General features: G+C 34.9%; 2 protein-coding genes across 2 annotated transcripts; one reads left to right on the plus strand and one right to left on the minus strand.

Moving 5' to 3' along the window:
* Nucleotides 1-19599: 19599 nt before the first annotated feature.
* LOC150101573 (BET1-like protein) lies at nucleotides 19600-20877 on the plus strand. The gene has a single exon (XM_090400694.1). The coding sequence runs from the start codon at nucleotides 19600-19602 to the stop codon at nucleotides 19927-19929; it is 330 nt and encodes a 109-aa protein (XP_090256820.1). The 3' UTR covers nucleotides 19930-20877.
* A 35214-nt stretch (nucleotides 20878-56091) lies between these two features.
* Nucleotides 56092-95367, minus strand: LOC150101574 (molecular chaperone MKKS-like). Its single transcript, XM_090400696.1, has 4 exons — nucleotides 93833-95367; nucleotides 90071-90252; nucleotides 79672-79782; nucleotides 56092-56608 (listed from the first exon to the last, which is right to left on the minus strand). Exons 1-4 carry the CDS (start codon nucleotides 94863-94865, stop codon nucleotides 56168-56170), a joined length of 1767 nt encoding a protein of 588 aa, XP_090256822.1. The 5' UTR covers nucleotides 94866-95367; the 3' UTR covers nucleotides 56092-56167.
* Between the last annotated feature and the right edge of the window lie 20822 nt (nucleotides 95368-116189).

Genomic DNA, 116189 nt, shown 5'->3' on the forward strand with positions numbered 1-116189 from the left:
ATGAGATGCTTAGGGTTAATTATTGTCCAGGTGTTTTATTTATTTCATTTTATAATCAAAAATTTTTATTGTACGTACATACATACATACTATTTATAATACATACTTGTGCACATATGTGTGTATACAAGTACATACATGAGCATAGACAGTGCCGCGCCTTGGGTAAGGGGCGGCCTTGTGCAAAACTTTTTTTCAGCGCTCCCATAAAATAGTTTCCATGAAAAATTTTTGCGAAAAATTTTACTAACATAGAAAGATATTAAAAGACACTGAAATAAACATTGAGACACTCTAAAGCTATACAATTGTAAAGTTATGATATTCGACTGTAAATTACAGTTATTATGAACTTGAGCTATAGTCCGTTCCGTGTATAGTCCAAGTACGATATATCTTGCCATATATCAGCACACTATCCAAAAAACTGAGTAGAATCTTAAAGAAATTCGACAGACAAACGTGCTTCTCGACTCTTCCAAAAATAAGATCAAGTTTCAACAACTATAAACAATCTCGCAACCTTCTGCAATTTCCAGGTGTATACAAAGCCACATGTGAGTGCAGAAAACCTTACTATGGCCAAACAGAGAAATCTATCCTCCTACGTTTCGAAGAACACCAGAGAGACATTGCTTACAAGAGAACCAGAGTTACTGCCCTATCAGGCCATGTCTTGTTTTCAATAAACACGAACAACGAAAGCCGCCAACATGAAGTAAATTGGACAACAACTTCAAACCTACACATTTGCCATGATGAAGTAGAACTCCGCATTGTAGAGTTAAAAGAAATCACCTTGGACCCTCTTCATATGAACAATAATCTCAGCTATAATTTGCCTGACTCTTTCAGCTCTACTATCAGATACAGGAGATCGCGTGGTTCCACACACGCACAAGTGTACAACAATAGAACTTTAACACGGACTATAGCACAAGCTCATAATAACTGTAATTTACAGTCGAATATCTTTATAATTGTATACTTTAGAGTGTCTCAATGTTTAATTCAGTGTCTTTTAATATCTTTCTATGTTCTTAACGCCTGATGAAGTCAATCTCGACGAAACATGTTGCGTTTTCAAATAAATCTCAATTTGTTAGTCAGTTTTATATATATATATATATATATATATATATAAACAAAAATTACTTTTATTTTAATATAAGAAATATTGCATTACAAAGATAATTTGGAGATATGCTTTTAATATGTAACCATTAGGATAAATGTAGATTTATTTTACATATTTATCCGCCTTGCTTTAGCCGCCACAAAATTTTTAATAATATCTTTAATGTCTAATGAATCCATATTATTATTTTCAATTGATATAATTGTTAAATCCGTTAGACGCTCTCCAGACATTATTGACCGCAAATAATTTTTTAACTAATTTCAGTTTTGAAAAACTTCTTTCCCCTGATGCTACGGATATTGGTAATGTTAAATAAATACGCATCACAATCACAGTATTCGGAAACGTGTCGGTTAATTTATTTTCGTATATATAATTTAAAACATCCTGAGGAGCCGATTCTTTTGTAATAAAACATTGCAAAGTTTTTAATTCCTCAAATAAAGTCATACCATCAATATCGCAATTGTCGGAATCTTGATTGTCGCTCAGTTTTAAGTGCAAATCTTTACAATGTTTCATTAAACCTTCATCGCTCCAATCTTTTAATTTGCTAATATCTCTTATAACTTTAAAGTCCTCGCTCTGTTGTTTTAAGAGTATGAATCTTTCCGTGACTGAAGTTATTGTCGTGTCTAAAATCGCGAAGAAAAAATTTATATTTTAGGATCGTGCATTGTCTCATGTGATGTTTCGTAACCAAACATTTTTGTTTTTGTTCTTTTGCAAATGTCTGGAAAAACAGGATATATTAAGGTCGTTTGCTACTTCTTTTGCAGTTCTAATAATATTTTCAAAATATTGGTCTGTTCGGCGAGTATTTAATTCTTGTATAACATAATCAAGATTTTCTGTAATTTTTCCTATATCAAATATCGGATTCTGCATTATTTTGCTTTCAACATTTACGAAACTTAAGATTTCGTACCAAACATGAACAGAGCAAATAAATTTAAACGAATAAATCTTTGAAATTAAGTTGTCTGCCTGAACTCTAGAATCGATATCTTTAGTTTCATCTTCCGTAATATCAAAAAGATCCTGGTAAATTTCCTTGATATTATTTTTAAGTGTCTTTATTGCTTCTACTCTACTTTCCCACCTAGTGGCAGAAAGTGGTTTCAAATTTAAAACACGAATATGTTTTTAGCCCAACGCTTCAGAGATATTGAAAAATAATTATATAATTCCTGTATTATCTCCCAAAAAATTTACAGTTTCACAGGATATCTTAGCTACACCATTAACTACCAAATTTAATGAATGAGCAGCATACGGAATAAAAAAAAGCCCTTGAATTTATTTCAAGGATTTGTTTCTGCAGTCCATCATGTTTACCTCGCATATTTGAACAATTAACATAAGCTTGGCCACGTAAATCAGAAATGTTAATATTCAATAATTTTAAATAATTTTTTATAAATTGAAATAGTCCTTGCCCAGTGGTATCTTCTACAGATTGAAAACCAAAAAAGTTCATCAATTTCTGCTATATTTGTATCTTTATTTTGATTAACAAATCTAATAACAATAGATAATTGTTCTGTGTGGCTTATATCCGGAGCAGTGTTCGGATATAAGTCCGGAGGAGAATTAATGAATAATATTTCGTCTCTTTAGCCATTTCTAAACTTTTTTGTTTTATAGCTTCAGAAATTATACGGATGATTTCATTTTGTATTTTGTAGATAATGAACAATGTTCCTTTTTTTGTGATGTTTGAATGCGATACAAGTGTTCTGCCATTATCGAATCAAATTTAGCGACAGTTTCTACTAACTTTAAAAAATTGCCGTTATCATTTTCAAAAAGTTTTTGTGAAGAATCTCTAAAAGCTATACACTGTCTTAATAATTATTGTATTATGTAGATTAACCGGTCTATAACAGATTGCCAATATTTTTTCTCAGTTTCTTATAATCTTTGTTGTGTGCAATCAATAATGCATTTCTTAATCAACGACATTTTAAGTTCGCTATATTTTGAACAGTTTTTAATGAGTGCGGAACTTGTCTCGTGTATTTTTACTATATGAATTCAAATGTTGCCAATCGTTACAACCCTATTCGTTAGTAAGTTGGGAATTTTGACTACCAAATATTTTGCAATAATAACAGAAAACCGAATTTCGCGATTCTGAATAAACTTAATAACTTCGTAAAAGTTTTTCTCCATTTGCTAAAGTTCGATAATAGTACGAATCGGAAAACTTGCGGCCAGATTCATCTTTGGGAAATTCTTTATTAACTACTTGACGCGGGCAATGCTCAACTAAACAATCTCTAACTTTGGTAGTTATATGATTCGGTCAAGTACCTGGATCATTAACATGAAAATTTAAAGTAAAATTTGAAGTTTCGTGCTTCGCTGAATCGAAATCCAATATTTCTTCTGCTGCAACTTCTGTAGACAGTCCAGTTTCATTTTCGCATGTAACATTTGTTTCTTCATAGTTATTTTGTGTCCTCTCTTTTTCTGTAGTAGAGCTACACGGAGTACTTGCTTCGTCAGAACTTTCTGTTCTTCGTTTTTTTATGTGGTCCTGAAGTTAAAAATTTATGCAACGATCCAGCCAATTTATCCAGTTGTACTCGTTGCAATTGTCTTTTCCTGTTTTTTGCACCAGATAACTTCTTTGGCTTTTTTTCCCGACATCTGGGGGTTAACACATTTGGTTAGAGTTTAAAATAAAAAGAGCGTTAAAAGTTGTCCACCAAAATAAATAATAATTGCTGAAATTTTCCCTTAAACTTATTTTTCAACCCTTATTATTCTTAAGGTGAGTGGCCTAAAACTGACTATTTTTTTTTTACTACAGAATTTGATTTTTCAGATGTTTAGAATAATAAATATGCTTACATTTTAGGTATTTTTTTTTTTAAATTAACATGCAGAGATACTAGACACTGATTGATTTCTCAGTGATATTTATTTAATATTTTTTACATCTGGTAACTGTTTAATAATTCAAAAATTTCTAGAATATTAAAATTATTTATTAAAGAAATTAGTAAAAGGACCCCAACTCCAATGTCGTCCAACATTATAAATAAATCTGTTATTGAAAATTATTTATTTTCTAGACGTCACCCAACATAAGATAAAAATATTTTGTTTTCAAAATAAGATAATTAACTAAAATGAAACAATGAAACTGATTTTCAAACTTAGCAAAAATATAATAGATGTACTTACTTTACGTGAATAATAATCCAAATTCACAAAGACAAGTTAAAAATTGTCCAAAGTCACTTAAACACAGAATACACAATACACTCAATATGTTTCACATTCAAAATTGAAATAACACTGAAAAAAATGTAAGAGGTGCATATTTGGATAGACGTTATTTCGTCTATCCAAATTCGAAGTTGAATTTAAGAAAACGAACATCGTACTACACACCTATGTTTCATACTAAATATTTGGATAGATCAGTGTTTCTGAAACTTCAGATATCTGTGTATCCCCTTCTTTAATTTTCATTATTACCAAGTACCTTTTCAAAATACCCTTATCAAAATAATAATAATAATAATAAATAAATAATATATTTCATTGTAAATGCCTGTTTTATCCCCTTCTTTAATTTTCATTATTACCAAGTACCTTTTCAAAATACCCTTATCAAAATAATAATAATAATAATAAATAAATAATATATTTCATTGTAAATGCCTGTTTTATTTGAATTTAGATGTACATTTAAACAAAAAAAAGATTTATTTTTAATAGAACAAAATTTATAAAGATAGTATACATTTTTACTTAATATAAATAATTTATCTTCAATGAGACAAGTGAAATTGCTTATTTCTATATCTGCTATATTGCTCTCTTTTGCGCGTTTTATAAATCCAGTCTTTAATTAATGATCCATACTTAAGAATTTGAAAGCTAAAAAAATTACCGTATTTACTCGACTATAACTCGCACTTTTTCCCAAAATTAAAGCTAAAAAATCGTGGTACGAGATATATACGGGGATTTTCGGAAACTAAAGTTTTCAGGAAAAAACTGAAAATGGGTATGACTTACCAAGAAGCTTCTATTCTCCATCACTTCTTCTGTCCTCGAAAGCGGTTTCCTTGTGTGCAATCAAAATTATCTACCCAAATAGAGTCATTTTCTTTCCCATTATATCAAGCAATTACCAGTAATTTAAGACTTGAGATACCTAATGAACAATCCTTGACAAATTACTAATGAGAACTGAAAGATGTGCGCGATTGTAGGCCAGCAGAGTAAAAGCAACTATTAAAAAGTGCATATGATTGGTGCGATATTAACAAAAGATCGCGCGACCCAAACAAAACAAGCTGACAATTGAATTGAAATGCTAATTCTCTTAAACCGATTTCCATAATATCCGAAATGCATTCGCTATATATTTCTTAGTTTTAACACGTTCATGACGGGGTTAGTGTCAAGCAAAACCATATGTTGCACATGCAACATGTGGTTTGCTCCAGTCTATACAGCAGTTTCTGTTAGAGTAGAGATGTGATTATTAGTTAGTGTTTATATATTCCCAGTTGTCTCTAATTGCACTATTTGTTGAGAAATATATTACACAGTCTGCAAATGTCTGTGAACCTTATTCATTGACATGATAAAACTAATTGCTTTTCGTGTTTTTGCAGTGTAGTTGCTGCTGTTGTGGAGGGGAGTATTGGTTTACTGCAGGGAGTAAACAATACTTCTACTGCAGGGAGTAAAATGTGAAAGTCGGAGGCGATAGTGATTCGCAATTTGAGTAGGAGAATTCATGCATAATATAATTTATATATATATATATATATATATATATATATATAGACTATAAAAGTTTATGAAATTCACATCGTGTGATAGTTTATGGGTTGTTTCCTTAAGTATCTAATAAATGGGTTCTAAAATGTTTAGTTTTAGTATGTATGACTGTAATTTTTTATTAATAAAATATAATAAGCACATATTTAACTGTCAATGGGAACTGGCGCCTTTATTTGCTAAAATAAAGGCGCCAGTTCCCATTGACAGTTAAATGAGTTTTTATTTGCTAAACTAAACGCTGATTTTTGTAAAATATCATGTTGCCGTAATACGGCTGAACGAGCGCCTTTATTAAGCAGCGCAGTTAGGCAGCCTGCCTCCATGCTACACCCTGTCGACGGTATGAATTCACGGTCTGTCTTAAACTAACAATTTCCACTAAAAATATAATAACCAATCGAGAATATTTATACAATTTTCGCTGAGTCGATGCTTACTCTGTGAAATAAAATTGTGGTAATATTGATAACGTTTCACTTCAAACAAATTATAAAAAAAATGGTGATGTCTAAAAGTGTTGTTAGATTATTTAGAATTCATAATAATTTGACTGATTTAAAATTTCATTTTTATTGCATTAACTATAATTTCTAATTGTGATATTTATATAGTACGATATAATTCAAGAATAAGAAAATTTATATATATATATATATATATATATATTTTTTTTTTTGTATTTTTTTCCTGTCGTGAAATGGCGCCCCTATCTTCAAGCGCCCTTGTGCGCTTGAAGATAGGGGCGCCATTATGCAATTTAAATAATGCATAATACTACATACAATATATATGATTTTTTTTCCCGGTTAACGTGTACAGGCGAGTACACGTGCCCACGGACTACCACTGCATAAGCACTGTTTAACCTTTTTAAAGGGGGGGGGGAGGGGTATTGGTAATAAAAATAATAACATTATTATTATTATTATTATTATTATTATTATTATTATTGTTATTATTATTATTATACGAGCATCTCCATGAAGTCACAAGATTCACCGTGGAGATCCATTATTCACATAAACTTTTCATACTTCTCTTAAATTACCCATTGACAAAGTCCGAGTTATAATTAGCCTGAGAATCGATCAGGCTAATTCTCTCATTGATATTCGCATAACCTCTCTGGTCAAATTTTGGAAACTTTTTAACTTCTACATTTATTTGGCTTGGAAATAAGTTTGGATCTTTAATATCCCCTACTTCTATTTGTTACATAACAAATTAAACCTTCCCTCCTGAATTAACAACTTTCACAAAATCCTAATAAAGTGACTTTAATATCTTGGTACTAAAATATAAAATTATTATTATTATTTTACAAACTGATCCACAAGAAACAACATCAGAAAGACCAGAAGCCTAAAAAAAGATAGTAATAAAATAAGATAAAATAAAGAGTCAACGAGGATCTGAACGTGTGCCAGGCAGATCAGTTTAGCCGAGAATACGGCAGTTGTCATATTCTAGATTCGATGGCTGTATGAAAGGAAGAGATTGACTCAGTCTAGCTAGTATTTTGAACATTTCTGTCAGAACCATTTAGAATACTACCTGACTCTACAGGTATACAGAAAGATACATGGCATCAAGGAATTATCTACAACAAACAAGAAAGAGGTTTGGTGTTATAACGAAGAAATCAAGACTGTGAGGCGAGTGAATCATGTCTGAATCGTTTCCTGTTTTCTCCTGCTCGTTTGTCTATTTAGCGGGATGAAAACTCATGTCACACCTGGATGAGACCTTCTCAATCACCTTCTATTGAAAAACTCCCTTTACTGCTTATTCTAACGAAATGAAAATAGATTTGGCTAAACTGCCAAACGTTTAGCAACATAAACATTGTCGACAAACAAAATGAGACAGCAAAATAATAATATTGCTGAAGAAGAAAAAAAAAAGAAAGAAACTATTAATTAGAACAGTAATTCTTAACTGGTGAGCCGCGACCCCTTAGGGGACCGCAGAAAATTTATAGAACGTTTCTAGTTTTTGAAATTTTGAAATCTCTTAAAATAATTATTTCTTGCTCTTTATTTTACCTTGTTTCAAACTTGTATCGTTTTGTATTAGTAATCTAAATTATGCAGTTTGATGCAGATGTTTCTTTTGTGGTGGCGCCACAAGTAAACTTTTAGCTGCTGACAACACTGCCAGTCGCGACATCTGCCTACTGGACGTGTGAAAGGAATAATTCTCTGAAATTTTAAACAATACTATTGCATAGAACTTAAAGCTGTTAAGTGCTACCTTAGTGCAATTACTTTTCGAAACTTTCAGTGCTGTAATTTCTTAAAATTTCCCCGTTATAAAATATGCAAAAACAAAGACCATTATTTGTTTTCCTAAATATAAATACAGTGGAGTTACAGTAATAATTAAGTAAAGTTGATTTCTGTTTTCTGATTTTTTTTTTTTTGTCATCATAATCAGTAAGTAAAACCACTATTTTTGTTTAAGAAGTTTAATTATTATTGTGATGCTACCAACTAGGGGACCACGAAAATATTTTAGAATACTTAGGGATTGCGACTACTAAAAGGTTAAGACCTACTGAATTAGAACATGCAGGAAAAAAATCTGTAGTAATAAACAATACCAAATAAGAAAAATAATTTAAGCATCTTAAAATTTCTCGACGAATTAAACTGCTATCTTTCCTCCTCGAGTCATGCTCGGCAAAATACTTGATAATAACAAATAAAAACATATCTTATGAATACGAATAACAATAACATAGCGTAGTTTTTAAAACCGCTGTTAACTTACAATATTAGATTATCTACGTGACTATCACGTATATAGTTATATACTAGGGAAGACGTGGGTCAAAAATCAATCACTGGTATTGCTCTCATAAACTAATAAGCACCACCAAATAGCTACACTGCAGTTGACATATCATGCAAACTTTCATGATTTCATCGTGCTATATCTGTCAATTAAAATAGAATTCTTAGAACTCATTCCAGTCTTTAAGAGATAGGAATGCATTAGGCACATAAAGCACCGCTTGAATTCAAAAGACACGGCGATCGTGCTAGCCCAAATCTCTCAAAAAGCAAACGATTTTAAAAAGCTCATTGTGAACTCCATCCGAAAAGTGAAAGAAACATTTCTCTCCCCATACAGAGTATGTCTCTGCCTGTCCACTACGACAGCGAGCAGTCCAGATCATGTGGTTCCCTCCTATAAAAATATACAGTTGGAATGCCTCTTTGCATTAGCCCGAGTAAAGGTGCGAGTATTGAAGAATGTGACTCGAAGATATTAAAATACACTAAATCAGCATAGATTCGATTATTCTAAAGCTTTTAAAGAAAAGTTTCGAAACAGGTCATAATATCTCATACCCTGATGACCTCATCAAAGATATTCATAAATTTAGTAGTCGCGATCCCATAAGTATCCTAAAATATTTTCGCGGTTCCCTAGTTGGTAGTATCATAATAATAATAATTAAACTTCTTAAAAAAATAGTGGTTTTACTTACTGATTATAATAACAAAATATATCAACTTTACTTAAATATTACTGTAAAAACTCCACTGTATTTATATTTAGGAAAACAAATACTGTTCTTTGTTTGCTCATTTTAGAACCGGTCGGGGAAAATTTAAGAAATAGCAAATCAGTATTACAGCTCTGAAAGTTTCGAAAAGTAATTGCGCTCAGGCAGCACTTAACAGCTTTATGTTTTATGCAATCGTACTAGTATTGTTTAAAACTTCAGAAAATCACTTCTATCACACGTTTACACGTCCAGTACGCAAATCTCGCCACTGGTAGCGTTGCTAGCAGCGAAAAGTCGACTTTTGGCGCCATTACAAAAGAAACTACTGTATTAAACTGCATAATTTAGAATACTAATACAAAACGATACAAGTTTGAAAGAAGGTAAAATAAAGAGCAAGAAATGATTATTTTAAGAGATTTCAAAATTTCAAAAACTAGAAAAGTTCTATAAATTTTCCGCTGCTCTTTAGGGAGCCGCAACCCACCGGTTAAGAATCACTGGCTTAATGGAAAAGTGGAGTTCTTCCAAAGCGATAGGCCTGAGTTCATTTCCACTTGCCGACTAGAGGAACATTATCTAAGCCTTCCTTCGGCCAGTTCTCAAGTTATTTTAACTCTGGTATGGACAACCGGATGTTTTCTCCAGGAAATTTCTGTTTTTCTTACCTAATACTCAAGAAAATTTCATGTAGAACGCACACTATTTCAGATAATAACATGGTGCAAGGGCTATGGGCCAGAATCGATGGTGGCACTTCTCTACCAACTGTTCACTGGATGTGGCATAATATTAGGTTTGTCTTGTGCCAGCTATCTCTAATAGGCTACGAGTGGATGTTGAACTGCCCGCTTGTTCTATACGGCTAAAATGGCCTCGCCTACTTTCTGTAAGGAAAGAAAAGAGCGGATTTTTTTAAAAAAATTAATAATAATAATAATAATAATGAAGATTTAAAAAAAATCCGTTGATGCCTTTTCTTCCCATCCTCTGCGCTAGGCCGGACAACAAGATAGACTTTCAAGTTCGAGTCTAGTCGCCGACTGGAGGAACTATTTCTAAGCCTCTCTTCGACCCGTTTCAAAGTTAGTGGATCTCTCACACGGGCAAGCGGGTTTTTCTCCCGGAAACGGGGTTTTCGTCCGTAAAACTCAAGAAAATCGACCGTAGAACTCCCATTATTTCATACAGTAACATATCCTGTTAGGGTTAGGTACCAAGAGATGGCAGCACTTTTTTGCCCTTCTCTTCATCCGTAGTAATAGATATAAACATGGGACAGCTATCTCTGAATGGCTACGGTGGAGATTGAACTGCCAGCTCAGTCTCCAAAAGCTAGATAGGGCTTAAAGGCCTCGCCTACTCAGCATTAACTAATTTAATATATTTCTTTTATTTTCATAACACAACGCTAATTCTTGCAGAAAGTGGAGTGTATATATAGCATTTCAGGTGCTGAGCATTGTAAAAGGAATTTTACTTGAGAAATAACTTTACTAGAAAAATTTGGATTTACCTTCTACAGTTATGGCCTGAAAAAAGCCCCATTTACACTAATTTTTAAAAATAAATATTTATTTTTTAATGTTTCAGGTCATGTCTTGGATACACGCGAAACAATGCCAAATGGCACATCAAAGCCAAATTAGAAAATGGACGATCATGTTATCGTGGCAAAAATTACTTCTACTATGGCTCGTTCAACATTTAAATGACTATTTTGTGCAGAGTGCACAAACTAATAAAGTGCCATCTAAAGGTCTCATATACAGTTGGTTGAAAAAACTGGGGAAATATGGGAAACTCTTAAATCATAGTTCAAAATATGATTGTTTGAGCCACACGGAAGGAGTTAGAAAGCGAAATGAAGCAGTGGTCAAAACGATATGGGAAAACTCTGGAATATAGCCTAAAAGGCTGGTTAGAAAAATAACTCCATCACTTGAAATCGCTAGAGAAACGATGAAGAGGGTGCTTACTGATAATCATAGGAAATGCCATAACATATACAGACCAAGCAGATCTGTATGATGATAAACTGAACGGAAAGGCAATGGTTTCCTCAAACTGCTATCTCAGATTGAGGAAAGACCAAATAATCTTTGTATTTATGTGGCTGTCAGAAACGATTCACTTCGATCTGAAAGGAAAAGTAATTTTTTGAAATAACATGTTTTGGCTGGCGGTTACAACCTTCAAGAAATTTCAAAAAGACATTTACATGCAAGAAAATGCACTCTTTGAGTGCCAATTTCCTCAAGAAATATAATTGACTCCAATTTCTTCGATGAATAAATGCGAAGAATGTCAACATCACCTCAAGCACATCAACATAGCGTGGATGTGCTTGAGGTGTTTTGAAAAGAACTGGCATCAGCTCATCCCTCACCTTTGGATACATTATAGTTCACTCAGATGGAGCTCCACCTTAAATATCAGATATGGATTGAGAAAGGTTGGCAAAACACTTCAAGAATAAGTAATCAGTCTCAAATCTGAATTCGAATGGTCCCGTACTCCTAATTTAAATCCTCCTGATTTATAACGCTTCCGTAGCCAATTGGAAGAACGACGGTATATTACGCCCTTCGATTGGAATATGCCTAACTTCGATTCTCGTCGTGACGGGAGGAATCTTTATATGGAATTTTTCAATCGAAGGTGAGTTAGCCGATCTCATGCGGTGGTAGCAGGGTTTTTTTTCCCTTAAAATTTGGGATTTTCATCTTGTATACAGAAAAATCGGCCCTTCAGAACATAGGCAATTTACAGATAAAACCTACTAGTTGTGATCGTGGTGGTGGTGGGCGGTAGATGGTTTTGATGGGTGGTAGAGGTTTGGTGTAGTGGTGGCGGAGACAGTTGTATAATAGGTGTCCTCTCGCGATGAGTTTTCGGACTCTGTTGGAGGTGACACTAATAATAATAATAATAATTTTTTTTTAAACATTTTATTATGTCTCAGTATAAGTTACATACAATAATAATATTTACAGTATTTGCAATAAGGATTATAGAGAATTTTTTTTTTTTTTATGTCTCAGATGAATTGCATACATAGTTGCTGTAGTAATTATATATATATAATATTTATAACGCATTACAAGTGTGTATAACAGATACTTGCAAGTTAGTAATTTTCTTCCTCGAAGCTTAGCAGAGCTTATCTGAGGAAGATAATAGATGACAGAGGTTGGTAGGTTCATGGTTGTGTTCCTATACTGGTCACAAGCCAGGTGTTGATTTTACTGTTTGTTGGTACGTGCTTGAAAGACTTCGACTGCTATTACAATTTAACTTTTTTTTTTTTGTGCAAATACGGTTGGATTTAGACATGGTGTGTTTGTTTCTTTGTGTTCTTGTAGTGATAGTTGTAGTGATAGGGGAGGAGTATTGTTGATGACAGCTGATGAGCTACAGCCAAGGAGAATAGAAGTTGAATTGCAGGATAGAGAAAAGAGCACATTTGAGGCCATTTGGTGTGAGATTGTGGCTAGCAGAACTAAATATACAATTGGGTGCTGCTATAGACCAGGTGATGGAAAAGATGGTGGTGACAGTATGCACAAGCAAATAGAAGAAATGAGTGGAAGGAGGGTGATTATTATGGGAGATTTCAACTATGGTCGCATTCATTGGAGTGAGGAGAGGACACACGGGAGGAAGGAATTGGATTTTATGCGGTTATTAAGGGATAACTATCTGCGACAGCATGTAATGGAAAATACTAGGGGTCAGAAAGTGCTTGACCTAGTAATTACATCTGAGGATTTGGCTGTAACAAATATGACCACATTGCCACCAATCGGTGAGAGTGATCATAGGGTCTTGACTTGGGAGGTGGCTAAAGGTGTAGAATTTTCAATTAAGACAGGGTACATGTGGAATTATCGAGCGGGAAAGTATGACAAGCTTAGGAGTTTGATTGGCTCAGTGCCATGGCATGTACAACTGCAAGGACTAGAAGTTGATAGTGCATGGGAGGTAGTTAGGAAGTGCTTGCATGAAGCAATGGCTGACTGTATACCTAGAGTCCGAATAATAAATTAAGTAGAGGTTAAATGGATGAATAACACCATTAAGCTTGAGCTGAAAAAAAGAAACAACTATGGAGGGAATTTAAGGAGAAATGTCACCTTTCTCCTTAAATTAGGGTGACGAGTGTGGTAAGAAAAGCAAAAAAGGATTACGAAAGAACATTGGCCATGCAGGCTAAAGAGAATCCTAAACAGTTTTTTAGATATGTAGCAAGTAAAAGGAAAAATGTACAAGGCAGAATGATTTTAAAGAATGCCGATGGTAGGGAGGTAACTGAATCAGTTGAGATAGCTGAGTTACTGAGTGAGCACTTTGCAAGAATATATCATCCAGGTGGTGACATTGCAGAAACGAATAAACCAGTAAATTATATGGGAACTGTGGTGAATGAAGTGGAGGTGAGTAATCTATTGCATAACCTCAATGTTAATACATCTGTGGGATTGGATGGTATACCAGCTCGTGTAGTACGAGAAGCAGCTAAAGAATTGTCAGTACCCTTGACCATTTTGTTTAATTTGAGTCTCGGGTCCGGGTTAGTCCCGAGCGGGTGGAAGGAGGGGAAAATAGTTCCACTGCATAAAGGTGGTTCCAAGACTGCTGTTTTAAATTACCGACCAATTAACATATCAGAAATCATTGTCAAGGTCTTAGAGAAATTAGTCAAGAAAAGAATACAGGATTGGATAGATGAAAATGGGATATTGTATGGGGGACAACATGGTTTTGTGAAGGGTAGATCATGCCACAGTAACTTGCTCACGTTTTATAACACAGTGATGGCTGAACTGGATAGGGGTAATGGGTTTACAGTGATACTACTGGACCTTGCCAAGGCCTTTGATAGGATACCACATGGAACCCTAATCAGTAAACTGGAGCAGATGGGGTTAGATATAGGGTTGGTGAGATGGATAGGATGGTGGTCGAAGGAGAGATACCAGAGAGTGGTTTATTCAGGAGTGGAGTCAAAAAGACGTCTTGTGACTAGTGGAGTGCTGCAGGGCTCTGTTCTTGGACCACTGCTTTTCAATTTGTTCATCAATGATATTGGAAACGATTTGAGAGGAAGTGTTCACTTGTTTGCTGATGATGCAAAGTTGTGTAGAGCAATTGCGAGTGCACAGGATGTCAAAATTTTATAGGATGATTTGGATAGTTTGAGGACTGGGCTAGGAAAAATGGATGTCAGTTTAATGTGGCAAAGTGTAAGGTTATGCACTTTGCGGTGAAAAGAACAGCAGCAGTATATCGCATTGATGGAACCATACTCCAGGAGATTGATGAGGCCAGGGATTTGGGAGTGCTGGTGGATAGGGAGTTGAAGTTTAGGGGGCACATTGCAAAAGTGACTAAATCAGCTCACCAAATCACTTGGCTTATGAAAAATACTTTAACATGCAGAGACAAACAAGTTGTTGTTCCTCTGTATCGAGCCTTGATAAGACCCCATCTGGACTTCTGTGCCCAGTTATGGGCACCAGGGTTTCTTCGTGATGGGGAGGAAGTGGAGAGGGTCCAGAGACGAGTGACCAAGATGATAGCAGGACTGTGGAATGAACCTTATGAGAATAGGTTGAGGATTTGTGGGTTGCAGAAATTGGACGATAGGCGAAGGAGGGGTGGTATGATTGAGACATTCAAATTACTGAAGGGTTTCTATAAGATTGATCTAGAAGATATTTTTGAAAATATGACTGGTGGTGGGAGGACTAGGGGCCATGCATGGAAGCTGGGAAAGAGCGTGGTTGACAAGGGTGTTAGAGCTAGGTTTTTTACTTGGAGGGTGGTGAATGAGTGGAATAAGCTTCCAGAGTCTGTTGTGGGTGCTACAACCGTGAATGAGTTCAAGGCAAGATATGATAGATACTGTGTGAATGTTGAATAGTTGTTCCAGACATGATGTTAGGGCCTCCCTCGATGAGTCTGTCGACTCCTTGGAGTTTCCCTGAACAATAATAATAATAATAATAATAATAATAATAATAATAATAATAATAATAATAATAATAATAATAGTTTTTGAGAGGGGGGTTGTCATTGGTTTGTGTGTGTGTGTGTGTATGTGTATGTGTGGTGGGGGAGAGAGAAACAGGAATTGCTCTAATTTTCATTCTCGCTATAATATTTATATAGTGCCTGTTTCAGCTCTCTGTATGTTCATATTAATAATAATAATAATAATAATAATAATAATAATAATAATAATAATAATAATAATAATAATTCCAACAAATATATTGTGATACTAAAAGAACCATTGTTTTAGTAAAAAGGATGGTTCTTTTTACTAAAAAGAACCATTCTTTTTATTAAAAAAAAATGAGATCAGATCAATTCCAAGGGCTCCGTGCCAAATTGTGATTCAAAATATTTGCATTAGGTTCAAAAAATGTATAGAGCTAAATGGAGGTCGCCAGAACATATGGTATAACCCCTGAAGTAGCAAGTATTGAATGGTATAATTTTTAAAAGTTGTGGGAAACTTATTTATCTATATATAATAAAGAAATGGCGAATCCATTTATTATCTAAAGGGAGTAGGCAGGACGGTATAGCCCTACCGAACTTTTTAGAGATGTATGCAACGAAACTCCCCCCGTAGCGTATCGCAGGTAACTAGCCCAAGACGAGAAATGATTTTAATTGGCATTCGAGTAGAGCAGACAAATACTACCAACTAACGAGCACTAATCCTAACGCTATGTATTATTTAGCCTGATATAGTGTGAGTTCTACGGCCTATTTTCTTCAGTTATGAGATGGAAAATCCTAGTTTCCGCGAGTAAAAACATATTTTCCCATTTAGGAGATCAATTAAGTCGGGAACCGGCAGAAGAAAATCTTATAAAAAGTTTATCTGATAAGCGACTAGTATCGAACTCAATGATCTTTCATTGGGATGTGTAAAGCTATTGGCATTCGAGTAGAGCAGACAAATGCTACCAACTAACGAGCACTAATCCTAACACCATATATTATTTAAATCCATAGCGTTAGGAAAGTGGAAATAGAAATGGCATTTCCAGATCCAGCGCAAGAAAGGTCGCCATTTATTTATATTATATTCAGTTTTCGTTGAATTTGAATTAAAAACTGTGTAATATTTGAATTTTCATTTTTTCGCTTATTTTTTATTGTTATTTATTTTTGCCATACTGTACTACTACTACTACTATCTAATTTATCTATCGTTTCGAGTCGCCAGTCTATGTTCTCAATTGATTATCGATTCCCGTCCCTTAACTCAAATACCAACTTGTCATGTTATATCACAAGTTGATATTAATCGAATACCAAGTTGGTAATAATCGAATAAGAATACAGTTTTAGTCGACCAAGAAACAAATTGTCATATCATCCTAATTTCTTTGATATCCAGGCAAATACCTACTAAGAGATTACATCACGATTGTGTGAAGATCAGACATTAGGTGAGAAGCTCGGTCGGTTCGTCACATTCCTTAGATGGCTGTCTAGCGATCTGCTCCTAGTTATTTAGCTTTGACCCTAAGTGACTACCTCTAATGTCAGTCTTCGTAAAAAAATTAGTTACCGCCTTTTTACTCCCGTATAGAGAGTAGTATATGGGGAAGTTCCCGTAATATATGTTCAATCTCCACCGGTAGCCAATCACAGATAGCTAGCCTCAAACTATCACTAATTATACATCGTCTTCGGTGAAGAGAGGCGGCTGAGAAGTGCCGCCATCTCGTTGTCCCTATTCCTAACACTGTTTTTACAGCACGAAAATAATGTGGGATCTACGGTTGATATTCTTGAGTTTATGAGGCGAAAAACCAGCTTGCCGTGCCAGAGATCGACTATCTCGGGAACTGGTCGAAAAAGGTTAAGTAAAAATTCCTCTAGTTGGTGACTAGAATAGAACTTTCGACTCTCCTCTCTTTGGGCGGTCTAGCGCTGTGAACAACACACGCAACTTCCACTGAGCTACACGGACCCAGACTCTTAGTGATATCATTAATAATTTCCTGACAGCTTGCTTCTATCACTGTTCTATTTTCACACCCGATATACTTTTATATTTCCTCTTTTATTGTGTATTTTTATATTTCTCTCCTGTCTTCTTCCTTCTGTGTGCCTCTGTTAATGTTTATCTGAATTTCCGTAGAGTAAAATCAAAGAAAGAAGGCAATATGCATTTTGTATATATATCTTTCGAATTCCAGGTGTGGGACTTTGAACCAATACATGTTTTCTTTATCTAGGATTTTCATACTGTATATGTCAAATCTCGATTATTATTGTGAGAGAATTGAAACTACAAATAATTATTTTAAACTAATTTATTCTTGGGAAAAATTTAAACCTATGCTTTCTTCTCCCACATGCATTTTCTTGTACATGGGAGAGTGTGAGAATTCCAAGTTTGGTTGCCAGCCTGGTTTTTTAAGCAGACACCATGTCTGCTTTCCAACCAACATTTGTGGAAGTCATTTCATGGGAGACAATCTGTGAATCAAATTGAGATTTCTCTTATTAGAGTCCTATACTGTGTTAGGGTTAGGGATTACGAGATGATGGCATTCGTCTGCGTCTCTTCACCAGAAGCTGTCTATAATTAGCAATGGTCTTGGGCCAGCTATCTTTGATTGGCTGCCAGTGGAGGTTGAACTTTCTCTCAGTCTCCAAAAATGAGATAGGACTAAAACAACCTTGCCTGTGAAAGGCTTTAACCACCTTACCGGCCATTAAAGATCAAATGCGCATCCTCAAAAGCTTCGTATCCATCATAAATTTCAATGTAATATGGTATTACAATTTTAATATGTACTCCGCATCCATGGAGATGTGTATATATCCTGGCCGGTAGCGGGGTTAATGGATTCTGCTTTTTTTTTTTTAATATTATTTTTTTATGCCAGAAAGAAATCAAAATTGATCATTATGCAGTAGACGTTAAGAATTCTACATACTCAGCTGCTAATATCAATACTGAAGGTGTATCTTACAAGAATATAACACAAAGATTGGCAAGAGCAAATATTGCTTTCAGAAGATTGAATAATATATGCAAATCATCCAATTTTAATTAAACCAAAATAAATATCTTCAATAGAATGCCGAAGCCATATTATTATATGAATGTGATATATGAAATCTGACAAAGAAATAGGAAGCTCAATTAAATAGTTTTCAAAAAAAAAAAAAAATCAGCTAACACCTTTTTATTCCCGTATACGGGAGTAAGTGAGTCCATTTAGCCCTATCTATATAAAATATTAGAAATATTTTGGTACACCACATATAACAAATGATGAATTGTATAAACAGACAAAGCAAATGAATAGCACCGGTGATAAAAGGATGCAGTTGGAAAAAAATTGACATGGAGTGAGAATGGACAGAGGAGAGGTTTCAAGGGTAGTTTTGCATAGATCCCAGATGTGGAAAAAGAAAGAAGGAAAAGTTTAAACTAACTTGGCAGAGAATGACGAAAAAGAAAAAAAAGTATAGTTGATTGAGAGTGCTACAGAACAGCGAAATTAGTTGGAAATGACAGGGTTAACTGGAAAAGACGGATCTTTGTCTTATCTGTCAAGGGCACGAAGAGGATATGTAGATATCTCATTCGTGAGCTATTGGTCTATGGTCTTTAAAGGGTGGTATTCACATAAAAAATGCTCCCCACCAAAATAAAATAGAGAAAAAGAACAGCAAACAAGAGGAATGAATCAGTAGGTTGGGAAGGAATGGGGTCGATTAGTATTAAGCATTTTTAGCAGTGACTACATAATATAATATTCCTATTTCATGTTTTCTGCCTATGAGAAGGAAAGCGGCATTGTGGATTTGAATTATTATAAATATTATTAAATAATATCCAAGTTTGATTTCAAGATTATACACATAATAACTCATGTCTATTGATATTGAGGATATTGTAGATTTATCAGTATTTTATAGCTAAATGGAAATAATCAGTTTAAAAGTTTAGAGATTTACCAGAGTTGTGAGAATATAACCACCGTATTTTTTAATTCTTTATTATTATATATTTATTATTTTTTCCTACACCGTCCGTGTTACTTAGGTGACGTGGCTGCTGCACTATGAATCAATGAAAATGGCTACGTCTAGGAATGGTAAATTTGTTGAGGACACTCAACTTGAAGTACAAAATCGCTATCTTACTGAGGACTTGTCTTCTAAAGTTGCACAGCTGAAGAATGTAGCGTTTGATATTGAAGAAGAAACTAAAGAACATAACAGGCTTTTGGATAGTATGTCGACAGACTTTGAAAGCGGTCATGGGTTACTTTCGGGCACCTTTAATAAGATGAACAAAATGATTAGTGCTGGAAGAGGAAATCGCAGAGTGTTATGTTATGTTAGCATGTTTGTGGTGGGAATATTTGTAATATTTTATTACTTAGTTTCAAGAATAACAAGGTAATGTTAGAAGGAATGGGGATAACCGAAGTTAATTTTGGGTATTTGTGCGTCATGATTAGTGACGTATTTTCATCTAGTAATAATTGCCATACAATTTGAAATATTTTCTTTCACGTGGGGAGGTTGATCGTTCTATTTATGAATATAGAGTTTTTGAGGGGCATTACTTTCTAAGTCATTCGCGTCATTATGATGCGAATTGGCTGTTTGCATGGATTTAATTTCAATCTCCATATCCATCTTGAATAGCCCAGTGTAATTATATATATAAATAGGTTAATATTACTATATTTGACTTATTAACCTACACGATCAGATTAAAACTATTAAGTTATATTTACGAACAGGAATGTGTGATCTACAAACAATATGAACTAGTTAAAAAAAAATCAGTGTTTCTCATTCACACGCTAACGAATTATATTAATTAGTGCTTAATCGTTGTCCTTTTTCACGGATATTCTGTGCTCGAATGTATTATAACCAAAGACTGTATAGTGACTCGTATGGAACTGATCATTTCACTGTTATCTTAAATATTTACGTTATGAAAATATGACAGAAATAATAACAGCATTCTGGGTTTATATGCATAATTTACGTACATTGTGATAATTCTAATTCTGTATAATAAGATGGAAATTCTTCAATCTGTATATGACTACTGCCCTATTGCAGCTGACTTCATAAACCTAAATGAACAAGAGATTAAGGGTAGTACCAGTATAATAGATTTAAGGTGGTGATATTGTAACAAGCCACATGAATGTAAATAATCTTTTCTTATAAAAGTCAAATGTCATTCATTATTTTGATTTAATGTATTTAAATTCATTTCAAATAGTGATTTTGTTTTCATGTAGTCACTGAAGAACCTGAAGATTTTTGGATCCCAACGTATATGTAATCAATGAAAAATACTTTGAATTTTAATAAATTAATTTCAGAACAAAGATTAATAATGCATAATTATAATTTGAACAATGTAGCCCAATAGATTTTGTGATTTTCAGTATTCTATAGAGGATCTGTAGTAGAGACAAGCAATGAATGTCCAATCTTATTCATCCAGCTAAATTCAACTTGTCCATGTTTTTTAAAATATTTAAATATTGCTATTAGATTCATAGTTAAGTGGGTTGTATAAATAATCATTTTGGTTGTCTGTTGTTCTTCCCTCCCCCTCACAAGCTTTTTATTTGGTCATATCCAGTTGAAAACATGAAAATCTCCAAGCTACTTGAAAATATCTATTCATTTGAGGATGGTTCCTATTTGAACCAGAATTTTTACTGTATTCACTAATCAGTGAATCCTCTAGAAAACTTACTTACTCAAAAAAATGTGATGCTAATTTAAAATATGTGTGTTTGTCCCTCAAGGTCTAAAAAAAAAAAATGCATCCCTATTTTGAACAGTATGAGTTTTCCCTAAAGAAGTGATATTTAAGTTTATAGTGAAAAAAGAAGACTTAAAATTGATATTCTTTCTTTGTGGTGGTTCTGAGGTTGAAACACTATTGAAAGCATATTAAGTGGTAAACTGCATTCTCAGACGTTGAAAAGCCTATTCTGGGAAGAGGAAAAGCAAGGAAAAACTGCTGCATTTCTGACATTTTACAGGAAGTGGCATTCTTATTAGTAGAAGTGATATTTTGGAAAAAAAAAGTTTAACTTTGGAAAACTGATGGTAAGATAGGTTTCAGATATGCTAATTATTAGAAAGCTCTGAAAGTTAACATTCCCTATAAGCATTTAGAATGTTAGAATTTTGGGAATTGTAGATATTTGGCAGCAGTGAAATCTGATATTCTCCAGTGGTGTAAACTTATGTTGCAGTTATACTGACAATGTTACATTAATGAGAGAATTGCGTATGTATAGTGGAAGAGTGTTTTGAGTAGATTCTTGAATATGGAAGAGGCAAGGTGATTTATTGATGCTGTATAATTAATCTGGGTCAAATTTGAATTTCTTGTATGATATACTTAAGAACTAAACTCACATAACAGTATTTGCAATATTCATCCTAAACATCAATATAAAAAAAAAAAATTCATATTCTGAATTACGATTATTGAATTTTCTGATTTGTAATGATTCTAACAATTCCTCATCAGCCTTTATTAATTTACTTGGAACTAGCTGAGTGTTTCTGTAGCCCTCGTCATTTTAATATAGTCTGTAGACGAGTTGGGATGGAAAGAACACTGCTAAAGAATATTATGCAAAGAAAGACCAGATTTGCAGGACATCTTCTGAGAGGTTCTTCGGGACACCTGACAAGAACTATATTACAAGGGAAAGTTGAGGGGAAGAGAAGACGTGGAAGACCAACTAGAGAGTGGTTTAATGGCATCGTGGAATGGACTGGTTTAAGAATGATGGAAGCGACAGACAGAGAGAAATGGAGAAGAGCTGCTCATCTGCTGCAACCCTCTTGTTAGAGGATGCTACCGGACGACGACGACTATATTAAATAATGGTTTTGAGAGATATCTGAAAGAGGTGGACTTCCTTTATCATGTTTGTGGTGAGCCTTGTGAGCATAAAGCAATTACTTTTGTGTTATGTATTTTGTTCCATATATTTATCTTAGTATTGCCGGCATATAGTCTTTTTTGATAACATACAAAAGGTAAGTAATGTGGGTTGCTAACTGTTGTTTGCTTCCATATATATCATTTACAGTTCTAACAGTAGCTTGCACAATCGATCCAAAACATGCATCTGTGAATTTTATTTTCTTTTATGTTGGTTTGCAAACCTTTCCAGCCTTTTAAGTAATTTGCATTTTCAGTGGAGGAAGAAGGTACGATAGATACTTTGTTGATAGTTTGGGTCTCCCACAATGAGTCATAGGATTCCATGGAAGTGCCTGTGTGATAATTTCTAAGTAAAAACCATACAGCAGTGGTCTTAATACAGAATCATGCTTCATCACCTAAATTATGTTATTTCACAATATTGGAATCTGATTTTGGTGTTATTTGACACATTCTGTATCCTTTTTAGTGAGTATGTCTAAGAATTAGTCCCTCTTGGACTTTTAAAATTTCATAAGCTAAACTTTGGTAATAAAACACTTAAATTTCAATTGGATATCCAATGACAAACACATATCGAGATGTTATTTATTTATTATTATTTTTTTTTTTTTTTTTTTCACCTAGGCTATTATGAAAAATATGATCAATATGCACTTAGCTTTTTTGGGCAGCTACTATGAGAGAGTGCATACACCATGTATCCACATTCTTCAAATTTATTTATTAGTCTAAACACTGCTGGATAACTACAGGTGACTTTGGCTTCAACTTTACTGGCAGAATAACCTCATGATATAAATTTTATAGTCATAAACAGCTAAACAACTTAAATTGCCATAATTTGTAGTAGAGAAGTAAAACACAACCTTACTAAAAATAAGCCAATTTTGCAAGACAAAGCAACACTTTTTTATATTATTCACAGATTACAAGGCTACAAAAATTCACCTGTGATCGCAATGAAAGATTGGTTGGTTTTCAATTTAAAAAATTGCTTGTGATTTAACATGCAATATAGAATTGATAAGAATTTTCTTCTGATTCAATAGGAATATTATGAATATCTTAAAAAACTAGTCATTGATGTCTTTATACATCAATAGTTACATTGATCCAAAATGCCTATTAAAATAATATTTGGATACTATTGAATTATATTTACACAGATATGAAATGTAAATTGATGTAGTTCATTCATATGGCTATTTGGTTAGCATGATGCATCATCATTTATTCAAAAATGAATAGGAAAATATTATACGCATAGAGCTTGAAAAATTTTATGCTGACTCACCTGTCAGGCAGATATGTTACCCTTGGTTGCATGTTCATTCATAGGCCTAGTCAATTTAAAAGCTTTTGCTACATAATGCTACAACCAGTTTTTAACCTGTTGAACTACTAATGTTGAATCCAATATGTCAACTACTTATATATTAGTGTTTATCAGTCTACAGTAAGACATAAAATAAAAATTCATACTTTTTTTTTAGTGACATATGACCATTTATTATTTATTTATTAATGATACATGATTATTTTCATAAAGTTTTCAGTTCTATATAAGTATGTCATGAAATCTGTGAAAATAGTCTTGTGATTACTTCTGTGCTATTATAAACAAATGTAGAGGGTAAAAGTATTTTAAATCCCCATAAAAACTCACAATAAAATGAAACCCTTAAGTCCACATATATTTAACTACACTAGTGTGTTTTCTAAATTCTGATTGCTCTGAAACTTTGGTGGATGGACAAGGTTAGTGATGTCGTATGACTGAGTGGTAATTGAGAGAACAGTCTAAATAACATTTAGGTTATATTTTTGAAATATTTTAAAGTACAGTAATCTCTCAATTAATGTGCCTAATGCGTTCTTTAAAACAGGCGCATTAATTGAAAACGCACTAATCGAATATAATATTTAGATACTATTGAATGTATAATTTGTTACTCAGATTTCTTTTTTGACCCTTAATTTTTTTTATAAAAGAATTAGGGTATGTCTCAGGGCCTAGTTAAAGGGAAACCATGTAGTTGAAAGACAATAAAACATATTCAGAATATAAATTTATTATTCTGCTTCTTAACAAAGAATTGAGCTAATGTAGTTTGGCAGACATTGTTTCTTTTTTTCATACAATTGATGGTATGGCTCTATTGCCTCTTCTGCAAATTTTACTGGTTCTCTCTTCACCAGGGTCAGTCTCTAAGCATTGCTGCTTAAAAACTTCGATTGTACGAAAACTATTTTTAAATTGTTTCTGTGAAACCTCTTTGAGCTTGTCAGTGATTAAATTTTCTTCAGGATCTTCCTGCTGTGCATCTAAATTTATTATTATTATTAAACAAGACCTCATGGAGTCAAAGACTCATCTAGGAGTCTTTTAGCAGGTTGGAATCACTCATCTTCTCAGAATGAGATTTAATTAACTTAGATTCATTTGAAAAGCCTTTTAAAATCATTTGCACAATGGAAGAATGTGCTTCCAAACGGATCACATATTGCTAGCAGTAATTTCATTCGACTTTGCAACTTTATAACCATGCTGAGATTGCTCTGATTTGGCTAGAAAAATCTTGGAAGGCATTCGCTTCCAAAAAAAGGCCGGTTTCATTGATATTAAATATTTGTTGATCACAATAGTCCCTTTCTTACACAATTTTCTTCAAATTCTCTGGATATCTCTTATCTGCACTTGCAGCTTCATCTGTGATTAGAACATTATGTAGACTATTTCTCTTTTTGAAATGCTCAAATCACCTGGAATTTCTTCTTTTCCATCATTGATAGCCCTTTCTTTCCAGGTTACAAAGAGACAATGCTTTTGATTTAATAAGGCCAGTGTTTAGCAGGATCTGTTTTTGGTTACAATCTTTGATCCATAAAAAGAAGTCTCTCTAATTCAATCATTATAATACTTTGATTTTCAGTGCATACATGATGAACTTGAAGCAGCCTTACCTTTCTCATTGTATTCAGCAGTTGATTCACCCATTTTTGTGTTCTTGTCCTATCTTTGCTCTGGACTCGCCCTTGTATGTTTTCTTTATTATTTCAAGTTTTTCTTCCAATCAGATTACTTTTCGAATCACACTTCTATTTTTTGCTCACTAATTCTTTTACTCATGATTAAAGATTAGGAAAATAATTTAAAATAAAAAAGTAAGGAAAACAGCTGCATGAGATATGATCAGCAAAATGCTATGTAAAGCAGACGACATAAATTTGGTGGTAAATTTGGAACATAGTGTACATGGAAATAGTGTAGTATGCCATTAAAAAATAACTTTGTAACATGTTTCAAATCGGTAACTAAATTATTTCATCCTGGTGAGTGATTTTTTAAAATAGTTAGCCATAAAAAATGTATAGATCGAAAATTTTTAAAATCTTTAACATTTATTTTTGAAGTTAGGTGCACTAATCGAGAGATTGCTGTATTACGCATAAAAAATCTGTGATACCTCTTTTTCCTCTTTCTAGGTTTTAATATCCACAGTTAATGGTTCAAATTTTACATCTTCCATCATAAGGTAGAAAAATAAGCCACTTACCACCATCAGTAATTGGCTTACTTCTGTTTTACAGTACTATATAAAATAAATGAATAAAACATGCCATGTCACAAATAGCTGGTCACTTTATGTTTTTAAATATTTTTATGATACCTGCATATCTTAATTATTTTTTTATTATATTCCATCACAAGAAAAATCAGTTCTAATCAACCATACAATTTTTAATGACTGACATTCAGCAAGAAATGTGATAAGTGATATAAAAAAAAATGTAGATTTATGATATTAAACATGTCAAAGAATCAGATTATTATTATTATCAACAAACCAGTCAGTAGACTCATTCTGGAAATGCATTCCAATTGCCCACCACTCTTCATGCAAAAAATGTACTCCTTATCCCCTTGCTCACACCCACTTTATACAGCTCATTCTCTCCGTCTCCAGATATTCTATGAAAAATCTCATCCACTCTAATCTGGTAATTACTTCTCTGCATCACTCCCATAATCTGCTGTGTTTCCCTCACAATTTTAGCAAAATGTCCATGAAATTTCAAGTCTCTATCCACCAAAACCCCCAAATCCTTCGTCACCTCCAAAATATCCCAACCAATCCTATACTGCATCCCACATTTTAAAACCATACACTTTGCAACATTAAACTGACATCCCCCACACACTTGTCCATTTAGATAGTCTATTTAGGTTCTCTTGCAAAACTACTATATATCTCTATATAGTAGTTTTTAACTACTATATCTCTATAAAGTAGTTAAAAAATGGCCCCAAAACAGACTCGGCATGTTGAGCCAGATTTGAACCAGCGACCTATGGATGTCTGGCTAGCACACATACTACTACTACTACAGTCACCACTCTGTCAACTGAGCTGTGTGTTATGAATACAAAACTAACAAGTACACTCCTTTTTTTAAACTCATCATGGACAAGTAGACAAGTGCATTTTTCAATCCCTAATTATACAGAAATATAACTCATGAAGATTGTTAATTACAAGTGAGCCAAGTTGCTCTTTTATGTGCAAACTGGTAAATGTGAGACGGTTCATGGGTCTCATCTTCAAAAAGCATTTTACTTATGTATTGCCCAAAGTGTTTTTTTTCAGTCTTCCTCTCTATTGATTAGCTGGAGTCTGTAGAGAGCAATAGTGCTGAACACATAGGCAAGGGTTAGTTAGTTATTCACATGTGACACAACGGATGCTGTATAATCACTCACGTGGTTTTGGGAGTGAAGCTTGCTAGAAGAAGTGGTAGGGTTGTAGATGCCCTTTCCACACAGAGTTGCAGGACAATTGCAAACATCCATACTCATGGCAGGATTCAAACTGGCAGCCTTTTGGATGGAGAGCAGATATACCAACCAGGCTGCCATAAGTGAGGGTGGTTGCTTAAATTGGTGTCCCAACTATTTCAGCTTACTGATGAATTGTTTCTGTTAGAGGGGTTTGTTTGCTGGCTTTCTTCAACTATGACCGGAATGCTTCTCATGCATACTATACATGTGTATAGTGTTTATCCCAAAGCTTTTGAATGAGCAGAACTTATTACTAAAAACTGTATATATTTATGTTTTAGTAGGATATATATGCATGCAACTATGGTATGCAAATGCTGAGATGTGCCAAGCAATGAGTACACACATGGTTGTGTTTTAGAGAGGAATGACAAATGCTATTTGAAAAAAGTTTATATATATATATATATATATATATCTCAAACAAGAGGTACAAGAACTCATAGCACATCAGTGTTGTGTGTGTGTAATCCGATGTAGATGAGGGTTGATAAAGAAGAAACCTATTGACATTATTCTTAAAGAACTGTAGGTTGAAATTGTTGGGAAACACATCATGAGGAAGGCCATTCCAAAGGTCAGAGGTAGAATAAATAAGGGAGAGGAGAAGCAGGTTCAATGAGTTTGCAGTTGTACTGTAAAGGGATGTTGGACAGCAGCTGCTTGTTTTAATATACATAACAGCAATTGGAGGAATGATGTTTTGCCAGTGACCATGGAAGTACCTGTAGAAGAGAGACCGAGCTAAAACATTGCATCTGTGAGATAGAGGTTAAAGTGAGCCTGTGAGAGAATGAGAGAAGGGTCATCTATGAGCCAAATTGCTCTCCTCTGGACAGCATCAAGAATTTTATCTTGATGCTATATCTCTTTCCACTACTACAGCCACTTAATGCCCATGCTTTGGACAACCACCACAGGATATGCTACAAGAAGGCTACTTTACTCTGCAGCAGATATAAATACAAAAAAGTTCCTTGAATCTGCTTCTGCCTTAAAGAAATTACCTATATCTCAACAAATTTGGTTTCATAAAAGCCCCAAATTTGAGGGCTCTTATCCTCCATACTTCAGTCCAACAGCCAGAGACACTCATTTTAGTCCTAAAATCCTAATTTAGGCTTTCAGTTGCCATGCTTCAGCCTCAGTAGTACCTGCATGCCCAATTATATATTGTATTGTTCCCTGATGATGACAATCTGACTATGCCGAAATACTGGAAATAATTATTAAATTTATTGTATTTAATATTAGTCTATGCTGTAATTTCCTTAAAAAAAAAAACTACAGTTATGAATAGCCAACGTATAAGGCTTATGACCAGACTGACAAGGACTCTTACAAAAGTAAATTGGCTGGTCTTATGTAGGAATTTCAAAATTTTCCTTCTGGGAAACTCAGCCAGGTTTTTCTTTCCCTGACATACATAAGAGTGGAGATGTTAATGGTTAGAATTAGCAAATCAGAAAGCTGCACTTCCTCATCCAGTACACCAGGTATAGAGGATGAAGAGTGTTGTCACATCTCCATTATGATGTTAGAATGTTTCTTAGTGGGTATAGTCCGGCCACGTAAGCTCGAGCTCTCGTTAGCAGACTGCCAAGAAGAGTCAATTCATGTTGAAGGGAAGAAAGAAATAAGGCGATGTACGAATTGGTCACCAACACGCGAAATTACGTTTTTTATACGTAAAATTTTCCAACTGTTATACAAGCAAAATAGTTACAACTTTAAAAACTACAATGATCATAAAAGAGAAGTTAATTTTCCGACGTGTAATAACAAACACTTATCCCACAATACGAATTGATTACCCTATTATCGGAATGGATTCTCCTTCTTTTGACATGCACAGAAGTGTCGAAGGGGTCTCGTATCTCTGTGGGTGTACTATAACACTCCTATGCAATCTAGAAGCAATAAGTTCCAATCTCATTCGGTCATAGATGTTTACCATTGTCTTTAGGTGGTAAATGATTTTGACTGCCTGGTGTGAGGCCACCACCTGCTCATGGAACACCTGGAGTGGTCTGACAAAAAGTAACATGTTTAGTCTCCAGAAAAGGGTTCCTTCCCAGATGATCTAACCATTAACTCATCCACACTATTAAAATGCTAGTGCTATTTACAGCATTCCAGATGAAGGCTGTTGTATAAGTTGGAGGATATATATCTAATCCATTATAAACTACTAGTGTGGATAAGAGGATCAAAAAGTGGTGTGGGGGGGAGGCAGAATGTGAATCTGCAAAGTTTAAGGCGACCAGTGGTGTATCCCAGGGACCAGTCCTTGGTCTAGCGTTATTCAATCTTTACATTAATGATGGAAAGAATTTAAGAGACATGCAACACTTAGAGAATGATTTGAATAAGCTGGAATTATGGACGTGGAAATGAACTCTCAGTTTATTGTTAGTAAAACGTAAAGTTATGCATTTTAGTGTGATGAAATATCCAACTCAGAAATTAATTGCAATACTGAAATGAACATTTACATTCAAAAATAAGGAAGTCAATTTGCCTCTTTAGAAGGCGTTGATAAGATCTTAGCTGGACTGCTGTGCACAGATCTGGTTTTCAGGGTAATGCAGACACACTGGAGAGGATGAAAAGGAGATTGTTCAAAATGATATTGGGACTGTAGATTATGAGAAGAGATTGAGATGCTGACTGTATATAGCAGAAAGAGGGGTGATATGATAGAGACGCACAAACTTTTGAAAGAGTTATATACAGGTTACAAGTAGATGGAATTTTTCATATTATGGAGGATGAAGAGAGGATCAGAGGGCATCCATGGAAGTTGAAAATGAATACAATCAAGGAAGAGGTAAGAGCTAGATTTTTCTTTCGTGGAGCAGTGCGTGACTGGAATAGCTTGCCTTTGGTGGTTATGAATGCAGATAGTATTAATGAATTCAAGACAAGGTATGATGTATGGCATAAGTGATATGTGGCCTCCCTTGAGTCTTTGACTCACAAACACCTGCCACCAATTAGAGCCTCTCTCTATTCCCCAGAAGTAAGCAAATCCAATGACAAGCAGTAATAAATGTCATCAGCGAGAGCCAGACCCACAATAGCAGAAGAGATATCTCACCAATGGGAGATGTACCTGGGATGATACCATGGTTGAATTAATGCAAAAATCATATATTTTACATATACAAGTAGGTATATCAAAAAAGGTATATCACTTCCTTTTTATTTCTTTTTGTGTTACACGGTGAACTGCATTAATTTTAGAAATTATGGATTTTACAACCGTGTTATAAATAACTCTTTTAATTTCCCGACATTTCGATCTTCATATTAAGATCATCATCTGGAGTATATACAAGCACAAGCCGAGTTACATTACATACAGTGAGTAAAGAAACAATGAATTTGATCACAGGTTATTCTACTGGTATGACCTCTAGTGAGAAAATAAAAAATTTTTAAATAAAAAAAAATTACCAATTAATTATTTAGAAACTACATCAAAGCTAAATTCTATTTGAGATAACATGAGAAAACATTCTTTCTTATAGTCTTCTTTCAGTAACAATGATGTCCTATTTTTAACATTAGAATTATTTTTGATTTAGGATTCTGGTAACCTACAGTCCTGTTTATAGCTAACTCTTAGAGAGAGAAGTTCTGTGGGTCGAATATGTGCCTTCCATATACTTGAGATTTTTAGACCATCATTATTGTTCAGATTGAACAATAATGATGGTCTTTGATAATAAGGTAATTGATAAGAATCTCACAGGCTTCCTTAAATTTGCGTTCATACCATGTTTTGGTGTGATGTAAACAACTGGTGCTTTTCCAGTCAATTCTATGTAAAGTGTTCAAGGATAAAGTGTGTATCACTTATTAGAATAATCTGGATGGAGATAGTTGCAGAAAGTTTTTTTCACTAGATTACAAAATAAATTATGTTTGACAAAAAATTATAAGTGTAATCAAACAAAGTTTGTGCATGAAGTATCTTCATGTTTGTTGCATCCCATAATTGATGTGAAGTCAAAAAAATGTTGCAACTATCTGATCCAGAGTATTCTATAATAAGGTGATACACTCTTTTACCACTGGTACAAGGTTGTCCTGAAAAGTTATTGGCCTAACAATTAAAAAACGAATTTATAATTTCAAAATTATTTTTATTTTTCAACATAATCTCCCTTAAGAGTAATACATTTATTCCAGTGATGCCCCAGTACCATTATCCCATCCCTATAGTGGTTCTCAGTAAGATCTGCAAAATATCCCTCTACAGCTGCAATCAGCAGCTGTAGAGGGATATTTCGAAACTACTTCGAATCCTCTTGATTCGAAGAAAAACACTGACCAGCGAGGAAGAGATAGAAGTCAGAGGGAGCCAGATCTCGGGAATAGGGTGGATGTTCCAACAATTCATAGAGCAGATCCCTTAATTTTCCCATTGCCAAAACACCTTTGTGGGCAGGTGCATTGTCCTGATAAAAGATGATTTTTTCTTCTGCAAACCAGGTCTTTTCTCATGAATTTTTTCATATAGTCTGGCTAAAAGATCGGAGTAATGTTCCCTGGTTATTGTTTTACCCTTTTCAAGATAATTTATAAACAAAATGCCTTTTGTATCCCAAAACATCGATGCTATGACCTTTCTTGTTGATGGAATCGACTTTTTTTTGCCGCTGAACAACCAGTTTCTGTCCACTGTTTGGATTCTGGTGTGTAATAGTGAATCCAAGTCTCATCCATAGTAATAAATCAACACACAAAATCAGTTTTATTCTTGTTAAAACACTCTAAGCACTGTTCAGAGATTTGAAATATTTTTTGCTGTATTTCATAAATGTCTTTTTTATTTGAAAATGAAAGAAATTGGCTATTAAGTACAATACTATAAACCCTACAGTGTCTGTGTGTGTGTGTGTGGGGGGGGGGTTGATAGCTTAGCAGGTCCAACAAAGGTGTAACTAGAGAATCTACTGAAACCTAGTTGTAAGGGAGAATTAAAAAATGTCTGTTATGCTGCTGATTCTGCACATAAATGCATGTGCATATTTTCAGATATGCACATGCATTTCTGAAATTTGTGCATCACATGCACAAAGTGTATTGAAAAAGCTACTGAAACACAGGCCTTTTTTTTTTTTTTTTTTTCTTTCAAAAAGAAGTATTTCAGTTTACCTTTGATAATACACAGATCATTAGACTGGATTAGATTTCTCTTCTCAGACTAACATTCACTTCTAGCCTTTTATGACATTAACAAATCACATAAACAGCCTCAGCACTACTCTTCACCCATCCAACTACTTAACTCTGTATCTAGGGTAGTGCATGAAAAATCTCCATAAAAATTGTTGATGTTGTCCTGAAGGAATTGGTCTGGCTGATCCAGCAATCGCTCTCTCATTGCTTACTTTAAACATTGTCTCACAGGTTGTGTTTCAGCCTAATTTCTTTTCACTTTTCATCAGGTATTTCCATAGGCACTTCTCCCCCCCTTCAACTGAATTGGTATCTGTCATTCTTCAACTTCTCACAGAGCCTGTTAAAATGCAAGCAACAGTTGCTGCCCAATATCTTCTTACAGTCCAACTACAAATCTTCAAAACCTGCTTCTCTTCTTCCTTCTTTTTTATTCAGTCTCACCTATTCTCTATAACAGCTTCCTTGCAAAGTGTTCTGTATTAACCTCCAAATTTTCAAGGAAGCTATCATTTAAGTTCTGTAAATTAAAGATGCCAAGAAATTATATTCTTGGTTTAATTCTTTATCCAAGTGTAAGCAAAGTTTGCAAGTGAAGTACCTTCATAACTGGGCTACTTGTATATCATTTAAGTTCTGTAAATTAAAGATGCCAAGAAATTATATTCTTGGTTTAATTCTTTATCCAAGTGTAAGCAAAGTTTGCAAGTGAAGTACCTTCATAACTGGGCTACTTGTATATATACCAGCAAAGGTTGGTCGATTGGTAGAGCCTCTGCTACTAATGGCTCACGTAAAAAGTTAAGCAAGTTTGAGCACGGTTAGTAGTTGGAAGGGGTCAAATCGTTCCATGATGTTGGCACGCTCTCCCTCGATGAGTCTTTGGACTCCCTGGAGGTGTTGCATAATAATAATGACTTTACATCAGTTGACTTAGTATCCCATAATGCAAAGCACATCTTCTTCAAACCTTTCTTGCACTTGGATAAAGGGTTCAACCAGGAATATAATTTCTCGGCATAAACTTTCAATGTCATTAAATTCCTTAACATTTGTCTAAGCAGAACCACATTGGTTCTTAACTTCTGTGGAAAGGTTTTCAGCTTGGTTAGTAATGTATATAATAGTTGACAAGAAATTATTGCATAACACCTCCAGGGAGTCCAGACTCATCGAGGGAGGGCACCTACTCTTCAACTCTGTCTCCATCATTCAGTTGACCAACTACAGTGAACTATAACTACACCAATGCCATCTACTGCCCACCACCACCACTAATATTTTCACAGACAATCGCAAACATCCATGCCCATGGTGGAATTCGAACCCGCAGCCTTTTGGTTAGAGAGCAGATAAGCTAACCACTCGGCCAACCAGGCTGACATTACATTCTTGTTTTAATCACATACCCAAGCATAAATGTGAAGTATGATGAAGTTTTGCAACTTCTGTTGTGTGGGGGACTGATTAAAGAAAATGTATTTTACTCCTCTGCTTTCAGTAACCAGAAATTGGAAACTCTGGCATGTGCAGAGATCTTTAAGTCCAATATCCACATCTGTATATGCGTGCCTACATTGATGAATGAATAAGTCTACATATTATATTAATTTAGATTCTTTTTTCTCATTAGAACAGAACTGGAATGACAATGATTTATCCCAGAGGTTCCACAAATCCCTGCAGTTGACAGCATGATGGCAGAAAGAAATGGTCAGCTGATTAATGATGAAAAATTGAAGATGCATTGCAGAAAAGAATTATATCCAATCATGAGAGGGGTACTAAAGTGGCATATGGGGTTTTCACATTTCAGTTGCTTTATTATTTAAACATTACATTAAAGTCTAAACATAGGGCATGCTTTAGCCAAAACAGCTAAATGGTAAAATGTAAAAAACCATGGCAGTTGGAAGAGTGTCTTGTTTTATAAGATTCCACCAATTTTTAAATTGGAAAACAGGGCAAAGATTCAACTACTGGAAAAAGCGATAGACTCAGCAAAACTGAAGTGGCACCATCTGTATGAAACATCAGTAAAAGAGATATAATAAATTTAGTTTAATCCTCTATCCAAGTGTGAGCAAACAAAGTTCTCAAAAAAAAAAATCAGCTAACGCCTTTTTATTCCCGTATATACGGGAGTAGGCGAGGCCATTTAGCCCTATCTAACTTTTGGAGACTGAGTGGGCAGTTCAATCTCCACTGGTACCCAATCAGAGACAGATGGCCCAAGGCTATCACTAATTAAGCGGTACGCAGTGAAGAGAGACGGCTCAAATGTGCCGCCATCTCGTGGTCTCTAACCCTAATACAATATATTTAATGTCTGAAATAATGTGGGTTCTACGGTCGATTTTCTTGAGTTTACAGGACGAAAAACCCGAGTTTCCGGGAGGAAAAACCTGCTTGCCCGTGCCAGAGATCGACTAACTCGGGAACCGGTCGAAAAAAGGCTTAGAAAAATTTCCTCTAGTCGCCGACTAGACTCGAAACCAAGACTTCCTTCGTGCGGCCTAGCGCGGTGGTGTGCAAACGCAACGCAAACAAAGTTTGTGCCTGAAAATATCTTCAGGACTGAGGTAAGGTAGTACAACACTGGGCAACTTGTAGCAAAGGTGGACCAAGCTAACATCACTCCTATCTCAGTATTTCTTATAATGCAAAACACATCTCCTTGTGGATATGTATAATGTTATGCATTAAGGGAAGGGCCACTACCTAGACCGGTTTCAACCTTTATTGAGGTCTCGTCAGTGGGAGCCAGGCCCAGAAGTGGAGATACCAAGGCAGAAGCAATGGAGAGGTCATCTTTACCTATAGGAGTTGCCAAACAGTGTGCCACATTATTAAATTACTCTGGATTTAGAAACTTTCAACATCAGTAAAAGAGGTGGAACTGATAGAGAATATATGGAAATAACATTGTCATAATATGACGATAGACCAAACTAGGCAAGATTTTTTAAATAGTCTTATTATAGAATCATACAAAGAAAGGAGTAATTGTAATATTTAACACACAAGCACAAAGATAAATTTCTTAAATGCCAGGCAGTTTCAAATATAATAGTGTGACTAGATTTTTAAATATGGGAAATGTAACTTATTGGCACTTCCATTAGTGAGACCACTATTGAAGTGTTAAGAAATCCTTTGTGCTATTTACAAGGGGCATATTCCAAAAATAATGTCTCCACTATGACAGTTCCCTGTCCAAAAGAAATATATTAATAATTACTTTAATTACTTCACAGCTGTCATTACTGACAATGCCTTTCAGTTGAAAACACATTGCTTCAAATCCTGCCTAGGATGCAAAGAAGCTTTATAAGGGCTTTTCATTTAAGGTGAGTTAGTTGTTTCATAGAGTTAACAAGAATTTTCCTCCTGAAAGCCCAGGATTTTCTTTTCATCTCATAAAAGAGGCAAACTAGCTAGAGAATACAAGCAGTTAAAGGACATAATGCTGACCTCGTGGTCTCAGTTGCTTCTGCTGTGATTCCATACCACTCAACAATCTTCCTCCCTTTCAAAGTTTTCTCTGCCACACAACAAGTTTTTCAAAACTGTTAAAATTCTTCAGGTTGTTTTCTGAACCATTTTCTCATCTCTGCTTTAACCTGTCCATCATTATCAAAAATGTAATGTCTTCAATTTATAGGAAATCTAAGTCCAATGGGGGTGTCTGGGCTATAAGGAGGATGTTTTACAACTTTGTTCACTTCAACAGCTACTGAAACAATCGGATTTGAAGTTGTGCAACATCTTCCTACAGCCCAGACTTGTGGTTGTTTTTGAAGACATGTCTAAGGGCATGTATTTTTTTGAAGATGATAAACATGTCAATGCAGAGGTGAAAAGATGATGTAGAAAACAACCCGAAAAGTTTCACTATGATAGCTTTAAAAAACTTATCATGCAGTGGAGAAAACGTACCAAAAGGGAGGGAGAAATAGTGTATGAAAATACTTCATCTAACATTTTTTGCTGGGGAATGAGAAAAAGGCATAAACAAAAATTAAAAACTAGAGCATTATTAATATTGTGTCCAGCATAAAGACAGGAATAAATTAATAGGGGGGGGGGGAGAGCACACAAGAAACAGTCTTATTATGTTAATGCTGATATATATATATATATATATTTTTTTTTTTTTGAAAAATAAATAAATATTGTAAAGTAAATGGACTGGAAAACAAGAACCTAACCTTAGTGATTGAATGGCATACTTTGAAAAAAAAAAAAAAACACTGACAGATTTGCTCAGTGAAGCATGTGGGAGTTATCTGCAAACAATACAAACTTGCTGACAGTCAATAATAATAATAATATACACAAAAGTCCAGGAAAAGAAAGTCACATATATAGTAAAAAAAATCATACATTTTATCAGTGATATATGAACATGTATTTTTTATTTATTAATGATAATTTTCATATATTATGTCTTGAATTATGCTTTAATGAAAAAGGTGCAACAATTTCTTCTCTACTATTATAAAAAACATTGTGGATGAAAATATTGAAAATCATCATAAAGTCTCAATAAAACAAAACCATTATAGCTACATGAGTAGTAACTATATAAGTGGATTTTTTGAATTCAGAATAGTTCCAAAACATTGTTGGCAGGATGAGGCAAGTGATGTAAGATGTGAAAACAACTGAGGAAATAATCAAAAACATATTTAGGTTACATTTTTAGAACCAATATAAAGAAATTATATATTGGTGTGGGTGTGGGTGTGTGTGTGTGGGGGGGGGAACTGCAAAATTTTTTTCTCTTTTTGCATATTCCATCATCATCATTGGGTATGAATAAGCTAAAGCTAATTTACTGCTATCCATAGTGCACTTATTTTAGGCTAATATGTATGTACAATTAGTTTGTTACTTTGCAGTATACCCGAGTGCTCTCTAAAGATAAAAATGATGCATACACATCCTACTACTTCTTATTGGTAATATATATATATATATATATGCATTTCATTAAGAAAAAAATCAGTGATAACTGATTTTTATGACATTTACCAGGCACAATAAGTATGAGAAAAACACACACACAAAACTGACAGAAAACATACAACAGAATTGGAAATATGACAAAGTGAAATTTTTTTTTTAAACTTTTCAAACCAAAATTCTCATTCACCATGGGTTAGCAGATGAGCATTTTCCAAGCCATACGTATTTTTTGTAAGTGCTATTCAATTATAGTTTAATATGCTACTCAGTAGCAGATTAAGGATAGTTGGGGCCCCTAGGCAAATTATATTTGGGCCCCCCCCCCCAAAAAAAAATAAAAGTTAGGTGGCAAATAAATGAAATTTTGTACTTTTGAATTTTTTGAACTTCTGGATTTTTCTGCCTGTTAAAGGGTTAAAGGATAATAAATAATAAAACTTTATATTTTTAAAAAAAATTTTTTTATCAGTTTTTTTTACAATTTTACAAAGTTTTTTTTACTTGTACTACACTCAAATAATGAAAACACAAAGTCACACTAAAAAGTTATTTTTGAAAAAAACACCTCACTCTTACACGATTCAATAACAAATAAAGTTAAGGAGCAACCAGGTGAAACTTCTTATCTCGGCAATGCAATTAGTTTTCGTGACCTTGAAGCTGTCAACAGTGCCGTGCCTTTAATTTAAAGCATAGATAGCACGCGCTGTACAAAATAAAAAGCTTGTCAACTAGCACCGACATTGATATTGCGGCATTATTTAAAGCGTAGATAGTGCGTGCTGTTCAAAATACGTATTAAAACGTAATAATTGTTTTGAAAAAAAATTTCGCCTTAAAATAATCAAGATTTTTATGATGATGAACCAAGATTGTGAACCAAGCTAATAAAATTAAGCAGTTCTGTTTGTAAATTGACCTTTTGCTTGTAAGATGCTATACTGTTGTCATTTTGATAAGTCTGAAATGCTCTTTGCCTCATAAAAGTAATCAACCATTTCCAATTTCCATTGACACTGAAGCACCATAATGGAATTTTTATGAACATACTTTCATTGACTGGAAGTAAGAATGGTATTTTTGTTCAACTGTAATGAGATGTCTATGAATAATTGAAATTCTTAAATCAGTAAAGATTATGAATTAATGATATTTGTGCAGAATTATATTCTGTAAGATAATGGTTCTCTGCAGTATCTGAATTGTACGAAAATAATGCATTCAGGTTTAAAAAAAAACGTTAAAAAAACTACTAATTTTTTTTGGCAATATGAAGAAAGAACTTTCTGCTTAAAAAATCTTATTTTCTTGTTAACTGAATGAGCTTAAATTCAGTATGCAAAATAGCTCAGTGGGCTGATATGATAGAGAGCACCATGTTTAAAGATTTTTTGCTAAAGAAAGCACCACTTTCATTGCGAATATTCAGTTTACTTTCTTTTAAAAGTTTGTCATCATCATTCTTATTGGTCTACTTCAGGGTTTCCCAAATTGTGTTCCACGGAAAGTGAATAAGTGTTCCGTGATGTCAGTGACCAAGCCGTGCATTTTTAAACATGGAGTAAAAAATTGCCTGCAAGCCAATTACAACAATGGCTGGCATATCCTCTGTTCTCAAAACTGAACGAAATAGCATCTGTGTTGCAAATGTTAGTGACCAATCAGCAAGGAAGTATAAAGAAAATTTTTCCACTGAAATTGGAGATCAAGGTAGTCTGTATCCAGTTCTCAAATCTAGTAATACTGAATACTTTCTTTGTAAGTTTGTGTTGTAGGGTGAAAGTGCTTGTTTCGAAACCGTAGTGTCATGATTTTTTAAAAGTAATAGGCCTACAGATTTAAATTTTAATATGAATAAGAGACAAGGTACTTTATTTAATTTTGATGTTAAGAAATCTCTTATTGAAGGTGTTTGTGAAGCAACAGATAGTGATTCATCCACCTCCAGCCTACAAAACGATCTCCAGGATGTACAAAAGGAAGGGAAAACTACCAGCACACAGGAGAAAAAGTCTGCATTCACTCGTAAGTACTTATATTATAAATTTTTGGTGATCAGAATGGGATATGTCAATGAAAATCAGCACAAATTAATTTAATGATGTTGGCCTGAGGAATCTATAATACGCTAAAAGATTTCATTAGTCGAGTGATTGATAACTGATTTAAATGTAATTTTATATTTGTCAACATGTCACACAGTATATATATAAGTGTACTAATACTCTTTATGATTATGCCATAATTAATTATTAATATTGTAATATATTAATAATAATTATTAATACATTACATAATAACCAAGGTGTTCCATGAAAATTTCAGGATTTGTGAAGTGTTCCGTCGTAGGAAGAATCTGAGAAACGCTGGTCTACATGAAGATTCCAGGTTATTTTTCTAGAGCAGCCAAGTGATTTGGATTCAACTAGTATAGAAATTAACTTGCTGAGAGTTCAATCTTTTTGTAGAAGGATAATGACTATGCTGACTTTGGATAAAGTGGATAGAAGAAACTTTTGTTTTGACTTTTAGTGCTGCTAATAGGTTGAAGTAATTGTCGGAGAAATGAGGGGGGTGCTTTTTTGTGTGATTAAGAAATACAATATTCATTTTTATTTTGCTGGATTTATTATCACTTGCATAAGATAATCTGAAAATGTATAAGTTTCCTAGTTTTTTCTATTCTGATTTGGATGAACTTGGTTTGCAACACATATGCATATTAAAAGACAGATTAGTTTATTACTACTAATTCTAAAGATTATTCAGATAAATTTTGAATTTATGCATCTCTTATCATGAATATAATTGAGAACAAGTGAACCGATTTACCCTTACAACAGCAAACTTGCATAACAATGCTAATTATAAAACAAGTGCACTCTTCGGAACATTTGTTAAGAGTATTGGAGTCAAAACTCCTAGTACTTTCAAATGGCATCTAGTTATTGTGTGCAATATTTTTTTTGATTCTAGTATCCAGAGTTTATTAAAACATCAGTTGTCAAATTTATGAGTATTTTAAACCATATGTTTTTGTTTTGTGAGCAGGATTAATGCTTTAGATAGTGAACTATTGCAAGCACTGTTATTGCATCAAGTTCATGTTATGCATGCAGAAAGAGAAAATTTGTTTTGAAAAAAAAAAAAAAAGCACACTTCATCATCATCTAATTCTTGATATGCACCCTCAGAGAGTGTACAGGATATTATAGTACCACACAAAAAAAGTTCCATCATAACATCCAATTGACAATTTTTCTCCAAATTAATCTGTTATCTATCAACTCCAACATTATCAGATTTTATATTTCTGTCTTCTAGGGTACTTTTTACTTTATCAATCTGCCTACATCTTGGTCTTCCTCTGCACCTTTTCCTTGCCAACCTGGCAAAAAACAATTATGCTAATCTTTCCTCTCCCATTCTGTTCAAGTGACCATACCACCTGAGATTAGCTCTGCTAATACATTCCTGAATGCTAACAATGGCAAGTTGTTGACTAATATCATTTTTAATGTGATACTACCATTGATACCATCTGTTGACTCTCCTAATCTTTCTCAGAGCTCTCATATCTGTGGTCTCCATTCATCGATCAAGTGTTTTATTTCTAACCCAGCTCTCAGATCCATAAGTTAAAATTGGTTTGAACACTGTCTTGTAAACAGCTAGTTTAGTGTTTTGACTACACTAAAAATTGTGCTTAAATGTTTTACTTGTTTTATAGATTCACCATTCAGGATACAATTGATTCTCAATGTTTCTGCCTATTTTCATTGTTTTTTATTGCTGATTTTGCAACAGTCATTCAATTTAGTCAGTGATTGCACATTTGTACTGGATGTATTTAGAAGTGTATCATCATCTGCATAAATTAGAGAGCTGAAATTAAAATCACCAATTTTGATATCAGGTTTAATACCTGATCATCCCTCGATGAGTCTAAGGACTTCCTGGAGTCGCCCGTAATAATAGTAATAATTGTATTAATTTCAATTAATAATTGAAATTAATACAATTTCAATTATTAATTGAACACCCTTGTTGCACACCGGATTCAACATCAAATCATCTTCCTGTACCTCCTTCAATTCTAACTGCTGACTTACAACTCAAATAGAGACTATATATTGCTCAATATAATGTCACATTTACACCATATAACTGTAGAGTTTTGAACAGCTTTCCTCTTGGCACCTTGTCATATGCCATTTCCAAATCTGTGAAGCTTAAATACAGATCCTTGTTATATTTTCAAGATTTCTCTGATATTTGTCTTAAAGTGAATCTGATCCTGACCACCTCTATTTGGGCTGAATTCAGCTTGTTCTTCATTAAGCTTCCCTTCCACAATTTTTTTTAGCCGTTTCTCAAGTATACTTGCATAAATCTTACCAGGAACACTCAGTAGGCAAATATCTTTGTAATTCTCACATTCAGTTTTATTTCCATTTTTATAGGTGGGCATTATGAGAACTCTGTTCCAATCATCTGGAATTTGACGGTTTGAAGGCGTTCTGAATTATGCAGTGAAACCATTCTAAAATTTTCATACATCCATATTTGACATTTCTGGTCAAATATCATCTACTCTAGCTGCCTTTCCACATTTCAGGTTTTTGGTGGCTTATTCTACTTCAAGTATGGATATGTGTTCCTGACTGCATTCCTGATGAGTGTTTTCTACCATGTGCCGACACTGCTTGTTTTATTTAGCAATCTTTCAAAGTAATTACTCCAAACATCTATAATATCTTCATCTTCAGTGTTCATGTCACCTTTATTATCCCTGGTTCCTTTTACAATACTCTTCTCTCCATTTTTAAGTTTTTTTTTTTCAACAGCCTCCAGAATATTCTGCTACCTTCCTGATATTTATTTTCTATGTTCTTATCAAAGTCTTCCAAATGACTTTTGTTTAGCTAGTTTTACACAGTGCTTCACTTTCTTACAATTTTCTCTATATTCTCTAAAAGCAGAAGTTGCCTTACTTGCCAGGAACTTTCGATATGCTTTTTTCTTTTCCTTGACTGCCTCTTTAACTTCCTGAGAACACCATGGAGTTCTCAATCTTCTACCCTTGCAGATTACCTCACCACATACTTCTCTGGCTGAATCAAAGTTTTCTTTAAGGTTTGCCACTGAATCTCCAAAGTTTGGTTCTGTTTTCAATCTCTTTCATTTTTTCTTGAATAATGGTTGTGTATATGATCTGCAATTCACCTCTAATAGCTGTTTGACTTTGAATATGAAATTTAATTTTATTCTGCTCAAAACTAAATAGTGATCACTTCAAATTTCTAATCTTCTGTATACCTTTCTGTCATAAATCAGCGGGAAAACATTGCTATCAACAATAAACATAGTCAATGAAATATTTCTTATTTCTTGCATCTTATCTCCATCTGAATTTGTGTACATTTTTATGTTGAAACATTGTGTTAGTAATAATTAGTCCATGTCCAGGCAAAAATCTAGCAGATACCATTATTATTAGCTTTGCTGTTTTCTCCAAACTTTCCCAAAGCATTTCTATGTCTTGTAATCATTTCATTTTCTGCTGTTCAGATCTCCAACATGGACCAACTTTTCTGTTTTTGTTGTGTTAGCTACTTTCTCTAATGTGCCTCAAAAAATTCCTCCATTTCTTCCTTAGTATAACCTTCTGGACCATATGCACAAATAAGTCTTATTCGAGTTCCTCATTCTGATGTTTGCCCACATCACTCTATTTGATACTGCCTGCCATTCAAGAAGATTATTATTGTGTAACACCTCCAGGGAGTCCAAGGACTCATTGAGGGAGAGCTTTAAAACTCACCATCTCCACCAACCGTAACTACCTTCATCATTTACACCAATGCCATCTACCGCTGACCACCACTACTAGTATTTTCACAGACAATCACAAACATCCATGCCTATGGCAGGATTCAAACCCACAGCTTTTTGGCTGGAAAGCGGATAAGCTAACCACTCGGCCAACTAGGCTGGCAGATTATCTTCATATTTAGTGTTGCATAATATGACTACTTTTTCTTTTCCTGGATATATTTCATGGTTATTGCCTGAATATAAGATTTATTTGTTGCCTAGAAAGATCTCACCTGTTTTTGTCTTCTTGGTTGTCATGACACTTATTCTGTCAATTTAGTATTTATCCATTTTTGCTGCTAGTTTCATTTATTATCTATTGATGCTGCTAATGTACATAGTACCAATTTTGAGCTGTGCTGATATTTAGTGGGATGAGTTCCAGTAGCTGACTTTGTGCTGTTCGTCCTGGTTCCCTGACAAAAACAAAGGAGATCTTGTTTAACTGGACAGTGCCCCAAGCAACATGAATTCTGTCATGATCATGATGTACCATCATTGTGTATTATGGTTTAATGCCAATAAGAATACAGTTTGGTTGTTGGCTAAATCCCAGATTGCTAGCCCAACTTTGTTCATTCAGTATCCAGGTAGATATCTGAAAGGGAGCACCAAGAGAAGGTGAGGATTGGACATTAGGTCAGAAAGCCCAATTGGTTCTCTGCATTCCTTGAAAGACTACATGGAGGTTTTATCCCAGTTATACAGCTTTGACATTTAGTCAGATGAGAATACAATTTAAATATCTCGTATCAGATCAACATTGTTTCTCTGAGTGCCTGTTGTAACATTTATTTTCGGTGGCTGTCTTACTAAAGTTCAAAATAACCTATTGCATACATATTGTTCCAACAAAACATATTTGTACTCTAGATCAGCCCATTCATTGAATTAAGTATCACCTTTTGCAAAAAAGATGGAAGAAACTACTTCTAGGAGAAATTACTTAATATTCTAAATGATTTCCACTTCAATGTTATTAGTAGTTTCCCCATACAAATTCTATCCTGGACATTTTTTGATCAGCCCATGTATATTCAAGGTACAAAATAATTTTTTTCTCTTGGTGAAATAATCTGATTTGTTCATATTTTCATTTAAACTATTCATGCTTAAGCACACAATTATGGGTTTAAGTTTAGACAGTGTAAAATTCCCTTTAAAAGCAAAAAACACAATTTTTTTTCCCCCTTTAAGTCTCAACACAAACAGAATAACAGAGCCATAGAAGTTAGGCAGTTGATCTTGGTGAGCTTAAAAATTAGAAATGATAAAATTATTTCAAGTTTTTTCATATGAATATTAAGGATCTTGAATACATTTCTTGGAATAAGAAAAAGTTTCACAATGGAAGAAAGTTGAACATTTTCAGAATAATTTTCCTTATGTAGTGAGTGGTTGTACGGAGTATGAGGGTGGTCTGAAAAGTTCTCGGCCTCGACCATAGATGTCAACACTTTTGGCAAGATTTTTTTTTTTCTAAGTTGGTATATCTGTCATAAGCATCCATGTGAAACTGCAAGTCATTCTACCAAGTAAATTGTTTTATACAGCTGTCTGAAGCAAAAGTGTTGTCTGTATCCCATGAAATGGATAAAATTGAGTAATTTGCAGTTATAAAATTCTTTGTAAAAGAAAGTTTAACGGCAAAAGAAATTCATTCGAAGTTCATAAAAGTTTATGGGCACTCTTCTGCTTCATTCTCGACAACTATGAAATGGGCTGCTAAGTTTAAACATGGCTGTACCAGCCTTAAAGATGATCCTGTTGAAGGACGTCCAAAAAGTGTAACAACACCAGAAATCATTGATCAAGTGCATGATATGTATGGTATTGGATGACCAGGGAGTCAAAGTGCTTGAAATTGCTGAGGCTATAAGCATTTCAAAAGAATCTGTGGGATATATTTTGCATGAAGAATTGTAAATGAAAAAGCTTTGCACAAGATGAGTGCCTCACTTTTCCACAGCAGATCAAAAACGCACTTGCATGAAAATCTCTGAACAGTGTAGTGCTTGGAGCGTTTTAACAAGAATAAAACTGATTTTGTGCGTCGATTTATTACTATGGATTAGACTTGTATTCACCATTACACACCAGAATCCAAACAGTAGCCAAAACAGTGGACAGAAGCCGTGTTCAGCGCCAAAGAAGACAAAGTCGGTTCCGTTAGCAGGAAAGGTCATGGCATCAGTGTTTTGGGATGCTAAAGGCATTTTGTTTATTAATTATCTTGAAAAGAGTAAAACAATAACCAGGGAATATTATTCCAATCTTTTAACCACACTAGATGAAAAAATTTATGAGAAAAGACCTGGTTTGCAGAAGAAAAAAATCATCTTTCATCAGGACAATGCACCTGCCCACAAAAGTGTTTTGGCAATGGGAAAATTAAGAGATCTGCACCATGAGATTGTTGGAGCATCCACCCTATTCCCCAGATTTTAGCTCCCTGTGACTTATATCTGTTCCCAAAACTAAAACTCTTCCTCACTGTCAGCGTTTTATTCGAATCAAGAGGTGACTGCAGCTATAGAGGGGTTTTGCAGATTTTAATGAGAACCACTACAGGGACAGGATAATGGCACTAGGGCATAGCTGAAATAAATGTATTAGTCTTAAGGGAAATTATGTTGACAAATAAAAATAATTTTGAAATTATAAATTTGTTTTTTTATTCTTGGGCCGAGAACTTTTCAGACCACCCTTGTATATCAACAATGTCATACTTACCTATTTACTTACCCAAGGTCTAGCATGAACCTCTGAGGATTAAATGCAGAAAAGTCCTATGCACATAAGGACTGGCAAATTATATCCACACCACTTGTCAAATTAAGTGGGGAGGAAAATACCGTCTTTCTCTGTAGCAGATTTAAATATGAGACCTTCTCCAGAATCTGCAACTGCTCTCAAGAACTATGAGGACAGGGATGACTAAGTGATAGGAGATAGTCAGTTGTGTATGGGGGTGTAGCATCCTGCAAAAAGAACATGACTAGTGGGTACTTCAGGATTAATCTATATATTAATGTTATTGGAAAGGGGCTGACAAGGGATATTCAGTTGTTTGCTGATGATGCAAAGATAGGCAAGACAATCAGAGATGCTACTCATATACAGGATTTACAGGATGATTTGATGAGGCTGGAAGTGTGGGCAAACAATAATGACTATCAATTCAATGTTAATAGTCATTATGTTTGCCCCTAAAGTGCATAACATGTCAAGTTATGCACTTTAGCATGATGCGATATCCAACAGCATCCATATCTGACATTTATATTATATTGGTGGGACTATGCTTGGAGAAACTGATGAGGCTAGAGATCTTGGAGTTATGGTGGACAGAAAGTTGAAGTTTAATGGTCACATAACCAAAATTGCAAATACAACTCAGAGGATAATTGCAATGTTCAAACGAACATTGACATGTAAGGATATGGAAGTAATTTTACCTTTTTATAAGGCCTTGATATGACTGCACCTGGAGTACTGCACCCAGATTTGTTTTCCTGAGTTCCAAACATACAAAGCTGCAAAGGAGAGTTACAAAGATGATATTCGGATTATGAAACGTAGATTATGAGGAGAGATTAAAAGTATATAGACTGCAGACAATGGTAATCAGAAGAATGAGGGGTGATATCTCTATAAGTTTTTTAGAGGGTATGGAATATCAGTTGATAAAATTTTTCATTATATGGATGGTGGGGAGAGGACATCCATGGAAGTTAAGTTTGTGTGCAGTTAAGAATGGGACAAGAGTTATATTTTTCTCTCATAGAGCCATGAATGAGTGGAACAGTTTGTCTGTTGAAGTAGTGAGTACATCTAGTATAAATGAGTTTAAGAAAAGGTATGACAACTGGTGTGGGATGTATGGCCTCCCTCAATGAGTCCATGACTTCCTGAAGGTCTAATACATAATAATAATAATAATACACTATACCTAAAATAAAATAATAAATTCAGAATTTTTCCCCTTATATAGAGCTTTTCAGTAGTAATTTCAGAAGTATTTCTGAAAAGTAGTAAGGCAATCAAGAGTTACACTAACACCTACTAATTTAAGCACTGTAGCAAGTCATTGTTATTATAAAAATTGCCAGGACCAAAATTTAACTTACTGCAAATATGGTTTAAGCTAAATATTATTGATCTACCACTTTTATTTGATAGATATTTGACAGATATCCAGTTAAAAATCTAGATCATTGTAGAAATAAAAAAGCATTAAAAAAATATTTTTTTTAGACAAGTTTTATTATTAAATGATTTTGACCAAACTTGGAATATAGTCTTTCTTGTGAATGCAGAGTCTCCTGAGAAATTTAGCCTGATTTTACCAAAATGAAAGAGAAATTACAGCGTCCTTTCCTTATAAGGTCACACTGTTCATTCAATTTGGAATGGAATTTTTTTTCTATGTTGTTTAATGTCTTCAGATAGTTTCTGCACAACTATAAACCAAAATGGGAAGGAAGAGTTGCAAAGGAAAAAGTAAAATACTGGAGACCCTACTCCAGCCACACAATTCAAATGACTGACAATTTATTTCTTGATTATTCTGGTGCTTTATGTGAAAAAAAACCATTATATGTAAAAAAGTGAAGCAAGTACTTAGGAAGTTGGCTGCAGAGAAACAACTACTTAGCTGACATTAGTTTTATTGAGAATACAAATTCCCCTCTGAAATTTGGACAATGTCATAACAGCTGCCACCAATTATCAAAAATAACATCAGTAATCATTTCAGCTGGCCTCCTATTTCTTCAGTACCCATCTTCTTTTACATATTAGATATTATTTTATAGATTCATGGTTAAGAATTTAGGGAAACACAAAACACGTGTTAAAATAATGACTTTACTTAATATTAGGAAATTATCATTTGACGTTTCGACCTCCGTATTAAGGTCATCATCAGAAATATACATATTTATACATATGGAGCAAGCTACATGCTACTGCACTTTACATAGGTAAAATGAATCTAAGCTGCTTATTAATCTTTTATCTAGCCTGACCTCTAGTGGAAAAAAATATACTAATATTAAAAAAATTAAAAATAAAATAAAATAAAAAGCCAAACAGCTATTTTTTGTGGCAAAGTTAATTAAATTAAGGGGATAAAAATCCCCTATTATTTTACAGCCAGTATGTGAAACTCTGAGATCGAAAACTACGATCTAAGAGTTTCATGAAAGTGTTGTACTATCAGGTGTTCACTTACGCTTGAATTTGCCAATAGTTCTTTGGCATGAAACTCTTAGATCGTAGTTTTCGATCTCAGAGTTTCGTATACTGGCTGTAAAATAATAAGAGATTTTTATCCCCTTAATTTAAAATAAAATAAAGTTTTTTTGTTTTTTTTTAAAAATTAAAAATAAAAATAAATGAAAAACAGAACTACATTAAATGTTTCTAAAGTCCTCTCGTATTCAGATATCCTTTTGGACTTGTTCCGGTGCTATAAGGGTTGCAGATGGGTCCTCCACATTCTTGGAATGATGAGTCTGTCATTTTTGTTTAGGTCCGGACTGTATTTTAGCATTTCACAGGCTTCTTTAAATTTTCTCTCAAACCAGGTTTTGGTGCAGTGTAGGGACTTGCTGCTTTTCCAGTCAATTCTATGGTATGTTTGGAGTGAGTGGTCTGATAGGTCTGTTTCTCCATAATGGAGGTATTTAATGTGTCGTTTGTGTTCGTCTTTTCTGATTGGGATAGTGCATCCTGTTACCCCTATGCAGGGTAGGTTACATGCACATTGGATTTTGTAAACCCCTGGATGGGCTAGGTGTGGAAGCAGATCTTTGGAAGAACTGAGTAAATTTCTTAATTTTGTCGGAGATTTGAAGGTAGTCTTCATGTTGCATTTATGTAGTGTTCTATTTTTTCTGAGATGCTTCTAACATATGGTATGGCTATGGCATTCTTATAATCTTTTTTGTTTTTAGTGGTATTTTTATGGAGGATCTTAATTATTATTTTTTTTATTATAGCCATTTTTTACAAATGTATGGTTGATGATTTTGAATTCTTGGTAGAGATTCTTGGGGTGCTTAAGGGTCAAAGCTGTATAACTGAGAGGAGACCTCCACATAGCCTTTAAAGGAATGCGGAGAACCGACCAGGGCTTCTGACCTAATGTCCAATTCTCACCTTCTCGTGGTGCACCCTGTTGGGTATCTACTTTGATACTGAACGAACGAGGATGGGCTGGCAATTTGGGATTTAGCCAACCAAATTGTATTCTTATTGGTTAAACCAAAATAAAAAATGATGGTACAACATGACAAAATTTCATGCCGGCTGGGGCGTCGCCCGGTTAAACAAGGCCCCCGTTGTTTTCGCCAGGGAACCAGGGCAAACAGCAAAAAGTCAGCTACTGAAACAAATCTGAAAACAAACCCCAACTCAACATCACCAGAGTTAAAGATCGGTACTATCAACGTAAGAAGCCTGAATGGCAAAGAAATGGAGCTAGCTGAGGAATTAGATAAGTACCAGATCGACATAATAGGGGTGACTGAAACAAAAAAGACCAAAACTGGTGAGATCTTTCTGAGCAATAAATACAAAATGTTATATTCAGGCAATAACAATCAAGGAAAAGAAGGAGTAGCCATTGTATTCAACACAAAATACGAGGCTAATCTTCTTGAATGGCAGTCAGTCTCAAGTAGAGTAATGTGGGCAAATATGAGAATGGGGAACTGGACAATGAGACTTATTTGTGCCTATGGTCCCACAGAAGGTTCTACTAAGGTAGAAGTGGAGGAATTTTTTGAGGCTTTAGAAAAAGCAACTGACACAATGAAAAAGGAAAAGTTGGTCCTTGTTGGGGATCTAAATAGTAGAGTAGGAAATGATTGTGAGACATACAAAAATATTTTGGGAAAATTTAGAGAAAAGAGCAAAGCTAATAATAATGGCAAATATCTGTTGGATTTCTGCTCAGGACATGGACTGGTTATTACTAACACCATGTTCCAACATAAAAATGTGCACAAATTCACATGGAGAGAAGAGGCTAGGAATAAGAAAAGTCTCATTGACTATGTTATTGTTGATAGTGATGTTTTCTCCCTGGTGCAGGACACCAGAGTGTACAGAGGATTTGAAATTGGAAGTGATCACTATTTAGTCTTGAGCAGGATAAAATTGAATTTCATATTGAAAAGAATAACATGTAAGAAAGTTTTAAAGCGAATAAAAGTTGAGCAGCTCTCAGATGTAAACTGTAGACTAAAATACAGAAATATTATTGAAAAGAAAATGAAAGAATTTGAGAACAGGAATCAAACCTTGGAGATTCAGTGGCAAACTCTGAAGGAAACATTGATTGATTCTGCCAGAGAGGCATGTGGTGAGGTTGTGTGCAAAGATAAAAAAATCAGAACTCCCTGGTGGACACAGGAAGTTAAAGAGGCAGTGAAGGAAAAGAAGAAAGCATATCAAAAGTTCCTGGCAAATAAGTCAGCTTTTACTCTTACAGAATACAGAGACAAATGTAAGAAAGCTAAACAGTGTGTAAAACTAGCTAAACAAAAGTCATGGGAGGACTTTGGCAAGAATATAGAAAATAAATATCAAGAAGGTGGCAAAATATTCTGGAGGTTGTTGAAGAAGCTTAGGAATGGAGGAAAGAGTGCTGTAAAAGGAATTAGAGATGATAAAGGTGAAATGAAAACAGGAGAAAAAGATATCCTTGAAGTATGGAGTAATTACTTTGAAAAACTGCTAAATGAAACAAGCAGTGATGACAGCACAGTGATAAAAAACACTGACCAGGCATGCAGTCAGGAATACATATCCATACTTGAAGTAGAAAAAGCCATCAAAGGCTTGAAATGTGGAAAGGCAGCAGGAGTAGATGATATTCGACCAGAAATGCTGAAGTATGGTGGTATAAGAGTCTTACAGTGGCTGCACTGCATAGTTCAGAAAGCCTGGACAGAGGGACGAATTCCCGATGATTGGAGTAGAGCTCTCATAGTACCCATATATAAAAAGGGAAATAAAACAATGTGAGAATTACAGAGGTATTTCCCTACTGAGTGTTCCTGGCAAGATCTATGCCAGTATACTTGAGAAACGGTTGAGAAGAATTGTGGAAGAAAAGCTTGGTGAAGAACAAGCTGGATTCAGGCCAAATAGAGGCTGTCAGGATCAGATCTTCACTTTACGACAAATAGCCGAGAAAGCATGGGAATATAACAAAGATCTGTATTTAAGTTTTGTCGATTTGGAAAAGGCATATGACAAGGTGCCAAGAGAGAAGCTATTCAATACGCTGCAGTTATATGGTGTCAATGGGGCATTATATCAAGCAATACTTAGTCTTTATTTGAGTTGTGAGTCAGCAGTTAGAATTGAAGGAAGTACAGGAAGATGGTTTAATGTTAAATCTGGTGTGAGACAAGGATGTACATTATCTCCTCTGTTATTCATTATCTATATGGATCACATTATGAAGGAAAGTGGTATTAAACCTGATATCAAAATTGGAGATGTTAATGTCAGCTCTTTGCTTTATGCGGATGATGTTATACTTCTAAATAAATCCGCTACAAGTCTGCAAGATTCTCTGACTAAATTGAATAGCTGTTGTAATGATATGGTATGAAGGTCAGCAATAAAAAGACAAAGACAATGAAAATAGGCAGAATCATTGAAAATGTCAACTGTGTTGTGAATGGAGAACCTGTGGAACAAGTAAAACATTTCAGCTACTTAGGCACAATTTTTACTGAAGATGGTAAACTAAATATAGAAATAGACAACAGAATCAGCAAAGCTGGTATCGTGGGAAGTCAATTGAATAAATTCATATGGAATAAGAAAGAAATTAGTCGGAACACTAAATTAGCTGTATACAAGACTGTGTTCAAACCAATTTTAACTTATGGATCTGAGAGCTGGGTCAGAAGTAAAACACTTGACCAAAGACTAGAGACCGCAGATATGAGAGTCCTGAGAAAGATTAGAGGTGTGAACAGATGGCATCAATGGCAATATCATATTAAAAATGAGGATATTAGGAAAGAACTTGACATTATCAGCATCCAGGAATGCGTTAGCAGAGCTAATCTCAGATGGTATGGTCACTTAAATAGAATGGGAGAGGAAAGATTAGCAAAACAAGTGTTCTCTGCCAGGTTGGCAGGAAAACGACCCAGAGGAAGACCAAGATATAGGTGGAGTGATACGGTACAAAGTGCCTTAGACGATAGAAATATAAGATCTGATAATGTTGGAGTCTTGACAAGTAACAGACTGATTTGGAGGAAAATTGTAGATAGGAAGTTAGTAATGATGTAATTTTTTCATGTAGTACTGTCATATCCTGTACACCCCTTGAGGGTACATGGCAGGAATTTGATGATGATGATGATGGTAGAGATTCTTAGTATTTGAGCAAATAGTTAGTGTTCTGTGTTTGAGGGTCCTTATGACTCTTAGTTTTTGTGTTGGGTGGTGGTATGAATTTTTGTGTATGTACTGGCCTGTGTGTGTGTGTGTAGGTTTGCGGTAGGCCGAGAAGGAGAGGCAGTCTGAGGGAAGACGTGTGATGAGTGTGTGTGTAGAAAAGGAAGAGAGTTGTTGTTTTCAATTTCAATGGTGAATTGGATACGTTTGTGTTGTTTGTTCAGGTGGCTAAGGAATGTATTTAATGTTTCATGGCCATGGGAACAAATGGCTAAAATATTATCGACATATCTGAGCCAGACTTTGGGTTTTAGGTTGGCTGAATTTAGAGTTCGCTACTCAGTCTTCCATGTAAAAGTTAGCTATTGGGGAAAAGTGGTGAGCCCATGGCCGTACTTTCTTTTTGTAGGTAAAAATTGTTTTGCCACACGAAATACCCAGAGCTGAGTATGTCGGCAAAGAGGGCCGTGATGCCAGGCATAAACATGATCTGTAGGAGAATAATAGTATCACTGATCGGGACATTGGTGAAAAGGACAGTTATGTCAAAGCTGATTAATAAATCTTGGTTGTTGAGTATGATATTTTTAATTTTGCTTATAAAATGTGTATTTTTTATGTAGGAGGGGGAATGACCTACAAACTCCTTGAGTGTGGCCGCTAGTTTCTTGGCTAAGTGGTGTAGGCTGTCAATTCTTTTAACTATCGGATGTAGTAGTGTTTGTTTTGTGTATTTTTGGCAGAATATAAATTCTGGGAGCGCAGGCATAATGAAGTATTAGTTTTTTGGTTGTTTCTTCTGGCCAAGTGATCACGGATTAAATTCTGTTGTTTTCTTTTTGATGCGTTTAGTGGGGTTGTAGTTCACCATTTGGTAAGTGTTATGGTCTGATACCAAATGGTTCATTTTATCTAGGTATGCTGTCTGATTCAAGACAACAGTAGCATTACCTTCATCGGCTTTTGTGATTATGATGTCTTTGTTATTTTTTAAGGATTTGACAGCCAGTTTTTCTGTTTTGTTTAGGTGGCAACTTAGTTTTTTATTTGTGTTTAATATGTATGATGTTTCCATTTGTATTTTGTCAGCTAGATTAGAGGGAGGGATCTTACACCTCTTTCAATATGATAAATGAAATCTAATTTGTTAACAGACCTCAGTGCAATGGTGCAGTTCAGACCTTTTTCCAGCGGAGAGAGTTCCCCTTGGTTGAGGTTGTAGCTTGATTTGATTTTCTACTAGAGGTCAGGCTAGATAAAAGATTAATAAACAGCTTAGATTCCTTTTACCTTTATAAAGTGCAGTAGTATGTAGCTTGCTACATAAAAATACATATGTATTTTTCTGATGATGACCTCAATACAGAAGTCGAAACATCAAATGTTACTTTCCTAATATTAAGTAAAGTAATTATTATAAAATTTTGAAACACTTAAATGCAGATACCAAAGAAAACATAAAATGAAACACTGAATTGAAATTAGAAGAATTTCTAAATTACTACACAGAATTGTGGACAGACAAATATTTTAAAAAAGACAACTGGCAAACAATTAATGCAAATGAAAAGGAAATAACTAAAGAAGAATTAGAAATCAGTGAAAGAAACAAGAAATGGAAAATCACCTGGAGAAGATAAACTAGGTTCAGAACTATATAAATATGCAGGAACTAGAATAAAAGACTCTTATTATTTTTAAATAAAATTTATTCAACTGGTATCCCCCCAATAGAATGGAAGAAAGCAATTGTGATTCCTATCTTTAAAAGGTAATAGAGATGACCCTAAAAATTATAGAGGTATCAGTATACTAAATTCCTGTTACAAAATATATAGCAGAATCTTAAATAGCAAACTAATGAAATATTCTGAAAACTTTATTCTAGAGGTACAGAATGGATTTAGAAAAGGACGATCATGTATAGACCTGGCCTTTTGCCTAAAATTAATAATAGAGAAAAGAAGAGAATACAATTTAGAAACACACATTGCATTTATTAACTTTGAAAAAGCATTTGACAGTTAAAAGAAACATATTATTTAACATATTAAAAGAAAGACAAATACCAAATAATAACCTAAAAGCTATCACAAGTATATATGAAAATAATCAAATACAAATAAGATTAAATCACGAGCTATCACATACGAGAGAGATAAACCAAGGGGTCCGACAGGGATGTCCCCTCTCAGCAACTCTTTTTAATATCTACTTAAATGAAATAATAATAAAATGGAATAAAAATTTACATCAAGGAATTAAACTTTCTCCTACAGTAAACTTAAACACTCTCCTCTTTGCCGACGACCAAATAATAATTACAAATTCTGAAGATAAACTACAGAAAGCTATTTTAGATCTAAATGAGATATCTAAAGATTAGGTATGATAATATCAACATAAAAATCAAAAACTATGGCCTTTAAAGGACAAGATCCAGCAAGAACTAAAATAGTAATAGATAACAAGATCTTAGAACAGGTGAATTCATTTAACTACCTAGGATGTACGATCACATATGAAAATGAAAAAGATATAAACGTAAAAATTACAAAATATTTAAAAATAACAGGTGTAATTAACTCTATATTTAAACAAAACCTAGTTCAAAAACAAACCAGACTAAAAGTATACGATACATTAACCCTACCAGTCTTAATGTATGGAAGCGAAATCTGGACAATAAAACAAAAAGACAAAGATTAACAACAGAAGTTTATGAGAAAAACTGCAAAGTATACCCTATTTGATCACAAAAGAAATGAAGAAATTATGAAAGAATTAAACCAAGAACCAGTAATAGAAAAAATTAAAAAATATAAACATAAATGGATGGAACACGTTCAAAGAATTAAAACAGAAAGATTACCAAAACAAGCCTTAAAATACAAGCCATTAGGAAAAAGAAAACCAGGACGTCCTCTTAAACGATGACTTCTAAGGCTGGAACAGGCCATGCTAGGCCTAAATCCTTGATATGCATGATGATGATGATGATGATTTTAACATGTGTGTTGTGTTTCCCTAAATTCATAACCATGAATGCTGATCACCATGTAAACTTAAAAGAAAGAATTATTTTATAGATATCACCTGCTAATAGTAAAGAACTGAGATTCGCTGAAAATAATTATAGTTATATAACTATAACTTGAAATGGCATTTGTTCTATTTTTCTATAGTGAAAGTTAGCCACATTTATCTAGTAAATAAATAGTTTTTTAAAACCTTTTTTTTTTGACAAATGAATAATAATGATAAACACATGTTAAGTGTACTGTGTACTTAATCGACATGACTAAATAATTCTATTTCTTATTTTGTTGATTTACATTCAGGATAAATTATCACTGGATAACATCAGAGTGACACTAATTAATTTTTGTCTATAATGCATATGGCAGTTCTTAGTAACAATGAAGCAGTTTCAAAGGCAACTTTGTAGGCACTTAATCGAGCTGATCCTTCATCAACTATAAGATTTTGATTTGCTGTTGAAATCATTACTTGATCTCTTGGCATTGTATTTACATCTGGCAGCACTTGTACTTGACCTAAAAAGTTCCACTGGCCATGGTGAATGTCTTTAGCATATAATTTCTTACACATGCATTGGTCATTTCCACTAGGAAAATTATCATGATTAAGCTTCCAGAGATGATAATGACTACTATCTGATACCAGAAATGACTTAGGAGTTTGAAGTAGAGATGATGCAATTTCATACAAGCAGTCTAAAAAACTATTGGCTACCTGCTGCAGCTGACTCTCCTGACATCCTAAGGCATCAGCAATTGTAGACAAATCACTTGTTACCTGTAACGGTTAAACTATTTTAAGAATATTTTCAATTAATGGAAAGATATATATATATATATATATATATATATATATATATGATTATCAGCTATATTGACTTGGTATGTAGATATGTTCATATTCGTTACTGATTGAATTCAAAGAATTAGAAAAATATATTAATTCAATCTAACACACAACATGTTTCGTCGGAATGTTGACTTCTTCAGGCGTGAGAACATTAAAAGCAAACACAAAAAACACCGTAAAGAAACATTGTACACTACAATAACAGACTATAAACTGAAATTAAGTTTGAACTGAAGCTACAGTCCAGGCTAAAGTTCTATTGTTAGGCATATGCGAGCGTGTGACTTCATGAGTGTGCCAGTATCTGATGGCAGAGCTATTTGAGTCTAGCAAACTATGAAAGGTTACTGTTTATGTGAGAAGAGTCTAGGATAATTTCTTTGGATTCAACTATGTGGCATTCTACTTCATCGTGCATATACGAATGTTTGATGTTGTATCCAGTCTATTTCATGTTAGTGGCCTTCGTTATTTGTGTTCACTGAGAACAGGACATGGCTTGAGACGGCGCTTGCTCTGGTTCTACTATAAGCGATGTCTCTCTGATGTTCTTCGAGAAGCAGGAGATAGACTTCTCAGTTTGGCCATAATATGGCTTCCCACAGTCACATATGATTTTATATACACCTGGAAACTCTGGAAAATCAACACACACACACGGATAGATACCTGCATGCATCCTCATACCACTATCTAGCACAGAAGTTAGGTATCATTTCCACTCTGACTCATCGTGCCAGGTCTGTATTGTCGGATGTGGAGGAGCTGAAAATTGAACTACAACATCTCAAAAGAACCTTCACAAATAATGGCTACTCTTCAAAAACCATCAATAAATAACTATACCACCATCCTCAAAACAACACAGAGACACAGGACAACCCCAAGGGTTACATCTCTTTACCTTACATCAGCTTGCTCTCCTGGAAACTAAGAAGAATTTTGAAAAAATTTAATATAAAAATGTGCTTTTCCACTCTTCCTAAACTCAGGTCAATTCTAAGCCAACCAAAACAGGCTCACAACCATCTTCAGTTTTCAGGTGTATACAAAATCATATGTGACTGTGGGAAGCCATATTATGGCCAAACTGAGAAGTCCATCCTCCTGCGTCTCGAAGAACATCAGAGAGACATTGCTTATAGTAGAACCAGAGCAAGCACCACTCTCAAGCCATGTCCTGTTCTCAGTGAACACAAATAATGAAGGCCGCCAACATGAAATAGACTGCAATTACAACATCAAACATTCATATATGCCATGATGAAGTAGAATGCCGCATAGTTGAATCCAAAGAAATTATCCTAGACTCTTCTCACATTATAGTTTGCTAGACACACATAGCTCTGCCATGAGATACTGGCACTCTCATGAACTCACACGCTCGCATATGCTTAACAATAGAACTTTAGCCTGGACTGTAGCTTCAGTTCAAACTTAATTTCAGTTCATAGTCTGTTATTGTAGTGTACAATGTTTCTTTATAGTGTTTTTTGTGTTTGCTTTTAATGTTCTCATGCTTGAAGAAGTCGACATTCCGATGAAACATGTGTGTTAGATTAAATTAATTTGTTTTTCTAATTCTCGGAATTCAGTCAGTAAATAATATATATATATATATATATAAATGCTAATTACAGGATTGATACATTCATTTTTTTAAGATATCTTCAGACTTTGTATAAATTAAAAGGAAATATTTAGAACTATTAATATGTGATATTAATATCAGTTTATTCTGAAATTAACTGTTTCCAACTTTTCTTTTTATCGTTTAATTTTCACAAATAACCACTGTGTTAAGTATTTTATTAAGGATGGTCCAAAAGTTTCTGGAATTTGTCATTTTTTTTTTTTTGTGTCATAATAAATAATTATATCTATTCTGTAAACCAAATTTATGTAATTTCTTATGACATCTTATGATCTTTATGAAAACATCCAGCTTTATTTTGAAATGGAACTTTATGCCTTTTCATTTAAAATAATAGGAGCTCCGTGAACTTGCAATCAACACTTGAACACCAGAATGCCCATATATTTGGCTTTTGCTAGTGCATAAGTTCCTACTAGCAGATAGCTATTTTCAAAGTCATGATGTTTTTCATTTCAGGTAGAAACTTGTGGTATTAGAGGCAATGAACTGTTTACAGCATTTCCCAAAGAGTAATCTGCAGCTTAGTACCAGTCCTGAGAAAAAAAAATACTAGTCCTCAGTAAATATAAAAATAAGTAAATATATAAAATTAAGAAAAATTAAAAGCAAAAAACTGGATAGGCAGAATACAGAATGAGTAGTTAAAATGTTGAGGAAGAGAAATAATATTATAATATAATATAAATAATAAAATTAAAAAAAAATTTAAATATACAAAAAATACCAGCTGAACAAAAAAAAATAGAGACTTCTTTTTTTAAAAAAAAAAAAAGGAAGATAAAACAGATTCAAATAATCATAGAAGGATTAATCTATTGCCAACCACTTTGAACATCTGTACAAAACTTATTCAAGAAATTATAAATGAATCTGTACTATTAAATGGTGAACAAGGTTTTAGATCCAGAAGATCACCACAAATGCAATATTTGCAGAAAACAACTAATAGAAAAATGTTAAAAGTTTTTTTTTTGCTTGGTTATCCTATAAATTAAAGATGCCAAGAAATTATATTTTTGGTTTCATCCATTATCCAAGGGTAAGCAAACAAAGTTTGCACGTGAAGTCATTTCATTACTGGGCTACTTCTTTATATTGGAGGCTAATGGCTTCACATCAATTGCCTTAGTATCACCTTAATGCAATGCATATATCCTTAGATATATATAATGCTAGGCATTATGGGAAGGGTCACTATCCAGATCGGTTTCAACCTTCAGTTGAGATCTCATCAGTGGGAGCTAGACCCAGAAGTGATACCAAGTAATGCAGACATTTATCTATCAACATCTTTCTCTCTAATCCAGAGTATTTTAGCAATAAGGTGTGACACCTTTTGACTACTTGTATATGGAAATATGACTTCTGATTACTTCAACCTTGGTATCACTTCTGGGTCTGGCTCCCACTGAAACCGGTCTGGGTAGTGACCCTTCCATAATGCACAGCATTATACATGTCCGTAAGATATGTGCATTGCATTATGGGATACTAAGGCAACTGATGTGAAGTCATTAGCCTCCTATAAACAAGTAGCACAGTCATGAAGTGACCTCATATGCAAACTTTGTTTGCTTATACCAATTATACATTTAGTTTAGTCCTTTATCCAAGTGTAAGCAAACAAAGTTTGCGCCTGAAGTATTTTCAAGACTGGGGCAACTCATGGTAAAGGTAGTATAAGTTCTGATCATTTGTTAGTATCCCATAATGCAAAGTACATCTCCTTGCAGACATGTATAATGCTATGCATTAAGGGAAGGGTCATTATCCTGACTGGTTTCAACTTTTATTGAGGTTTCGTCAGGGGGAGCCAGACCCAGAGGTGGTGAAACTAAGGTGGAAGTAATGCAAAGAAAAATCTCCTTATCTCAGTGGAACAAGTGACCATATTTGAGCATAGTGGTCCAAATGTGATCCTAAAAAACCCCTGTAAAGTGAGAAATTTTTGATATCATTGATACACAAATTAAGCAACACAGGACCAAATACTGAACCCTGTAGTACACAACTGGTCATTTTCCTTCTCCTGGACTCAACTCCTCCATAAACTACTCTTTGATATCTGTTCACCAGACATCCTCTAATCCAATTAACCAGATTTATATTCATCCACTTTTGCTCCAGTTTATGCAATAAAGTTCTATGTAGAATCTTGTCAAATGCCTTTGCAAAGTCTAGCAGTATCACTGAGTAGCCATTTTCCTTATCCAACTCCATTGTCACTTTATTATAAAAAGTAACAATGGAGTTGGATAAGGAAAATGGCTACTCAGTGATACTGCAAGACTGCACAAAGGCATTTGACAAGATTCTACATAGAATTTTGTAAAGGGTAGACAAAACCTACCCTTTACAAAACCATGTTGTTCCTTATAGATTATCATATTCTTATCCACCCAATCCCAAATTCTGCCTTTCATCAATTTCTCTAACAACTTAATCACTACTTGGAGTCTCCTCTATACAGTGGGACTATTTTACCCTCTTTCCACTCTATTGGCCCTTCCCAGAATTAAGGTTTAAATTAAACAGCTTGTCACAGGAGCTGATAATTCCCTTGCACATTCAATATGCCATCTAATCCCATGGCTGTGTTCACACTGAGGTTCTGCAATATTGTAAGCACCTCCATTTCATCATCATTATCATCAATTTCCTGACACACACACACACATATATATACTCTCAAGGGGTGTTCAGGCTATTATGACAGCACTACATGATTAACTTTACATTATTATTAATCTCCTATTTAAGATTAGTCCTGCTTGCACATTATTGAATGCAAACAATGTCAAGTTCCTTCCTAATGTCTTCAATTCAATAAAATTTTGCCATTGATGCCATCTGTTCAGGCCCCTAATTTTTCTAAGAACTCTCATATCTGTGGTCTCTAATCTTCGATCAAGTGCTTTATTTCTAACCCAACTCTCTGATCTTTAACTTAAAACTGATTTGAACACTGTCTTGTATACTGCTAGTTTAGTGTTTTGGCTAATTTCTCTTATTCCATATAAATTTACTGAACTGACTCCTCACCATACTAGCTTTGCTTATTCTGCTTTTTATTTCCAGATTTAACTTGCCATCTTCACTAAAAACTGTGCCTAAAATAGCTGAAATATTTTACTTGTTCTATAGGCTCTCCATTCAAAATGCAGCTGAAGTTTTCTAAGTTCTTCCTGCCTATTTTTATACTTTTATTCTTTTTATTGCTGATTTTCATTCCAAATTTGTTACAGCTTTTATACAACTTAGAAAATCCTGGAAACCTGCACTGGATGTGTTTAAGAGTACATCATCTGCATAAAGCAAAGAGTTAAGTTTGACATCTCCGATTCTAATATCAGGTTTAATGCCACTTTCTTTCATAATGTGATCCATATAGATGATCAATAAGATTAAAGATAATGTGCATTCTTGCCTTACACCTGATTTTACATTAAATCATCTTCCTATATTTCCTTCAATTCTACTGATGAATTACAATTAAACAGAGACTATGTATTGCTTAATATAATATTCCATTTACACTATATAACTGTAGTGTTTTCAACAGGTTTCCTCTTGGTACCTTGGCATATGCCATTTCCAGAACTATGAAACTTAAATACAGATCCTTATCATATCTCCATGATTTCTCAATTATTTGTTATAAAGTGAAAATCTGGCCCTGATATGCAAGGTTAAAGAGGTTTATGCAAGCCTCTTTTCAAGTATGCTTACATAAACCTTACCTAGAATAATTAGTAGAAAAATTCCTCTGTAATTCTCACATTCAGCTTTATTTCCCTTTTTATATATATATATATAGATATATATAGATAGATAGATAGATGGGTACTATGGGAGCTCTACTCCAATCTTCTGGAATTTGACCTTCAGACCAGGCTCTCTGAATTATGCAGTATAACTGCATTATATCTCTATATTTGAGATTTCTGATGGCTTTTTTTTTTTACCTCAAGTATTGATATGTACTCTTGTTTGCATTTCTCTAGAAAATTTTCTACTACAGTTTTGTCACTGGATATCCTTATCTTTAGTTTTCATGTTAACTTTATCATCTTTGATTCCTTAACTCTTTCCTCCCTTTCTAAGCTTTTTCAATTGCTTGCCTCCAGAACATTTTGCCACTTTCCTGATATTTATCTGCTATATTCTTACTGAAGTCTTCCTATGACTTTTGTTAAGCTACATTCCCACATAGCTTAGATCTCTTACATTTTTTCTGTATTCTTTTAAAGTATCTAAAAGAATACAGAAAAATATCATTTGCTAAGAGCTTTTGGTATGCTTATTATTATTATGTGACACCTCCAAGGAGTCCCAAGACTCATCGAGGGAGGGTACCTACTCTACAACTCTGTCTCCACCACTCAATTCACCAACTACAACGAACCCACCTACCATCATTATCTACATCATAGGTTCCCAAACTTTTTAGGGCCACCACCCACTTTGCAAGGCATAAATTTTGCAATGCCCCCCGATTATAACAGTTTTCAACGTTCAAGCCGTTGATATTTTTGACGTAAATAGCAACTAATGATACATTACTGCTTATGCCATTAAATTTTTAAAAAGAAGTGGCCACTATGTGCTTCATCTTGAACACAGTTATTGCTATACCGATTTTGGTGAAACGTAGCCCATATGTAAAGATTGTAAAATGTATGCTCGAATAACATTATGCACAGTTTCATACAATGGTTTAAATATGAAAATGTGGAATACAATTAAGAGATTGCATTGCATTAATAAGCATCTTATTGTAATAATTAAAACACCATCAAATATATTACAAAATTGTTTATTTCTAACTTATAAAGTAAAAATACAAAGCAAAAATAACAAATTAATGTGAAGTTTCATACAATGGTTTAAATATGAAAATTTGGAATACATATTAAGAGATTGCATTACATTAGTAAGAATTTTATTGTAATAATTAAAACACCATCAAATGTATTAGATGGTTTATTTCGAACTTACAAAGTAAAAATACAAAGAAAAAATAAATTAATGTGAAGGATGAGCCTGGTGCATTTTTAAAAGTTTCTTAATATCGGAGTTCAACTTTCGTTAAAAACAGTCGTAAATTGCCACGCTCAGTTATATGCAATTGGTTCCTTTTCTTAGATAGTAAATTCACTACAGCACTAAACCCACGCTCAGCCAAATAAGAAGATGGAAATGCAATTAAAAATTTCTGCACTATTTCCCATAATCCAGGGTACAGTGTCGGTATTGATTTTTGAAGCCAGAACTCTTGGTATCCAGTTTTGAATTTTATTTTTAGTTCTTCATTTGTTGTGAGTCATCAGGATCATCAAATTTAGAGTTCCACTTCTAAATTTGATGATCCTGCTGTGCTTACATGTGAGAAAGGATCTAGAACCCAATCTGGTATATTCATATTTAGAATATCCTTGAATTGCTCATTGAAATCAGCATGGAGAACCTCCAAGTGTTGGCAGTATGTAAGTAAATCTTCCTTTTTGAGAGATACTGCTGATAAATTTGAAAAGTGGCTATATTCCCCTCGGCCCATATTCCGCTTGAACAGAAGAAGTTTCCCTACAAAAGCGGCAATAACGTTTCTTGTTTTAATTCAATTAAATTCATCACCTTGTAGTTGTAGATTGACTTCATTAAATATTTTATAGAGGTCTGTCAAATAAGCGATGTCATTTTTGGATGTAATCAGGTTGGCCCGCAATCCGTCGTCTCTGTTTTCTAGGAACTCTAGTACTGAATCAAACAAATTGTAAAATCGATTCAGACAAATACCTTTTGAAAGCCAGCGAACTTCTGTGTGAAGCAGCAAATGATTGAAATCTTCATCGTTTTCACTACAAAGTTGGCTAAACAATGTGTCACTCAATGAATTGCTTCTAATCTTGTTGACTATTCTAATAACGTAATGGAGTGACGTGTGCACGCATTCATTTAAATTTTTTGCAACCAAATGTTGACGATGAAGAACAGAATGTATAGCGAGTACATTTGGTACCGATTGTTTCAAATGCGCTATGAAACCCTTGTGGTGCCCTGTCATTGCTGGAGCACCATCAGTAGCAGCAGACAAAATATTACGAATAGGAATGTCTTTCTCTTGAAAAAACTTATTCATGATATTAAACATAGATTTTCCCTTTGTATCCATTTCCAAGTTTTTAGCAAATAATAATTCTTGACAAACCTTTTCTTCTTTTATGAATCGTACATATGATAAGAGTAGTAGTTCATTATTTAGGAGAGTTGATTCAACGAGTTGAATGGAAAATTGGAATGTCTTCAAATAATCACACAAAGATTTTTCAACGTCTTCAGCCATTTCATCGATTCTTCTTTGCACTGAATTATTGCTCAAAGGAATTTTCCTGATGATATCTGATGCTGGCTTATGAAGCACAGTGTTTATTACTTCTTTTACTGCCGGCAAGATTAATTCCTCACCAATTGTGTGTGGTTTTCCCACTTTTGTGATTAATAATGAAATATTATAAGAAGCTTGTAATCCGTCATTATCTTGTTTAGTGGACAACGTAAAAAGTTTTGATATAGTTAGATGTTTAAAATATTTTTCTTCGAGTACTTGAAAATAGGACAAATCTTTATCCTTTTTGTCAGCATGCATTTTAGTCAAATGCTCTTGTAGCCTAGAAGGCTTCATTGCTTCATTTGAAACACTTTTTGGCAAATCAAGCACATAGGTAATAATTGGTTCGTAGGAGACTGAATAAAACCATATTTCAAATACTCAATACTATACTGTCGACATTTCTTCTTATATTCAGACATAATGAAGTAATAAAATTTGCAAAAATATTCACAAAATAAAAGATTTAATTTACACTTTGTATGACTCCACTTATCTATCACACTTTCGACTGATGATTGTTGGCAAAGCACACAAAAAATAATGGAATTTATTCCTAAACCACTGGTATTTATAGATTTGAAATCTAGCCCGAATCGACTTGCATGAATTAATGTTGGAGGGTTAATGGATTTTTTTACAACACTCAAAAAGAATTAAAATAGAATTTAATACTTCCTATATTTCGTCCTAGTCAATAGGACGAAATATTACGATGAAGAAGTGAATACAATCATAAAATGAACATTATCCTCCGCGATTGCGCTACCTACATCCCGCTAGAACACGACCCCACAAAAACACAAGTTAAGAAACTAAAAATCTTACTCAAAAAAGTATCTTCCTGGCCCCCTGATGTCACGAAAAAACTTAAACCTTCCCCCCCCCCCCCGAATATACGGTTTACCAAAAATCCACAAACCCAATTCCCCACTCAGGCCTATAGTAGATGCCACCAATGCACCTTGCTATAGACTATCTAAACAGCTGGCCAACTCTCTGATCCCCCTCACCGGAAGGTCCCCTTCCTATATAAAAAACTCGACCCACTTTAAAGCCCTCACAGAAAATTTAACCTTGAATAAGACAGACATATTGGTAAGCTTTGATATCTCCTCTTTGTTTACCAATATTCCCTTAATTGACATCTTATCTCTCTTAGAAAACGTTTTTCCCTCTGACATCTTAGATCTCTTTTCCTTTGCCATTAACTCTGGGTATTTCTCTTGGAACAAAAAAATCTACAAGCAGATAGAGGGAATTGCCATGGGTTCCCCCCTCTCACCCCCCCTTGCCAATTTCTATATGGAAGATTTCGAAAAACGAGCCATAGACTCAGCCCCACTCAAACCTTCTATCTGGCTAAGATATGTAGATGATGTGTTCTCTATTTGGCCTCATGGCCCAGACACATTAGACTCCTTCCTCAGTCATCTCAATAGTCTACATCCAAGAATCCAGTTCACTATGGAAAAGGAAAAGAACAATTGTTTACCTTTCTTAGACACCTTAGTCACACACCTGCCTAATGATACACTTACCTTCACCGCATACAGAAAACCCACACACACAGGCAGATACATTCACAAACTCTCCCACCACCACCCCTCTCAACAATATGGCATTATTAAAACTCTTACCAAGAGAGCCCACAATCTTTGTTCCAGTGGAACTGCCCTCACTACTGAGCTTAACCACATACACAGCACTTTCCTCTCCAATGGCTACAGTGATCACAGTATCAAAAAAATAATCAACTCCTCCCCCATTCCCCGTCCTTCTCGTCAACAAGATTTTAAAAATGCCATCACCATACCCTACATCCGTGGCACATCCGAAAAAATAGCCAAGATACTAAAACAGTACAACCTACACACAGCATATAAGCCCCACCGCAAACTTGCTACCCTTATCCGTTCTACCAAAGATCAGCTCCCTCCTCTCTCTCTGCCTGGAGTTTACAAAGTACCCTGTTCCTGTAAGCTGGCATACTTTGGACAGACAGGCAGATCAGCATCCATCCGTCTAGAGGAACACAAGTCTTACATCTTCAAACACAACTATGGCCATTCAGGCTTGGCTGACCATGTTTTGGACACCACCCACAGGGTATCATGGAAGAAAACCACCATGCTCCACCACAGCAAATTCAAGAAAGAGAGACTTTTCTTAGAAGCAGCAGCAGCTCTCAAAAACCAACCAAATCTCAATAAATACGGTTGCATTAAGCTTCCGAAGATTTGGGAAACACTCATCACCAGAGTTCCCACCTTACATTCCAGGCCACCTACTACTGCCCTTAGAGGGCGCTCTACCTAGATAGGACTTTAGTGTCACCCACGTGGCTGGGCTTAGTATTGTTTGTTATTTGTGTATATGTTACATTAATTGTTTTTGTAATCCCCGTAGATGTCCTAGTGACTAGGACGAAATATAGGAAGTATTAAATTCTATTTTAATTCTTTTTGAGTGTTGTAAAAAATCCATTAAGCCTCCAACATGATGTCCTCACAGCACTTAAGTCTCTACACACGTATTGCATGCATTGACTTGTTTGCGATACCATCGTACTCGTGCTTTGAATAAGTCACTGCAAGCACCCATATTCCTGTCAAAACACGCTGAATTGAGTGAATTGTATGGCATGATCAATTTTTACAATAGCAAAAAATGAATAAATTTTTTAAGTATATAAAAAATAGAAGTTTAAATATCCTGTATCACGTTCAATTTTTTATTTTGCATGCAAGCGCATTTTGTTCGTCCGATCACGACATTGTCCAAATAATTATAAATAATAATTAATAAATAAAATAATTACACAAGATATAAACAACAAACCTACAAAACATAACCACAGAAAACAGTATAATAAGTTTCGAATAATATTTGCTTTGTTTTTTCCCTCTAGTTAGCAATATAAGTTAGTACTAACTAGGCTAACTAAAATTTACAATTTTATTTCTTTCTTGCCATTATTATTTTTACTCGTAATATTAAATTATATAAAATTGGGTTTATTTTTTGTACAAATCAATTAGAAAAGTGGTTTTATGTATTTTATATATATTTTGAAATGAAATATAACGAACATATTTGCTACTGTAAACATAACCTATTATACACACATATATACATGCTCTATTTTCTCATTGACATAGAAATTTGACATCTATTTCTATCTGACATGGTAAATTTTCAAATGATTAAATAATTGAAACAGAAAATTGATAAAAAAATTTACGTGTAAGATGGACATAAGATGAATTAAAATGCAATATTTAAATTTTAAATGATTATCTAATTGCAAAATCACAAAAATAATTAATTTTTAAATATATATTATTAATTTCTTCTATAAAGAGCCACCAACCCCTAGACTGCCTGAACGTCCCCAAATGCTTCTGATTCCACTATAGCCCCCCCCCCCACACAGAAGGCTTCAGCGCCCACTTTGGGAATCTATGATCTACATCAATGCCATCTACCGCCCACTAGTATTTTCACAGACAATCACAAACATCCATGCTCACAGCATGATTCAAACCCGCAGCCTTTTGGGTGGAGAGTGGATATGCTAACCACTTGGCGAACCAGGTCAGCTTTCTTCTTTTATTTTTCTATCCTTGCAGACAACTTCACCACATGCCTCCCTAGCAGAATTAATAAATGTTTTCCTCAGTTTGCCACTGAGACTCCAAGGTTTGGTTCTTTTTGGTTCTTGTTTTCAAACCATTTTATTGTTTCTTGAATAATGTTATCATTTTTTTATTTTGGAATATCTGTTGGATTTCTGCTCAGGACATGGACTGGTTATTACTAACACCATGTTCCAACATAAAAATGTGCACAAATTCACATGGAGAGAAGAGGCTAGGAATAAGAAAAGTCTCATTGACTATGTTATTGTTGATAGTGATGTTTTCTCCCTGGTGCAGGACACCAGAGTGTACAGAGGATTTGAAATTGGAAGTGATCACTATTTAGTCTTAAGCAGGATAAAATTGAATTTCATATTGAAAAGAATAACATGTAAGAAAGTTTTAAAGCGAATAAAAGTTGAGCAGCTCTCAGATGTAAACTGTAGACTAAAATACAGAAATATTATTGAAAAGAAAATGAAAGAGTTTGAGAACAGGAATCAAACCTTGGAGATTCAGTGGCAAACTCTGAAGGAAACATTGATTGATTCTGCCAGAGAGGCATGTGGTGAGGTTGTGTGCAAAGATAAAAAAATCAGAACTCCCTGGTGGACACAGGAAGTTAAAGAGGCAGTGAAGGAAAAGAAGAAAGCTAATCAAAAGTTCCTGGCAAATAAGTCAGCTTTTACTCTTACAGAATACAGAGACAAATGTAAGAAAGCTAAACAGTGTGTAAAACTAGCTAAACAAAAGTCATGGGAGGACTTTGGCAAGAATATAGAAAATAAATATCAAGAAGGTGGCAAAATATTCTGGAGGTTGTTGAAGAAGCTTAGGAATGGAGGAAAGAGTGCTGTAAAAGGAATTAGAGATGATAAAGGTGAAATGAAAACAGGAGAAAAAGATATCCTTGAAGTATGGAGTAATTACTTTGAAAAACTGCTAAATGAAAAAAGCAGTGATGACAGCACAGTGATAAAAAACACTGACCAGGCATGCAGTCAGGAATACATATCCATACTTGAAGTAGAAAAAGCCATCAAAGGCTTGAAATGTGGAAAGGCAGCAGGAGTAGATGATATTCGACCAGAAATGCTGAAGTATGGTGGTATAAGAGTCTTACAGTGGCTGCACTGCATAGTTCAGAAAGCCTGGACAGAGGGACGAATTCCCGATGATTGGAGTAGAGCTCTCATAGTACCCATATATAAAAAGGGAAATAAAACTGAATGTGAGAATTACAGAGGTATTTCCCTACTGAGTGTTCCTGGCAAGATCTATGCAAGTATACTTGAGAAACGGTTGAGAAGAATTGTGGAAAAAAAGCTTGGTGAAGAACAAGCTGGATTCAGGCCAAATAGAGGCTGTCAGGATCAGATCTTCACTTTACGACAAATAGCCAAGAAAGCATGGGAATATAACAAAGATCTGTATTTAAGTTTTGTCGATTTGGAAAAGGCATATGACAAGGTGCCAAGAGAGAAGCTATTCAATACGCTGCAGTTATATGGTGTCAATGGGGCATTATATCAAGCAATACTTAGTCTTTATTTGAGTTGTGAGTCAGCAGTTAGAATTGAAGGAAGTACAGGAAGATGGTTTAATGTTAAATCTGGCGTGAGACAAGATGTACATTATACCCTCTGTTATTCATTATCTATATGGATCACATTATGAAGGAATGTGGTATTAAACCTGATATCAAAATTGGAGATGTTAATGTCAGCTCTTTGCTTTATGCGGATGATGTTATACTTCTAAATAAATCCGCTACAAGTCTGCAAGATTCTCTGACTAAATTGAATAGCTGTTGTAATAGATATGGTATGAAGGTCAGCAATAAAAAGACAAAGACAATGAAAATAGGCAGAATCATTGAAAATGTCAACTGTGTTGTGAATGGAGAACCTGTGGAACAAGTAAAACATTTCAGCTACTTAGGCACAATTTTTACTGAAGATGGTAAACTAAATATAGAAATAGACAACAGAATCAGCAAAGCTGGTATCGTGGGAAGTCAATTGAATAAATTCATATGGAATAAGAAAGAAATTAGTCGGAACACTAAATTAGCTGTATACAAGACTGTGTTCAAACCAATTTTAACTTATGGATCTGAGAGCTGGGTCAGAAGTAAAACACTTGACCAAAGACTAGAGACCGCAGATATGAGAGTCCTGAGAAAGATTAGAGGCGTGAACAGATGGCATCAATGGCAATATCATATTAAAAATGAGGATATTAGGAAAGAACTTGACATTGTCAGCATCCAGGAATGCGTTAGCAGAGCTAATCTCAGATGGTAGGGTCACTTAAATAGAATGGGAGAGGAAAGATTAGCAAAACAAGTGTTCTCTGCCAGGTTGGCAGGAAAACGACCCAGAGGAAGACCAAGATATAGGTGGATTGATACGGTACAAAGTGCCTTAGACGATAGAAATATAAGATCTGATAATGTTGGAGTCTTGACAAGTAACAGACTGATTTGGAGGAAAATTGTAGATAGGAAGTTAGTAATGATGTAATTTTTTCATGTAGTACTGTCATATCCTGTACACCCCTTGAGGGTACATGGCAGGAATTTGATGATGATGATGATGATGATGATGAATAATGTTAAGATAAACTGGGTCTACAGTTTATCTGTACAAGCTTATTTAGTTATTTATTCACATTTAACATCACTTGGATTCCATATGGTCACTCCCATAGGGTTTTTGGGAGCTAAAGTACAAGCTTCTCAACTTTAATTCTTTTTAAAACTGGCCTGGTTGGTCAAGTGTTAAGCATTTTCACTCTTCAGCCAAAAGGCCGCAGGTTCAAATCTGCTGTGGGCATGGATGTTTGTGATTGTGGAGATGGGGAGCTGTAGAGTAGGTGCCCTCCCTCGATGAGTCTTTGAACTCCCTGGAGGCATCACATAATAATAATAATAATAATAATAATAATAATAATAATAATAAAACCTTTTGCATATTGTACTTTTCAATGTGTGGTTCAGTTTTATCCTGCTTAAAACTAAGTGATGGTCACTTCCAATTTCAAATCCTCTGTACAGTCTTGCATCCTGAGTTGCATGAAGATATAACACAGCAATGAGGCTTTTCTTATTTCTTGTGTCTTCTCTCCACATGTGTACATCTTTATGTTGGAATATGGTGTTAGTGATGACTAGTCCATATGCTGAGCAAATATTCTACAGATACTTACCATTATTATTAGACTTGCCCTTTTCTCCAAATTTTTACAAAACATTTCAATATGCCTGATAGGATTCACTTCCAACTCTGCTGTACTTACTGGAAAATGGAAAAAGTGGTACTTAAACAAGTATCACTTTTTCCATTTTCTTTAAATCAGCTGCCTGCTCTAGTGACTCGAAAAATTCCTCTACTTTTTTCCTTAGGAAATCTTTCTGTGGGAACACAGACACAAATAAGTTTCATTATCTACCTCCATTTCTTCAATCTCTATTCTCCCAATAGTCAATGTCACATCTGGCATTGCAACGTCCCCACCTTGATGGTACACTCCTGCAAAATGTTCAATTAGTAATTAAACTATTTGGTTTGGTTCTGTTACCACCCTACCATCAGTACTTTTTAAAGTCATTTTTCCATGGTCATTCCTCCTTTTACTTGCCACATTGTGAAAAAACTACTTAGGATTTCTTTTAGCTTCATCAGCTAGCTTTTCCTCATAATTAGCTTTGGCCTTCCTTATCACTCGTCTTGCCTGTGCCTTGTACTGCTTATGGGCATGCTCCTGCTTAATGAAGCTATTCGTCCATCTAACTCCTACCTGATTTGTCCTTCTGACTCTTGGTATACAGTCTAATAATGCTTTTTTTCAATAACTATTTTTCAATGCTTTTTTCAAACACCCCTTGACCATCTCCCATGCACCACAAGCATCTCTCCCTTCCAAATTCTTATGGCATGACAATGCTGAAAGCTGACTCCTCAGCTTGTCATAATTGCTTGCTTTGTAATTCCAATATCCTTCTTTGCATGTCTGGCAATCTCCCATGTCAAGCTACATCATCGCTTTCTCCAAACAAAGGCAAAATAGCTGCCTTCACTAGATTAATGTTAAGTTCTCTAATGCTATGATTTGATCCAGCACTCTTGAACATTGTGTCCCCTCTATCACACTATGCTCCAGGTAATTATCACTTAACAGCTGTATAAATTCCATTTCTTCCCTGCATGTGACCATTCCTCCTCCCAATATATGTTCCCATATCCCATAGACCTGCAGATTATACTTTTTGTGATACACATAATTAGGATGGAGAGACAGGTAGGAAGATAGGTGTTTCAAAGTTCAGCAGCAAAGAGGAATGAATGAAAAGAAAAAAAAAAATCATACCTTGCCTAACCTGGTCTCATTATCCAGAAGACTGGATAATGAGACCAGAAGGAAGTGAATCTTCACTAATATCATGGCCCACATCTCATGGTGCTCAACCAGTTTTTTATACTATTCAGTTTTGTTGTGCAAAATGCATATACCGACTACTGAATTAGAAATCTTTATGCAGATGTATGTAAAAATCATTTATACAGCATATATGCAAAACACTTCATCAAGTGTGTCACCACCACCTGTTCTTGACAACTATTTAAGAATGCTGCTGATCAGTAATCATCTATAGCATTGATCGCAATGGGAAAAATACAAATAATCTTTTGGAGTTCGATAAAATACTTATAGTGGGTGCCAGTCTGGCTGGAGCCACAATTTTGAAATAGCAGAACTGACTGGTTTCTCAAAAGGTGAGATATCCTGGGTGTTTAATCAGTGGAAAGATAACCCACATTGCTTGTTTAAGAAGTGTAACTGTGGTTGTAAGACAGTTATCAGGAAAGAGATTGCCGTTGTCTGAGAAAGCTTGTATGGACAAACAGAATTTCCTGTGTGCAGCAATTGACTGAAGCAGTTAATGTAGGCTGATCCTGGCCAATATCTCACTGAACTATACACAGGGAATCGAAGAGGATTAGTACTGGCATTCTCATGCCTATATGGAAACCACTGATTTCTACAAAGAACTGGAAAGTTCATCTACAGTGGTGTCAGGAACACCGTGACTGGACAGTGGAAGACAAAAAAAGTCATGTCCAACAAGTCACAATACACCTTGTTCTGTACTGACAGTAAGCAGAGAGTTTTGCAGGAGCTGAAGCAATGAACTCAGCTTTGCTAACTCAGATTCTGGAAGTGGTGTCATGGAGTGGAGCATGTTCTGCTGGAAACGGGTTCCCTGATGTTTCTGGAAGGTCGGATGTCCTCTAAGGAATATCTGAACATTGTTACTGATCAAGTCCATCCTGCAATGTGCTGACTTTTTGTCCAGCAGGCAATGGTTATTTCATGGATGACAATGCAATGCAACTGTCCATCATGCAAAAATTGTTCAGCAGTGGTTTAGCAAGCATAACAGCCACTTGCACCATCTTCCCTGGCCACCACAAAGCCCAGATTTGAACCCAAATTAATATATTGTAATTTGGGCTAAAGGAGGTGCAACAGAATATTAAATAAAAGTTTCTAATTCAGTGGCCAGTAGGTGTATGATGAATACTTTCCTAATTTGAAGTCTAACAAATATACACATCCCTTAAATTTGTGATCTGAAATTTTTGACATCTTGCTGTTAGTTACGAATGCAGGTATATTATTATTATTCTACTCCATGGAGTATGAAGATTCATCACAGGAGACTCAAACTATCCACACACTTTATCATGCCTCTCCTTGAACCCATTAACAGATAAAGCACTAACAACAGACTCTGGTAACAATTCTATTCATTCACAATTCTCCACATAAAAAATCTAGTCTTCATGCCTTTACTAACTACACTTTTACTCAATCAAGTATGATGTCTTGTTCATCCCCCTCTACCAGGTGCTGAAACATTTTCCCTACATCAATCCTATTAAACCCTTTAACTTAAATGTTTCTTTCATATCAACTCTTATTTGCCTATCAACCAACTTCTGCAGTCCACACTCAATGCACCCTCAATCCATCCAGAGCATTCCACAGACCACTCACCATCTTGGTCGCTTGCCTCTGAATCCTCTCTACTACTTCCTCATTCCCAAGAAACCAGACCCAGCACAGTAATCCGGACGTCGATGTATCAAGGCCTCGTAGAGTAATCGATAACTTCCTTATTTCCCGGTTAGTATGTTCTTCAATACCCAAGTAATCCTGTAAGCTACCCTGGCTACTTTAACAATGTGCCTCCTGAACTTTAATTCTCTATCTACCACCAACTCTAAATCCCTGGCTTCATCTATTTCCTAGAATACAGTTCCATCAATGTGGTACACATCTTGTGATCTATTTATCCTGAAATGCATAACTTTACATTTCTTCTCATTAAACTGACACCCATTACCTTTTGCCCATACTGACATCCTATTTAAATCATCCTGCAAGCGCTCCACATCGCCTTAATTCACTATTAATCTACCGAATTTTGCATCATCAGCAAATAACAGACTATTTCCTTTCAGGTTATTTCCTATATCCTTTATGTTCAAATTAAACAGCACTGAACCTTGCAGCACACCAACTAGTGAGTAAGGTCACTATTAATGAAAAATTAATGAAAAAAGGGGTGAGAAGCAGGTTTTTTTGCACATAGAGTTGTGAATGATTGGAATGCATTGCCTGAGAGTGTGGTGTCTGCAGAGAATTTGAGTGTTTTAAGGCAGGGGCAAATTCTCCATGCTTGCTGCGCAAGCGCATTAATTGAGAATGAAGTAATATTTATTTGTTAATAAATGCATGAATTATAAGCATTCCATTTAGGCTTTTATTTTTGTAGAGAGAAGACATCTTAAGCTTGTGCAGCAATAATTGAGCTTTGTGTTGTGTATCGAAGGCCGATGCTTGCTCGTCTTGTCAAAGCTACCTTGGGTTGCTCGGTTGTAAGAACTTCCAAGTCCTCACAGCAGCACTGTGATTTCATGCGCGTGCATAGCCATTTCCGCTCCCTTCATGTCGTCTTAAACACAGGCCATACACAGTCAAAGTAGCTCTAGCCAGTGAGCTTCAGTCAGCCTTTACAAATGTCCGTGTTCTTGGGAAAATTAAGTTACAACCAACTTTTTATGACGATGTTATTGACCAGTTCATAAAGAAGAACTGTAAGGTAGAATTTGTATTCAAGTAGCTAAATTGAAAAAGATAGAATATCATTTGTAAAATAAATGTTGTATTTGTATGATTAAATGTACATAAATTTCTAAATATTTAGAAATTTATAATTTATTTATTATTTATAAATTTGATAACTATATATAGAGTTTTAAATGGTCAGTAATTCATTATTCCACTAATCAGACTTCAATAACACTTCTCACTCCCTGAATGATAACAAGAGCAAGCGTGAATTTCAAGACCAGCATTCACCCCTGCTTTAAGGCATGGTATGATGAGCTGTATGTATGACAAAGGACTTCCTAGAAGAGTTTCTAACTCCATGGGATCTTAGGGTAATAATAATAACTAGTCACCTGTTTTTGCCTCAACTCTTTTTACTAAATAAATCAACCCTTCACAAAGCCATGTTACCCCATCATAGAGTATCATATTCTTATCCATGCATTCTTGAATTCTCAATTTTTCCAGCATATTTACTACCACTCCTGCAATACTGATTGGTCTATAATTTGCCACTACAGTCTTAAAGCCTTCTTTATGCAAGAGAATTATTTTGCCCTCTTACCATTCCCATGGAACTCTACCAAAGCTGAGGCTTAAATTAAAGAGCCAAGTCATTGCCAATTCCTTTGCACATTTCCATTCCCACAAAATGCAAGCTGACATCCCATCTAATCACAGTTGTATATACGTTGAGATTCTGTAATATCCTAAGAACCTCCAATTCATCCACTTCTGTTCCCACATTAGTCTCTGTCACATATATCACAGTATTAACCTCATTTGGATGACATACCCTTGCAAAGTGGTCACTCAGTAACTCAACTATTTTATCTGCTTCTGTCACCTCATGACCATCAGCACTTATATTAAGGTTATTCTTTCATAGTCATTCAGCCTCTTATTTGCACATAGCAAAAGAACACTTTGGGATTTCTCTTGGCCTGCTCAGCTAGTTTCTTCTCATAATTTGATTTTGCCTTCCTTACCATACTGGTCACCATTCTTGCTTGGCCTTTGTACTGTTCATGAACTTGCTGGTCACGTTTCTCCTTATATACTCTCCACAGCATTTTATTCTTCTGCAGCTCATACTTAATGATATTACTTATCCATCTAACTCCTACCTGATAACTCTCTTTACTTTAGGTATACAATTTAATACTGCTTCCTCTAGCGGAAGAGGAAGCAATATTAAATTCCGATCCTCTGACCAGGTCCAATGCTCTAACACCCCCTAGTCCCCCTCCATCACATGCTGCCTCAAGCAATTATCTCTTAGTAGGTGTATAAATTCCAATTCAATTTCCTTCCTGCCATGTGATCTTTCTTCCTTCCAGTATATATCTCCATAGTTGAAGTCCCCCATAATAATCACTCGACTTGCACTCATTGTACTAATTAGCTGATGCATGTCTTCCAGATCATTCCTGGAATCCCCTGGCCTACAGGCAACCAATTGTATATTTTGTCTTAATGGCCTTGATCTTACAGCAGACTACAAATGAAGCACTCTCCTGTTTCATTTGAAGTAGTCTGTTTTTTACAGTATCCCTGATGATGTCTCTGCGACAGAGAAGAAACATCGAATCCAATAAATTTGTATTTTATTGTTTCTCTGTGTCATACTCATTCCATTAAACTTAATAACAAGTTAATAAATTTAGACAAATTTCAGTGCTGTGTAGTGTGATTAGAAGCAAATTAACAAAATTTGAGAAAAGTATACTGTTAAATCACATTTTCTTGAGTTAAACAAATGCAATACAGGGGACCCCTGCTTAATATGTTCCAAGCTAACATTTATAATAAATATATTAATATTTTCATCCATCCAAACATCAAATTTTTTTTATTCAAAGAATTATTTACAAGGGCAGTTAGTTTGTGCAAGCAAAAATGTATTCAAAAAAGGCAGATAACAACTCCAGATGTGAGAAATTTTACATCATGTTATTAATTTGGAAGGGGATCAATCGTTCGATGCTGTTGGCACACTCTCCCTCGATGAGTCTTTGGACTCCCTAGAGTGTCAAATAACAATAATAATTATGTAAATTTTCTCAAATTTGGAGCTTAACAATGACTGGAATGGAAAATGCATTAGTTAAATAAGCATATGATTGGAATCAGCATTCTATGTCACCAATTGGTATGCTAAGGGAAATTTGATCATGATTTTAATGCTGACTTTTTATTTTTTATAATAGAATATTACTAATATTCAGGGCTTGAAAAATATGCTCTTCTGCTCATCCATGACGAGTGAGAATTTTTAGTTCAGAGTAAAAAAAAATCAGAAAGAGTTTCAGGTTCATCATCAGTTTTATTAATGTAATGCTAATTCTGTTTCATATTTTAAGTTGTAAGTAGTATTTTGTACACTCACCTTACTTATTGCATCTATTGGAGAATACTGGCCATTATAAATGCCTGTTTTGTCATTTTATCACTGATTTTGTTGTAATGGAATAAAACCGATGAGGATAGGAAACACTCAGCAAATCTCGAGCAAGCTCTCAGTCATATCACAAGGTAGCCAATTAATCATGACACAGCAACTTAAAATAGATATGCAGAAGACAGTGGCACTTGGCATTTATTACCCAATGATGGAATATGCAGAATCTGTCCATTAATACGTTGACAGCCACGGCAATTTTCAGGATTTGGGTCTCAGAAGCCAATTTGATTTAATCATATCGCATTATTCAAAACCCTAATTATAATGCATAGTAATCACCAAAAAACATATAGAATGTGTTTTTTTCGGAAAAAAGGTCTCACAACTTATCTTATCACATAAAACTTATAAAATTTAGAGAAGCATTCGTTGAAATGCTGATTGGAAAAGAGATTCTACCAGTTTCAGAGAAAGTTAGATTGGAAGAAGTTCATTATTTAGAGAGTATCCCACCTACCGAAAAAAATTGCATCCGACAAAGCCATGTCGAATTTGTACCCAAGCTAAAAAAAAATGACGAGAAATGTTATCATTGTCCAGCCTGCAAAGAGAAGCCAGCACTTTGTGTGGAAGGTTGTTTTAAAAAATATCACAAAAAATAAAATTCTTCTATTACTTTGTATTTGATTTTCACGGTATGAATAAATTTTCTGTTCATGTACGCCAGCCTTGATTTTTTGTTCTCTTCCCAGAAGCCAACTATCCTTAGTTACGCTTATATACTACGAATATACTCACAGCTGAAAAAGACAAGTCCAGCAACTACGAGTTAACTTATAGTTGGCCCTCTTGGCCAGATCGCCTACTACGAATTATCTTGTAGTTGGCAGTCAACGTATATTTCTTTATACCGATTCTAACCTAAACAATTTTCAGTTATTTCTGGAGTTGCTGCTGTGTCATTTGACATCAGTAGTCCTGTCTATCCAACAATGTTTGAGAGCAATAAGAAATCAAAAATACACTAATATGAGTAGACCTGAAGGTGTTATTTTATTGAATTTTTATGAAACTGAATGTTTTCAATGTTCAATGGCAGAGAAGAAATTGTTTCATTTTTTCCTAAAAGTGATTCAAGACATAATTGTTAGAAGAGAACAAGTAGTAAAAAAATAGTATCATTAATAAAATAATAATAATAATAAATTGTCTTGTATCACTTATAAACTGCACAGAGTTTTCATTCACAGACTGATAAGTACACTAATACCTAAGCAGTTAAAAAATTTACTTCAACTGGTAGGTATACAAAGTAAAAATTAGCCATAGCAACCAGACCCAGGATTAAATACATGACCATGACATATAACCATAGTGGTAGAGTAAATCCATCTGACTCTGAGATATTTGACTGACTGGTGAGCTGACGCAAAATTTTTCAAACCCTGCTAATATTTTAAACTAATTTTTTACCTTATAAATCCATTTTGCATTTATAAGGTAAAAAATTAGCATTTTTTATTATTATTTTATTATTATAACTTGCAAACCTAGCATTTTGCAAGTTATAATTATTAATTTGGATATCTTGGAATTTAGAACAGTATCCTATATCCCTGAACCATGTTTTAATCTCTCTCCTCAATTAATGCCAGGAATGTATCCACTGGGGTCCTCTGTGTGCTCAATTCAAATATAAAGCAAATAAAAATATCATACTTTATTCTTTATAAAGCCAGCTAAATGAACTTCAGTGCAACCAGCTCCACAAAAGACTTCTTGTTTTCTCACTAACCTGTACAGGGCATCAACTGCTTGCTTGAAAACAACCTAGAAAAATTACATTTCAGAATGACTAATAATGTTAGTCACTATATATTACATTTAAAAGATTACACAGGAATACACACCCACACATACTTATAGGATGAAACAATGCAAATCAGATATAATCAATTACTATATAACTTTTTCATAATAAAAACTGGGGGCTACGGCACCCAGCTCCCTGTGTTCTGGACTGGTAGGCCGGTTCTCCTTGAATTCTGATGACTCGAATTTTGAAGACTCAAATGGCGGTTCTGTCCCCTGGTGCCTAGGGTAGCACCCGAGTGTCGAGTCTTCAAAAGGAGATCCCCCCAAGGTGCCCAACCCCTTGAGTTCCAGACTGGTAGGCCGGTTCTCCTTGAATTCTGATGACTCGAATTTTGAAGACTCGACACTCAGGGTAGCCTCTGAGTTTTAAAACATTTCAAAAAACGTGACATAAAAAGGCTTATCACTTTATATATATATATATATATATATATATATATATATATAGGGTAGATAACAACCACAATGAATTAATAAGGATTTAAATAAATCTGAATTCTTAGCATATAAGTGAAACAGAAGTATATCATATAAATACAACAAAGAAATCATCTATATTACACTTGAATTTATACATACCGTATCTTGAAATTCAGAATTATTTATTCGTCAAAATGAATAAAAATTTCTTTTGCAAAAGTAGCAAGTAAAAAATATGATGAAGACTTAATAAATCTGTGTCCATTTATGAATATAAATGTAACTTTCTCCATTATGGATAGTAACTGCAGCTCGAGCTAAGTAAGAGAATTGTATCTTTAAGAAAAAAAAAGTTCAAATTATCATCAGGAGCTGGCTGTAACATGGTGAAGAATCCTGTGTGTTCACACAGCATTAGTTGGTAAATGATTCTAGCCTGGCCAAATGGTTAGCATACTTTCCCTCCAACCAACTGGTTCAAATTTAACTGTGGGCATGGATGTTTATAAATGTCTTTAAGCAGGAGAATGATTTAACAGTCGAGTATGAAAGCACAGTCACTCTTAATGGAGGCTTGAGAAAGGTGTTTAGTCTCTAGAGCAGGATTTCTACATTATGTAAAAAATAAAAAAGTTTAAAACAATTTGTAATCGAACTCATAGTACAATGTACTATAGGCTCACAACCTTTTATAGATGGAAGTCATATTTTTTTTAAAAAAAATGCTACCTGCAATTGAGTATATTAAAAAAACAGCCATGCAAAGAGCTATTCATTTTCTGTGGACAAAGAAGAAGGCATTTGTCTAAATCAACCCCAGCATACTGGTGTAGCAGAGCAGACAAGGATGTGGGACTTTTAAGCAGCTGAAGCAATCTTTCTTATAGAAAATTATACATGAAGGTCTGGACTGACAGAAAGTCAGCAGAGAATGAGATGATAATCAAAAGAAAATAAGCATGGAAGCACTGTTTAAAACCTGTGATATACCGAATCCTCTGCTGTAAACAATATGAGAGTACTGCACTGTTTTTTTTATTATTTTTTATTCAGATTCCAAAAAATGGAAAAGTTTTTTAAACCTATAACATACTAATATGATGAAAATGACATAATCCATGCCATGAAACATCCTTGCCAGCAAAATATTGAATGCAACAATAAGTGATGGCAACTTATTTGCTGGACATGCACGAATTCATTTTAGTGGATTGTACTGTGCATAATGAATTATTCAATACTGCTGTCAAAGAGCGCATGGATGCCATCTGTTGCAAGAAGTCTGATCTGCTGTCACAAGAAGTGTTATTTTTGCAGTGATACTGTCCTTCTTGAAAAACTAGAACAGAAGATCTCTTCCCCCACCATTCCACTTTGACACTGTCAGACTTCCTTCCTTTCTAACACTTGAAGAAATATGTTTGTAAATGATGCCCTTTGATTAATGAAGTCATCCAAAAGTAGTTCAAAAGAACACATTATCATATTGACATGACTTCAACACTGACTGTTAAGACAAATACCCGAATAATCATAGAAATGAGGTAAAATTAGTATAAAATTATATATCAAGAACCATACTTGATAATGTCCTCCCCCCCCCTCTAGAAGTATTGGAATTATCAATATCTACTTTTCATAACTACTTATGTTTAGGTTTCAGAAAGTTGCCAATCATTTGCCTTATTAGAATCATTTTAAATGCAACTCTCACTATAGCAAATGCATAGGGATTACTGGAACAGTTTGTTCTTATAGTTTGTTATAGTAAATTTCTTTTAGCAAAGCATTGTACCCAAGGGCACTGAGCAGGAACTTTCAATAGTCAGCTATAATGAAAAAGTTTATTACAGTGATGTTTGCTATAGTGAGAGTTAGCTTTTTTTTTTAAACTAGTTTTACACCGTGCTTTGCTTTCTTACATTTTTCTCTGTATTCTGTAACAGCACAAGATGACTTACTTGCCAGAAACTTTCTATATGCCTTCTTCTTTTCCTTCACTGCCTCTTTAACTTCTTCAGTCTACCATGGAGTTCTGATTTTTCTATCCTTACAGACAACCTAACTGCATGCCTCTCTGGCTTAATCAATTAATGTTTTCTTCAGGATTTGCCAAGAACCAAATGGAGATTCAATGCCAAATCCTGAAGAAAACATTGACTGATTCAGCCAGAGAGGCATGTGGTGAGGTTGTCTGTAAAGATAGAAAAATCAGAACTCCATGGTAAATACAGAAAGTTAAAGAGGTGGTGAAGGAAAAGAAGAAAGCATATCAAAAGTTCCTGGCAAATAAGTTAGCTTGAGCTCTTAGAAAATATAGAGAAAAATGTACGAAGTGAAGTACTATGTAAAACTAGCTAAACAAAAGTCATGGAAAGAGTTTAGTACGAACACAGAAAATAAATATCATGAAGATAAAATATTCTGGAGGCTATTGAAAAACCTCAGAAATGTATGAAGAAGTACTGTAAAAGGAATCAGAGATGATAAAAGTGACACAAAAACTGAAGACAATGATATTCTGGATGTTTGGAGTAATTACTTTGAGACTACTAAACGAAACAAGCAGTGTCAGCATGATGATAGAAAACTTCAAACAGGAATGTAGTCAGGAATATCCATAATTTGAAGTATAAAAAGTCATTAAAAACCTGAAATGTGGAAAGGAGCTGGAGTAGATGAAATTTGGCCAGAAGTAATCAAATATGGAGGAATAAAAGTTTTACAGTGGTTACATTGCATAATTCAGAAGGCCTGGTCAGAGGGTCAAATTCCAGATGACTGGAGCAGAGCTCTCAATAATATACATATATAAAAAGGAGAAAAAATGAATGTGAGAATTACAGAGGTATTTCCCTACTCAGTGTTTCTGGTAAGATTTATGTAAGTATACTCGAGAAATAGCTAAGAAAAATTGTGGAAGGGAAGCTTGGTGAAGAACAAGCTGGATTCAGGCCAAATAGAGGTTGTCAGGATCAGATTTTCAATTTAAGACAAATAGTTGAGAAATCTTGGAATATAACAAGAATTTGTATTGAAGTTTTATTAATCTGAAAAAGGCATATGACAAGATGCCAAGAGGAAAGCTCTTCAAAACGCTACAGTTATATGGTGTAAATGGGATATTATATCAAGAATTACACAGTCTCTATTTAAGCTGTAGGTCAGCAGTTAGACATGAAGGAGGTACAGGAAGATGGTTTGATGTTAAGTCGGGTGTGTGACGAGGTGCACATTATCTCCACTGTTATTCATTATCTATATGAATCATATTATGAAATGAAAATGGTATTAAAGCTGGGTTAGTGATATTAAAATTGGTGATGTTAATCTTAGCTCTTTATTTATGCAGATGATGTTATATTTCTGCATAAATCCAATAAAGGTCTGCAAGATTCCCTGACTAAATTGAACAACTGTTGTAATAAATTTGGTATGAAAATCAGCAATAAAAAGACAATTAAAATAGACATAAACACTGAAAACATGAACTGCATCCTGAATGGTGAACCTACGGAATCAGTAAAACAGTATTTTAGGCACAATTTATAGTTAAGATGGCAAATTAAATATGGAAATAGACAACAGAATTAGTAAAGCTGGTATGGTAGGAATTCAGTTGAATAAATTTATATGGAATAAGAAAAAAATTTGTCAAAACACTAAATTAGCTGTATACAACACGATTTTCAAACCAATTTTTAACTTATGGATCTGAAAGCTGGGTTAGGAAAATACTTGATCAAAGACTGCACTCCTCTGATATGAGATTTCTGAGAAATATTAGCGAAGTGAACAGATGGCATCAATGGCAGTATCGCATCAAAAATTAGGATATTAGGAATGAACTTGGCATTGGCAGCATTCAGAAATGTGTTAGAAGAGCTAATCTCAGATGGTATGGTCATTTAAACAGAATGGGAGAGGAAAGATTACCAAAACAAGTGTTCTTTGCCAAATTGGCAGAGAAAAGACACAGAGGATGACCAAGATGTAGTTGGATTGATACAGTAAAAAGTGCCTTAAAAGACAGAAATATAAGATCTGATAATATTGGAATCTTGACAGATAACAGATTAATTTGAAGGAAAATTGCTGATTGAAAATTAGTACTGTGTAACTTTTTCATGTAGTACTATCATAATTATCCTGCACATCCCCTGAGGGTACATATCAGGAATATGATGAAGATAATGAATTATAGTACCCTATATATAGGCAGACCCCCCCCCCAACTTATGTAACTTTCACTGATGAAAATTTGGACTTAACACAAATTATCCTGAGAGGGTTATGGAAAAAATTTCAAGTTATAAAAATTTCATATAAAGTAGCTAAGTAATAAATTACTCACATGACACCTAACATAGTTCTTCCACAAGGCAGCCAGCTCCTGATACACATACATGCCTTCTTCAGTCTTGCTCTGTTTACTATTGAACTAGAGCATGATGCGTATCTGTATTTATAAACTTGATCATTTTTACTCTTTTCGTTCACTGTGGTAGAGTGCAATCATGATGGAAAATGAAACACAATTGAAAACCGATATGTAGATGCACCAAAACTGATCTAGAGATGAAAAAATAAATTTGAAAAAAAAAGAGGAAAGTGGGCAAAGATTAATAACCATAGCACATGATCTTGGTCTTCTGCCATCAACAGCGAATAGAAATGTGAAAGGATTTGCCTCTTTAAAGTCAATAATAATAATAATAACAAAAAAACATTCTTGTTCTGTTATCTTGTTCATTAGACAGAGTCCATTAGACGTTTCTCATTTCTTGCATCTTATCTCCATTTGAATTTGTGCACATTTTTATGTTGGAACATGGTGTTACTATTAAATTATTGAAGGAATTTACAATGCATACTGGAATATTAATTAAAAGAAACTTTAATAAATACCTCCTATATTTCGACAATGTCACATTGCCATCTTCATGGGAACATACAACTATGACACGTGCATGCAACAAGCGCTACAAAAAGCAAATAAAGCAGAAGAGAGAAAACTACTATTGTTCCTAGAATCCTAAAATTGCCCTCCCCCTAGCAGGCTATATTGAGTTGTCTTGGCTGTTGGGCTGAAATTCTCAAGATGCAAGTTTCCCAAATTTGGGGCAGTCTCATGCACCCAAATTTGTTGAGGTTTGCAAAGTTTTTTGGAGCTGAGGCTCATGCACCCAAATTTGTTGAGATTTGGAAAGTATTTTTAGTGCCTGCATGCACGTCGTAGTTGTATGTTCCCATGAAGGTGGCAATGTGACATTGCTGAAATATAGGAGGTATTTATTAAAGTTTCTTTTAATTAATATTCCAGTATGCATTGTAAATTCCTTAAATAATTTAATAGTAACACCATGTTCCAACATAAAAATGTGCACAAATTCAAATGGAGATAAGATGCAAGAAATGAGAAACGTTTAATGGACTATGTTATTGATGATAGCAATGTTTTCCCAGTGATTCACGACACAAGGGTATACAGAGGATTTGAAATTGCAAGTGATCACCATTTAGTGTTGAGCAGAATAAAATTCAATTTCACATCGAAAAGAAGGACGAGCAAGAAAGTTTTAAAATAAATCAAAGTCAGACAGCTATTAGAGGAGCTACAAGAATCAAACCTTGGGGATTCAGTGACAATTAAAGAAAATTTTGATTCAGCTTCAGCTCTTCACTAGAGAGGCATGGTAATCTGCAAGGATAAAAAAATCAAAATTCCATGGTGGACTCAGGAAATTAAAGAGGCAATCAAGGAAAAGAAGAAAGCATATCGAAAGTTCCTGGCAAGTAAGTCAGCTTGTGCTCTTAGGGAATACAGAGAAAAATGTAAGAAAGCAAAGCATTGTGTAAAATTAGCTACACAAAAGTCATGGGAAAACTTTGGTAAGAACATAGAATATAAATATCAGGAAGCTGGTAAAATATTATTATTAGTATTAAGAGAGATCTCCAGGGAGTCAGGAACTCATTGAGGGAGTCCATACTATTTGCACCAGCTGTCATACCTGTTTTCTTGAATTCATTCATGCTACTTGCACACACACAACATCCAACGACAATCCATTCCAATCATGCACCACTCTATGAAAGAAAAATCTAGCCTTCACCCCCTTCTTGACAGTATTCATTCTCAACTTAAAAGGATGCCCTCACATCCTTTCCCCACCCTCAATAAAATGAAAATTTCCATCTACTGAAATTCTGTATAATCCTTCCAGAAGTTTGTAGGACTCAATCATATCACTGCTCTTTCTCCTATTTGCTAGTGTCCACAGTCTACAAATGCTCAGTGTCTTCATAATCAGTATTCTATAATCCTGATATCATTTTTGATACTCTCCTTTGCACTCTCTTCACTGTATCAGAATCACCATGGAAACCAGGAGACCAGACCTGTATGCAATAGTCCAAGTGAGATCTTATCAAGAATTTGTAAGGAGGCAAAATGACATCCTTAAGCTTTATATATCAAGGTTCATTTCAGCATTGCAATTATTCTCAGAGTCATATTTACAATTTTTGCAATCTGACGACCCTTGAACCTTCAATTTCCTGTCTACCAAAACTCCAAGATCCCTAGCCTGATCAGTTTCTTTTGGCATAATCTCACCAAAGACCTTACTGTAAGTTTAATTAACATTAAACTTACAGCTATTTTCACATGTCCACAATTACAGCCTATTCAAATCATTCTGCAAGTACTGCATTAAGCACTCCTGATTAACCTACATATCTTTACATTACTCACCAGCAAATCCTTCTCAATATCATTAATGTACAGAGTGAATAACAATCGATCAAGGACTGATCCTTGAGGCACACTTGAATCTTGCAAATTCAACCCCCCTCCATATATGACTTTTTGATATCTATCAGTTAACCTTTCTCTTAGTCATGTCAATAGTTTATAATCCAATCCCATATTCTCCAATTTATGCAACAGTCTTCTATGATGTATTCTGTCAAAAGCCTTAGCAAAATCCAAAAGTATCATGGTGTATGCATTCCCCTTGTCTAACTCAGCAGTAACATTATTACAGAATGTCAGCAAGTTGTTAAAACATGACCTTCCCTTAGTAAACCCATGCTGATCATTGGAAAGTAGAGATATACTGTCAATCCATCTTTGAATGCAAGCCATAAACAACTTTTCAAAATCTTCACCACTACTCCTGAGATACTGATTGGTCAATAATTGAATACATTGGTATTTGCACCACCAGTGGAAAGAATGTATGGGATTACCATACATTCTTTCCACTCATGTGGAATCATTCCTGTTCTGAGACTCAAATAGCCTGGTCAAAGGAATAGCCAGTTCGGCTGAACACTCTTTTAGCATCTGTGCTGATATTCCATCAGTTCCTATTGCAGAATTCTTATTCATTTTGTGCAAGTTTTACTCCCTCCTCATACATGAGTTTCCTCATACAGTGAAGACGTATGAGGACATAGCAGTGAGTTCAATGTTGTTCATGTACCAGGTTGATAGTTTTAGCAAAATGGCTACTCATTAGTTGAACAATCACTTCTACATCAGTCACCTGCATACCATCTGAATCCAGTAGAGTTATTCTTTCAAATTCATTCTTTCTTTTGCTTGCAGCATAATGACAGAATTGTTTGGGGTTATCTTTGATTTGCAGAGTGAGTTCCTTTTCATACTCAGACTTAACTTTCTGTACAATACTTATGACCCTTCTGACCTGCTGCTTATAATTCTCTAACTGACATCATCCTTATGCATCATCATCATCTTTTACTTATGAATCTCTTGCTTAATTAGATTACATCTGTTTCATTCCTACTCTATTCTTCAAACTCTAGGGACACATTCTGATATCTCATCATTTAAGAATTTTTTAAACACTTACCACACATTGCCAATATTCTTCCTATCCAACAATTGATACTATGGTAGAGAACCCAGCATACTCCTCATGCAGTCATAATTTCCTGCTTTCTAGTTCAGCATGTATCCTTTTCTGCATGGAACATTCATTATATGGTATACATGAGACATGTACAGTAAAAGGAATTAAAGATGATAAACGAGACATGAAAACTGAGGATAAAGATATCTTGATGTATGGAGTAATTATTTTGAAACAGCAGTAACAGAATGGTGGTAGAAAACACTCAACAGGAATGCTATCTGGAATATATATCTGTACTTGAAGTAGAAAACACTATCACACCTGAAATCTGGAAAGGCAGCTGGAGTACATGATATTCAACCAGAAATGCTGAACTATGGTGTTATAAAAGTTTTCCAGTGGCTACACTACATAATTCCAAAAGCCTGGTCAGAGGGTCGAGTTCCAGATGACTGGAGTAGAGCTTTCATAGTACCTATATATATAAAAAAAAGGGAATAAAGTTGAATGTGAGAATTACAGAAGAATTTTTCTACGGAGTGTTCCTGGTAAGATTTATGCAAGTATTCTTGAGAAACAGCTGAGAAAAATTGTGGAGGAGAAGAACAAGGTGGGTTAAAGCCAAACAGAAGTTGTCAGAATCAGATTTTCACTTTAAGACAAATAGTTGCAAACTCATGGGAATATAACAAGGATCTGTATTTAAGTTTTGTACGTCTGGAAAAGGCATATCAAAAGGTGCCAAGAGGAAAGCTGTTCAAAACGCTCCAGTTATGTATTATGTATAGAGATTATATAGAGATTATGTATTGCTTGATATAATGGGGACATTATATCAAGCAATACATAATCTCTATTGGAGTTGTAAATCAGCAGTTAGAAATGGAGGTACAGGAAGATGGCTTGATGTTAAGTCGGGTGTGCAACAAGGGTGTACATTATCTCCACTATTATTCATCATCAATATGGATCACATTATGAGAGAAAGCAGTATTAAACCTGATATCAAAATTGCAGATGTTAATCTCAGCCCTTTACTTTATGCAGATGATGTTATACTTATAAATAAACTGCAAGTCTGCAAGATTCCCTGACTAAATTGAATAACTGTTGTAATAGATATGGTATGAAGATCAGCAATGACAAGACAAAGACAATGAAAATAGGCAGCACCATTGAAAATATCAACTGCATTGTGAATGGAGAACCTATAGAATAAGTGAAACATTCCAGCTACTTAGGCATGATTTTTAGTGAAGATAGTAAATTAAATTTGGAAATAGACAGCAGAATTAGCAAAGCTGGTATGGTAGGAAGTCAAATGAATAAATTTATATAGAATAAGAGAAAGATTAGTCAAAACACTAAACTGCTGTATACTGTACACAATGTTCAAACCAATTTTAACTATGAATCTGAGAGACTTAGGCCACTGAATGGCATCAGCAGCAGTATTGTATTAAAAACGAGATGTCAGGAAAGAATTAGACATTGTTCACATCATTCAGGACTGAGACTAGCAGAGCTAATCTCAGGTGGTATGGCCAGTTAAGCAGAATGGGAGAGGAAAGATTAGCTAAACAAGTGTTCTTTGACAGGATGGCAGGAAAAAGACCAAAGGAAGACTAAGATGTAGGTGAATTGATACAGTAAAAAGTGAATTAGAAGACAGAAATATAAGATCTGATAATATTGGAATGTTGACAAATAACAGGCTAATCTTGAGGAAAATTGTTAATAGGAAGTTTGTAATCATGAAACTTTACATGTAAATCATAAACTCCTGTACAACCCCCCCAAAGGGTGTAATGTCAGAAATTTGATGATGAAAAAAATTAGGAACTGTGCCAATTCTTTCAAGAGATTTTAATGGGCTTTTCAGTTTGTCATTATGTATATTTAAATTTATAACCCAGAAGTAAATAAATTTTACTCACCTTTGTTTCTTCAACCATTTCTTCTGTCTGATTACATATTAACAGAGTCCAAATATTATGATTTTCATTTTGCAACTGAACATATTTCTTCTTTCCAACAGTTATACAGTTCATCTGTGTAATACAGCCATAAACATTATGATTGTCATTAGGCAGCACTAGAGATTCCAGAGGTGTGGCACCTATAAAAATATAATATACAATATTAATAATGAAACTAAATTTTATAAAACTATGAATCAAATATGCTAGATGCTTAATATGTACTAGTACTTTAAAATGTCAGATTGTTTTTCATTTTGAAAAATCTGAGTTTTCATCAATAAGGATGCAAATATCAACTTGCCTGATTAGTCTAGAGACAAGTGACCAAGCTGGTGATAGGTCTGTGAAATGCTCTCAAGGTGTGTAGTTTGATAAGTTTAGTTGATGCACATTTGATTAAAATAAATGTGATTTTAATGAGCTGTCATGTATTACTTATCTCTCCCACTCTCTTTTTTCTATTTATTGTACCCTAGTTACCCAAGGGGTTCTATAAAATTGATACAAAGGAAATTTTTCAATACACGACAAACAGAGAGAGAGAGACCACTTCTGGAAGTTGTGTAAGAGTGTGGTTAATAAGAATGTGCAAAGTAGATTTTTTACTTGGAGAGTAGTTAATGAGTGGAATGGAGTGCAAGAAGTAGTTGTGAGTGCCCTGAAAGTGAATGAGTTTAACGTGAGATATGATAAATATTGTGTATAAAGGTTAGTGTGGATCTCCCTTGATGAGTCTTCTGACTCCATGGAGATATTTTAACAATAATAATAATTACTATTACAGATATGCAGTAGTATGAAGGAGAAAGGAATCTATGTGGAATTATAAGGCAGATGATTATAACATACTTAGAACCAGCTTAAGACAATACTGCAGAAAGAAAAATAGCAAAAGCAATGGCAAAAGAAGAGTGAGAAAGACAGAGATCAGGAGTAAAATAGATGACTAGGAAATCAAACAAGAACTGTCAATGAAAATGATGTTACAGAAAGAAAATATAAAGAGAGAGGTAGAGAGCAGCTAGATGAGGAAGAAACAAGTGAGGAAAGTGACTAATATAGTAAGAATGGAAAAATTATAATATAATAGGAGAATAGCACTATGATTCAAAGAAAGGAAAAATCCCAAGGAATTCTTTCATTATGCAACCAGAAGAAAAAGAGGTCAGTGTGGACAAATGATGTTACTAGATGAAGATGATGCAAATGGGCCTGGCTCCCACTGATGAGACCTCAATAAAGGTCGAAACCGGTATGGGTAGTGGCCCTTGCCTTAATGCATAGCATTACACATATCCGCAAGGAGATGTGCTTTGCATTATGGGTGATACTGAGATAGGAGTAATGAGGGCTTTCTCCACCTTTGCAACGAGTTGCCTGGTGTTGCACTACCTTTCCCCAGTCCTGAAGATACTTTCAGGCGCAAACTTTGTTTGCTCACACTTGGATAAAGGATTAAACTAAACTTATTATAGTCTAACCAAGTGAAAAATAAACTCTCAACATCTTTCTCTGAATCCGGAGTAATTTAATAATAAGGTTGCACACCCTTTGGCAACTCCTATAGGTTACGATGACCTCTCATTGCTTCTGCCTTTGTATCTCCACTACTGGGCCTGGCTCCCACTGACGAGACCTCAATACAGGTCAAAACCGGTATGGGTAGTGGCCCTTGCCTTATCTCCACTACTGGGCCTGGCTCCCACTGACGAGACCTCAATAAAGGTCGAAACTGGTATGGATAGTGGCCCTTGCCTTAACGCATAGCATTACACATATCCGCAAGGAGATGTGCTTTGCATTATGGGTGATTCTGAGATAGGAGTAATGAGAGCTTTCTCCACCTTTGCAATGAGTTGCCTGGTGTTGCACTACCTTTCCCCAGTCCTGAAGATACTTTCAGGTGCAAACTTGTTTGCTCACACTTGGATAAAGGATTAAACTAAACTTATTATAGTCTAACCAAGTGAAAAATAAACTCTCAACATAGAGATCAGTGTTTAGAGAATTTATTGTAGATGACCTTGAACAGTTATCTGAGCAGTGCAAAGTTTTAATTTCAAATATGATTTCGATTAGGAGTATGGCTTCTCTACATTACCACAGATATCCAAGATGATGCATATGGTAAAGTACTACAGCACAGTATTGATGAAGTCTTTAAGAATATAGTTGATTTGAGAAACACAGAAAAAGCTAGTACCATCGCTTATAAGAAGTAATTGAAATCAAGATATGCACTGCTGAGAGAATGTATCAAGAGAAGAGTATTACACATTTCACTCAACTGGGAGTATCCTTTTGTTTGAAAGATAATGTCCAATGTACTATAACATAGCACGAATGAAAAATTTGAATTTGGCATGAAAATAGTTTATCTAAGAAACAGAAAAGTTAACACAAATACAAAGTTTGTCATATAAGTAGGATGAGCAGAGTATGCCATTGGCAAAGCTGTGAATAGTGTTTGAAGTCAGTGACAGCAGGTCAGTTACATAGGGAAGCAGGTGGGTAAAATAACAGAGCCCTGTGAAACATCTGTAGTAATATGAAAAGCTGAAGAGAGAATATTTACCACCATTACATGCAGTGAATGATCCAAGAGAAAACTGGCAATCCAATTACAAAGAAGAAAGGCAGATATAAGATGGTAATTTGCTTAAAATCCTCCTCCCCCTTTCCAAACCTGCAAAATATCAAATGCAACAGCACAAGTTTCTCCAAACCTTTCTATGGAAGATGTGCAGAGGTGGGTGATGTAAGTAAGAAGACCTACTATGATTGGCAAAATCAATTTCAGTCAATGATTCGCTAACTCTAATGTGGTGAAAGAATTCCCTGTTGATGACTTGTCTCCATTACTTTAGGCCTTCTACATCCCAGTGATCTGGCTATTTAATGAAAATCTGCAAATGGAAGAATCCCTGATGGAGGCATTAAGTTACAGACCAGTATGTATTTCTTCCTTGATTGTTAAAACTCAAAATTTGCAAAAATTCATACATGAAACTGGCAGATGAGGATGATATAATTGATGAGGGTCAACATCTATTTGTTAAGGAGTGCTGTTGTTTCAATAATCTGATTGCCTTTGATAATAAAAGTAACAACAGAGGTTGATGAGAGAAAGGAATATACAGTAATCTCTCAATTATCCAATTAATTTGCTAGCTAACTGAGGATATGGTTAGAATGTACTATTAAACAGTAATGTTCCAGGAGTCAGATGATATGTTAACTCATTCAAAGATTGGTGAACTGAGGATTTGATTAGCAGAAGGTTCAATAATTGAGAGATCCCTGTACTATGACTTCTGCAAACACATTCACATTCAATAGGCTGTCACATGATAAGTTGGTAATTAAGCTGCAATGTATGGATTTAGATATTAGGTAGTAGAATGGATTGGAAATTAGTAATAACAGATATCAAGGAGTTGTGTATTGGTTAGCAGTATCAAGGAGAAGGATTGGAGTTTCACAGTGCTAAATACTAGGATCATTCTATTCTTACATATGATATTATAATAGTATAATGTATATATAAGAGATGACCAAATTTTACAGCCCACTGACCATAAATACAAAAAAAGTGCTAAAGAATTTATTAATATTAGTTACTAATAGCTTAAAACTGCAGGTGCACCAAAATGACTTAGTCAAAACGCCATTATATATTATATTACTTGCAATTTGCTCATTTATACAGATGCTTACCTGATAAATGCTGAAGATGAAATGCTGCTTCAGCACCCAATCGCTCAAGTACAATAATATTGTTATATTCCAAATGTCTTCTGAACAATGGGTGTACAACTTTCTGGCATGCTACAATTTCTATTCCATCTCTGACAAGTGACTTAGCACACTCTCTCATGGTATATAATATCTCATCTACAGCATTAAATCCTACATGTGTCTCTATGTCTGCTGAAGGAAATACAGTATCAGCAGCTAAAGACATTGTGTATAAAACAATTTTTATACCTTTTGAATCAATAGCTCTGCTTTTCTCATACACTTTCCTGATTCTGTAATCACTTTCATCCATTGAAAGAGAGCATGAAATAAGCATTCCTGAAAATACTTTTGTTTCTTCAAGTGATGGCCCTATTTGGGTCACATATACTATTCTTCCAAATCCTTGATGTTTTGAATGAGAACTGGGTATTAAATTAAAAAATGCTTTCAAAATTTCCAAAGAAACTTCCAAATGCCGATCAGTGTGTTTAGAAGCCACAGTGAAACATGCAGGTTTTGATGATATGATAGATTTTACAAGTGACAAAGGGAAATATACCGAGTCAAAATTGGTTGATATCCTACAGATAAAATCAGGTGATTCAATGTAATTAATACACAATTCAATAAGGTAATCATAGACATTTGAAATCAGTGATGGTGGAAGTGAAAGACTGGAAAAGTTTTCCAAAATAGTTATAATTAATAGGGATGCAAAAATACCACCATCATTGTATAAATTTAAGTGATTTTTTACTGATGATAAAATTAAATGTATGAATGGATTCGATGATCTCAGTTGATGATATAAACGTTGGGAAGAGGAAGTTAAAATTACATCACCACCAGTGGTGTTCTGAATCATTTTTAACTTAGAATAAGGCCCATAACAAGTATGCAATATCTTCTTTAGATGTTTCAGGCATTTCTGATTACTCGGATGTCTTAAAGGATCGAGATAAATATCGGAGTTAACAGGAAGTGCAGGTGATACATGTAAAGGGTCCATACTAACATTAATTAAAATTTCGGTATTTGTATTGAAGAGTATATACCAAAAGGAGCTTTACTTTATTATTCTATCGCATGCAAGTACATATTTTAGAATATACAAGAATAATAACTTTAAGTCACGCAGCAATAATTTTGATAAACATAATTAAGGCAAACCTGTGACTGTTAATTAATGCAGCTGCTTTGATCAAACGTTTTTAATAACTCTAAACCACTGAATGACTTTTGCTTCTATCTATTGTGGACATTTTTCTATCTCTTGTTCGGCAGCTGCAAAAATTTCAATTCTTAAATTAAAAAAAGTTCCTGCTCCCAATTTATACTTAATATGACAGACACAGCAGCTGTACTTATTCCGAATGAATTTTAAAACAATCTACGCACAGCAAAGACAGAGGTGCACATTAAGTAATTTTACGTAATTTAAAGGTTGACAAAATGCGGAAAATAATTTTGTACTTTAATAATTATCATACATTTGTACTCAATTTATTAGGAAAATTAATAAAAGCTACAACCGCATATACAACATAAACACGAAAGTATGGAAAAATCAATAAAGCCTTTTAAAGATACTCAAAACTCGTTTTATCATAATAGCCCAACATAGGCCAAGTTATAACGTGCTTAATCCGGAGAGGTTTATCACTCATCTCAGTATTATTTCTAGGCTTCCACTGAGCCATCAATTCGATATATCTGTATCGAAATGCCCACTCACGATACAAAAATTCTACTTGCTCGTATCACGCTTATATATCTTTCATGCATTACTACTTGTAAGCGCCGCCCATCAAGTAAACTCCTCTGACCAATATGGCTCTGTTATATCAGTTTTTCTCCTCTCATCTACAAAACTCTGCAAACCCCATTGTCTCAGTCTATCCTCACTGAACATTTGACACTCCCGATACAATCTCATACTTGCCTCTACATTATTTTCAGAGTTTCCTTATGTATGTCCTATATATTCAAGAGATCAGATTTGCAAACGGTAGCATCTTTCTCAGTACGACAGTAGTTAGAACCGGCGAGCAAAGCGATCGCCTGGACCACTAAATTTCACAACTTGCAATACTGTATGTAAGATATCAAAAGTGCACAGAACTATGTCATTAAGTCAGACACTATCCTAATAACAGACGCTAAAACTATAATCTGTAATGTGTTGACATCATTCGAGTGACACATCCCTTGATAGTTACACTCGAACGCTACAGATGTTAACCTTACTCATGAAATATTATAAATCACACTATGAAACGTAATTGTCGCTATCTTGTTTCCTTAAACCTTAACGTACGTATTATTGTCTGTAGTAGTGTTATACGGTCAACGTTTTGAGGTGTTAAGGATTAAAATGCTAGGTTTCAGGAACCAAAATGTATTTTCCTAACTGTATTTATTTCTACAAGAAAATGTTGCATGAGAAAAGAAGCAAAAATTTCTTCTTTTCTCATTCATTCTTGTACAAAGAAATGCAGTTAGGAAAACTCAGATTTTAAAGTTAAGGAAACTTGATGTAAAAATTCGAAATCCAGAGGAAGTTGTTTTCCATCAAAGAGCTATAGAAATCGAATTTGTAGTATCATGTAATCGCTGATTTATTAACCAACAAATCAACGATTTCGGGAACAAAAAGTGTCTCAGTGATAATTTTGTATTTTTTAGTATTTTAAAATTAAACAAAACATGTGCGATTAAGCAATATAAAGATTGCATCGAAATGCAGTGGAATGCATCAAAATGCTGCGTGAAATAATACCAGAGAACCATGAGATGTGATAGCAATGAAGACAAGACTAGTAAGTGTGATGATATCAAGATAATTGAATGATGAATATGAAAAGAGAATATGTAGTTACAAAATTGATACTTTGCTGATATCAAGAAACAGAGAATATATAATACAACTTAGAATTAGGAAGTTTGTGAGATACAACTTAAATGACTGAAAAGTATTTGTAAAACAGTGGCAAGAGTAATTCTTGAAAACATATTAATTGGGAATGAACAAGGGTCATTTGTTGAATTTTAGGTCAACATGTAATAAGAAAGAGGAAAGTGAAAAATAGTAATCAAAGAAGTGGTGAAAGCACTGATAATGAAGAATGTCAAAGGAGCATGACAGGCAAATATGGCAGCTGAATGATATGGGCCACACTCTGTTTTATTCTTCATATGTGTAAATTCACTAATACAATTTATTATTTCAAGAATAGTAGTTGATGCCATTTTAACGCTATCTGTTGGAGAATGAGGGAGTGTCAATCTCTACCTCAGCCAGTTTGAGATTGCTGGGAACAAATCACCAACGATTTTAAACAGAATGCTGTGAAGATAGTACAGCAGTAACACCTGATTCCATCTTATTTCTTATTATCTGATATAATGTTGGTTCTATAGTCGATTTTCTTGAGTTGAGGTATTAAAAATCCAAGTTTTCTGTTGGAGATATCGCTATTTATTCGTGTCAGAGATCGATTAACTGAGGAACTAGTCAAATAAATGCTTAGAAAAAAGTTCCTCTAGTCGGCAGCTATAGTCAAAATTAGAATGCACTTTCTTTTGGGTGGCTTAGTGCTATGGATACAAAGGCTATTTCGACACGGCTGCACTGGTCCTCTTTTATTGTCAAATAATAATAACACAACAATATCTTTTCCCTTATGGGGAGCAGGCCAGACTAATTCATACCCTTCTAACCCTTGGAAACTGAGTGGGAAGTTCATCTCCACTGGCAGCCAATAAGAACTAGCTAGCTGGCCAAAGACTAATTGTAATTATAAGCGGTATCCAATGAAGAGACAACTGACAGGTGTTGCCATCTCTCGGTCCCTCTCCCCAATACAATATGTTATTGTCTGAAACAGCATGCATTCTACGATCGAGTTTCTTTACTTTACAGGACGAAAAAGCCGATTTTACAGGAGAAAGAAACCACTTTCTTGAAGAAAATTTTCGATTAGAGGAACCATTTCTCTAAGCCTTAATTCGACCAGTTTTGGGCTTTTTCTCCAGTAAACTCCAGTTTTTCTTACCAAAAGTTACAACCAACCTTAGAGCCTATACTATTTCAGACAATAACATATTGCAGCAGGATTAGCGACACGAGTGGCAGCACATGTCTGTCTCTCTCTTCACTGGATGCTATTTAAATATTAGCAATAGTATTGGGCCAGCTATCTCTGATATGCTGCTCCATCCTAGGTCTCCAAGAGTTAGATACAGCTAAAACAGCTCCTCTGTGGAGAATATAAGGCATTATTATTATTATTATATTTAATGACGATGTCGTTCTTCCTTGGAATATTTTAAAGAAAGTTTCTTTGAGATTTTTATTGAAATTTATCGAATAATTTCAGTTTTCGTTTATTTAATGTGCTGCTGCCTAATTTATGCAAAATAACAAAAAAGGGAGACTTTTAGAGCAAGGATAATGAACCCAGGAAGTGTGGGGAGCTATTTTAAAAGTAGTGAACTCTCTAAACCCTTGTTCTTTAACATGTGGTCTGCTGACCTGCACCGGTCCGTGAAAATTTCCTGGCAGTTCACCAAAAATTTCTTCGTCTCTCAGAAACAACGCTCCAGCCACGTATATCAAATTTTCTAACTTCTAAGCAGCAGCAGGTGTCGCACTAACTAAAAGTTGTAATTTTATAACATTGGATTTAATTAATAAAATACTATCTAATCGGTTTATGTTTCTGTCTTAGCCGTGAGCCGGTCCACGAAATATTTCTCCTATTTTCCCCGGTCCGCATGTGTGAAAAGGTTGAAGAACGCTACTCTAAACATATACCTTGATGAAATGATGTCTGTTTTCATGTGGCAGAGAATTTAGAATTTAGAATAAGTATAGCATATATGATCGTTTTGAAATGTGTTCCCCTTTACCTTGTTCCACTGTCCAACCAACAGGCTGTGGGCTCAAATCATATTGAGCATAGAACATAGAAAGCATACGAATACATAGTAGTAAATATTACTTATGACTATGAACATCATCAACATCAGAAGTTTTAAGATCTTAAACGACTATGACCTTCCAGCTATCCTTGGATTTCGTAACCATAATTTTAGGATAAGGTGGTAAGCTTGCCTAAAAGTATATTATGTATGTAAATTCTGTCTGTTATGATTAGGATCACAGCTTCTTAAATTTCATCACCCAGTGTGACAAATCCACCCTACTTATTGGGGACATGATCCAGATGAAAAAAAAGCAAACAAACAAACAAAAAAAAAACTTGCACATTTGGTCTCTAAAGCAGGATTTACCATTCTCTAACCTCTACTATGCCAATGACGTTACTGTACTATAAAACTGCAGTATCTTAAGGGATTCACATAAAAAAACAATGACTAAAAAGTGATGATAGTATGAGGAATAATGCTGTGTTTTGTCTTTTAATATTGCATTGCCGGTTAATGAATTAAGGATGAGTTCTGAGCGTATTTTTGCCATCAGCTGTAAGCTTCCTTTATCTTCTCAACTGGTTAATTTTTTATACAAAAAAGCTTGTGTAAATTTCAGTAATTAATATGCCATTAGAGGGTGCCCGCTAGTGGCATTTCATTTCCTATGTTTTATAATTTTAACTTTCATACTAATATAGGTTTGCAGATGAAATAATTTATAGCTTAAATTCTAGTTTTCGACATGAGGAATTTGTTCTCATCCATTTTTCAGTCAGTTCCGAATTTAACCGACTTTTATCGAAGTTTGTTGCATATTTTTATTTTTATATACAGTATTTATTGTTTTTTCTGTATGAAGTCCAAATTTTTAACTTCTCCACTCACAAAAATCTGCCATAGAACGCACACAAACACATACATATAAATACTAGTTTGAATAAGAAGCATTGTATTAACCATGCTTTGGGAATTCGTTCGATGTTAGTTAATACTGAGTATTATTAAGGTTTAGGCTTAAAGACGGCAGCAGTCTCTCTCTCTCTCTCCCCAGAAGCTTGGTTCATTCATAGCTTGAGGCAAAGGCAGAGAGATGAAGACTGCCTGCAACCCGTCTTAAAAATGTTATTTAGGGCTAAAAGAATCTGCCTACTTCCTTTGGAGAATAAAAGGAATCAGAGAATTTATTCATTTATTTATTTTACATTCCAACAAGTACCCAAGAGAAAAGTAGTAAATGAATTCCGGATTTGTATCTCAATTATTTTAGTTCGATAATAGTCTATATCCCTCTAAAAATTAAACTATCCGAGTTCTTAGATTCGGCAGTTGAAAAAATGAGAGGCACTAGGAACAGTAAATACGCTTATATCTCCACTTTAACCCATATCTCAGACAGCATAAGCTCACCCAGATTTTATCGTAAGCTTTTGGTTGTATGCAGTATATAGAATCTAAGTCTGATTCGGATCTAAAGCTTTTTTTTTTTTTAAGTCCTTCAAATCCCCTAACTGAGTTACTTGAGTTAAAAGATATTTTTTAGAGATAACTTGTAAGTCATTCTTTCTTTGGGACCACAGATCGTGATTGGTCTTCATTTCGTATATCTTGAGCTTTTATTCCTTGTTAAATATGTTTTATGGTCTTTCTTTCATCAAACTGCAAAAAGCTTTTACTATATTGAAAATTTTTTAACATAATTCTTTCGTAGTGTATCTTCATTAATGTATATTACAGTATAATGTACAAGGTGGCCAAAAATTATGGCTACCCTGTACAGATACCTCTTTGGAGGCATCTGTAGCTAAAACCAATAAACGGAATGAGACCAAATATTATATTGACACTTTTGAAAGCATGGGGGAGATGATTTCCGCAAAAAAAAGATTTAGTATCAAAAATCGACGATAGAGGAAATTTTGGCGCTGGAGGAGCCGAAAACAAGCGGATAATTACATTAAAGGCAGATGGAATAATAACATTTCGACGGTGTAAGCAACAGCCGCGTCATTCATTCCAGCTGGATATGTGGCGTTACAATCTTCTTCTTCCTCTTCTGCAGCTTGCAGCTTCTCCCACTTAAGTGGGGTTACTGTTTGTAATGAGTCTCCTCCACACCTTCCTGTCTTGGGCTGTCACCACATCCAAGTCCTTCATCTTCAAGTCCTATTCTACCAGCTCCCTCCATTTGTTCTTTGGCCGCCCACGCTTCCGCCTTCCTTGCACATCCATCTGCATGACGCTTCTTCCCACATATTCGTCCTCCCTCCTCATCACATGACCAAACCATCTCAACCTTGCCTCCTGTATTTTCGCTCCTAAGTTTGTAACTTTCACTGTTCCCCTGACATAGTCATTTCTCAGACGATCTTTTCTGGTCACACCGCACATCCACCTAAGCATTCTCATCTATGCTACTTCCATCCTGCTGATATTATTTTTCCTCAGGGCCACAGTTTCTATAGCATATGTCATAGCTGGCCTCACTACTGTCCTATAAATTTTGCCTTTCAGATTGATCGGTACCCTCTTATCGCATAACACTCCAGCCATCTCCCTCCAGTTCCTTCAACCCGCTTATATCCTGCATCCCACTTCCTTCTCAGCTCCTCCATCTTCTTCCACTGTTGAACCGAAGTATCTAAAGTCTTTCACCTTCCTGATGACATTTCCTTCCGGCTCCAGATCTGTCTCCTGTCCGCCGCCCACTGTGCAACACATATACTCTGTCTTACTTCTGCTCAGTCTCATACCTCTCTCTTCCAGTACTTTTCTCCATCTTTCTAGTTTAGTTCCCGTTTCTTCTCTTGAATCTACACACAACAAGATGTCATCTGCATACAACATTGTCCAAGGGGCATCTTCTCTCAACTCCTCTGTTACCACCTCCATCACAATATTAAACATAAACGGACTAAATGCTGACCCTTGATGCAAGCCAACTGTTACTTGAAAACTTTCTGTCTGTCCCAAACAGGTCCGAACACTTGTCTTCACATTTTTGTACATTTCCCGCACCAACCTGACATATTTCTCCGGCACCTTCTTCTCCGTCAGACACCTCCAGACTTCTTGCCTTGGCACTCTATCGTATGCTTTCTCCAGATCAATAAATGCCAGATGTAGCTCCCTTTGTTTCTCTCGATACTTTTCCATCATCTGCCGTAACCCAAAGATAGCATCTGTTGTTGATCTACCAGGCATGAAGCCAAATTGTTCCTTTGCAATCTCCACCTCCTTCCTCAATCTACCATCAAGAACCCTTTCTAGGATCTTCATTGTGTGGGACATCAACTTTATTCCTCTGTAATTTTTACAGTCTTGTGCATCCCCTTTACCCTTGTAGATGGGGACAAGAGTACTTTCCCTCCATTCCTCAGGTATATTTTCCTGTTGGCAAACTTTCATGAACAGGTCCCACAGCAGGTCAATTCCCTCTTCCCTCAGTGCCTTCCATGCCTCCACTTCCATTTCTCATCCTCTTCACGCCTTCGTCACTTCCACTTTACTGATGTTCTGCACCATCCCCTCAGAAGGCTGCCGATCTCCTCTGTGAATCCTTGCATTTTCCTCATTCAAAAGTCCCTCAAAGTGTATTTTCCATCTGTTTCTTATGTCCACATCTCTCCATAATACTCTTCCTTCAGCATCTTTGATCTGCTTCACATGTAAGATGTCCTTTGCTGCTTTATTTCTACATTTCGCTAGTTGGTAAATTTTTCTCTGTCCTTCCTTTGTTTCTAATTGATCATACAGATCTTGATATGCCATGGCCTTCGCCTGTGCCACCATTCTCTTGGCTTCTTGCTTTCTCTCTTTGTACACCTCTCTGTCCTCTTCCACTCTTGACTCATCCCACTTCTGTTTGCCTTCCTCTTAGTTGTCACTGCCACTTGTACATCATTATTCCACCACCAACCCTCCTTCTGCTCTCTAATCTTTCCAGATGTCTCACCAAGCACCTCGATTACACAGCTCAGGATTACTTTTGAATTATGTTTCCACCAATCCTGTACACTTTCCAGTCCATCCGAAATCCTCTCTAACACCCTCTCCCTAAAACGATTCCTCACACTCTCCTCTTTTAAGCGAAACCACTTAATTGTCTTCATCCCACGGCATCCAGAAGTTCTTATCTTCGACCTTATTTTAAAGTCTGCGCACAGCAGTCGGTGTTGTTGTTGTGCTACTTGATCTGTTGGAATTACTTTACAATTTGTCACAACCTTAAGATGTTTCCTTCTAGTCAAAATGTAGTCAATTTGTGAGCTGTTGTTACCACTCCTAAATGTTATCAAATGTTCTTCCCTCTTGTAGAAAAACGAGTTGACAATTGCCAGATCCAACGCTACTGCAAAGTCCACAACCCTCTCTCCTTCCTGGTTCATCATTCCCACTCCGTGGCATTACAATGATGATAATAATAATAACAATTAAACTAAAACAATCATAGCTCTCATATCTCTTCAGGTTATGAAGCCTTCTAAATTCCCAAAGGGCAGCTACAGTATTGCACTGTTTAAGGCAAAACAACTTAACAAGTAAAACACGCAGAGGCAAGGTAGGACGCATATTGAGCACAATTCGTGAGTCATTCGAATAACTGCTTGAACGTTCCCGATTCCTTTTTAAGTGGAATTGGTGGCGCTTCTGTCACGTACGCACAGTAAAATTTGCATGGTCCTTTTTACCTAAGTTTACTGCAAATATTTGACTGCTTTCGGCTCCGCCAGCGAAAAAATTTCCCCTATCGGCGACTTTTGGTACTAAATCTTTTTTTTTCGCGGAATTGATCTCTCCATGCCTTCGAAAGTCGATTAAAAAGTGTGGTCTCATCCGTGTATTAGTTTTAGCTACAGATACCTCCAAAGAGGGAAATTTAATTTATGGCCACCCTGTACTTAATTGTTTAATGAAAAATTTGGAGAAGTTTTATTTTTATTTATTAAAGAAACTCTCTGAGTTTTGAAGATTCCAAAATTTCATTCTTTTATTCAGTTTGTCAAATACTGGAGATTTTGCTAACGATGCTTGAAATATGCTCAATGTCTTTTCTGTGTTCTTAGTAATGTCTTTTCTTCGTGTTTCGTTTTCTCTGTGTAAATGTTTAATTTTTTATAACTTTCATGTTATTTTGTAACATTTGATTAGTTTAATAAAATCGTACAGACATCCTTTTTCATTAATTTATCATTAATTCTTTTATTTCCTCTCATATTTTGGAATGATTTCCGTTTGTTTATTGTTCTGATATTCTTTATATACAATGCTTGGAAAGAAGTCAGCGGCCGTTATAGTGTGAGGAACAAACAGTCATGGCGTTTCCACTTTAATAAGATGAAGACAAAATTAATAACGGAAAAACTCACTTAAAAAGATTATTTAATAATATAATTTTCGCCTGTGTCACAGGCATCTTCAGTACATTTTAAGCTCTCAAATTAAACAATAACTGACAATTCCAAAAAGCGCCACCTAAGTGTAAGGTAACTAAAAAGGTCAATAAATTTCCTAACAAAAAAAAAAAAAAAAAAATATATATATATATATATATATATATATATATACAATAAAAAGCTAGGAAAGATTAGCTGAATTATAAAGTACTATCTCCCATAAAGGGGACAGACGTAAACCATCAGATCTGTTTAAGTTAGGCGAGTGAAGTAAAGTTTCACATGTTTCTTTATAAAGCCGTTCCATGAGGTGAGGAACCGACTTTTGTGAAAGACTCTTATCTTTTTCGAATGAACTCTATGTCTACTGACTGATGATGGCATGTTCTGCAAGTCCAGACTGTTCAGGTTCAAGGTATCGAATATAAGACTGGTGTTCTTTTAACTTAAACAGATCTGATGGTTTACGTCTATTCCCTTTATAGGAGATAGTACTTTATAATTCAGCTAATTTTTCCTAACTTTTTATTGAATATATAATTTTTTTTTTTGTTAGGAAATTTATTGACCTTTTTAGTTATCTTACACTAGCTACTTAGGTGGCGCTTTTTTGGAATTGTCAGTTATTGTTTAATTTGAGCTTAAAATGTACTGAAGATGCCTGTGACACCCAGGCGAAAATTATACTATTAAATAATCTTTGTACGTGAGTTTTTCCGTTATTAATTTTGTATTTATATGTCTGCTCACGGATTGCCATTATTAAAATAAGATGAAGGAACTCCTTTCGCTGCAATGGCTGCAGCAATCCTACGGCGCGTATATTTTCCACAAGCGTACGATATCGATCAATGAGAATTCTGGACCAATCTTCCTGTAAGCATGTAAAGAATCCCACATTCAACGTGTCGGCTGACTAATGGCAGTTTTTACATATTATCCTTCGTAGAACCCTAAGGTCACGTTCGGTGTGTGTGTGTGTGCGTGCGCGCGCGCGTGTGGGGTGGGGTGGGGGGGGTGTTCACTTCGGATAGAACTTGCAGGTGATTCCCTGCGCTTATACCTCAGTATGGTATCACTGACTGTTGACCTTAGATGTTCCAATTTTCAACAATTTGTCGACCAGATAAGCTTGCAACGTGGCATCCTGTCACAACGCCTCTTTCAAACTCCGTCAGTTCCTTTCTCGTAGACATTTCACCCGGACACAGTTGCACTGACTTGGAGCATCATATTCTTCCAATTTATACGGCTACAAAAAAAGCGACTAGTTACACAGCACGATGCATTTTGGCCACGGCGATGCCAGTTGAGTTCTTTCCAAGCAGTGCGTATTTCAAAGCTCTAGGTAGCCAGTATATATCTTTCATTTGTTCGTTAAAATTACATGACACTTCTGTAAATTCAGCTGACCTCTTATTTTTTATTCATATGTTCCTTCTGATGATGTAAAAGCCGAGACTTTTTCAAGGAACTAGTAGTGTTGTCAACAAAATAGTATTCTGTCCCATTTTGTTCTTTTGTATGGAGTAATACAGGCAAAAATATTTCTAGTATACACTCTTCTCAATCTGAAACATTTGAAGAATCATCACTGCTGATATTTAGGATTTCAACATTTTTCATGGTGTTTATAAAAGTCAAGTTACTTTAACTATAGATCGATACGAACATTTTTTAAAATATTTTCTCTTTAAATATCTTTCTAAAATTTACATGAAGGATAGTATTCTTGATATTCTAGTGAAAAGTGTAATAATTCATTTTTATTAAAAACCTTTCTCAGATTTTGCACTTTTTTTCAAACACGTTCGTCCCTGAACATGTTTGAAAAAATATTACATACTATGAAGAGATATTACAGAATATTACAGAACCGTTGAAGGGTTCTAGTTACTTCAATAGTGATGCTCTTTGTTTAACTGCATCCATCATGCGGATTTCAAACATTTATATTTGAAAAATATTTGCCTAATATGCGTGGTATATACATTTGCTTTTTTGCAACCAATGCATTAGTTTAAGCAATGGAAAGCAATTGCATCATTTATACTGTATTAACACAGAGCAATAATAACTTAACACAAATGCGCTGGGTTCCATTACGTGGCTGAAACATTGGTTATAAGTCTTCAACTGATTCTCGGATTCAACTAGTGCTCTAATAAAGTTACTAAATCATCGTAAGAATGCTGGGTTACTTTAGCATCGCATTTTATTTAATTTTATAGAAAAACACGTTCTGTGCATATTTGAAAACACACACCCAAAATTCAAGTGGTAAAAAAAAATCATTCTTTCCATGGAATGTCATTCTCAAATTTGATGACAAAAAGGAAAAATATGCATATTGTTTTGGCTGCATACAAGAACTAATTAATGATATTCAGAATTTCCTAAAGACAAGGAAACCAAAATCTAGCATCGTAGATGTCTAGTATTAGTTCCAAGTTATTAACAACTCCAGATAAACACGATGGTCTGTAGAATAGCAACGGCAAATATGTAATGAAACAGTTGAAGATTTTAGACCATTACATTTCCTGAAAACAAGCCCAAGCACTCCGAAATTGCTTATGGTGTTGTCATTAACATCTTTCTAAATTTCTTTCAACTTTATTTATTAATAAAAACAAATAAACAAACAAACCTTGATTTTGACTTTACTTGATCATCACAAATTGTTTTAACATTTCAAGTGTCCCGTTTGGATAATTTCTTATGCACAAATTGTCGAATTAATTCTTTTGTTCTAAACAGCATGCATGTCGTCTGTTCAGCACCATTGCAGAACAATCGACTTTGGCTGTTGCCTCAAACAGCATATTATTCAAAAGAACAACAGGCCAATTTCTTCTGAAAGGCAAAACCTATCAAGGTATTTCTCGGCACATAGCACTCCTACTAATTCCACAATATATTTTACACTGAATAAAATCAGTCTGGCTGATATATGTTCCATTTTAAGTAGAGAATATTTCAGTGGCGGAGTGAAGAACTGATTTAATCAGCTAAGGAGTACACTGCCTCTTTTTTAAATACTTTCAGTTTAATTAATTTTTAATAAAGAAGAAGTTATTCGTAATTATATTTATTTATATTAATTGATGCATTATTTAATATTAAATATTAGTATTAACTAGAGAAATGTAGATTATTTAGTTTATACACCATGAAGTAATTCATGCAATTCATTCTATGTAGAGTTCTTCTGTTATTTGCTACGCTGACACATGTCGATTGTCTCGTTTATCCCAATATGTTTCACTCTGTGTAATGTAGTTGAAGTCAATGGTAGAAATAGAAGTGACCAGTATAGGAATAGAACTTATTTTTTGAATTTATCCGAGGCTTCAAAATCAGTTTTATTATTCTGCTAGATAACGATGCAATTGCAAATGTACCAGCTGTCTGATAAGTTGCCAAATCGTCTCTCCTAATGGCCTCCCTTAATATGTCTAATACAGCACAGAACTTCACATTCTGTGCATAGTGTAATGAAAGTTTCTGTTCGTTATTTTCAGTATTTTGTTTCTTTCTAGTTTAATTATCATCCCGTCATATGCAAATATTCTTGATTATTTTATACCTCTCCCATTCTCTGGTCAGTTTGTCTATTTTCCAAGGAAGAAACCGTCTGCTAAACTCATCATCATTAGTTGAAAAGTCGTTATAAGTGTTTTATTCATCTTACACGGGATTTCAACTCAGGTCTTTTCAACCTCAGGAAGTTGTCGCTACCGACTAAGTCATCATAGAAGCACCCATAAGATGTTTGTCTTACGGTTAATATCCTAAAATTATAAATTCTGTAAAATCGGTTTCCTGACACAAAATATCACCCGTCGCTTGTTTTCTCTGTCTTAAATGCTTCTGCGAAGATAACAAATAAGAAGGTGCTCAGATAAATCTAAGATAGATTTATTTTTCACTTTCTTTTGAAGAAATCTTACTGAAAAAAAATCACTTAATGTCCCTGATTCAATATATTTTCAAATGAATGAAATTGTATGATGTATGATCAAGTATAATGGTAATTTATGTAATAAATGCACCTGAAACCAAAATATTTCGGTACCTTTTTTAATTAAAATTAATCCATGGTTTTTAAATTTGATATACTGGTAAAACTTCCCACTTACCTAGTTCTAGACTGGTGGGTTTCCTAATTATATAATCCTTAGAATATCTACGGTGTTAATGTACGATAGGTATACAACTTTTTTGTAAGCCTATCAGACGAAATTCACATTTAAAATAAATACTTGAGAAGATACCCGAGGAAATAAATACTTATGAAGTTCCTTAGCGCCAATAAGTTGAGGTGTCATTCAGAACACTCTCGCGATTGTAACTCCCAAACTCAGAAAAATCTAACAGGAAACGTACCATATTCACACAGTAACAGTAGTTTGAAGTAGGAAAGGTAGATGGCAGCAGTTGTCTACCATACGCTTATGTCATCTTGTCTAATCACGCTGTATATGTTACCGCTAAAGCTTGAAAGCCGTTGATGTCACATTACCTAGCTAATCTGCAGATTAACTGATTAACGTGCGGAATCAAGAGTTTTCCGCATTTTACCTAGGTAATGTGCACATTAACGGCTTCCCTATCGTTAAAGTTCAAAAGTTTGTTTCTCCCGTTTCCTTTCCCTACTCCTTCCCCCCCTCTCCCTCCACTTTTAGTTTGGTTTCGCCAGTGCCATATGTTTTGCAAATTCATTTCCTTTATTGTAATAATATTTTAAACCGTTTGATTCCTTGTATTATATTAATTGATTGATTCTATCAACTAATTTGTTGATTGTTTGATTGTATTAACTTGATTCTTTAGATATCGAAAAATAAATAAATAACATTATGTTAATTTAAGCGTACAGAAATGTTGCTGTTGTTCCAGCAAAGATCTTATTTTCACTTTAACGAGTGCCTAGTAGGTAATGTGCAGATTACCTAGGTAATTTGAGAAAAGAAATAATTTTCCGCACATTAACGGATCACCCGAGTTAATCTGCACAATACCTAGATAATCTGCAGAATAACTGATTTCTGCACTTTAGCGGTAACATATAGACATGCATTCAACTTGGTGCACCGACGACGAAATGATAGGTTATAGTTGTTGAGGCAGTTTGAAATGATTGCGGAAGCAAGGCAATGTGGGTAATGTATTCTGGTGTAAATTATGAGTTCTTCTGACTGGTTTACCTATTTTACAATATGAATAATCTGAGTTTCTAGGAGGGGGGGGGAAGGTGGAGCCAAACTACTTACCAATACCCAAGAGATATGTCTAAAAAAGTGCAGTCTACTTCATTTAGGGAGGACAAAAAGAATTTTCATATTTTCAAATTTCATATTTGTTTATTCAAAATACGTAGCTCATTATATAAGATTTTATGCTAAAAGTCGACTTGTTACATGGAACAGCCCTCTTTCAAATTTCCCATTGCATTGGTATTATTTTAAATAAAAATTGATTAAGGTGTATAGTTGTTAAATTTCTGTTATTATTTAGTTATACTGAGCAACTCACTTTCACATGAGCTCTTCTCCTCCCCCACTCCCATTCAAGAGTAGTTTGGCATTATAACAGTGTCAGGTGGGACAGCTTCTGTGCTCCATTCTTCCCATGGTTCGGCTATTGTTTCCGGTCTTCAAACCTAAACATATTCCCCAAAGTAATCCTCACTGGCATGGAAACATACATACATACCCTACACTTCTATGAATTGCTGCCCCTTAACTAAACTCTGCAAAAAGATGTGCCAAGGCTGAACAAATGAAAAATCAAGCATACCACAACTGGCTCAAATCAAGAACTCTATCCTCCCCTTCAATGCTTATACCCGAGCCCAAAATAGATGCAAGAAAACTATCAATGCTTCCAAAACAAAATTTGAACGGGCAAAAAGCAGGAAACTTGCAGCCTGCCCAAATGGCAGCTGTGCCTTTTGGTCTCTTGCCAAAGCAGTTGGTCGTAACTTTTGCCCTACACTATTCCCACCCCTATCATATCCAGATGGTTCTATTGCATCATCACCCACAGAAAAAGCTAATCTCCTGACTTCACACTTTTCCCCCAAGGCACGCATAACTGACAATGGCAAATGCCCCCCCCCCCCAATCATTCCAACTGCCCAACATACAATGTGCCCAATATCCTTTTGCTCAGAAACCTATTATTTAAATTAGACACAAAAACGTCTCCTGGCTCTGATGACATTTCTCCAATTGTCCTGAAGGTTTGTGCACCAGAACTGACTCCTATCCTATGCCGCCTATATATACTCTCTTACTCTACTGGTATCTATCCCAACGCCTGGAAATTCGCCTATATTCCACCCATTCCTAAGAAGAGGCGACAAATTACTGCCATCTAACTACCGTCCTATCTCACTCACCTCAGTCCTATCTAAAGTGATGGAGAAAATCATCAATTCTCAACTCCTACACTACCTTGAAGGCACCAAGCTATTAATCAACCACCACTACGGATTCCGTCGCTGCCCATCAACAGGAGATATACTCACATAGTTGAGTTTTTTGGCGAAATGTTTGGCGAATCTCAAGTTGTTGCACTATCATCTCTAAAGTTTTTGACCAGGTCTGTGGCACAAACGATTAGTAAGCAAACTCCTATCATTTGGACTATCTCAGGACTTCTGCAGTTGAATTGCCGGCTTTCAATCTGAACGCACACTATGTGATGGTAGACGGTTCCTTATCATTTCTCCATCCAACTAATGCTGGGGTTCCACAACTCACCAACCTTCTTCCTTCTGTATATCAATGACCTACTTCAGTTGACCTCTAACTGAATACACACTTTTGCAGATGACAGCACATTGCACTCCTGCCTTTCATTTGACAAACCTTACTGTACAGAACTCACTTCAACCTACAGAACATCAACCACCACTGCCCTCAATTCTGATCTCTAATCCATCCTCCAATGGGACTCAGATAACTTCGTCAACTTCAATGCTAGTAAAACCCAGTTCTGTCTTATTTCACACACAAAAAAAAAACCATTTTCCCCCGCAGTATTATTTTTGATAACACTCAAATTTCCAGACGAGATGAGATTTCTCTTCTTGGAATTACCCTGATGTCAAGCCTCTCCTAGTATAAACACACCACAACCATTGCATCCTCAGCCTCCAAAAAACTAGGATTTCTCTTTCGCTCAAGACGTTACTTCACCTCTGAACAGATGGTAAACCTTATACAAATCACAAATCTGCCCAGCTATCGAATACTGCTCTCACATTTGGAATGGGGCTCCTAAAAGTTCCCTCAAAATGCTTGACTCAATACAGAGGGAGCAATTCGATTGATTAATGACCCATCTCTTACGACCTCACTTCTCTACTTTCGCACAGACGTTTGGTTTCTGCATTATGTATATTCTATAAATATTTCCATGGCAAATGTTCATTTGAAATTGCATCAATAATTCCCACGCTCAGTACTAAGCCCGTTGGAACACATACAACTGCCGCCCAACATCCCTTCACAGCAGTAGCGCACTCAGGATTTAATCTTGATGGGGGGGGGGGGAGGCCCAGTTGACTAGACGATTTGAGAATACACACTACTACGCATCTCATACGACATGTGACTGAGCATCTGCAAGGATCGCTAATTCCTAAGGTAGTATAGAAATAGAAGACATGACATAACATAAATAAATAAAATGAATTTTAATTAGGGAAAAGTTTCTAGTTTTTTTTCCTTTTTCTTTTGGGGGAAGGCTCCCCACTCCGGGTGCGCCACTGCTTTACAGTACACCTTGAAATCCACCGAACAAGATTCTTTTCCTCCTCCTTCTTCCCCAGTGATGCATTTCCCAAGGAATACAATATACAGATTATTAATTACAAGTAAAGCAAATCCAATGAAAATAAACCTGGGAATAAATAATAACCTAATACAACAGGTATCCTCTTTTAAATATCTTGGCAGTCTTATCACAGAAGATGAAAGAAACCAATCAGATATTAAAGAACGAATAATCCTATCCAAAAAAGCATTCTAAAACTGAAGAAATATTTTTACCGGTAAAGGACTTAGCATCCAGCTCAAAAAAAGGCTAGGGAAAACATACATATGGTGCATCGCATTATATAGTTGTGAAGCCTGGACTCTAACAAAACAAGACATCAAAAAGTTGGAGGCATTTGACCTTTGGTGCTGGAGAAAGATGATGAAAATTAGTTGGACAGAAAGGAAAAGTAACGAAGTTCTAAATATAATTCATGAAGAGCGGTCATTAATGAAACACATCAATAAGAAAAGAAAACGCCTAATTGGACATCGTTTGAGGCATGTACGATTGATCACAGAAATAATGGATGGGAGTGTAGAAGGAAAGAGGCCACGAGGCAGACCAAGAATTTCATATATAAATAACATAATGATGGTAACTGGCGCTAGGAGTTATGAGGAAATAAAGAAGAGATCACAGAACAGGATGTTGTGATGTGCTGCTATAACTATCAATCTTCGGAGTGAAGTGCCAAAGAAGAAGAAGACAATATACAGACTTTTAAATCAAATCTAAACAAGTTCTCCTTTCTCAATCCATACACAGTATCAATGTACTATAGGACGATCAACCAATCTCTTGTGTATGGGCTCAACATAAAAATAAAAAATAAAAAAATCATCTCGCTCTTATTTAATTTCTTAATCTAACAATATACAAAATCAGTACAATATCAGTTATTTAATAATGTGCACGTAGTAAATAATTTTATCTGAAATATAGATTACTGTTGCCATCTCATGGTACTAAACTATAATATTCGTATTATCCTTACTGAAACTTTCTTGTAATATTTACCTGTGAAATTCAAGAACAAGAATTGAAAAAGAACACCATAGTAGTTACTCGCAACTAAGTTAATAAATTTACTCAAAAAAATAATAATAATAAAAATAAATAAAATGCTAGCAACAGTTTTTGCATTCCTAGAAGACCGACTCAATATTCGCTTTATACAATATTATGCAATTTTGTGTATAGTGTTTTTCAGAATAACTAATAAATATTTAACTATTACTAAACTGCTTAAAATATTGTGCTAGGATGTTTAGACTCCAGTTAAACAAACATATCGTATAATGGATTCATTTCTGCAATATTTGTAGAATTTCTAACAAGGAAAACTAGTCCAAGATAAATAGTAGATTACTTAGAACTTTATTTTGAACTACTAGCATAGGTTTGTTTGTAAATTGCGTGTGTACCAGGTCCGATTTGTCTAATAGCTTTATTTTTTAACTATATTATCTGCTGACACGCGCGCGCACACACACACATATGGGAAAACAACTTCTCCATAATGGTAAATTGCATATTTGATAAGTTTCTGGAAAACTATTTTCACCATGAAGTTATGAACAATCGATAACAAGTTTGAAGAAATTGCAAAAAAAAAAAAAAAAAAAAAAAACACACACACACAAAAAAAAAAATATTGATTTTTTTTTATCCTTATTTTTCCAACTTTTCGTTCCATATTTCAATAATGCTCACAAGTAATCGTGCACGCGAAAGCAATAAACATAGCTGTGATGTCATTCTCTCAAAACGTGCTTATGCAGGTTCATTTTAGCAAAACTAGTTTCCTGTTTTGGCTGCTATATTTTCGAAGGTACACGCATTCTATTGGCATCGTTGGCTTGTCTCTCGGTAGATTTAATGACTGTAAATGATTAAAACGATATTTTTGACCGCAACAGGGCACGAACGTGTTTACGGTAAGCGAGGAAATTGAACAACGCTATTTCTCCCAAGAGTTTTCAAAGGTAGGGCTTTCTATCACCGAATCTGTTGATGCTTCTTTTATGTGGAACAAAATTGGATTACGGGAAACAAGTTGCACAGAAGGAATGAATTTAATAATAATTTATACTGTTGTTTCTTCACCCTATATTATTTTGTATTGGTAGGGGGTAATATATCGAATGGTGAAAAAAAAAAAAACGGAAATATCTCCTCTTTCCATTGAAGTGTTTTAGAACAACTCTATGCATGTTATAGGGGAACGGTCTAAGATAGCAGTCGCATATTGTTCGTTATGAAGTAAAAAAAAAGGGAAGAAAGAAAATAAATTAATAGATATCCCTCCCCCCCAGCAGTGAACGAAATCCATCAGTAACACACACAATCAATGACAGTTTCAGCACTGGCTGTGAATAGGCAGAAGACAGCGTTCATATGTGTGGGAAAATGGCACGAGTCTTAACCAAAGTGACTTAAAACAGGAGATGATAGTGAAAGTCAGCAAGCATGTCGGAGACCATAGCTCTGCTAGGATGGCTGTAACAAGGATGTGAAAAAGAGTTCATTGATGTGAGAAGCAAATTAAAGTCAACAGGATCATAAAGGACAATAGCTGATACAAGTGTTCATGACTATGTGGTTCAGCCAGAAACTTAAGGGAATGTATTTGAAACTGACATGCATCGTAGACTCTCCCAAACGAGGTAAGTATCTGACAGCCATTTCATTCCAATTTGTTGTGCAGTTGTATTAATGTTGACGGTACCACGTCTGTACAATAAACAACAAGCAGCCATAGTTAAGGCGAGCAATAAAACATCACCATTCAGCAAAAGAGACAGATCAAGAGGATTAATCTTCTTTCTTCCTCAATCACTAAATTTCATTTCGATTGAACATTCATAGGGATTATGCTGGATTCCTTTTAGACCCACCTCTAGCAAATATGATGGAAATTCAGGAACTCGTCTTGAGTGTGGTATCCTAAAATGCTCCCAGAACTGCGTGGAGTTCATGCTCCAACCGGCTGCTCTGGAAGTACACGGTGATCAGTGCAATTGTAAATGCAATTGCATTGGTATTATGTTATATCGACCAATAATTTCAGCTTCAAAGGGAAGAATATTCTACAGGTGGATGCTTGGAAAAAATTCTTTCCGATCATCAGTGTCTTAAGAACGTGCAGTATAGAATATTTCGCTTTTTAATCGGAAGAACTGAATACTTATCGTGATATTCTTGTGATATTAGAAAAATATTTTTTGGCGATTTTTTTTTACTTTAAATAAACACTATCATTTATTAATTTTTTGAAAATATTTGCTCGACTTCACATTTTATTTTCACATTTCGTTATCTTGTAAATATATTTTTACAATAAATATTCTATTCTAAAACCAAGAAGTTTTTTTTTGTCCGACTCTTTTATCTAAAAATGCACCCCTAAATCTTAGGATGCTTTAATATCCTACAATGTTATATAGCAAATAGTACGAAAGAGTTTTTCATGATGATTTCAAAACAATTTGAAATTCATTGAAATAGTTGCAGTGCAAACTAAACGGCTAATTGAGTTAAAAGTGTGCAAACAGTTTCATTTACATTGCGAATACGAACAAACTTTGCTGACGGCCTAGTACAAACATTTCATTGTTATTTTTTGTGTTCAGAATTACCCTAAGTAAGTATCTCCGATATTTCTGTTTGTCTCTCGTAAAAACTGAGAAAAGAGAGTATCGAGCAATCTACTTAGCGTGTCATTAAACGATCTGCATTGCAAAGTCTGTATGTCAACTTAATTAATTAATAATATTATGATTTGTGCATCAGAAAACGAAGAACGAAACGTCAAATATAAATATACGTAATCCGACGACTGTGGATATTTTTTTAGAGACCTGGAAGAAATGGCTTCACTCTGATGCATTTCTATTATCAGTTTAATGGTTATTAGCTTTTGAATATCTGTTGTTACTGCCTTAAATTTTCTCAGTGTGTATAAGCGACTTAAATTCTAGCAAATGCTGCGTAATTTTGAATATCCTAAGGATAGTGAAAGAGCGTTCGTAGTGGTAATGATGGCGAAGACGACATTTTGTTTGGAAAGACCAAAATCATGAAGAAAGAACCCTGGGTTTGGTTCTGTATGCAAAAGAATTTTTAATTAACCAGTCCCATATGGACATGCAGAGTTCTTCCTTCCGGATTTG

Source organism: Typopeltis vanoorti, chromosome 11, assembly GCF_054136105.1.
Source record: "Typopeltis vanoorti isolate ZY-2024b chromosome 11, IOZ_Tvanoo_1.0, whole genome shotgun sequence".
Taxonomy (NCBI): Eukaryota; Metazoa; Arthropoda; class Arachnida; order Uropygi; family Thelyphonidae; genus Typopeltis; species Typopeltis vanoorti.

Coding starts and splice junctions, on each gene's coding strand:
- LOC150101573 (XM_090400694.1), top strand. CDS start 19,600: ATGGCTACGTCTAGGAATGGTAAATTTGTTGAGGACACTCAACTTGAA.
- LOC150101574 (XM_090400696.1), bottom strand. CDS start 94,865: ATGGACCCTTTACATGTATCACCTGCACTTCCTGTTAACTCCGATATT. Junction 79,783..90,070: donor AAATGGTTGAAGAAACAAAG/GTGAGTAAAATT, acceptor TAATTTTTCTAG/GTTGTTTTCAAGCAAGCAGT. Junction 56,609..79,671: donor CTGGCTTTATAAAGAATAAA/GTATGATATTTT, acceptor TAACCGTTACAG/GTAACAAGTGATTTGTCTAC.